The 139,733-nt window shown below is 56.1% G+C and overlaps 1 protein-coding gene across 2 annotated transcripts; it reads left to right on the forward strand.

The window, feature by feature from the left end:
- The first annotated feature begins 25,935 nt into the window (after nt 1-25,935).
- On the forward strand, nt 25,936-44,117 carry THBS2 (thrombospondin 2). Of its 2 annotated transcripts, none has more exons than XM_036425556.2 (22): nt 25,936-26,034; nt 27,799-27,872; nt 28,146-28,699; nt 29,711-29,795; nt 30,195-30,391; nt 32,041-32,181; nt 32,730-32,826; nt 32,986-33,156; nt 33,262-33,438; nt 33,996-34,169; nt 34,619-34,746; nt 34,826-34,981; nt 35,390-35,608; nt 36,123-36,230; nt 36,796-36,955; nt 37,517-37,635; nt 38,506-38,740; nt 39,320-39,547; nt 39,845-40,116; nt 40,464-40,561; nt 41,399-41,538; nt 42,481-44,117. In XM_036425556.2, the coding sequence occupies exons 2-22, from the start codon at nt 27,821-27,823 to the stop codon at nt 42,486-42,488; spliced, it is 3,519 nt and encodes a 1,172-aa protein (XP_036281449.1). In that variant the 5' UTR covers nt 25,936-26,034; nt 27,799-27,820; the 3' UTR covers nt 42,489-44,117. The 2 variants fall into 2 exon arrangements, with proteins under 2 accessions (XP_036281449.1, XP_045433049.1); XM_045577093.1 differs by lacking the exon at nt 25,936-26,034 and adding an exon at nt 26,852-27,103.
- The last annotated feature ends 95,616 nt before the right edge of the window (nt 44,118-139,733 follow it).

Consider the following 139,733-nt stretch of genomic DNA (forward strand, 5'->3'; position numbering starts at 1 on the left):
TCTGCAGAGTCGCCTACGTTTTGGCGTGTGTGCATCCATTTTGCTGTTTCCAGGTTTTTACAATTTTCCTTGGGCTCCTCCGTGGTGAGATGGCAGGTCAGGCCTGTGTGCTTGAGTCTCGTCCCTGAGAGTCCCTCTGCCCCAGGCGGGGCCCCGGGGCTGGACAGATCCGTGGGGTGACGTGGCCTCCTGTGCCCCTGCGGCAGGTGCCCCCCGCTGTCCTGGTGTCTGTCCATCCGTCTGCGCTGTGTCCTCGCCGACCGTGGAGGAGTTGTCAGGTGCAGTCCTGGCAGCTTTGGCCCATGTGCAGCGAGTCCCCGTGAAGGCTCCGAGGGACCCGCGGTCCAGAGGCTTCTCCCGGAGCAGACGGCTCCCGCTGCGGGCAGTGCTGATGGCCCTAGTCTGCACCTTCTGTTTCCTCTCCCGCAGGCAGTTCCCACACCCGCCCACGAGGGAAGGCCCGCCCACGGGGGAAGGCCCGCCCACGGGGGGGCGGAAATCCCACCCACAGGGGAAATCCCACCCACAGGGGAAATCCCGCCCACGGGGGAAGACCCGCCCACAGGGGAAGACCCGCCCACCGGGGAAGGCCCGCCCACGGGGGAAGGCCCGCCCCCGGGGGAAGGCCCGCCCACGGGGGAAATCCCACCCACGGAGGGAGACCTGCCCACGGGGGAAGGCCCGCCCCCGGGGGAAGGCCCGCCCACGGGGGAAATCCCACCCACGGAGGGAGACCTGCCCACGGGGGAAGATCCGCCCACGGGGGAAGACCCGCCCACGGGGGAAGGCCCGCCCCCGGGGGAAGGCCCGCCCACGGGGGAAGGCCCGCCCACGGGGAAGAGCCGCCTCCACACATGGGACGCAGCGGGGCTGGGCTCGGTGACAGTGACGGGTGAAGGTGAGCTCAGCGAGTGGTGGGCACCAGGGCATTTCATGTCCCGTTTAACTGGCGATGCTGCACCCTAGACTAGAGTAGCTGTCCCCGAGAACAGCGCTCAGCCCACCGCTCAGAACCTGGGAGGGCATGGGAAGGATTTTACACCCAACTGCGGCCTCCGCGGCCAAGTCAGAAGCGAGGGTGATAGCGAGGGTTGGGGGTGAGGGTCAGGGGTGAGGGTGAGGGTTGGGAGTGAGGATTGGGGGTGAGGGTCTGGGATGAGGATTGGGGTGAGGGTGAGGGTTGGGAGGGTTGGGGGTGAGGGTCGGGGGTGAGGGTTGGGATGAGGGTCGGGGATGAGGGTCGGGGAGGGTGAGGGTTGGGGTGAAGTCAGGAATGAGTGTTGGGGGTGAGGGTGAGGGTGGGGGTGAAAGTTGGAGTGAGGATCAGGGGTGAAGGTCAGAGGTGAGGGTTGGGGTTGAGGGTCAGGGGTAAAGGTTGGGAATGAGGGTCGGAGGTGAAGGTCAGGGATGAGGGTGAGGCCCGGGGTACGGGTTGGGGGTGAGGGTGAGGGTCGGGGCGCGTTGCCAGAGCTGTTCCGTGGAAAACACATGGAAGCCTGTCAAGGCTGCTGCTGCTGAACCTCGTGTTGAAGGACCTGGGTAATGGGACCCAGGGCCTGTTGTGTGTGTCATGGCCGTCCTGGGCCTGCGGTCGCTTAATCAGAACGTCAAGCACACGTTTCCGTCTGCCTCCCTGGGGTTGTTACATGCGTGATCGCCGTGAACGAGGGGAAATAAACCCTTAAAGTCACTCGGGCGCTTCTGCCATCACTGAGTTTTCCCGAGACTCAACGCGCTCACGGTTCACACCTGTGTTGCCAGGTCATGTGTTAAAATGGGAATACATGCATCATAGGTGAGGTGTGAGCTGAAGGCCCACGCAGCCTGTGTGGCCAGCGTCACAACAAACACAAGTGAAGACAGAAATTCTCCACGTTAAGAATTCCAACCGCCCTTACAGCGTGAGCCAGTGCCCCGTGGGGACGGAAGGGGAGGGGGAGGAGAAGGAGGGGGGAGGGGGAGGAAGTGGGGGAAGAGAGAGAGGAGGAGGAGGTGGGGGAGGGGGGAGGGAGAGGGGGAGGGGAAGGGGGAGAGGGGAAGAGGACGTCCATTCCTGGGTGGACAGACGGGCTGATTTCTCCAAGGGGTTGCTCCACGTGCTCACTGCCTGTACCAACCCCAGAGGCAGTAGTTAGTCTGTGAGTATGTGTGTTTGTGTGTGTGCATGTGTTTGCACATGCATGTGTTTGCCCACGTGTATGTGTCCCCGTGTATGCATGTATGTCCGTGTGTGTGCGTGAGTGAAGAAACAAATTCTCCAAAATGAATACTTACAGCAAAACATATTCTAAACAAAAACATGAAAGAGAACAAAAAATTTTTTAACATCCTGACAGAAACCCAAGTGATTAAAAACAGATTCCAGAAATCTGGCCGCCGCTCTGCAGCCATAAATTCTAGGAGATAAAAGGATAACAATCAGATAACGAGAGAAAACTGCTCGGGCCGGCTGGCTTCCGCCGCCTCCAGGTGGAGACAGGAGCAGACAAATTGCCCAGCATGTCCGCCCGGGGGTGGGGCAGAGGGAGCCCGCCTCCGCGGGGGCCCTGGAGGCCAGCACCTGGGCCCAGCTCAGGTCTCAGCGGTGGCGCCCGCTCCTCTGGGTCAGGGGTCAGGGGACCGTCCTCGGCCGCCTTCCCTCCATGGCAAGCTCTGCTGGGGGGTGAGAAACCTCTGCTGGTCCGTCCCACTGGGGGCGCCGCTGGCAGGAGGCTAAGAGCTTCTCTGGCTGTTGGGGAGCAGCTGGGGGGAGGGGGGAGGGCTGTGCCCTGCAGGTGGTCTGGGGAGGCCCAGGTGGAGTCAGAGGCAGGTGGGGCTGGGCGGGAAGGTCCCTGAGGGCTGGGCCTCCTCAGGGGGAGGAGCTCTGAGGAGGAGGCAGGGCAGGGGGGAGGGCAGGGGGAAGAAGGTGGAAGGGGGAGGGGGAGAGAGAGGGGAGAGGAGGGGGAGGGGCAGGGGAGAGGCCTCTGCTGTTTGTGGACACGCTGGGGAGCCCGTGAGATCCTGGGGAGCGGGCCTGATGGTGGGACTGACGCCTCCAGCGGAGACCACCATCCGGGGCCCAGGCTGTGTGGACTCCTCTCCCAGGGCGGCTGCTCGCACGCACCCCGTCCAGCGCCCGGGCCCCGGCCACTGGGTTATGGGTTCGAACAGAAAAGGAGGGAACGGGCATCAGAGAACAGGAGACTGGGGCGCGGAGCACAGGCGTCCAGCTGAGTGGTGTCGTGCGAAGGACAGGGCGGCTGTGCCTTCCCGGCCGGACTCGGAGGAGATGTTTGGATCTCACGTCAGCGCCCGGGAGCGAGCTCTGGACCCGCCCGGGATGCTGGCAGGACCCGCAGAGTCCGCGCCAGCTGCTGGGGTGACGCCAGCGAGAAGCCACGCGGGGAGGACGTGAAGACACAGTCACATCCTCGTGGTGATCCCACTGACGGGAGCACCGTCGCCGGAATGGGGGGCGGGACGGAAGCTGCGTGTCCCCAGTCTGGGGGCTCGGACACTGCGGTGGAGCTGAGCTCTGAGGACGGAAGTTACCGGTGAAACGGGGAAAGCCTCCCGGTCCCAGGAGGACAACGCTCCAGCCTGAGTGGGGGAGCGGACGCGTGCTGGGCGATGGCCCGAGAGGGTCGCCCCTGGCCGCCCGGGTGGGTGTGCCGTCCGTCTGTCCGTCCGTCCGTGCTCCTCACCACGAACCCAGCCCTCCCGCCCTGACCGGACCAGGGCGCCGCCTCGGGTTCAGAGAGAGAAGCGTCAAGCTCAGAGGCCAAGCTCGGCACAGGTTCTGAAGCCGGGTGATGTGACGCCCTGGACCTCACCGGCCTGGCAGTGCGGGGCACGAGGTGCCGTGTGCATGCCGGGAGGCCTCTCGGACCCGGGCCTTCCAGAGCGTGTTCCTAAGGGCTGCGCCCGGCCTGGAGGCAGCCGGCTCTTACGTGTGCTTAGATGAGGGAGGAGGCCCCCATTTCTCTGCCCCCAGAACCTCCCTCCCCCCCACAAGTTCTGTCTCCAGCACCGTGTGTGTGTGTGTGTGTGTGTGTGTGTGTGTGTGTGAACCCTCATCAGAAGACACTTTTCTATGGTTTTTAGAGAGTGGAATGGGGACAGGGGAGAGAGGAACATTGATTGGTTGCCTCCCACATGCACTCTGACCTGGCCAGGGATCAACCTGCAACCTGGGTACGCGCTCTTGATTGGGACTCGAACCCGAGACCCGTTGGTGAGGGGCCAATGCTCTGACCCTCTGGTTCTTCGCTCCGTTTGTGGTTCGCGTTCAGACAGGGTGCCCTGCGACTCCTTGGCTGGAAAGGGAGACGCTGAGCAACAACATGGAAGGAGGTCCCACTCGCGTGGCCGCCTGCCGTCTCCCCCCGCCCCGTGCCCAGGCGAAGGCGACCGCCTGCTAGCGATGGGAACGCGCTGGACCTCCAGGAAGCAGACGAGGGTGGCGTGGACAGAGGTAACGTAGTAAACGGAAACCGGGTTCGTGACGCTCAGAGCTTCTGTCCCTCAAACCGCAGGAGCTGCCGGCCCTGCTCGTCCTCCACGCCTCTCCCACGGGCCCTGGGGCCACTGGATGGAGGGTCCGGCTCTGGTTTCTGTGCGGGAACGCTGCCTCCAGAGCCTGTGGGCGGTGCCTGCACGCCGCCCCGACCGCGAGTGCGGGACCCCTGGCTCTGCACGGAAAATCCATTCTGACTCTCCACTGTGGCGCCCCCTTCCTCCCCCGCCCCGATTATTAGGCTCCTTGTCCGAGATAAAAGCCTGTAAAACACGGACCAGAGGCTGGAGGCGGAGTCAGGACGCCGCATGGGCCTCGCTGGCCTCTGCTTGTTTCCAGGTCAGAACCGGGTTCAAGCCGCATGGGGAGCGGAGAGCGGGAGAGATGCTTTGGTACAGCAGATGCGTTTTCCCTCTCAGGGAACGGGTGTGGCCACGTGAGCATTGGCGGGGATTCCGGGGCACACTGTGCAGCCGTGTGCACCTCTGTGCAGCCGTGTGCAGCTCTGTGCAGCCATGTGCAGCTGTGTGCAACTCTGCAGCTCTGTGCAGCCATGAGCAACTCAGGGCAGCCGTGTGCAGCCGTGTGCACCTCTGTGCAGCCGTGTGCAGCTCTGTACAGCCATGTGCAATCGTGTGCAACTCTGTGCAGCCATGTGCAGCTCTGTGCAACTCTGTGCAGCTGTGTGCAGCCGTGTGCAGTGTGTGCAGCTCTGTGCAGCCGTGTGCAACTCTGTGCAGCCATGTGCAGCTCTGTGCAACTGTGTGCAGCCGTGTGCAGCGTGTGCAGCTCTGTGCAGCCATGTGCAACTCTGTGCAACTCTGTGCAGCCATGTGCAGCTGTGTGCAGCCGTGTGCAGTGTGTGCAGCTCTGTGCAGCCGTGTGCAACTCTGTGCAGCCATGTGCAGCCATGTGCAGCCATGCGCAACTCTGTGCAGCCGTGTGCAACTCTGTGCAGCCGTGTGCAGTTCTGTGCAGCCGTGTGCAGCTCTGTGCAGCCATGTGCAGACGTGTGCAACTCTGCAGCTCTGTGCAGCCATGCGCAACTCTGTGCAGCCGTGTGCAACTCTGTGCAGCCATGAGCAGCTCTGTGCAACTCCGTGAAGCTGTGTGCAGCTGTGTGCAGCATGTGCAGCTCTGTGCAGCGTGTGCAGCTCTGTGCAGCCATGTGCAACTCTGTACAGCCGTGCGCAGCCATTTGCAGCTCTGTACAGCCATGTGCAACTCTGTGCAGCATGTGAAGCCGTGTGCAGCTCAGTGCAGCCCTATGAGGCTGTATGCAGCTGTGCACAACTATGTGCAATGAGCAGCTCAGTGCAGCCATGTGGCCATCCCACACTGCTGGCTCACGCAGTTGGACTTCCCCACAGGAAGCCATAGCACATGACTGCCACAGGCTGACGTGGCCAAGCTCCCTGTTACACGTCCGCGCGGGCTCCACCTCCAGTGGGAACTCCACCTCCAGTGGGAACTCCTTACTGATGGCCAATCACACGGCCCTGACTATGGTGAAGGTTATGAAGTGCTCGTCATCACACCTGCCTCTGTCCTTGAGAAGCGACCTTCCTCCTGTGCCCTTCCACAGGGTCAGGGGTCAAAGGGTGAAACAAAGCAAACAGGGTATAAAGGGCTGCCAGGACCACTGTTCTCCTCGCACTGAGCGTGCACGTGGCTGTGGGCAGTCGGAGCTGGTCGTAAACGGGCCACCCAGCGGCCACACTCATCCTGACCGACCGCCTTCCCCTCCCCAGGCGCACGGATCCTGTTCCAGCTGCCCCCCCAGCCCCGCGGACGCCACCTGCCAGGCTGGGCCCAGGCGGCCAGGCAGCTCCTCGCCGGCTCAGCTCCTCGGTCAGTCCCCTGTCCAGGCAGGACCGGCCACTCCCTGTGAGAGCCTGTCACCAGACGGCCGTGCCCGGAGGGAGTGTGTGTGAAACACAATGAGGAGGCGTTTCAGCCACTGCTGCCTCGCTGGCTGTCCTGGGAGCCACGGAGGTGCTGAGCCAGACAGACGACCCCCCCCCCCCCGCCCTCTGCATCCCATAAGCCCTGCATGCGGGCAGCGGGGAAGCGAGGCCACGAGGTCCCAGCCGGGCACTGCCCTCGGGGACCGGCACCTGCGCAGCCAGAGATCACACAGCGAACCTGCCACACCCCGCACTGCCGTCTCCTCCGCTCAGGAGAGGCCGCCCAAGCAGCAGCGGAGAAACGAAGGATACAGCCGGGCCCGCCACGGCGCTGCAGTGAGCGGCTTGGCCTCCACAGCTGCTGGCCAGGCCCTGGTGTCTGTCCTGGCACAGCCGCCCCCTGCCCCGCAGGAAAGGCCCACACCTGCCCGCAGTGAGACCGCCCCGACACCCTCCCTGCGCTGACGCCTGGGCCTTCGTTATGGAGGGAGGGAGGCGGGGTGTGTGTGTGTGTGTGTGTGTGTGAGGGGCTGCAGGACGAATTTCACAACCGACTTCCAACCTTTCTCCTTGGGTGAGCTCCTTCCTGAGTTTCTGACACGTGTGGCCCTGGCCCATACCCGACTACCTGTCTCACTGCAACGCCGGGGGAGGCCCTGGCCCTACCCACCCCCCACATCCCCCCCCACATCCCCCCACATCCCCCCCACACCCCCCCCACATCCCCCCTACATCCCCCCCACATCCCCCTCACATCCCCCCCACATCCCCCCACATCCCCCCCACATCCCCCCCACATCCCCCCCACATCCCCCTAAATGTCCCCCTCCACTGCCCCCCCATATCCCCCCCCACATCCCCCCCAGATCCCCCCCACATCCCCCCCCACATCCCCCCACATCCCCCCCATATCCCCCCCCACATCCCCCCCACATCCCCCCACATTCCCCCCACATCCCCCCACATCCCCCCCCACATCCCCCACATCCCCTCCACATCCCCCCCACATCCCCCTAAATGTCCCCCTCCACTGCCCCCCCATATCCCCCCCACATCCCCCCCAGATCCCCACATCCCCCCACATCCCCCCACATCCCCCCACATCCCCCCACATCCCCCCAACATCCCCCCCCAGATCCCCCCCACATCCCCCCCCAGATCCCCCCCACATTCCCCCACATTCCCCCCACATCCCCCACATCCCCCTCCACATCCCCCCCACATCCCCCCCACATCCCCCCCACATCCCCCTCCACATCCCCCCACATCCCCCCACATCCCCCTCCACATCCCCCCCACATCCCCCTCCACATCCCCCCCACATCCCCCCCCACATCCCCCCCACATCCCCCTCCACATCCCCCCCATATCCCCCTCCACATCCCCCCACATCCCCCCCACATCCCCCCCACATCCCCCTCCACATCCCCCCACATCCCCCTCCACATCCCCCCCACATCCCCCTCCACATCCCCTCCACATCCCCCTCCACATCCCCCCCACATCCCCCCACATCCCCCCACATCCCCCTCCACATCCCCCCACATCCCCCTCCACATCCCCCCACATCCCCACATCCCCCTCCACATCCCCCCCACATCCCCCTCCACATCCCCCCACATCCCCCTCCACATCCCCCCACATCCCCTCCACATCCCCCCCACATCCCACCCCACCCCCCTCCACACCCCCCCCACATCCCCCCACATCCCCCCACATCCCCCCCACACCCCCCACACCCCCCCACATCCCCCCCAAAATCCCCCCACATCCCCCCCACATCCCCCTCCACATCCCCCCACATCCCCCCAATCCTCCCCACTCTCCCCCCACATCCCCCCCCACATCCCCTCCCCCCAATCCCCCCCACATCCCCCCCACATCCCCCTCCACATCCCCCCCACATCCCCCCCAATCCCCCCCACATCCCCCTCCACATCCCCCCACATCCCCCCACATCCCCCTCCACATCCCCCTACATCCCCCTCCACATCCCCCTCCACATCCCCCCCACATCCCCCCCAATCCCCCCCACATCCCCCTCCACATCCCCCCACATCCCCCCACATCCCCCTCCACATCCCCCTACATCCCCCTCCACATCCCCCTCCACATCCCCTCCACATCCCCCCCACATCCCCCCCCACATCCCCCCACATCCCCCTCCACATCCCCTCCACATCCCCCTCCCCCCACATCCCCCTCCACATCCCCCTCCACATCCCCCCACATCCCCCCCACATCCCCCTCCACATCCCCCCCACATCCCCCCCACATCCCCCTCCACATCCCCCCCCACATCCCCCTCCACATCTCCCTCCACATCCCCCTCCACTGCCCCCCCACATCCCCCTCCACATCTCCCTCCACATCCCCCTCCACATCCCCCCCACATCCCCCCCACATCCCCCTCCACATCCCCCTCCACATCCCCCTCCACTGCCCCCTCCACATCTGTCTCCACATCCCCCTCCACATCCCCCCCACATCCCCCCCACATCCCCCTCCACATCCCCCCCACATCCCCCTCCACATCTCCCTCCACATCCCCCTCCACTGCCCCCCCACATCCCCCTCCACATCTCCCTCCACATCTCCCTCCACATCCCCCCCACATCCCCCACACATCCCCCCCACATCCCCCTCCACATCCCCCTCCACTGCCCCCTCCACATCTGTCTCCACATCCCCCTGCACATCCCCCTCCCCCCCACATCCCCCCCCACATCCCCTCCACATCCCCCCCACATCCCCCTCCACATCCCCCTCCACTGCCCCCTCCACATCTGTCTCCACATCCCCCTCCACATCCCCCTCCACTGCCCCCTCCACATCTGTCTCCACATCCCCCTGCACTGCCAGTGGCGGCGGGTGAGGGCTGCGGTCCGGGCTGGGGTTCGGGCGCTCTCTAACTGGGTCGTGGTGACTGGCACCCCCTTTGTGCGGAGCTGTCCGTGGGACCCGCGGTGTCACACGCTGTTGACATCGAGGACACAGCCACGCGAGGAGGAGAAGCAGCAGGAGGTCCGGCCGGCCGGCCGGGGCCAGGGCTGGTGGTGAGGGCGGCTGGGGCCGTGGGAATGGAGCAGTGGGTGGAGAGGCCGTTGCCTTGGCTCCTGGGGCAGGGCCGGTCCAGGAGCCGCTCTGGGTGCTCGGAGTCGCATCTGCCTCAGGCCCATGTGGACGTGGTGTTTGAAACGTGGACCCCGCTTTGTTCACGTGAGAAACCCCCTTGGAGACGGTGTGGCCGGGAGGCGGGCGCGGGCTCTGGGACCGCTGGAGCGATGGAGCCCACCGCCCGCCGTGTGCGAGGCCGTGAGGAAGGACCGGAACATCTGCTTCCCACAGTCACGTGGCAACAAACCCCTAAACACCAGCGGCGGTGTCGGTGCGTCGCGGAAAGGACGAGTGTGCATCGGGCGTGTGACCCAGTGGCCCCGGCTCGCGCCCGGGCCGGGCTGGCTGGCTGTCTCAGCGCCGAGTGCGAGGACAGGCCCGCTGGTCAGGTAGCGCGAGGGCGTCCGGAGGGACACGGATCCTGGGCTGAGCCAGGCCGGTGAGCGCGGTCACAGCCTCGGCGGCACCGAGCGGCCTGTCCTCCACCCGCGACGCTGGCCCCGGAGCCTGCCGCCCGCGGGGGCGTGGCTGGTCCCGGGGTCCCCTCCCTCCGGTCCCACGGGTGGTGCCAGGGTGCAGTCCCCTCTCTGGTCCTCTCGGCCCGTCCTTCCCAAGCAGCCAAGCGCCCTCTGTCCTCCAGGAGGGCATCACTGTGGGGCGGTGGGGGGCCGTGGGGGGCCGTGGGGGCCATGGAGGGCTCTGGGGGGCTGTGGGGGGCGGTGGGGGCCGTGGGGGCGGTGGGGGGCGGTGGGGGGCGGTGGGGGCCGTGGGGGGCCGGGGGAGGCCACGGGGCTGTGGGGGCCGTGGGGGCCGTGGGGGCCGTGGGGGCTGTGGGGGGCGGTGGGGGCTGTGGGGGGCATGGAGGGCCGTGGAGGGCTGTGGGGGGCTGTGGGGGACTGTGGGGGGCGGTGGGGGCCGTGGGGGCTGTGGGGGCCATGGGGGGCGTGGGGGGGCGTGGAGGGCCGTGGAGGGCCGTGGGGGGCAGAGGGGGCCGTGGGGGCCGTGGGGGGCCGTGGAGGCAGTGGGGGGCATGGAGGGTCGTGGGGGGCAGTGGAGGCCGTGGGGGGCCGTGGGGGCTGTGGGGGGCGGTGGGGGCTGTGGGGGGCTGTGGGGGGCCGGGAGGATGTGACTGCAGATGCCCCTCGGGCTGCGGGCGGCTGGTTCTCCCCCAGAAGGAGGCCCGAGAGCCGCCCCCAGCTGCCCCCACGCTTGTGGCTGAACTTAGCTCTGGATTTGGGACAAGTTCCCTGGGGCCCAGCGCGCCTCGTGTGAGGAAGGGGGGACGGTCCTCAGCAGGGGGCTGTGCGGGGGCTGGGACCTGGTCCCGGAGGGATGAGGGGAAGGTGAGCCCGGGGCCCTCTCGTGGGCTTGCTGCACCCGGATCCCATCCCCATCCCGTCCCCATCCCATCCCTGTCCCCGTCTCCTCTCAGCCCCAATGTGTGAAGAATCACAGGAAGGCCTTGAGGGGAGGCCCATGTCCAACCTCAGCTGTTCCTCAGGCTTCCTGACCCTGAACTTGACCCTGGGGCTGTTTTGAAATAAAATGGGGAGGAGGGGCCTCGCCTGGAGAAAATGCAGGAAACAGCCAGCACTTCCCAGGGATCTTCTGATCCTCCCCAATCTCTGGGACTTCCCACATGCCCTTCTCATTGCAGGATGGTTAGGGTCAGGGTCAGGGTCAGGGTCAGGGTCAGGGTTAGAGGTTAGGGTTAGGGTTAGGGTTAGGGTTAGAGGTTAGGGTTAGGGTTAGGGTTAGGGTCAGGGTTTGAGGTTAGGGTTAGGGTTAGAGGTTAGGGTTAGGGTTAGGGTTAGGGTTAGAGGTTAGGGTTAGGGTTAGGGTTAGGGTTAGAGGTTAGGGTTAGGGTTAGAGGTTAAGGTTAGGGTTAGGGTTAGAGGTTAGGGTTAGGGTCAGGGTCAGGGTCAGGGTTAGAGGTTAGGGTTAGGGTTAGGGTCAGGGATAGGGTTAGGGTCAGGGTTAGGGTTAGGGTTAGAGGTTAGGGTTAGGGCTAGGGTCAGGATTAGGGTTAAAAGTTAGAGGTTAGGGTTAGGGTTTACGGTTAGGGCTAGGGTTCAGGGTTAGGGTTAGAGATTAGGGTTTAGTGTTAGGGTTAGAGGTTAAGGTTAGGGCTAGGGCTAGGGTTAGGGTTAGAGGTTAGGGTTTAGCCTGGACTGGTTTGGCTCAATGGTAGAGCATCGGCCTGAGGACTGAAAGGTCCCGGGTTTGATTCCGGTCAAAGGCATGTACCTGGGTTGTAGGCACATCCCCAGTGGGGGGTGTGCAAGAGGCAACTGGTCAATGTTTCTCTCTCATAGATGTTTCTAACTCTCTGTCCCTCTCAATTCCTCTCTGTGTAAAATCAATAAAATATATTAAAAATTTATATTTAAAAAAAAAAGGTTAGGGTTAGGGTTCGAAGTTAGGGTTAGAAGTTAGAGTTAGAGGTTAGTGTTAGGGTTTATGGTCAGGGTTAGGATTTGGGGTTAGTTTTAGGGTTAGTGATAGGGTTAGATATAGGGTTAGGGTTAGGGTTTAGGTTAGAGTTAGGATTTGGGGGTTAGGGTTAAAAGCTAGAAGTTTGGGTTAAGGTTTAAGGTTAGGGCTAGGGTTCAGGGTTAAAGTTAGGGTTAGGTTTAGAGATTAGGGTTAGGGTAGGATTTGGGGATAAGGTTAGGGTTAGGCTTAGGGTTAGACGTAAGGGTTAGTGTTAGGGTTGGATTAGAGTTAGAGGTTAGGGTTATATTTAGGGTTAGGTGTAGGGCTAGGGTTAAGTTTATGTTAGGATTAGATCTAAGGTTAAGCTTAGTACTAGTGTTAGGGCTTGAGTTAAGTTTTGGATTAGGGTTAGGGGTTAGTGTTAGGGATAGGGTTAGGGTTAGGGCTAGGGTTAGGGTTAGGGTTAGGGTTAGGGTTATGGCCAGGGCTAGAGCTAGGGTTAAGGTTAGGGTTAGGATTTAGGCTAGGTTAGGGCTAGGGTTAGAGTTTAGGATTAATGCTAACTTTAGAGTTAGGTTTAAGGTTAGATGTTAGTGTTAGAGAAGGTAGGGTTATGGCTAGATTTAGGTCTAGAGGATAGGGTTAGAGTTGCATTTTTTCTTTAGGGTTAGGTGTTACGGGTTGGGGTCATTGTTATGGGTTAGGGTTACGGTCATGATTATTGGCTAGGGCTAGGGTTAGGGTTAGGGTTAGGATCATGGTTACGGTGTTTCTCAGAAGCTCTCGCTGCATCTGGGTCACTCTTTCACTTGCAGTTTGGCTGCTCATCTCAGAGGAGACCCTGGTTCCGACGTCTCTTATGTTCCTGCCCCAGGAATGTTCCCAGGTCACATCTGAAATGCTGGATGAAGACCTGCCCCATCTGTGGCAGGCCCTCGCCTGTGGGTTCCTGAGCCCTTGTGCCCAGGGGAGGAGGTGGACTTTACGTTGAGAGGTGAGATCTTTCTGCACCACCCAGGGGCGCCCTGAGTGCACCCCTGAGCCGGCGGACGAAGGGTGTGTCCCTGAGGCGGGCTGGGTGCTGCTTCGCGAGGACGCGGGCCGGTGGAGTCTGGGCGCTGGAGGGCGGAGGCAGGCTGTCCGCCAGCCGCACTCGGAGTCCGGCGTTGGCCAGCGCGGCCGAGTTCAGGCCTCTGGCTTCCAGAACTGAGGGAGCACATGTGTGTTGCCTGAGGCCCCCAAGTCACAGGAAAGGAATGTGGTGGACGAACGTACACGGGAAGAAAGGTGACATCGCCTGTGCACCACGTGTGGCCACTGCGCCAGGCTGACCCCTGGCGACACGTGAACGTGCTCACCTCTAGCTGAGGTGAGGGCCAACTCGAGGGCGCAGCTCTGCGGTTTCCCATGGAGTGGGGCGGGAGCGGGACGGGATGAAGGTGGTCGCAGGGACCAGCGCCCGGGGTGAGGCAAGCCTGCGCTTTGTGGTGTGTTTGGAAGTTGTTGGGAGTCGATCCTAAATGCTCTCATGACAAGGAACCACACTCTCTTTTTTAAAGCTCTGTGAAGTAATGTCAGCTCTGCGGTAATTGTGTCCCAGCACACATCGTCAAGCCATTCTTTTACAGCTTAACCGGGCATGGGCCGCACAGCACCTACACCCCATAGCTAAGCGTGAAGCCTGCGTGACTGGTTCCTACAGTAGAAATAAACCGAAGCGTGGACTCTGACGCTGAGCAGCGCCGACAGGAAAGGACCGCCCTGACCGCGTGCGGAGGCCCGTGCCCGGGGCCTCTGAGGGATCCGCCACGGGAGGGGGGATCCGCCACGGAAGGGGGATCCATCACGGGAGGGGGGATCCGCCACGGGAGGGGGATCAGCCACGGGAGGGGGATCCGCCACGGGAGGGGGGATCCGCCACGGGAGGGGGATCAGCCACGGGAGGGGGATCCGCCACGGGAGGGGGATCCGCCACGGGAGGGGGGATCCGCCACGGGAGGGGGATCAGCCACGGGAGGGGGATCAGCCACGGGAGGGGGATCCGCCACGGGAGGGGGGATCCGCCACGGGAGGGGGATCAGCCACGGGAGGGGGATCAGCCACGGGAGGGGGATCCGCCACGGGAGGGGGGATCAGCCACGGGAGGGGGATCCGCCACGGGAGGGGGATCCGCCACGGGAGGGGGGATCAGCCACGGGAGGGGGATCAGCCACGGGAGGGGGATCAGCCACGGGAGGGGGGATCAGCCACGGGAGGGGGATCAGCCACGGGAGGGGGGATCCGCCACGGGAGGGAGATCTGCCACGGGAGGGGGAAACGCTGGTGCAGGCTGTGGCTCGGAGGAAGTGGGCGGCGTCCTCGAGTGAAACGCCCGACACCAGAGACAAACGCCGTGTGACTCGTCCCGGGACAGAGGCTCGGCCGGCCTCGGGAGGGGCTGCAGGGCAGACGCGAGGAGGAGGGGGAAGCTATTTCTCCGTGGGAAGAGTTTGTTTTATTAGATAAAAAAGACAACCTTCTCTTACAGAAACGAACAAGGACGGCGATAGCACATTATGAATGTATTTAAAACCACTGAACTGTACACTTAAAACTGGTTCCAACAGTACATTTTCTATTATGTGCATTTCAGTGAAATAAAATCTTGAAAGAAAACGAAGCGTAAAGAATTTCCCAAAACATCACCAAGAGACCGCATCAGCCTAGAACTGTCTTTAAAAAGAACTGATGGAATTTCTTCAGTTAGAAATAAATGGACACAGCACAGAAACCGTAGTAATTTAATATAGATCTCATTAGTAAAGGGAAAATTAGACACATAAAGAAGAATGTGACAGCGTGGTATGCTAACCCCAGAACACAGTCAAAAGAAAAAATTACCAAAATGACTACACCCACAATAACGGGGAAGGGAGACACACTATAAAAAGAAGTAAATTCTGACTTTAGTGACAACAGTGTGGGAGTAGGAGGACTGAACAAGGAGAAGTTTTTATGCCCTCATAATTATCAGCTCAGAATAACTTTTATAACTAGACAAAGCTTTACACATTCTTCATGGTGACCACAAAGCAAGAAACCTACTTTGTGGATACAAAAAAACTGCATTACTGAGTGTTTACTGTATCACTAACGAAAATATCAAACCACAGAGGGAGACAAGAGAGGAACAGAGGAACAGAAGAACTACAGAAAAAGACAAAGCAATTCAGAAAAGTGTACCCCTCATGGCAGCATGGATGAATCTGGAGAACATTATGCTGAGTGAAATAAGCCAGTCAGAGGACAAGTACCATATGATCTCCCTCATTTGTGGAATCTAATGAACAAACTGATTTAACAAAACAGACACAGAGAGCAGGCAGACAGCTCTGGCTGGCTGGTATTGGGGTGGGTAGAGGGGTGGGAAGAAGAAAGAACTCAGACGTGGTGAACAGTGTGGTGGTTGCATGAAATGTGGCAATGGAAGAGGATATAAGGGATAAATGGTGATGGAAAAATAAAATGAAATGTCAACAGTAAGTTCTTATCTTTAATAATAAAAGGCCAGGCGTCATGACCAGGATGCCCAAGTGACCAGAAGCTATGAGGTGCATTGACCATTTCTCCCAGCCCACAGGCTCTCCCCAGCCCACAGGCTCCCGTCCCTGGATGGCCAACAGGAACCACAGGAACTGGGCTAGGTGGCAGCGGAGCGGGACTGGGGACTAGACTCGCGGGACAGCGAGCAGTGACACAAAGTGTCCCATGGCGGCAGCGAGCAGTGACACAAAGTGTCCCATGGCGGCAGCGAGCAGCTTTGCGGAGCGTCCCATGGTGGCAGCGAGCAGCTTTGCGGAGTGTCCCATGGCGGCAGCGAGCAGTGACACAAAGTGTCCCATGGCGGCAGCGAGCAGCTTTGCGGAGCGTCCCATGGCGGCAGCGAGCAGCTTTGCGGAGTGTCCCATGGTGGCAGCGAGCAGCTTTGCGGAGCGTCCCATGGTGGCAGCGAGCAGCTTTGCGGAGCGTCCCATGGCGGCAGCGAGCAGCTTTGCGGAGTGTCCCATGGCGGCAGCGAGCAGCTTTGCAGAGTGTCCCATGGCGGCAGCGAGCAGTGACACAAAGTGTCCCATGGTGGCAGCGAGCAGCTTTGCGGAGCGTCCCATGGCGGCAGCGAGCAGCTTTGCGGAGCGTCCCATGGCGGCGAGCAGCTTTGCAGTGTCCCATGGCGGCAGCGAGCAGTGACACAAAGTGTCCCATGGTGGCAGCGAGCAGCTTTGCGGAGCGTCCCATGGCGGCAGCGAGCAGCTTTGCGGAGCGTCCCATGGCGGCGAGCAGCTTTGCAGTGTCCCATGGCGGCAGCGAGCAGCTTTGCGGAGCGTCCCATGGCGGCAGCGAGCAGCTTTGCGGAGCGTCCTGCGGCAGCGAGCAGCTTTGCGGAGCGTCCTGCGGCAGCATTGTGGAGCATCATGAGATGGCGGCAGTGTCGCTGAGTGACCTGGGGCGGCAGAGAGGAGTGTTGTGAGGCAGCGGACGTGGCCCTGATCACAGGTTAGGCCTAGGGACCTTACATGTGCATGATTTTGTGCACTGGGCCTCTGGTCTATCAATAATAAGTATAAATAAATTAAACTCACCAATCAAAAGACATCCACTGGTGGAATGGATTTAAAACAATGTAAGATCCAGCGGCGTGTTGTACAGCAGCAATCTGCGTTAGATTTCAGGGTACATAAAGGGTAAGTGAGGGATGAACATGATAGTCCATGTACATGGTGACGAAGAGAGAAGGGTGTCTGCACTTACAGCAAAGGGGACTTTAGGTCCAACAGTGTCACAGGACAGAGGGAGTCACTGCATAATCCAAAAATGGATCAGTTCAACCAGAATTTATGATGAGTATCTTACCTAATAATAGACAAACATGTAAACTGACCGTACCTTCACTACACCCATAGCCAATCAGAGTGAGTGTTGAAATTAACCCAACAAAGATGGTGGTTAATTTGCACACATAGGCGCCCAGGCCTGGCACCCAGGTCACTGCGAGGTAAGGCCGAGAAGGGCCTGAGCCAGGGCTCCTGGGTAGGGCCAAGCCTACAATCAGAACGAGGGGGCAGGAGCAGAGCCTGCGATCAGAGGGAGCTGGAGTCCCCTGCCCAGGCCTAAAGCTTTGGCCAGAGGCTCTAGGCCTGGGCAGGGCCCAGCCCCCAATTGGTGTGAACAAATAGAGGAAACACCTTTTCCGTCTGCACATTGGCTAAGCTTCCTGTATGCCACTGGTAATATTCTTATAACGTGGGTATAAGAATCCAAAAAGGTGATCTGGGGTTTTCCACCACACTCTGGAGAAGAAGACAAAGGTCTGCCGCTGGAGGGCTAAGGAATGTCCTGCCCTAGCCGGTGTGGCTCAGTGAATAATGCCACGGCCTGCCCACTGCAGGGTCTGGGTTCGATTCTGATCAAGGGCATGTACCTAGGTTTCATGCTCCTCCCTGGCCGGGGCCCAGGTCCGGGCTCATGCAGGAGGCAGCCAACCAAAGTGTTCCTCTCACTTTGATGTTTCTCTGTCTTTCCCGCTTTCTTAAACTCTTTCTAAAGTCAATGGAAACATATCCTCAGGTCAGGATAAAAAGAAAGAAAAAGTCATATCCTATGAAAGACACATCTTGAAAATGCCTAAAGAAAGTTGTCATTTTTTCTTGGTGAAGGGACTGGAGTCCGTGTTGATGAAAACACCCTGGTGGCTGTGTGACGGGCAGTGACTGCAGCAGCAGGGTGATGGGGCTGGTGCCTTCCCCTGATCAGCTCGGTCGCCTCCCACAAAGGGAGGCCATACTGTGGCTAAGCTGTCAGCAGGACATCCCCCGAGGGCTCCCAGTGAGAGGGGGCAGGTTGGGCTGAGGGACCTCCCACTCCCAGTGCACGAATTTTTTGCACCTGGCCCCTAGTAAATATATGTGTTGACATACCTGAAGGAAGAAATACCATGATTAGTAGGAGGAAGACTTCAATACCCCCTTTGCAGTGAGGGACAGGTCATCCAGATAGAAAAACTAAGGGAAAGGCAGACCCACGTTCACTGCCGACCTCGTGGCCCAGATGGACATGGACAGCCCACCCCGCCCAGTGGCTGCAGAAGGCAGCTCCTCCCAGGGCCCATGGGACTCTCTCCAGGACAGATCACATGCTCAGTCACAATTCAGGGCTTAGCCATTTAAGATGGTTGAATTCATTTCAAGTATGTTTTTCAACCACAAGGAATGAAACTAGAAGGCAGTGACAAAAGGGAAATGGAAAAATTCATAAATACATGGAATTTAAACAACACCATCTTGAACAATCATTGGATCAAATAAATTTTTAAAAATTAGAAAATATCTAAGACAAATGAAAAAATACAACATACCAAGACCTGTGAGACATCACCAATAAGGAAGTTTAACACTTACATTAAGAATGAAGAAAGATCTCAAAAGAAGACCTAACTTTACACTTCAAGGAACTAGAAAAGAAAGAAAAACACTAAGTCCAAAGTTATTAGAAGGAAGGAAATAATAATATCAGAACAAAAATAAATAAAATAGAGAATAAAAAGGCAATAGAAACAAAGCAATGAAACTAATTTTTTGAAATAAACAAAACAAACAAAATTGACAAACTCTAAGCAGAGAGGAGAGAGAGAGATAAGAGAGAGGGTGAAAAAAGCGAAGGCAAAGGAGAATAATAATAATGATAGGAGGGGGGAAAGGAGGAGGAGGGAAAGAAGGAGGAGGGAAAGGAGGAAGAGGAAGAGGAGGAAAAGGAGGATGAAGAGGAGAAACAGGAGGAGGAAGGGGAGGAGGAAGAGGAGAAAGAGGAGGAAGAGGAGGAGGAGGAGGAGGAGGAGAAGAAGAAAAAAAATCAGAAACAGAAGAAGACATATTACAACTCATGGCACAGAAAGTTAAAAAAAGATCATAAGGAACTATTATGAACAATTATTCACCAACAAATTGGACAATCTATAAGAAATGGAATAAATCATTGAAACACAGAACCTACTCAGAATGAACCTAATATATTGTATAAAAACCCTGCGTCTGTCACGACTGGAGGCTCACCAACAGGAAGTCAATCCTGCAGTCAGCACCAGGTTGCTATGATGACCCAGCACTGACTGCTGATGGAGTCACCAATCAGGCCCAGAGAGAGGCCTGAAGAAAGAAGCAGGGTCTGATCCATACCCTCTGTGTCAGCTGTTGATCAGCATTTGCGCCTCTCTCTCTCTCTCTCTGAGTCTGGCCAGTAGCCACACCATCATTTCTCTCCAGGCCTCCATGGAGGCTGCTGACCAGCCCCACCTTTCTGATCAGGCCCTATTGATAGGCCCAGAGACAATGACTAGCATAGAAATTGACCAATCAGAACCAAATCTGGGTGAAGTGTGAGGAGCCAATGGCTGCCTAGAGGCGGAGCTTTTGATGGTGACTGGCATAGAAATTGACCAATCAGAACCAAATTGGCTGGCAGGGGAGGGCAGTTGGAGGAGAAATCAGGCCAGCAGGGGAGGGCAGTTAGGGGTGACCAGGCTGGCAGAGGAAGGAAGTTGGGGGCAACCAGGCTGGCAGGGAAGGCAGTCGGGGGTGATCAGGCTGGCAGGCAGGCAAGCAGTTAGGAGCCAGCAGTCCTGGATTGTGAGAGGGATGTCCCAGATTGGAAAGGGTGCAGGCTGGGTTGAGGGACCCCCCACCCCCGCCAGTGCACAAATTTTGTGCACTGGGCCTCTAGACTATATATGTAAAAAGCCAGTGACTGGAACGTCATAATGACCAGAATGACTGGTGGCTATGATGCTCACTGTGGCCAGCGGACCAGCTGTCTCACTACCCACAGCCCTCCCCATGGCTGGCCACACCCCCAATCGACCCGATACCCTAATTGGGGGGGAGGCCCAGCAGCCCCCTCCCCTAGCTGGCCCAGCCCTGTGGGGAGCCTGATCAGGGCAGGCCGGCAATCTCCAGCCATTTCTAAAAATAGCCATAAATACACACCAGGTGTTAGGAAAAATGAAAACCCTGAAGCTAGGGTTAAGTCTCAGCACTCTTACAGGTTGGTTGAGAGACTGGAATTGCCTAGTACTTCATTTGTTTGCATGTGAACTGACCACCTTTTCCTTGAGCATTAGATCGCCAGCGTCACATGTGGACTGACAATTTCCGGTGGAAACATGCCTGCTGCCGCGGGGTTTACTGTGCTGGTGCTTCGTCACGTGGACGAGACCTTTACGGGCGCCGGAGTGAGATCCTCCCGCCTGTCTCCTCCCGGCCTTTCTGAGTAAACAGACTTCATACCTTTGTTTTATTTCTACAGCTTCAGAAACCTAAGGATGAAATGAAGATGATGAGAAACACACTCAGGTCAACTCAACGTGTTTCCTTTTATTGCTGGTCACATCACTCAGCTCCTCATCCACCGGGACCCCCACAGCTCCCTGCACCGGCCCCCATGGCCCCCCACAGCCCCCGCACCGGGACCCACACAGCTCCCCGCACCAGCCCCCATGGCCCCCCACAGCCCCCGCACCGGGACCCACACAGCTCCCCGCACCAGCCCCCATGGCCCCCCAACAGCCCCCGCACCGGGACCCACACAGCTCCCCGCACCGGCCCCCGTGGCCCCCGCACCGGCCCCCCACAGCCCCCGCACCGGGACCCACACAGCTCCCCGCACCGGCCCTGCTCTCCTCCGCTTGGGGCTCACCGAGACCTGGCTCACCCTGGGGTCCCGCTTGCCGGCTGTGGCCGGGCCGCCCCAGCTGCCTGCCATGTCCGGGCCTGCCCCCCGCAGAGCCGGCCGAGCTCGGGTTGCCCGGCGAGGGGAGCGGCCAGAGCCGCCTGTACGGGGCTGGGCAGGGGGCCCACGTGGCGTTTGGTGCCCGGCGGCCCCGGCAGCTGCCCTGGACGGTCCGCAGGCTCCGTGGAAGGCACGTGCCTGTCCGCCGCTGGGGCCCCCGCGGCCAGCACCACCCCCAGCACCCCTCCCCGCCAGCACCCTTCCCCCCGCCAGTATCCCTCCCCCCCCGCCAGCACCCCTCCCCCGCCAGCAGCCCCCCACCGCGGCCAGCACCCCCCTCCAGCACCCTCTCCTCCAGCACCCCTCCCCGCCAGCACCCCCCTCCGCGGCCAGCACCCCCCCAGCACCCTTCCCCCGCAGCCAGCACCCCCCCGTGGCCAGCACCCCGCCCGCAGGAGCAGGGCCACCATGCCCACGGCAGTGGGCGTCACGGCTGGCCGCGCCTCCCTCCTGGCGGGAGCTCAGATTCCTGCTGAATGATGACAAGATGGTGCGAACGCCAGACACGTGGGGGGACTGTGAACCCCACGGCCTGCGTGTCCTTCCCCAACGGTGCCTGACTCAGCGCCACCGCCCTCCTGGGCCGGCACCGCCCATGGAGGCTACTGAGCCGCCGGGACCCCAGGCCTCGCCTCCCGCTGGCTCCGGGGTGGGGGAGGGGCGCTGGCTCCGGGGTGGGGGAGGGGCGCTGGCTCCGGGGTGGGGGAGGGGCGCTGGCTCCGGGGTGGGGGAGGGGCGCTGGCTCCGGGGTGGGGGAGGGGCGCTGGCTGTGGGGTGGGGGAGGGGCGCTGGCTCCGGGGTGGGGGAGGGGCGCTGGCTGTGGGGTGGGGGAGGGCGCTGGCTGTGGGGGTGGGGGAGGGGCGCTGGCTGTGGGGGTGGGGGAGGGGCGCTGGCTGTGGGGTGGGGGGGGCGCTGGCTGTGGGGTGGGGGGAGGGGCGCTGGCTGTGGGGGTGGGGCAGGTGGGCTTCTGTGGAATCCATGGCCCAGCGCGGGCCCTCGGGGCTCGGACCAGGGCCAGCACTGTTGGCAGACATTGAACAACATGAACATGTGAACGGCCTGGGGGGGGACCTTAGGGGTGAGTGTCGGCCTGAACCTGAACTGGGGGCCTCAGTTTGTGTCCCGTCGGGCGCAGGCAGGGCTGGGGGCCCATAGGGTGCAGGCCGGGCTGGGCCGATCCTGCCGGGGGAGCAGGAGGCAGCCGGTCAGGGGTTCGCTCTCCCGTCCCTCCCTCCTCCTCTGACGTCCGTTTTGAAGAGTATGGTGACGTTCTCAGAGGAGGAAGGAGCCGTCCTCGCAGCCTGCGGAGCCGGAGCCCACAGCCCCAGGGCCCTGTGCTCCGGGCCTCCCCACGCACCCCCCAGCGGCCCCGCCGGCGTCTGGTCCGGGGGGGAAAGGGCGGGGCTCATGGGCTCCGGCCTCCCTGAGGAATGCCGGCTGCTGGCTGGCTGTCACGGGAAATGCCCCCCCTGTCCTGGCTTCCATCTCATCCTGCACTAAGAACCTTCTAGAACTGGGGCTGCCGAAGTCAGTCCTCCCCGCTCGGTGCCCCAGGCCACCCTGGCCCCGCAGGAAACGGGCGCCGGGGCAGCCTCCAGTCCGGGGTCGGCAGGGTGGGGTGGGGGATGGGGTGGGGATGGGGTGGGGGTGGGGTGGGGGAGGGGTGGGGGTGGGGTGGGGGATGGGGGGTGGGGGAGGGGGTGGGGAGGGGGTGGAGTGGGGTGGGGGAGGGGTGGGGAGGGTCTCGCCTGGCCGCCCCAGAGGACGTGGGGCTGAGGTCCCTGGTGCGGACAGAACTGCTTCTGTGGCTCTCACACCTTCGGCCCCTGCGTGGGGCTCAGGGCCCAGGGTCAGGGAATGGGGCGGGGGGGGGGGGGCAGGCTAAGGGCAGGGGAGGCGTTATTCTCGGTGCTGGGGTTCCAGGGGCTGTCAGCAGGGACCGCCCAGCACGGGGGCGCGGCTGGGGGACGGGGAGCCGCAGCCGCCCGGAGGGACGGTCAGAGGAGCGGCAGGGGGTGAGGGGAAGCTGGGCTCCGGAGCCATCCCTGGGCGAAGGCCGGACGTGGTGCGGGCTCCGACGTGGGGGCACCGCGGGCCTGGCTCCAGGCGGTGTCTGTGCTGGTGCCATTTCGCCGGAGGGAACCCCAAGGCCAGAGCGGGCACCGGGCAGCGCCAGCGCCGCCTCAGCTGGAACCCCACGTCCTCGCCTCCCCAGGAGGGGTGTCCCGGCGGCCGGCCCGCCCCGCCCCAGCCCCTGGGAGCTCGGCTCACACGACGGCCGTGCCGTGACCGTGACCTCATCGCCTGGCCGGCCTCAGGCTCCGTCACGACCCCTCCCCTCCCCTCCCTCCCCCCCCTCCCCGCGGCTCCCACACGGCGGCTCCCTCTGTTTTTGGTTAGGACGAGAGTTCCCGAAACCCCTGCCCGCCCGGAGGAGGGAGGAAAGCCCTCGCTTACTCACGGCCCCGGGGACAAGGAGGAAACAGATGCCGCCCGCCCGGAGGTCACATCCAGCCTCCCCACGGCTCCTGGCCCACTGCTCCTGGCCCATGGCTCCTGCCCCTCGGCTCCCACAGGGAACCGGCCGTCCGGGGCCCACCCCCCAGCAGGCAGGCTCTCAGCCACCCCCTCGTCCACTCCGCCCGCCCGGCCCTCTGCTCAGCGTGAGGCCCAGGGGTCCTTTGCCTCCGTCTGTGAATGGGCTCGTTCGTTCTCTAACTCAGCCGTGCCTGCCTGTCCACCCGCTGACACTGCCCTGCGCCCACGGTCGGAGCGACGGCGAACAGCGCCCCCTTTGTGCAGCCCCCGCCCCTGGGGGGCAGGAGGGAGCAGGGCCCTCACCCCTCCTCCGGGTTCCTTTCCCAAAGTGCGGGAGCCACAAAGCCCTTCCCCTCAGTCGGTCCGGAAGCCCCGAGGCCCCGAGGCCCTCCTTCCTGCTGTGCGTGACCGGCATCGGGGGACGTGGTCGCTGTGGGAGCTCCCGGGGTGCCTGAGGGGGTCCCCTATCCCAGGTGACCCTGCGCGCCCGCGGGAGGGGGACCCCTATCCCAGGTGACCCTGCGCGCCCGCGGGAGGGGTGTCTGAGGGGGACCCCTATCCCAGGAGGACCCTGCGCGCCGCGGGAGGGCTGCCTGAGCTGAAGACTTCTCTCCTTACCTCCTGCGATGAGCTGGGGCCCCGTCCCCCGACAGGAGTGTGCGTGACCCCCGCCTGCGGCCTTGGAGAAGTTTCCGGGCCAACCGCCCTGTCCACGCCGTCCTGACGCTGGTGGCCGGCTTGGGTGCCAGTCCTGTCCCAGGCCCTCCTGTCCGGCTCCTCTCCTGTGGCCCACGTCACGTGGCTCCTGGCCAGACGCTCAGGCTGGACCGCGATGCCCGGCGGCTCTGCCACGGCTCTGCCACGGCCAAGGACGCCTGTGGGCGTGGCCGGGGCCACCGAGCTGGTCTTGACGGGTCACAGCGCTGCACCCACCACTTCAGACACGAAGCCCACGAGGATGGAAGCTTCCAGAACCCCCAGTGCATCTGCTGGGCTTCCGGGGTGCTGGGTGAGGCACACAGTGCGACGGACGAGCAGAACGGCTGGGCCGGGCCCTGGGTCTCCCGCTCGGGTGGCTGAGCCCACAGGGTCCGGGCGGACCAGAATTTGGGGGGATGGGATTCACCCCAGCAGGGACCTGCCTGAGGCCCCTCCCCCTCCTGACACCCACACTGCCCCCTGCAAACCGATGCCTGACGAGTCTGTGGACTTCCGGGAGTCCGCTGTCCCCTCGCGCCCCTGACCCCCTGGCTCCATGGACACCGCCCGCTGTCCCCTCGCACCTCCGACCCCCTGGCTCCATGGACACCGCCCGCTGTCCCCTCGCGCCTCCGACCCCCTGGCTCCATGGACACCGCCCGCTGTCCCCTCGCGCCTCCGACCCCCTGGCTCCATGGACACCGCCCGCTGTCCTGAGGAAGCTGGGGGACCCCAGCCCTGGCCGTCCCTCTCACAGGGGCCGCGGCTGCTCCCTCGCACAGGCCAGTTCCAGGCAGGCTGGTTCTGCTCTGGGCACGGCCTCGGCCCGCTGGCGCCTCCCCCCCAGCCCCCCACGACCCCCTCTGTGGAATGACCCAACTGGCCCGTCCTGCCTCCTCCAGTCGCCTGTAAGCGTGGCGGCCCGGGCCTAGGGCTCAGGGTGCTCGGGGTGGGAGGGGGAGGGGTGCCCACGTCTCCCTGTGCTTGGCATGTGTCGGTGACACAGACGCAGGCGGGACGGGCACTGGCTGCCCAAGACGCCGAACCCACCTCCAGCCAGGAAACAGCCAACCCAGGAGCAAGAGCGGTGAATGGACACCCACCCCGACCGCCTGGCGGGAAGCTGGGCGCAACTCGGCCTGCAGCTGTGGGTGTCCCCCAGGCGCCCGGAGCCCCCCTCCTACTCCATCCCCCCCCCCGCCCCGCTGTGTCTCTCCAGGCGCCCGGAGCCCCCCTCCTACCTCCTACCCCCTCCCCCCCTCCCCAGGCCCTGTCCGCTGTGGGTGTCCCCCAGGCGCCCGGAGCCCCCCTCCTACTCCATCCCCCCACCCCCCCCGCTGTGTCTCCCCAGGTGCCCAGAGCCCTGCCCCCTCCCCCTCACAGACCCTGCCATGCAGCTGACCCCACGCCCTCCCCTGCCTGCCCGGGCTGGGATGTGAGCTCTGGGAATGGCAGGCAGTCTGGCTGCTGCCACGGTTTTCACTCTCCCGTGTCTACTCGGCACCACCGCCCGGCAGGCTGCCTGCTGCGCCGGGACCTGGGGGGACAAGTGGGCCCATCGGGTGTGGACAGCGGAGGGCCAGGCGGCCGAGCACAGGAAGCCGGATCGGACACAGATCAGCGCTCTCGACCCTCCCTCAGCCCCCCTGAGGCAGGCAGGAGTGTCAGAGCCTCTGTGACCAGTCCGTCCACCGTGGCGAGGGTGTGCCGCCCGGACCCTGCACCGCCTGTGCTTCCCGCGACGGCTTCTTGGTGAGCAGGGCCAGAGCCCGGGCGGGAGACGTTCCTCCTCCTGGGTTATTTGGTTATTTATAGCTGCCCGGCCCCTCCTCTGCGGTCGGAGGAGGAGGGATTGTGTCATTCTTCGAGGGAATGAATTAAGCGGAGACGGGAGCATATAAAGCAGAGCCGCTGCGGAGGCCAGTGCGCCCCCCACGCGTCAGCTGGCCGGCCACCCGCCCCGGCCCACCCGCCCCAGCCCGCCGTCCCGCCGTCCCGCCGGCCAGCCCTGCGCCGCCCTCTCCCCCGGTAAGACTTGTCTCACTGCTGGTTGGTTTCACTTAGTTTTTGGAGGAGACGCTGCTGCCGGTGAGGGGAGGGAGAGGGGGCTCGGGGGGAGGTGGACGTGGCCGCCCTGCCCGCGGTTACGGAGGGGCGGGGGCCGGCCGGCTCGGCCTGTCTGGGCACCTGCGTCCCCCCCCAGTGGCTTCAGGGACGTACCTGCCGGGGACGGGGGCAGGGAGCTCTGCACGGTCTGTTGCCCTGGGGCCCGAGAAGGAGTTAGGGGGCCGGTTCTGGGAACTGGAGAACAATCGGAGGAACAGACTCCGGCCGCCGAGGAGCGGCTCCTGATGCCCGGTGAGGAGCCAGGCCAGGTGCCGGGCGGCCGGCAGCTGTTTGGGGCAGGGGCCCGAGCGCAGCCCTGGGTCTCGGCACCGACAGGGAGGCTGCCACTCCCATGGTCACTCCTGCTGGGCGGGCGGAGAGGGGCGCCGCGGAGCAGCCGCCGACGCGGGCGGCCGTGCCCCAGGTGTGCTGGCGCTTGTCTCCACCCGTGAGACAGACCCTGGCTCCCCCAGGGCGGACAGACAGGCAGGCAGGCGCACTCTGCTCAGGGAGCCCAGGGTCCTTCCTCTGTGCACGCCCGGCCGCGGAGCCGCCCAGGAGTGTCGTTCGCGTCCGATGGGCAGCCTCACCGCTGTCCGCGGGGCGGAGGCACCTCGGGGCAGGGGGCGGGGCCACAGGGCAGGCCGGCCGCGTGGACCAGTCGGGCGGTGTGCTGAGCGGCGCGGACACGGCGTTTGCTCCGGTCCCCCAATCTGCCTAGGAGCCTGCTGTCCTAGCTCACGGCCACGGCCCGGGCCATCCCAGTGCGTGTCCAGCGTGTGGCCGTGTGCCCAACACGTGTGGGTGCTGTGCTCTGTGACCCACTGCACACTCCTCACACGCTGACAGGCAGGCACGCTAAAGAGCGACTTCCCATCCTGCACGGGGACCCGCTCAGAGGCTCTGCTCAGGCCGCTGCCCGGCTCTCCGTCCCCGGTGCTGCCTCCCAGGGCCAGGCTCCGACTCCTCGGGGGCTGACGGCGTAAAGCAGGCGTGTGTGTGTGTGTGTGTGTGTCCCCGGAGAGACGGGGCCGCTGAGAATTTCTACAGAGGCAGCTCCTTGGGCTTCGGTACTGAGACCGCACCTCGCTCGGCAGTCCTGCCCGGAGAGAAATCGGGCTCAGGGCCCGGGCGGCACAGGAGGGGGGCCTGGGTGCCCAGCCCTCCGGGACGAGGACCAGACCTGGGACGGGAGGCGGCGGGGTTAACTGCAGCCGCCGCTGCCGCCAGGTCTCCTGACTGCTGGCCCGGCCTCTGCCGAGGCGGCCAACCGACAATCCCGGGAAGGGAAAAACAGGCCTGCGGACCGGCGCCAGCCGGGGGCCGCCTCCAAGGCGCGTGACTTGTTTCTGAATTACGGTCCTCCACACTCGCTCACTCCTCGGCGTGCAGTGCGTGTTTACTGTGTTTAAGGAAGTTATGCGTGGCGTTGTCGTCTCGTGGTTTCCGCACGCCTCCGGGATCACGGCCACACACTGACGTTGCTCTAGCCCAGTCCCTCTGCAGGTCCTGGCGGCCCCTCCCCGGGCGGCCACAGGGGAGGACGCCCTCCCCCGCCTCCACCTCCCGCACACGGCCAGACGGCTTATGACCGAGCACTCCACGCCGCTGGCAGCTTCTGGTCACCGTCGAGTGGGAGGTCGAGCTCGCACCGTCTGCACTCACTAACCGCTCTGACGTCTGCAGGCGCCGGCAGCCGCGAGGCGGGATGCTCTGGGCGCTGGTCCTGCCGGCCCTCTGGGCCTCCTGCGGAGCCCAGGGTGAGTCTGGCCGACCCTGCGCTGGGGATGAGGGGTCACCTGAGGGGCGGGGGGCTGGACCAAGTGAGGTCGTTGGTGATATGCTGGCCCATCAAGCGGGCCAGCTGTTTTGGGGACCCCCTTCGAGGCTCCACAGAAGCACTGCCCCGTTGGGGGGGAGGGAAGGGGACCCGGGGTCGGTGGCCTCGTTGGTTTCTGGCACGGTAAACCCACCTGCACCACGTAAGGACGCCCCTGCCCCGCGGCCATAACTCCGCTCGCTCCCTCGGGCAGCCGGTGACCAGGATGAGGACACGGCCTTCGACCTCTTCAGCATCAGCAACATCAACCGCAAGACCATCGGGGCCAAGCAGTTCCGGGGGCCCGACGCCCGTGTGCCGGCCTACCGCTTCGTGCGGTTTGACTACATCCCGCCGGTGGGCGCCGACCAGCTGGGCCGCATCGCCCGGCTCATGCGGCAGCGGGAGGGCTTCTTCCTGACGGCCAGCCTGCGGCAGGACCGCGCGACGCGGGGCACGCTGCTGGCCCTCGAGGGCCCCGGCGCCCACCGGCAGTTCGAGCTGGTCTCCAACGGCCCGGCCGACACGCTGGACCTCACCTACTGGGCGGACGGCGCCCAGCACGTGCTGTCCCTGGAGGACGTGGGCCTGGCCGACGCCCAGTGGAAGAACGTCACGGTGCAGGTGGCGGGCGAGACCTTCAGCCTGCACGTGGGCTGCGCCCTCATCGACAGCTTCGCGCTGGACGAGCCTTTCTACGAGCAGCTGGAGACGGACCAGAGCAGGATGTACGTGGCCAAAGGCTCCGCCCGCGACAGCCACTTCCGGGTGCGTATGCGCGAGAGGCACCGGGGCTGAGGAGCTGACGGCACGGCATCTCCTGGTACAACGCCTGAGTCGGAGTGGGTCAGGCATGTGCACACACACGTGTACACATGGTGACACACGTGTGGGCATGCATAGGCATGTACAGCCACTTCAATACCACACGTGCTCATGCACACCCACCTGAATACCTGTGCACACAGCCACACACAAGCACCAGACCCACGCACATGTTCACACCTATACCCCAAAACATGACACACACGTGCACAGGTGTTCACACAGACATCACACACACACACACAATGCCAGCAATGAGCAGAGCGGTGTTGCAGGTGGCCTTTCCTAGCTGCACAAACAGCACGAAGGCTCATGTGATCGAGGGATCTGACCCAATGTTCGGGACCCAGGCCAGCTTCACGGTGCCGAGCCCCCTCCCCGAGCCGCCTCGTTACTGACACGACGAGAGGCCGGGGCACCGCTGTTGTCCTAAGGAAAGGCAGGGAGCAACACCGAGTGATCTCAGTTAAACGCCTCGGGAAGGACCACGATGGAGCCAGCGGGCCCGTCCCTTCCAGACACTGTGCTCCTTGGAAATAAGTGTGTGCTTCACCCGGTCACTTGAGTAAAAGGCCTACAGAGGTTACCAGGTCAATCTCTGGTGGCCAGGCCAAGGGTCATGGTCAGGGTCACGGCTGGGGTGAGAAGCTCCCCTGGCTTGAGCTGCCCCAGGGCTGAGGCACGGACACGGGCTGTGGGGGCACTAATCTCGCTGTGTCTGTGCTGGACCAGCAGATGTCCCCGGGCACTAAGGCTGCTGTCCTCACAGAGGCCCCAGCCAGAACAGCTCAGGACAGCCTTCAGGTGGAGCTGCACAGGTGCCCCGCCCTCAGGCGCCAGGCCGCGTGTGAAGGCTCAGAAACACCCGTGTCCAGAGGCCTCGTGTTCTCACACCACCCACGTGGCGTGGCCTCCTCGTGTGGCGTGCCATCCCGTGTTCCTCCTGCCACGCAGGGCTTGCTGCAGAACGTCTACCTCGTGTTTGAGAGCTCCGTGGAGGACGTGCTGAGCAGGAGAGGCTGTCCGCAAAGCCAGGCAGGTAGGTGTGTTCTGAACAGCACTCCCCACCGGGCGGATTTCTGCGCGTGTGCGTGTGCGTGAGAATGGGGGCTGGGAAGAAACTACAGCATCTGCACAGCTGCCACCTCGACAGACCGCGCTGTGCGGCAGCAGCAGAAGCCTGAGAGGACAAGGACGAGGACAAGCGAAGAGGAGGGCACTCGGCGGTGGAGGGGAGCTGTTGGGATGTGCAGAGCTGTGACGGAGTCAGGGACGTGCCGGGACCGGAGCGCGGTGCCCACGCAGGAGCACGGCCCCGGCCCCGTGGGTGCCGGCCGTCTGACCCCCGCTGGGCGGCTCAGGCCGAGTCTGAGCGGGTCAGGAGGGGGCGGTCCTCCCGTGGTCGGGGTTCCGACCAGGCTCTCCCTCACCCCCGCAGCGGAGGCCAACGCCATCGGCGAGAACACGGAGACGCTGCACCTGAGCCCGGCGGTCACCACGGCCTACGTGGGCCCGAGCGCGGCGCAGCGGCCGGGCGTGTGCGAGCGCTCCTGCGAGGAGCTGGGCAGCATGGCCCACGAGCTGTCAGGGCTGCGCGTCGTCGTCAACCAGCTGCACGACAGCCTCCGCAAAGTGGTGGGTGCCGAGCCGGGGCGCCGGCCCTCCCCCGGCACACACGGCCGAGGGCCGGGCCGTCCTCACTGCGCCAGGCCCTCCCCCCTGCCCCCCACACGGCCGAGGGCCGGGCCGGTCCTCACTGCGCCAGCCCCCCCCCCCGGCCCCCCACACGGCCGAGGGCCGGGCCGGTCCTCACTGCGCCAGGCCCTCCCCCCTGCCCCCCACACGGCCGAGGGCCGGGCCGGTCCTCACTGCGCCAGGCCCTCCCCCCTGCCCCCCACATGGCCGAGGGCCGGGCCCATTCCGACTACCCCGGGGGTCAAGGGAACGGGCACAGCAAGGCCAAGGACTCCTTCTGGAATCTTCCACCAGGAGCGTGGGGTGGGGTGGTGAGCACGTGTCAGGTGAAGGGACACAGTGAGGTGCCCGCTTGGCTGGGCCATGGGGGGTCCTTTCACAGAAAGCACGGCCACAGAGTGCTCCCGTCTGCCCGTCCCTCACCCGAGTGCTCCCGTCTATCTGTCCGTCCCTCACCCGAGTGCTCCCGTCTGCCCGTCCTCACCCGAGTGCTCCCGCTGCCCGTCCTCACCCGAGTGCTCCCGCCTGCCCGTCCCTCACCCGAGTGCTCCCGCCTGCCCGTCCCTCACCCGAGTGCTCCCGCCTGCCCGTCCCTCACCCGAGTGCTCCCGCCTGCCCGTCCCTCACCCGAGTGCTCCCGCCTGCCCGTCCCTCACCCGAGTGCTCCCGCCTGTCCGTCCCTCACCCGAGTGCTCCCGCCTGTCCGTCCCTCACCCGAGTGCTCCCGCCTGCCCGTCCCTCACCCGAGTGCTCCCGCCTGTCCGTCCCTCACCCGAGTGCTCCCGTCTATCTGTCCGTCCCTCACCCGAGTGCTCCTGTCTGTCCGTCCCTCACCCGGTGCTCCCGTCTGCCTGTCCCTCACCCGAGTGCTCCCGCCTGTCCGTCCCTCACCCGAGTGCTCCCGCCTGCCCGTCCCTCACCCGAGTGCTCCCGCCTGCCCGTCCCTCCCCCGAGTGCTCCCGCCTGCCCGTCCCTCACCCGAGTGCTCCCGCCTGTCCGTCCCTCACCCGGGTGCTCCCGCCTGCCCGTCCCTCCCCCTAGTGCTCCCGCCTGCCCGTCCCTCACCCGAGTGCTCCCGTCTATCTGTCCGTCCCTCACCCGAGTGCTCCCGCCTGTCCGTCCCTCACCCGAGTGCTCCCGCCTGCCCGTCCCTCACCCGAGTGCTCCCGCCTGTCCGTCCCCCGCCCGCGTGCTCCCGCCTGTCCGTCCCTCACCCGAGTGCTCCCGCCTGCCCGTCCCTCACCCGAGTGCTCCCGCCTGTCCGTCCCTCACCCGAGTGCTCCCGTCTATCTGTCCGTCCCTCACCCGAGTGCTCCCGCCTGTCCGTCCCTCACCCGAGTGCTCCCGCCTGCCCGTCCCTCACCCGAGTGCTCCCGCCTGTCCGTCCCTCACCCGAGTGCTCCCGTCTATCTGCCCGTCCCTCACCCGAGTGCTCCCGTCTATCTGTCCGTCCCTCACCCGAGTGCTCCCGTCTATCTGTCCGTCCCTCACCCGAGTGCTCCCGCCTGTCCGTCCCTCACCCGAGTGCTCCCGCCTGTCCGTCCCTCACCCGAGTGCTCCCGTCTGTCCCAAACCCACCCGGCTCCCAGTCCGATGACAACCAGGTGCTGTGGGAGCTCATGGGCGGCCCCCCGAAGACCAGGAACATGTCCGCGTGCTGGCAGGACGGCCGCTTCTTCGTGGAAAACGAGACCTGGGTGGTGGACAGCTGCACCCGCTGCACCTGCAAGGTGAGGCCACAGCCGCCGCCTCAGCCCTGGCCCTGGCCGGCAGCGGCCTCCGCGGCCGTCGGGGGTGGGGCAGTGCGCTCGGGCAAGGGGAGGTGGCCACAGCATGACGCCCATCAGCCGCCCTGCTCTGCGCGTAAAGAAAGCAAAGTCCGGGGGGAGGTGGCGGCCAGGTCACCAGTGGCCACAGACGGCCTCTAGCCCGGTGAGGGCCAGGAGGCTCAGCTGAGACACCGGGCGGCCGGCCCCCCCCACGGCCTGGCCCGGGGTCACTCCGGTCCTCCTCCGCGTTTCCCGTCACTGGTCTCTGGATGGTGCCTCGACGTCACAGCGCCAGCTCCCCGCAGGCCTGTCCGCCCCCAGCCGGACGGTCTCCGTGGCCGTGGCTCTGGGGGAGGCAGGTGGGGCCCAGGGGCCAGCTCTGGGTGCCGGGATGGTGACTGAGGGTCTGCAGGGTGGAGACTGCTGGGCCCACTCGAGGGGCCTTTCCACCCTGCCAGCCCCGGGGCTGACTACTCCGAGGCTGCACCAGCGCCTTTCTCTCCTCGCAGAAATTTAAAACCGTCTGCCACCAAATCTCCTGCCCGCCGGTGACCTGCGCCAACCCGTCGCTGCTGGAGGGGGACTGCTGCCCGTCCTGCTTCCCCCGTGAGTGCGGGCGCTCGCCGTCCCCTCGGGGGAGCCCAGGGCTTCACCCGCTGTCCACCCGCTGCCCAGGGATCAGCAGCATCTGCCAGGCCTCAACTTAGGTACAAGGCTTCTGTCCGGGCCGCCCCGGGAGGCCTGACGGGCTCGTTTCCCTCCCAGTGGCGGACGGCGAGGAGGGCTGGTCGCCCTGGGCGGAGTGGACTCAGTGCTCCGTCACCTGTGGGCCCGGCACCCAGCAGAGAGGAAGGTCCTGCGATGTCACCAGCAACACCTGCCTGGGGCCCTCCATCCAGACGCGGGCCTGCAGCCTGGGCAAGTGCGACCACCGCAGTGAGTCTCGGGGCCCGGGTCTGCTCCGACGGGTGGGTCCATGGGCTCCGCCGGTCCCTCCCCCTAGGCCGACGGCCGCTGACGCCCACGCCTCTCATGTGCTAGTCCGGCAGGACGGCGGCTGGAGCCACTGGTCGCCGTGGTCCTCCTGCTCCGCCACCTGTGGGGTCGGCAACATCACACGGATCCGTCTCTGCAACTCGCCGGTGCCCCAGATGGGGGGCAAGGGCTGCAAGGGCAGCGGCCGCGAGACCAAAGGCTGCCAGGGACCCCCGTGCCCGGGTGAGTGGGAGGCGGCGGGCGGGGCGGGCGTGTGGGGGCAGCTGGGACCAGGGCTTGGCAGGCCCGGGAGGTGGAAGGAGCCCAGTCCCCTCGCTGGCTGGCCTGGAGGCAGCCCTGGGTGTTGGTGCCCAGCACCGGGCTTGGCACTGCCCTCGTCTGCACCGGCGCAGGGACCAGAACCAGAACGGGCGCAGCTGATGCCCAGACGAGGTGCCGGCCACGGCCGGCCACTGGGCGTGACTCCAGGACAGAGAATGTGGGCCCCCAGGACCTCCTTCGGGAGCCTGGCTCCCAGTGTCTGTCACGCAGAGAAAGGCGTGGGGCGATCAGCACTGAACCTCAAGGTCACACCTCTCCACATGTGACTGAGGTCCCTGCAGCCCCGCCCCCTCCACACCCAAAGGGGCTGATTTCTCTCCCGAGACCCTCAGCTCCGGGGCCCTGACCTCGGTCACCAAAGGGCTTCTCACCGTTCTGCCGCGTCCGAGACCCGCATCACGGCTGCCCGCCCGGCCGCAGGGCACCGGGTGACCGTCCCGTCCCTGCTCTCCCCGCAGTCGACGGCCGCTGGAGCCCCTGGTCCCCATGGTCCGCCTGCTCCGTCACCTGCGCCGGCGGCATCCGGGAGCGCACGCGCGTCTGCAACAGCCCGGAGCCCCAGCACGGAGGGAAGGCCTGCGTGGGCGAGCGCACGGAGCAGCACATGTGCAACAGGCGGGGCTGCCCCGCAGGTGCGAGCCGGGCCGAGTGGCCACTGGCTTCGGCCGGGCCCAAGGGAGGGGGTGCAGAGAACGTACAACAGGGACGCAGCACAGATCCCATGCCCGACCCGAGCCAGGCGCCTCCGCACCCGCGGTTCTGTAGACGCAGAGCCGTGTGCGCAGGCTGCACGCGTGTAAGGAGCCTGTGCTGCACATGTGCTCCCCCCGCTTCGTGGCTCAGCGTGTGCCCGGGGGCTAGACGGCAGGCGTCTGTGCTGGGACCCCTTGCGTGGCGCCCGGCCCCCTCCCCATGCGCGGTGTCCCCACTGTGTGTGTCACCCCCTTACGCGCCCGTCTCCAGCAACCACGCTGCAGCCCTGACTGCCGGGTGCCTCCGGGCGCAGGAGAGTCCGAGGGGCTCCTGGGCCGGTCCTGCGGCAGCCCCCCCCCCCCGGGCCTGACCGCCCGCTTCCCCGCAGACGGCTGCCTGTCCAACCCCTGCTTCCCGGGCGCCCAGTGCAACAGCTTCCCCGACGGCTCCTGGTCCTGCGGCTCCTGCCCCGTGGGCTTCCTGGGCAACGGCACCCACTGCGAGGACCTGGACGAGGTGGGCGCCCGCCGGGCAGGCAGAGGGCGCTCAGGGGCGGGCGGGCGGGCGGGCGGCTCACCCCTGCTTGTCCCCACAGTGCGCCCTGGTCACCGACGTCTGCTTCTCCACGAGCAGCAAGTCCCCGCGCTGCGTCAACACCGACCCCGGGTTCCACTGCCTGCCCTGCCCACCGCGCTACAAGGGCACCCAGCCCTTCGGGGTCGGCCTGGAGGCCGCCCAGACGGGGAAGCAGGTGAGCAGGGCGCGGCCCTTGGTGACTCAGTCTTCCAAACCGTCGGCCAGGATCTGGGAGACGGAGGGTGCAGAAGGGGGAAGGGCAGCGTTCTGGGAGACGGGCAAGATGGATCCACATCCACTGTCTGCCCTCGAGAGCTGACCACGCGGGGGCAGGCTCAGCGGCGGCCACAGGGCCGCGAGGACCAGCTCAGATTTCCTGCGTCAGCAGCTCCGGCGTCCGGGGCTCTGGCAGGTGTCGGCAGCGCTCGATGCTCCGGTGGCTCCGAAGGAGCAGAGCCCCAGCGCCTGTCCCTCGGAGGCACCCCAGGGAGGCCCCGGGAAGGTCGCACAGTCCTGAGCATGTGGCCTGGACCCCGAGGGTGGGGCCGGGCTCCCAGGGTCCCACCAGTGTGCCCTCCCCCAGGTGTGTGAGCCCGAGAACCCATGCCAGGACAAGACCCACCGCTGCCACCGGCACGCCGAGTGCATCTACCTGGGCCACTTCAGCGACCCCATGTACAAGTGCGAGTGCCAGACGGGCTACGCCGGCGACGGGCTCATCTGCGGGGAGGACTCAGACCTGGACGGCTGGCCCAACAAGAACCTGGTCTGTGCCACCAACGCCACCTACCACTGCACCAAGGTGAGGGCGAGGCCGGGCCCCGTTTGGGGGACTGTCCCCCGGCCCTCTCGGGCGCTTTGTCCCCTCCCGTCGCTGTCTGCACAGCCCGGCCTTGGCCTGTGAGGTTTATGAAACCGGAGCGGTGAGCGTTACACACGCCCCTGCCTCCGGGAAGGGTGGGCCCAGGGCAGCTTGGGTTGTGAGCCGTCGGCCACAGGGTCCCTGACTGGCCGGGCCCGTGGTGACGCCGGGAGCTGGGGCCTCCTGGTGGATGAGCTGACGCTGACGGGAAGGAGAAGGGTCAGTATGGCTCTGTCCACATCCATGTTTTCTCGGAGCGGCTGTCCCTCCCAGGCGTTGGGCAGCTTCACAGGGTCCGCCGTGCCTGCGGTCTCTGCTCTGAGGGTGGTGATGCGGTTTCCCGGGCGGCCCTCCCGCGAAGCCGACAGACAGGAGGCTCCATCTCGGTCCCCAGCTGTCACTGCGCTTCCTGGAGGAAGGGCCGGGGTCCTAACCTGTGCTTCCTCTGGCCCAGGACAACTGCCCCCTGCTGCCCAACTCCGGGCAGGAGGACTTTGACAGGGACGGCATCGGCGACGCCTGCGATGAGGATGATGACAACGATGGTGTCAGCGACGAGAAGGTGGGTGGCCGTGTCCCCGGAGCCCTGCGCCGGGGTCAGGAGCGGGGGAGGGGTCAGGAACGGGAGCCTCACACTGCACAGGCTCCTGCTTGTGTCACCGTCACCGACGAGGGAGGGACGGCCCAGCCTGGAGCTGCCGGGTGCCCGGCTGCAAGTGTGGCTCACCGTTTAACTTGCTTCTCGTTGGTGGCGCAGCGGTGGGCGGGGCTGGGCAGAAACCGCGACACAGGCCCTGTGGCGATGTGTAGGCGTCACAGCCACACTAACCGGACCTGCGGGGCAGACGACACCAGCGCTCCCTCCCAGCTTTGTGCACCTGCCTTCTGCTGGCCCAGACTCACTCATTAGCTCGCTCGTATTCACGCCCCTGCCTTCACCAGGAAGTGTGTGCTGTCATCTCTGCACTAGAGAGAGGCAGGTGCACACATGAGGAGGAAGCGGTCTGAGGTCAGGAGTGTGCTGGGTTGGCCACACCCGTGCGGACGTGCGGAGCCCGACCTCCGCCCTCTGCTGGACGGTGTGTCTGCTGGCTGCTTCTCTAGTTCCTCCCCCGCCTTCCCTGCAGGACAACTGCCAGCTCCTCTTCAACCCGCGCCAGCTCGACTACGACCAGGACGAGGTGGGCGACCGCTGCGACAATTGCCCGCACGTGCACAACCCCGCCCAGATCGACACCGACCACAACGGCGAGGGCGACGCCTGCTCCGTGGACATCGACGGCGACGGTCAGTCCGCGTCCGCACCGCACGGCCTGAGACTGGGCGTGAGGGTGGCCACATCTGTTGTTTGCTGGACCCGCTCAGCGCGCCCCGGGGCCGGGACCAGAGGCGCCCAAGTGCTCTCGTCCGCCCGTCAGTCCCGGGCCGTGGACGGGGCGCAGCCTCTGCCCTTTCCGGCTGCCCCGCCCCAGGCCTGTCTCACCTTTTCCTGGGCTCCTGGTTTGGGGTGCTTGCTGCCTCGTCACTGACGCTGGGGTCCACTGGGAACCTGTCTCTCCGTAGCTCCTCTCAATGGCTCCGCGGTCTGATTCAGTTTTGTGGGCGAAGGTGGCAGCTGAAAGCCCGCGTGTGCCCGCTCCTTCCCGCTCATGTGGAGACGGTGCTCCAGGGCGTGTCCTGAGTGGTTATTCGGAGAATAGCACCGCCGACTCACAGGCTGGCCGGGCACAGCCAGGGGCCACCCGGTGCAACCTGAACGCCAACGGGAGTGTCCTCCCTCGCCGCTCGCCAGCGGGAGCCTGGCTGTCAGGGATTGGTGATGGAGCTCAGTGCTTCTCTCCCCCGCAGACGTCTTCAACGAGCGGGACAACTGTCCCTACGTCTACAACACGGACCAGAGGGACACGGACGGCGATGGCGTGGGCGACCACTGTGACAACTGCCCCCTGGTGCACAACCCCGACCAGGTGGGCGATGGCGGGCATCGGGGCGGGGCGGGCGGGGCCTCTCAGCCTCAGACACAATGCACTACGTCCCTGTGAGGGTCCCCGAGCTCGGCCAAGGCCCGACACGGGAACACGTGCCGAGCTGACCTCCACGCTTGGCCCTCGCGCCTTGGTGGCCACGGCTGGATGTACTGAGGCTTCGCCGTGTGGTCGGAGGCTTCCTGTCTCCATCACGCTGTCTGCACGCACTTCCCTGGCTCAGCCAGCGCTGGCTTTCCCAGAGCTGCCTCGGGAGACACGTGGGAACGTGGATGTAGCTCGCAGGACGCAGGGCGGGCAGCTGTGGGTTTACAGCTGTGAGCACATGGAGCAGAGGTTATTTTTGCAATATTATTGTTGTTGTTATTCTAATCCTCACCCAAGGATATTCTTCCATTGACTTTTAGAGGGAGTGGAAGGGAGAGAGAGACCAGAATATTGACATGAGAAAGACACATCTTCTGGTTGCCTCCCACATGGGGCCCGACTTGGGGCAAACAGTAAACCCACAACTGAGGTATGTGCCCTCGACCAGGAATCGAACCTGCGACCCTTCAGTCCATGGGCTGGCATGCTAACCAATGAGCCACCGGCCAGGGCTATTCTTGCGTTATTATTTATTGTTGTGTTATTTCCCGTACGAACAACGGTAAACCTGCCGTTGCCCACCCGTGTGTGACTGCGGACCATGTCAGAAAGGGCTTCGTTCCGGAAGCTTCCCGTCTCCCTAAGGAGAGGCCGGCAGAGAGCGCGGGAGGGAGACCCGGCTCCACCGGGCGGCGTGGACGGCGTGGTCTCGGGAGCCCTCCTGCCGCAGCCCGGGCGAGCCCTCACGGCGGTCTCTGTGCCCAGCTCGACGTGGACAACGACCTGGTGGGCGACCAGTGCGACGACAACGAGGACATCGACGAGGACGGCCACCAGAACAACCAGGACAACTGCCCCTACATCGCCAACGCCAACCAGGCCGACCACGACGGCGACGGCCGCGGCGACGCCTGCGACTCGGACGACGACAACGACGGGGTGCCCGACGACCGGGACAACTGCCGGCTGGTCTCCAACCCCGACCAGGAGGACGCCGACGGTGCGTGTGCCTGGGCGCGCCCGCCCGGCTCCGGCGAGAGCGGCTCCCACGGCGGGCAGGCGGGCCCCTCCTCACGCCCCTCTCCTCCTGGGGCAGGTGGTGGGCGGGCGGGCGTGGCCCTCCTCAGGCCCCTCTCCTCCTAGGGCAGGTGGTGGGCGGGCGGGCGTGGCCCTCCTCAGGCCCCTCTCCTCCTGGGGCAGGTGACGGGCGGGCGGGCGTGCCCCTCCTCATGCCCCTCTCCTCCTGGGGCAGGTGGTGGGCGGGCGGGCGGGCCCCTCCTCAGGCCCCTCTCCTCCTAGGGCAGGTGATGGGCGGGCGGGCGGGCCCCTCCTCAGGCCCCTCTCCTCCTGGGGTAGGTGACGGGCGGGCGGGCGTGGCCCTCCTCAGGCCCCTCTCCTCCTGGGGCAGGTGATGGGCGGGCGGGCGTGCCCCTCTTCATGCCCCTCTCCTCCTGGGGCAGGTGACGGGCGGGCGGGCGGGCGGGCAGGCGTGGCCCTCCTCACGCCCCTCTCCTCCTGGGGCAGGTGACGGGCGGGCGGGCGGGCGTGGCCCTCCTCACGCCCCTCTCCTCTCGGGCAGGTGACGGGAGGGGCGACGCCTGCAGGGACGACTTCGACAATGACAGTGTCCCCGACATCGACGATGTGTGCCCCGAGAACAGCGCCATCAGCGAGACCGACTTCCGGAACTTCCAGATGGTGCACCTGGACCCCAAGGGCACCACGCAGATCGACCCCAACTGGGTCATCCGCCACCAGGGCAAGGAGCTGGTGCAGACGGCCAACTCGGACCCTGGCATCGCCGTGGGTGAGCCTCGGGCCCACGCTGCTCCTTACAGCCCGGGGGGCGCGGGTCCCCGTGGCCGTCCCCGTGGCCGTCCCCGTGGCCGTCCCCCGCAGTTAGAGCTGGCCCTCGCCTCGCCCTCGCTTCTGAAGGCTGTCTTGGAAGCTGTTCATGACCATGACGCGGGGGGCGCGTGTGGCTGTGGCCCGTAGTGTCTGCAGGAGCAGCCGGTGCGTGTGCTGGCTCTGGGGACAGAGCCGGTGGGGCGGCACAGCCGGCGGCAGGCGCGAGCGGCTCTGACCTCCGCCTGCCCCTCCGCAGGCTTCGACGAGTTCGGGCCGGTGGACTTCAGCGGCACCTTCTACGTGAACACGGACCGGGACGACGACTACGCGGGCTTCGTCTTCGGCTACCAGTCCAGCAGCCGCTTCTACGTGGTCATGTGGAAGCAGGTGACCCAGACCTACTGGGAGGACCAGCCCACCCGCGCCTACGGCTACTCGGGCGTGTCCCTCAAGGTGGTCAACTCCACCACCGGCACCGGCGAGCACCTGAGGAACGCGCTGTGGCACACGGGGAACACGGCGGGGCAGGTAGGGCGCCACGCCGAGGACACTCCTCCTCTCTGTCCTCCGCCCGGTGACGACAGCGTGAACCCTTACCGAGTCTCCCCTAACCACAGGCACCGCGCGGGCACTTTGTACACTCGACGGGCGAGTCTCTGGCCAGCTGGACAGGGAGATGGTTTAAAGGAGGTGTTCTCCCAGGGTCCCGGCTCAGGGCTGTGCTCTTAGCACTGCACATCCTGGTCCCTGTCGGGAACTCTCCATCCGCCCTGGAGTTTAGTACATGGGTGGGCTCTCGGGTTGGAACGCAGAGCAATGCCCCCTTCCCATTTGCTGTTGTGACTGCACTCAGGACTCGGGCGATGTTCCCTCAGGTGCGGACGCTGTGGCACGACCCCAAAAACATTGGCTGGAAGGACTACACTGCCTACCGGTGGCACCTGACACACAGGCCCCGGACCGGCTACATTAGGTGAGTCCCCTCCCCCCCACCTCAGGCCCTGGAGGGGCTACAGAGCTGAGCCCCCCTGCCCCCCAAACCTCGGGCCCAGGAGGGGCTACAGAGCTGAGTCCCCCTGCCCCCCCAAACCTCGGGCCCAGGAGGGGCTACAGAGCTGAGCCCCCCTGCCCCCCCAAACCTCGGGCCCAGGAGGGGCTACAGAGCTGAGTCCCCCTGCCCCCCCAAACCTCGGGCCCCGGACGGGCTACATAAGGTGAGTCCCCCTGCCCCCCCAAAACCTCGGGCCCCGGACGGGCTACATAAGGTGAGTCCCCCTGCCCCCCCAAACCTCGGGCCCCGGACGGGCTACATAAGGTGAGTCCCCCTGCCCCCCCAAACCTCGGGCCCCGGACGGGCTACATAAGGTGAGTCCCCCTGCCCCCCCAAAACCTCGGGCCCCGGACGGGCTACATAAGGTGAGTCCCCCTGCCCCCCAAACCTTGGGCCCCGGACGGGCTACATAAGGTGAGTCCCCCTGCCCCCCCAAACCTCGGGCCCCGGACGGGCTACATAAGGTGAGTCCCCCTGCCCCCCCAAACCTCGGGCCCCGGACGGGCTACATAAGGTGAGCCGCTCCTGAGGGACAGAAGGACGTGCTGCTCACTACGGACCGTCTTTGGCTCTGAAAGGCAGAGACGTGGCCAACCGCCTGCTCTGGGTCAGAGACTGCGGCATGAGGAGGGGGTGCAGGGAGGGGATGGGGATGGGGGTGAGGCTGGAATCGCGGCTGGGGCACGGCCAGGAGCAAGCAGTTTCCCCCAGGAGCCCTCCCCGAGTTCACCCCTCCCCCGCCCGCCCGCCCGCCCGCAGGGTCTTGGTGCACGAAGGGAAGCAGGTCATGGCGGACTCGGGACCGGTCTACGACCAAACCTACGCGGGCGGGCGGCTCGGCCTGTTTGTCTTCTCTCAAGAAATGGTCTACTTCTCGGACCTGAAGTACGAGTGCAGAGGTGGGTGAGGACGGCCAGGCGGAGGCAGGCGGCGGCACCTGGGCGGCTGACCACGAGGCTGCGGCGTGAGCGAGGGCTCGGCCTGCCTGGCAGATGCTGGTTGCTCAGCTCGAGCTGTTGTAACAGTTTAAGTGGAATGTGGAGGCCACACACTAAGCAAACGCTCACAGCCCCACCCATCCGTGGCACCCGCCACACGTCCGGTGCTTTCTAACCTCCAGGCCCCTGATGGGACTTCACAGCACTGCCCTGTGAAGGGCAGAGAGCGAGCGAGAGCGAGAGGGAGGGAGAGACCGCAAGAGCGAGGAGGGGAGGCAGGGAGGAGGCTCGGAGCTCTTTCTACAAGGGCATTTGACTCAAATCATTACTGACCTGGAGGGAACCGGCTCCCGCCGGGCCGAACGCCTCCATGTGGACCAGAAAACACCGCTTGCACCACGAGGCAAGGGCGGCTCAGAGCGGCTGCTCAGACACACGCGACACAGACGCTGAGGCCGAGGAAGGGCTCAGGGCTGACTTACCTTCCTGCCTCTGGTCAGCGTCCTTGTCCGGTGCCAGTGGCCTTTCTGCACATCGGTGCCCTCCCCGCAGGTCTGCATCCATGCATCGTCCAGTTGCGTGTGGACGTCTCTTTAAAAATGTACTTTTACTGATGTCAGAGAGGGAGGGAGGGAGAGAGAGAAATAGCAATGATGAGACAGAATCATGGATCGGCTGCCTCCTGCATGCCCCACACTGGGGACTGAGCCTCCAACCCGAGCATGTGCCCTGATCGAACTGTGACCTCCTGGTTTATAGGTCAATACTCAACCCCTGAGCAACGCTGGTGGGACATGGATGTCTTTTTTTTTTTTTTTTAAATTAAAATAATGGCATTTTAGGTTGTAGGTAAAAGAAAATGGAATAGACAAATGCCATCCTAACCTCGGACTGTTTTTCCAGATGTGTGAACTGGACGCGCGTTTCCGCTCGCACTGTAGATGCCGTACTAGACCCTCCTCGTGCTGGTCCCTGGCTTCTCTCTGGCAGCGTCTCCTGACCTTGACCTTAACTTCAAGCGGCTCTTCACCTCCTTCAACCCCAAGCCCAAGTGCCTCCAGAGGGCAGATGCCAATGGGCCCAAAGATGGACGCCCAGCCCGCCAGGAAGCAGTGATGGCACACGAGACTGCGTGGTGTGGTCGCCCCCGTGGCATTGCTTCTTGTTTGCTTAAAGAGAAAGACGGGTGCGTGTACAGTGTGGCTGCCGACCGTGCTTACGTGCACACGGAGCTGAAGGGCATCCTGTGCGCGGGACGTTATCGTCACTCAGGCGGCAGCACATCCCACACGCCTCACGCCCAGCTGCTGCTGCTCCCGTGGGGCTGTCCACGCTCACATCACGTTAGCTCCCACGGAAGAGGCTCCCTCAGGGCTGAAGTGGGGCATGGCCAGGCAAGGCAAACCCCTCCCCTAATCTTTCCTACAGTGACAGCGCCCCCTCGGCAGAGATGGGTCTGCCCAGGAGGGAACATCCTGCCCACTGGCTGGCACATGGGTTGGGTGGGGCCTGGCGGTGCCCTCCCACGGGGCTGGCTTCTCTCCCACCTCTGCCCCGAGGCCAGGCAGGCAGAGATGGGCAGTGTCCACCGGTCTGACTCCCAGTCGAGGCTCTGAAACCATGGCAGAGTTGCCTGCACCTGATGGGTGATGGGTTTCACTGAGGTCCAGACACATGCTGTGCCAGCATTTCCTGAAAGAAGACAGAAGGCAGTCCATCACAGGACTCACCTGACACCTGTCAGGGACACACGGGCGGGCGAGGTCTAGAAGCACCTGACTAGCACATGACAACATCAAGGTGGTTACAGCAGATCTTCCTGTCAAAATCCGAGGCTCGGTAACTTCTGTGGTCAGAACAACATGCTGTAAAACGCGGTGGGATAAATAAACGATGATGAGCGTGGCTGGTGGCTCTGATGCGACCTTCCTCCGTCCTCTCCTCTTCACGCGGCAGCAGGTCTGGCCAAAGCTGCCGCGACCGGCACCGCGCCGGGCCGGGCTCGTTGGTGCTTGGAGCCGCGTGACCTTCCTGCAGGGGTTGTCTCAGCAGAGAAGCTGGTCTTGTCCGACGGGCCAACTCCTTCCTTTCTGCTCACATTTCCTTCGAGGCCAGGTCTCGAGCCCCCGAGTGCTTGCCTCACCTCACATTTCACTGATAAAGCCTGTTTGCTGCTTCCTCTGAGGCTGGCTTTCTATACTCTGCTGCACTTTTCACTTTTCTGTGGACTTTTGTTCCCACGACAACAGGGGCAGACGTGAGTGGGGGGTGAGGCCTGCCGTGGGCGGAAGGCCACAGAGCTGTGGGATGGCGATGTGAATATTAGAATGTACCATATTTTTTGTAAATTATTTATGTTTTTTTTTCTAATTTTCTCGTACAGATTGATGAGACTTCGCTTGTTTTGCCAAAGACTGTAAATGTTTATTTATTTGTTCACATGGTCAGCGCTTCGCCACGGACCCTGGGCTTAGCTGGAGCCTCATTTTATACTTTAACGATGAACAGCAGAAAATAAACTGTAAAAGGTTTTACAGAAATGGATCTCTCTCCCTTTTTTAAAAAAGAAGTTTCCATCCAGGGGGAGGAGGGCAGGAAGGGGATACCCCAATGGGAGGTTTGCCGTTGCCCCCTCCCCCGCCCCGCCCCACCCCACCCCGTGAACATGCCACAGATCCCAGGAGGCGGCCTGGCCCAGCCATGGTGTCCTGAGGGCTGGTCTGGGCAGTGGCTTCGGGCTGAAGAGAGGGTATGGGGGACCGTAGAAAGGGGAAATGCTGGCACAATAAAGCGTGACTGCGCTTAGTGTCAGGGACTGTTCACTGTCCAGTGTTTATTATACGGACGTCCAGCGGATTCTTTCCTGCCTGTGGAATCGTCTTGTCCTTGGTTAGACCAAAACACACGATTTTCCCTATGTAAGACGACGGAGTTACTTTTCATTTTATGTTAAGGTTTCAGGAACACACTGCGTTGTAATGTGTGTGCATAGCACAGTGGGATCCCACTCAGCCGTCAGAGGCGGAACGCTGCAGAGCAGAGAGCATCGCTCCTGAAAGACGTCGGACAAGAAGGCCGAGACCCGCTTGGGGTCCCTCACAGGCGGAACCTGAACTTGAAAGCAACAAAGCCAACAAGACAAGGGAACAGACAGAAACGCAGACCCGCCCCCGTGGGGTTACCGGAGGGGAGGGTGTGCACCAGGCTAACGCCGGTGAATGGTGACGAAGATTTGACCCTGGTGCCCCAGCTGGGGGGGTGGGCCCGGCTCTGCCCTGGCAGCCCCAGCAGGGTCAAGCTGCCCGCTCCAGGGGGATCAGTGCTGCTGGACAGGGAACGTCACACTGACTATTCCACGTCCATCGCTGCGCAAAGCCCCTCGTCCACAGGGCTTCACAGGGGATTCTTCTTAACCCCTAGCTCCTTGCCCCGCCGTGAGTTCTGGGGCTGAAAGAGGGTGTGACCCTGAGACTCACACAACGCTGCATGCCGGCTGTATCTAACGGAGCAGGAAAACAGGGAGTCTGCGGAGAGGAGAGAACACCCACTCACCACAGCTCCCAATGCACCTGGAACGGCTCCGGCCGAGAGTGAAGACCCCGTAGAGGAAAATGTAAACTGTGAGAGTAACGAGGACGGGGCGTCCTGTGAAAGGTGGAGAGTCTGGGCACCACAGCTCCCGCAGCTCCAGCCAGACCCCAACAGCCTCGCGCAGACACGGAGAGGCCTCAGGCTCATATGGGCCACCAGGCGCTGAAGAGCCAAGATTCTGAAAAATAAAAACTCACCGGACTCACCCCTCCTGATTTCAAAACTTCCTACAAAGCTACAGTGTTCAAGACTGTGGTGCTGGCAGCAGGACAAACCTACGGACCCAGACAGAGCGAGTCTAGAAATAAACTCACACACGCATTCTCTTCCCACGTGCGAAAGAGTAGTGCTGACCCCTCACAGCCCACCACATACAAAGTAAAAAACGAGTCAGCAACCTAAACATCAGAGCAAAACCACCAAACACAGGCAGAAGCCCTGGCAAACCTTGATGACCTTGGACCATGGTTCTTAAATGAGACAAAGGCACTCGCCCGGAAGAAACAGTGGATAAATTGATTAGGAAGGCAAAAAGACAAATTACCCATTACTAAAATATCGACAAAGCACGTACCTGTAAGAATCAGGTGTCTAGAACACACAGAACTCAGACAACCCAACACAGAGGCAGAAAACTCCATTTAAAAAAATGGGCAACAGATTTAAACAAACATTTTTCCCAGGAAGACACACCGATGACCAGTGAGCACATGGAAACATCTCGACGTCACCAGGGAAACGATGCAGCGAGCAGCACCTCACACCCACTGGACGGCCACACCGGTGTGGCTGGAGACCGGTGCCGGTCCAGCGGGATGTGGGCGGGGCGGCCGTGTGGGAACCCGTCTGATGCTCCTCCGACAGCGGCACGTGGGGATGGCCTGTGCCAGATCCCACGCCGGTCGGTGCCCCGAGGAGGCGGGAGTGCGGCTCAGACACCGCTAGGGTGAAAACGGGAAGGCCCGCCCACGGCTCGCAGACAGCAGCGGCCTTTCACAGGAGACCGTTCTGTTCGGCCTCCGGGCGCGACAGGACCGGCTGGCCTGGCGTCTCGTTGGTCCTGCCGTTGAGTCACCCCAGAGGCTAACACACATTGAGAAGGGTCTTCCGAGAGGCTGTGACGGGAGCTCTTCCTGTTGGGCTGGGACCCAGGGGCCCAGAGCTCCTTTCCGCTTCCGCGGAGGGTCCCCGTGCTCTGGCAGAACCTGCACGCTGCTCCAGGAGCGGGAGCGGGAGCGGGGACGTGACGTCACTGGTGTGCGTGTCCCCATCACAGACAACAGGGAGGGAGGCTGACAGCCCCGCCCGGCACCTGTGCCTGACGGGGAGAGATCCACTCCATGTCTGCAGTCCTGCAGAGGGAGGGGTGGGAGCACCGTCCTTCGTCGAAGCCCAGGCCCGGCCAGGCACCAGGGAGGACGCACAGACCGTGGACCCCGACCGCCAGGACCCGGCTGGGAGCGACCCGCAGACCAGTCCCTGCTTCTCCGCCTCGAGCAGCACAGACGTCTCAAGTCCCAGAGCGTGCCTCAGGGGGCTGCTCCAGCTGGAGGACCCTCCCGCACTGCCCATCCGGCCACAGGTGCGCTCGGAGCTGTGGGAAGGGCCCCAGACAAGAAGGGCCCCAGAAGAGAGACGGGGTGCTCCGGGGACGCGCTGGGCGGGTCCTTGGAGCCCAGCTCCCGTGCGGGGGGGACCTCGGACACGGCGTCCCGGCGCGAGGCCTGCAGCAGCCACAGCTCTCCCCGCGCGCGGCCACGCTGCCACGGAACCTCACCCACGGAGAGCTGTTTTCCAAGGAGATAGATACACAAAGCCCTCCGTAATTGTTCTTAACGGATAGTGTTTATTTTTCACTGTTTTTATCCAAGGGGGAACGTCGTCCACACAGTGCGAAAGGTCACAGACCCAGCACTGGAGACAGATGTCAATGGGATGCATTTTCAGAAAGTTATAATTACAGCTTTCAGAGTAAAAAGCCGAGCTGTGAGTCTAAAGGATAATTTGGACAGAAATTGCTGGGCACCTGCCTGTTCCTAACTCGTTTCGCAATAAAACCGGCATCTCTTTCCATGTGGCCCGGGTGCTGCCGTCCCTCGCCTGTTCCCACCTCCCGCCCAGGAAGGCCCGCAGGGAACGGGAGGTGCGCGGACGCCGGGAAGGACCCGCCGCCTCCTGGTCGCTGTGCTGAGGCTCCCTCAGTCCGGGGTCCAGCCCCATCGACCCCGCTTCCTGAACCCCGAGAGGCAGGTGCTTTCGGGGTTTCCTGGGGACAGAGGGCCGACTCGCGGTCAGAGACAGCCTTCCCGTGCGGAGCCAGGAGTGTCCCAGTGTGCGGCCTCCCAGCTACATTGGAAGAGGCAGCTTTTGAATTTCAAAACAAAACCGTTCCACATTTTGCTTTTCTCACAGGAAAGGAAAGCCTAGTTAGTGGCATTTGGTAAAAGAGCCTCATGGCCCCCCACCCCCTCCCTGGGTGAGGGCTGCGGGGCGGGCCCGCAGGTGCCTTCCCGGCCGCGGAGCTCGCTGTCACTGTCTCCAGGGGCCGCGACTGACGCTGCCCTCGGCAGAGGTCATGGACGTGGCAGAGGGTGTGACACGGAGATGCAGCTCGGATGGGCCACGCCCGGGGGCTCCCCTTTCACTTGAGCTCCCTGCTCAGCTCTCACCTCCTCGAGCCCGGACGACGGCTCTGGTGGAGCCAGCCACACGCCGCACACACGGGCTCAAGCACGCTGCGTGGGCGTCCTGTGGTCGGCCGTGCTCGCCTGGCCACGCTCAGCAGCTTCAACCCGAGTTAAACATCCTGGCTGCCCGCTTCCTTTCTCCCTCTGACAGGTCCTCCCCCCACCCCCCTGACCACAGGAGCGCCCGCCAAGGGGCGCCCATGTCCCGCCGGCGCCTCCGGCTGCAGAGGCAGCAGTTCCAGCGGGCTTCCTGCCCGGTGTGGGCTGCTACTTCGGATTCCTTTTTGCTTAAACTTTCCGTTTTTTATCTGCCTGCGATAGCATGTTCTTCACCCTATGGTTTCTACGTGTCAGAGGCTTGTGGGAGTGGGCATGATCTCAGGGGCGTTTGGGGACAGGAGAGGCAGATGCAGCAGCTCGGGCAGCCCTGGGGAGGTGCCTGGGGTGCAGCTGCCAAGTGCTGAGCTCAAGGTGGGTCCTTGAGACGGGACATGAGAGGTGAAGGCCACATGGTCGCTGTGGCCTGGAATAGAGCAGCCGCCATTCTGAGGCCGCCCCCAGGACCCACCAGCCGGAGCCGTGCCAGCCGGAGCCGCCGGCCAGCGGGCAGCTTGATGGCAGTCTGCCTCGCAGCCACTCCTGGAGGCGTTTTAACGGCAGAAAGAGGACCCGCCGCCTCCATGACCAGCACATCCTCATGCCGTCAGCAGACTGAGCCATGATGCTCAGTGACCTCACCGCTGGCTCAGTCTGGGGCACCCTCTGGCCATCGCCGAGGAAGGCGGGGGATGGTGGGCCCTCCGTGTGCTCTCCCCACGGGCCAGCACTCCCTCCCTCCGTGGCCGGTGCTGGGACAGCCCCCTCCGTCCTGGTCTCCCGGCCCGGCCTTCACGCTCAGACTCCTGAACCGTGGCTCTGAGTCCCGCCCCAGCCCTGCCCAGCCCTGCACCCAGTTCTGAGGAACCGGAGTGGGCGATGAGCATGAACCGAGGGCCTCTGACCGAGCCCCGAGCGCCCAGCTGAGCCCGTTCTCTCCTTCCCGGCCGTGCTGGTCCCATCTGTCAATCCAACATTTCTCGGGGCAAGTTTTCAAACACGAGTATGTCCATCGACCGTCCTCGTGTGAAAGCTTTCTGTGAGCGTGTCCCATGAGACCTAACCTGCAAACGGTCACCATGGCCCGGCCTAGGAGGTGCCGCTCCTGAGGGTGAGCTGCACCGACAGCGAGACCCCCGACAGCCCGGCACCCAGGAACCCAGCCGAGCCGTCGCGAGCACAGGGCTCCTCAGGCCGTACGGACGGGACCCCAAGGAGATGTGCCTGCCTCGGCGTCTCCCCAGTTACTTAAGGGCATGGAGTCACCGGCCGCCGCCCCGGCTGGCCAGGTCACGCTGGAGCAGAGGGAGGCTCCAGCTCCCGGGCGTGCCCAGCCACCCCATCTGCTCAGGAGTCCGTTCTGACTGGACAGCACCGATAGGCAGTGTGTGTGTGTGTGTGTGTGTGGGGGGGGGGTGAATTCAGGGAGGGCCTGACCCCCACTCCTTCACTCGGTCTGGTGTAAGCAGCTGGCCCTCAGCTGGGCCGGGATACTGGGCCAGTGGAAACACAGCTGAGCCCGCCTGCTCCAGGCTTGTTGAGGTCGGGGCTCCCCCTGTGGTGCACGTCCCATTACCCTAGCAAATGCTCGCCCCTCCCTGAGCCACGGCAGATCCTCTTTCCTGGTGGAGAGATCAGACAACTGTGAGAGTGCGAGGCTGAGCTGTCCTCATCAGCCAGACAGCCTGTCAGACGACAACAACGGCATGCCAGACGGTGACGGCCATGTGAGACAACATGTCAGACGGCCATACCAGAGGCATGTGAGACGGTGACGGCCATAGGAGACGGCGGTGCCAGACGGTGACGGCCATGTGAGAGCGTGAGGCTGAGCTGTCCTCACCAGCCAGACAGTGACAGCGTGTCAGACGGCAATGGTCATGACAGACAGCATGCCAGACGGCGATGGCCCTGAGAGACAGCATGCCAGACGGCGATGGCCATGAGAGACAGCATGCCAGACGGCGATGGCCATGAGAGACAGCATGCCAAACGGCGATGGCCATGACAGACAGCATGCCAGACGGCGATGGCCATGCGCGACAGCATGCCAGACGGCGATGGCCATGACAGACAGCATGCCAGACGGCGATGGCCATGACGGACAGCATGCCAGACGGCGATGGCCACGTCTGGCGCTGTCCCTGCACTCGGGTGCACAGGCTGCTCGGCAGAGTGTAGCCATCGGAAGCCTGGGTGTCCCAGTGCCGTCCTGAGGCCTTTGCTGGCTGCTCTGCGTCCTGTGAAAGCCTCCTGAGCATTCCTGCTCAGTCACTTCAGAGAGAAGGTGATGGATGGAAGATGAATGGGTAGATGATGGAGAGATGATGGATGGATAGCTGGATAGATGATAGTTGATGGATGGATGTACTGATGGATGATGGATAGATGATAGATGGATAGATGATGGGTAGATGATGGATGGATAGATGACAGATGATGGATGATAGATGATATGTAGATGGACAGATAGGTGATGGATGGATGGATAGATGACAGGTGATAATATTCAAAAGACCGAAGCTCTCGATGAACCAAAGGGTAGTTGGCATCCTTCCCAGAAGCCCCCGCGCCTGCGTCTTTCTCGTACAAGCCCACCAGGAGTGAAAGAGCCCAGCCTCTTCCCTGGCTCCTGAATGAAGCTCTGAACACGACCCATAAATCACGACACTGAGCCATCAGTCTCTCTTGGAAGCTGCCCCGTTGGCCTTCAGCAAGAGGGTCCACGGACAGTCTGGGGTTACCGTGGGGTCTGGGGCGTTACGAACTTCACCTCTCAGGCAGTGCTTCGTCTGTGTCTGAGTCCGTGCGGTCTCAGTGTTAGAGCCGCCGGCCGTTTCCCTCCCGCTGAGGCCCGGAGGCGGCTGGGAGCGCGTCTGACCCACACCGCGCGGGTCTCGGCAGCCGCCACGTAGCCGGAGCTTTTGGCAGGAGGTGGAAACCCCCATCGCCTGGAGCTTGGCCCAGAGCTGCAGGAAGAGTCTCAGTGTTTTTTTTTTTCTTAGCAGGCAAATTAATCTTGAGTCTGGAATGATTTCCAGGAATTACTGTGGGAACTTAGTGTGAGAAATTTTTATTTATTTCTCTTTCTTCTTCAAAAAATAAAGTGAAATCAAAGCAGAAAAGTAAGACTGAGCACACCACATGCTGACAGTTTGCCTTTGGAACAAAGGAAAAGGACGCTCAGAGGGCAACATGGTGGGGTGGCCGCGTGTCTGCAGGGAGGGGGGGCCCTGGACCAAAGGGGCCGTGGGCCCTGGGTGTGCTCCCCCGCTCTTCCTTCCTCCTCCCCTCCCCAGCGCTGCCCCGGAAGGTCCCAGCCTTCCTCACAGGTGTCCCGCCTGCTCCTCTTCCTCCAGTTCCCAGTCCTCGCTCAGGGAAAGTCCCCTGGGACACCGGGGTCAGGAGTCTGGGGCCCGCAGGGCTGTCCCCACGGTGCCAGGCGAGGCAGGAGGCGTTCCTGGCACAGGCACCGGCTGCCACTCTCGTGCCTGCATCTCCCGCAGACCCTGCCGGCTCTGGCCGCTGGCACGCACCGTCCCGAGCCAATGCACAGATGTCGCTGGTCTGACACGAACCCATGTGTTTCTGAGACCCACTGAGAGGGACATTCTTGGGCTCCCAGGGCTCGGCAGGTGTTAGTCATTGGTGTTATTTTCCTTTAAATCCTCTGGGAGAGGCCGCGGCCTGGGGTGACCTCTGGCTGTCCTGGCCTCCTTCCTGTGTGGAGGCACATCAGTAGTTACCGCAGGAGCAGAGGGGAAGGTCTGAGAGACGGGACTAGAGGCACAGTGAACACGGTCCTTTATGAGGCCGGAGACCGCCAAAGGCGGAGGCTTCTGCAGAAATGAAATGTGGTTTAAAACACTCACGCTCCAGGCTCCTGTCTCTTCCTTTCCTTGGTAATAACTGAATCTCAGCAGAAAACACACCTTAAGTTTGTGTTGAAAAATAAAATAAAAACCAGAACAACACATTGATTTCCTGCTCATAACCTTGCATGGGATAATCACCTTCTCATCCCCTTCTCTTTGAAGAAATTATCAGCACTAACTGAACGCTGACTCTGGGCTCCTCTAATATTAGCGGCAGGAAAGCTGCAGTGCCAGGCCTTGGTACTTGAGTTCTGGCTGAGGAAGAATTCAGGGCCAAGACTCAAGCGGTAAGAAAGTTTATTTAGAAAGTCACGGAGGTAGAAGTGAGTCAGAGAAGTAACAGGTCCAGGAAACTAGTTATAGCAAAAGAACAGCTCTTGGGGCTTAGGGGGTAGAGGAAGAGAAAGGGGGGGGGGGGAGAGAATGAGAGAGAGAGAGAGAGAAAGAGAGAGAGGGAGGGAGGGAAAGAGGGGGGATGGAAGGAGAGAGGGAGAAGGAGGGAGGGGAAGAGGGGGAGGGAGGAGGGAACAGGAAACAAAGAGAGGGAAGGAGGGAGGGAGGGAGGGAGGAAGAGAAGAAGAAGAGGGGGGAGAGAGGAGAGGGAGGGAGGGAGGAGAAGGGAAGGGAAGTGAGGGGGGAACAGGGGGCAGAGAGAGAGAGGGAAGGAGGGAGGGAGGGAGGAGAAAGGGAGGAAGAGAAGAGGAGGGGGGAGAGGAGAGGGAGGGAGGGGGAACCATGCCGGGGAGGGTGGGAAAGGCATGGGTGCTGCACAGAGAGCTGCACTGGGACCTCCAGGTGTCTCCTCAGGGTCAACGTCTTCACTGATTGGCCCACACAGGACCAGTCATCGCAGCCGGTCCTGACCCTCCCGTCAGCCGTGGCCTCCCATCCCGTCTCTCTGTCTGTCTCCCCCGCCTCCTTCCCTCTCTGGCCGCTCCGTGAAGGCAGGGACGCAGGAGCCTCCTCACAGGCTCAGAGCAGCACATGCTGGGCTGGTGGGACTCTCGGGAACATGAGTCAAGTGAGCAGAGGCGATGTGTGGGGCGATGGGGCTGGCACACGCTCCGGAGCCCAGGCAGCTGCACGCAGTCTCCCGCATCAGCGTGGCCTCCTGTGGCCCTCAATAAACCTTCTCCACATCCACCCACTTTTACACAAAAGCGGTGCAAGGTGAGCCTGCCTGCCGGGCCCTTAGCCTATCCCGTCCCCTCACGCTGACCGACATCTGGACGCTCCGGGAGAGCAGCACCCCAGGGAACGAGGGGAGAGGCCGGCCCAGGAAGGGGAGGGGGGGGAGCTGCTGAGGACCCCAGAGGCTGGCCACAGCCAGAGGCCAAGTGGAGCCAAGTGGCACCCGCACCGAGAGGGGAGGCCTCAGGGCCGTCCGTGCACGCACGGCACTCCCATTTCCGTGGTCGGGGACGGCATGCGAGGCCGCGACTTACGCTGAAGACGTGCCTTTGTGGCCTATGCGACCTTTCCCCGGTCTCTCTCCCTCTGGGTCACTCCTGATGGCCCCCCGGTGCCCTCCGACTCCGCCGCGCAGTGGGCACAGGGCTTGGCCACGGCCACGTGGGGACCGTGGCAGCAAGGACAGCTGGCGCCCGTCCCATGAATAATGTGTCTTTGTTACTTGTTGCTGAAGGAGGAAAATCATTCCATTATGTTTTGCTGAAATACACGATCCTTCCACTTTTATAAGAATAAAATAAACAATTAGCCTGACCATGTTAAAAAAAATCCCGTTTACATACCAGTTTCTCGCAGACGCTGGAGGGTGAGTGCGTGTGGCTGTGTCCCCACCCCCACCCCCACCCCCGGCCCTGGTGTCTGGTTGGACGGTGCCTGGGGATGGGCTGCTGGCAAAGCAGAACCCCTCGTCTGGTGCCCCGCGCCCGTGTGAACAGGCGTGAGGCGGGCTGTGGGCCCCCGGCGCCATCCCCACAGGCCTGCTCCACCTCGTGAGCTCCAACAAGGGAAGTTGGAGCTCATCTGACCTGAGGCCAGACAGCTAACGCCAGCAAGAGCGTGAGGGACGCCTGCCCTGACAGGGAGTGAGAGAAAGGCCGCTGAGCTCGACAACTGAGAACGGCTCAGCATGGGGGGGTGGGGGGGGTGGAGTCCCGGCCCTCGTGTGCGCCAGTGAACTCTGAACGAGCCGAGGGATCCTAGCCAGCTACCAGATCGTTTTCCAAGAATCACTCGGGAATAGACCCTTGCTAATCCCAAACGTCTACAGTTGACTGTGAATCATAATCACAACTTGAAATGGGATGTTCAATTGATGGGGGGACATTCTTAACAGTCTTCACACACCCGAATTCCAGAACACACACCTCTGATTGACGCTGTCACACCCCCGAATTCCAGGACGTACACCTCTGATTGATGCAGCGGAAACGTGACATGCTGTTCTCATGATTATGGTGTAAATGGCCCTTGAACAGGCACCTTTGTTAATGCCCGTTCTCACTGGTTGCTCCTGGCTCTCCCTGCACCCATGGGTGTCTCGGCACTGCCCAGTCTATATCACCAGCGGCACCTGGGGAGGGGGTGTGTGTCCTGGTCAACACCGCAGGGTCCCCAAGCATCCCAATGTTATTGTCTTATTTAAATTATAATTGAGTTTATGACAGAAAGATCATTGTGTGACTCCGAACAGTTTCACTCCTTAAATGAGCCATTTCCAGAACCTATTTTTGCTACAGAATTTAAATTTAGTCTAAGACATAATTTAAATCTGAAAATATATGTGTTTCTTAACTTACTTGCTATATCGATTTTTCATACGACTATGGTGGTAGAAATTTTAAGTAAATATAAAAAAACCACTACTCATTGTTATTGGGGGGAGGCAGTCCACAAAACAGAAATCCATCCTCACGGCTACTTTCAGGGCATAATTAACATTTACCTCCTTAAGTGGACTTTAAAAATTCCCTGGGCACCTGAGATTTATAGATTAAAGGACATTTCTCTCTCTCCTCATAATTCTGCATGGAAATGGGACCCTATCACAGAGGCTCAGACAAAAGTACAGCCAACATATGTGTTTACACAGCAGTTCCTCAAAAAATGCCGGCTTGGAAAGACCCGGGACACGGACATTCCAATGGGAGTTCTTGCTTCACGTCCGCCCGCGGGCACCACATGAAGAAGCATCTGTTCCGCGTTTCCCGTTCCCAGATCGCCCCTCGGTTGCTTGTTTTCATACGTAACGAAAGGTGCTTTTTCCGAGGTGTTGGGGGCGAGGGAGCGGCTGGAAGCAGATCTCAGGAACGGACACGGAGGGCTGAGGTGGGCTTTGCTTCCTGGGGTCACGGGGGGCAGCTGGCTGCGTCCTGGTTCCTCTGCCTGGTGTGCTCTCGGCCAGCACATTGGCTCCGACTCCTGGTGCCACACGCTGGTGCCCACACACCGATGTGCGTCCGTCTCGTCATCACCCAGGCGCGGAGCGAGGCTCCAGCTGCCCTCTGCAACGCTGTGGGCGACACACCGGCCACACTGTGTTCTAAAGGAATTTACATATTTTTATCACATTAGCAAGCTTTAGTGACTGGCACAACAGAGATCTCGTCTTTCTACTGCCTTAGGTTTTAAGATACGCACTTCCCATCTCAATGAATTAAAGGTTGGCATTAACATCGACCCCTTCCTCTCCGACTACTGTGGGACTTTGCAGTTATGCCTTCTGATGCGATGACTGCCTCATGTGTTCCTGACCGAGAACAGCCGTTGTGCAGGACGCGTCTGTCAGTTCCTGGTGCGGCTGGCACGAGCCATTCCCGGCTGGCTTTCCCAGAACTGATGAGTGCCGGGGCAGTGGAGAGGTCCCTGCCCTGGGCTTGCGGGGGCGTCTTTGGGAATGCAGGAACTTGGATTATGAATCAGTGACGGTGAGTCCCGCCCTCTGAGGGCCCTGGTCACCTGCATGGCTCAAAGAAGACGTGTCCACCCAGATCCAAAGAGCTCAGAACAGGGACGACTGTTCAACTGCACATTGCTGCAGACAACACAGAGTCATAAGGCGGGCAGGATGTGAGATGGATGCCCAACCAAAGGGCCAGTGTGGTCCTGTGCTCACTGTGGCCTTGCGTGCGTGCAGTGAGGCCCTGCATGCAGTGTCTTCGTGTGCACGTGTCTCTGCACTCACAGGTCCCGTTCTGGTGGAAGGAAGGTGGGACGTGTGTCCTGACCTGGCACCGTGGTGGTGACTCTCCAGGGTCTGGGGAGAGTGTGTGGCCACAGCTCCTCGGATGCAGGACCTCCCAGCTGTTGGACTCAGGCTTTTCCCGGCGGACAGGCTCCCATTAGACATGTGAGCTGTGCAGGGTGTTTGCTCAGAGTGCTCTTTGCGCTCTAACGTTGGCCCAGCAGTTCAGTGAGTGTGGACTCCTTCACAGAGCACGTGATCAGCTCCAGTGACGGGCTGCCTGACTGCGCTGACAGCACGCAGCCAAAGACAGCACCTTCGCTCTGCTCAAGTCCTGGGCGGTCCGGATGCTGGCGGCGGCCACAGGCAGACCTTCCTTGCCTGAGACCTTCAAGCCAAGAGGGTGAGACGATGATCCGACTCATCTGAATTCTCATAGCATTGGGTAGCCCTCGGCTTAGTCTCAAGTTGCCTAATATGTTTGTTTGTTTATTTTTCCTGAATCTCCCAGGACCAACTTCCCCTGAAGAAGGATGCACGGGGAGGGGGCGTGAGCGCCGTTTCAGGAGAGAACAGAGTTCTCGGTGCTGCATGTTCTGAGCACAGGCCGGGGAAGGCAGTGGGTGTAACGAGCACATGGATGGGCGGCTGGGCTGACGGCATCCAGAGGAGCAGGTGCCCGCCGCCCGCCGAGGCTTCTCGAACATTTAACGGGGTCGGTGCTGTCGGTGTCACCCGCGGAGCTTTTGAAACACCCCTTGTCTTATCTTCCTCTCTAGTCCAGCCGCTCACTTCCCAGAAGCAGCACATCAGGCCTCCGGGTGGGCGGCACGCTGGCCCCTGCCCTCCGGCCCCCGGAGGGCTGCTCCGTCCCGCGTGTGCAGCCGGTTTCCTGACAGCAGGCGTGAGGAGGGAGCGGCTGTGCAGCTGCAGACGGCTGACCACAGAGGGCGGCTTTGTCCGGACGGTGCTGCCCGCCCTGGTCCGAATCCCTGGGGCCCCAGGCTCTTTGGTGTGGGCAGGCCACATAGTCTTCCGCGTTTGCAATGCAGACTTTGAGGAGAGAAACAGCTGGATCTCCTGGCCGACACCCAAACAGTTCTATGGTCACGGAATACATACGAGGACCATGGTGAGGGTCAACATTCCGACGAGGGGTGGGGAGAACTGGCTGCACCCCGTCACTCCCTGCTGCCTCTTGCTCAGCCCGGCGCTGGGCTGGCCTATCGTCCGGACCTGGGGATCGAGTTCCTTGCTCCAGGCCACCCAGCGCGCTGGGTGCGGTGGGCGTGGGAACGCCAGGACCCTGAAGTCCACCCGACGTCCAGCCTCTGGCTAACGCAGGCTGCCCTGGCGCACTCCCACACTCAGTCTCGCCTCGGGATGCGATCCAAGAGAAGTTTCCCTCTCAAATCCTGGCTTTTCAGCACTTCTCAGACGCACACTTTTCCATTTAAAGCGTCACGAAGCGTCAGGCCGTTCCCTGTGCAGACGTGTGCGGTGCCGCCGGGACCAGGGGTGGCGCCTGAGGGTGGAAGGTGGGAGGGAGCCCCGCTCTGCTCACGGTCTGAATGGGCCCTGACTCCCCGCTGCTCACGGCGAGTATTCTGGGTCAGAATGTTGTCCTATCTCTGCAAGGACGAATTCAAGCACCTGTCGTCCCTCACACCTGGCCTGTCTCTTACTCTGTGAGCAGGTGACGTCTTGACAGGGCCGCCGGCTGTGAACTCCTGAAGGCCAGTGACCTGCCCCACGACTCAGACGTTCCCTCCGTTGGCCTGCGAGGGCCATCGCTGGAGGAAGCACCTGTGCCGAGTGTAGCTCCCTGAACGTTTACCGAGGTCGCCATGGAAGGACACCCAGGGGCATGTGGGCGTGTCCCGTCTCCCAGGAAGCGCCGTCCTGTGCTCCCAGGCAGCCTCCTCTCCACCTGTGGTGACCACGGTGACCACGGCTGCAGCCAGGGACCAGCCTGGTCTTTCCTGCTGCCTCTTGGGAGGGGCCTCGGGGTGGGCCTTCCTCTGGGCCGGGCGCTGTACGGAACACAGGCGTGGGCTGCAGCCCGCCCTTCGCTTCGAGACGCAGCTGTTTCAGGTGCTCTCGCTAGCTTCCGCGTGGACGTGCCGTGCGTCCGGGTCCCCCTGGCACGCACGAGCTGTGCTCAGCTGGGGCTCCTGAGGAAGGTGAGCTGCACGGAGCAGGCCTGTCCGCGGTGACTCCTGCCGAGTCCTGCGCGCTACGTTGCCACCACACTCGCGAGGACGTCCTTTCCCGGGTCCGAGGGTGACTCAAGGAGCTGAGTGGAGAGGCTTCGTGTCCAAGTCTGGCTGCCCAGGAGACAGACAAACTGGCCCGTCTCTGCCCACCAGGGTGTGGGCATTCCTCCCGGGACGACCAGGCACCGCCACAAGGAGGCGCTCTCCCCTGCGCCTTGGGTCCCTCCAGGATCATCAATGACTTTCCAGATGCCTGATGCAAAACCAAGATTTTCACTCGAAAGAAATGATGAAATGCGCAATACTCTCAACATTAGCTGTTCCTCCCATTACACACCCTAGTGATAATGCAAATGTATGTTTTTTCTTAAATTTACAGCATCAAAGATATGGCCCTAACTAGTTTGGCTCAGCCCTAGCTTGTCTGGCTCAGTGGATAGAGCAGTGGCTGATGGGTCCCGGGTTCAATTCTAGTCAAGGGCACATACCCGCGTTGCGGGCTCAAATACCTGGTAGGGGGCGTTCAGGAGGCCGCTGATCAATGATTCTCTCTCATCATTGATGTTTCTCTCTCTCCCTCTCTCCCTCTCTGAAATCAACAAAAATATATTTTATTTAAAAAATATTTTTTAATTGATTTTTTACAGAAAGGAAGGGAAAGGAATAGAGAGGAAAAACATCGACGAGAGAGAAACATCTATCAACTGCCTCCTGAACACCCCCTACTGGGGATGGACCGGCAATTAAGATACATGCCCTTGGCCAGAATCAAACCTGGAACCCTTCAGTTCATCCACTGAGCCAAACCAGTCAGGGCTAAAAATGTATTTTTAAAAAATGAATAATTTGGGGACTTCCTGATTAATAAGTAACATACCTTAATGCAAATGTCTAAATGCAGAGACAATTCATTCAAGTACAGTTTTAATGTCTGAGAAACTATGTTACTGACCAAAATAAGTCCAATAAAAATTTTGTTTTTACAGTTGAGGTTGTATAAGAAAGAACTGTGAACTGAGCATGCAGTTTTGGAATAGGAATAACATAAAGTAACTGTGAGCGAATGTTTAATGAAAAAAATATCTGGAAGGTATTGTGGAGTAAAATATGAGAGCTGTAAAAGTGACAGCCTAAAAATGTATGGGCGCCGTGGAAAGAGCGTGACTTGAAGTCTTTCTCTGTTCCCCCAGATATTTTTTTGGTAAATGTGTTTAACATAAATGAGCCTTTAGCTGAATCACCATTTCCCGATTTAAAAGTGGAACCGCGATCTAGGAAAATGTGAAGTGGGGGCCTGGCTGCCCGGAGGCCGGTTGGAAAAGTCGAGTGGAAACTCACTTAGGGGCACGCAGGGAGCGCGCAGAAGATTTGAGTTAAAAATCCTGCGTTAAGGGCAACCACAGGAATATGTCTCATTTTCTATGACTGGGAGTTCAGCCAAGAAAAGAGATGCAGAAAAAGAAATACAAGTTTTATCCTGAGTCATGAGTTTCCTTTTCCACAAACACAATCAAATGTATCCCTCAAATCAGCGTTCCAATCTGTGATATTTTCAAATAACAGGAGCCATTCTCGTTGGCTTCTTAAACACTGAGGGGTTCTCAGGCCTTCACCGCCAGCCTGGCAATCGACGTGGCGGTGGTAAGCACGTTTTTCAAAACGCACCGGACCCTCTTTCTACACAATAAGGGACACGCGTTTAGAACTGGAGCATTAAGATTCGGGTCAGATTCACATTGACATGTGGGGTTTTCCTTCTCCCCTTTTCACCAGAAGCCTCCGCTCCACGCCAGGCCCGCCCGGGCACTGGCTCCCATGGTCACTCAGCATCCTCCATGTCAGCCAGCAGTGCTTCCAGGTCGCTCACACTTTACAACGACCGAGGAGCCAGGCACTCAGGAAGCGGGCGCGCCCAGACTCGGCCTCTCTCTGCGGAAGCAGAGGGAACGCTTCCTCCCTCAGAGGCAGCTTCACCTGGCACCAAAGCAGAGCCGTCACCGGAGAAAAGACCACGGACCAGCATCCTGCGGGGCCGGAGACACAGAACCTCAGCACAACACAGCAGCCCGCGGCCAGCGGCACACAACAGCCACACGTCGCACCCCGGGCGCGTGCAGGACGGCGGCGGGTCGACGCTGGAAACTGTTAATCAGAATTCTTCCACCTGCTTCCCCGGAGCTTGAATTCCACTTAAAATAAAATTATTCTGATGTTGGTTCTTCAACACCGTTAAGGGGACACGAACTGTAAGAAAGCGAGTCTCTCCTGGGACATCTGCCGTCCGCACCTGTCCAGCGGCCCAAGCAGGAGTGAAGCCGCGTGGATGGCTGAGGCCCTGGCAAATGCCTGTCAAAGTGCCGAGGACTCTGCATCCCGGTTTAGATCTTTCAAGAAATGAACAATCCAGACCCACCTCTCCCGGGGCATGGTGCTGTGCTCCAATCCCACAGAGGAGTCTGAACCCCAGGGGAGAGCCCGCATTGAGGGGACTCCGTGGCTGCGAGTGCCAGTCGCAGTCTCTCTGAACCCACCACCCGCCCTCGGAGTTGAGATGGACGGCTGATAATTGAAAAGCTGCACATGCGTTTCAAGTGGAAATGATTTACGGGTTTGGTGGTATTTTAGCAGAAAATAAAGTACTTTTAAAAACTCGTTTCCAAAGTTATTTCTTAAATAGAGCATCAACGGGCAAAACATTTAGTTGAAGAAAATTTCAATTAGGGTTCTTGACGATCTGGGGTTTTCTCTCCTGTTACAGGGGACGTTCCCAGCAGCAAGGCCTGGGCTGAGCCGTGTGGACACTGACAGACAGAGACCCAGGGCACTGAGCTACAGTCCCCACAGCCCATTTGCCTCCTGTGTCAGTGTGGACGGAAAATGTGATAGAATATTTTTCCATGGTAGGAATATAATAGATTAAAAATTAGAAGAGTATTGAATTTGAGAGAAAACTAGCCTTTTTAAAAATGTAAGTACAGAAACAAAAGCCTAAAATGGAGAAGCTATTTAACAAAAAATCAATAGTTGGTGATAATAAGGAAGAATACTGTGTCAAAAGAGGAATTGTAAGAAAGCTTTGGATTACCAATTTTGATATTATAATGTATTTCAAAGCTATCAGATTGAAGCAGCATGGTGTAGGGATATAAATTAGGTGGATAAATCAACCCCAAAACATGTATAAATAAGTGACAGACATTATTCTTTTTAATAGAAACCTAAATAAAATCAGACAAAGATTGGACTATCTTGGAAAAGTCACCAAACTTTGGGCAAAAGCTGAAGTTATACTGTATGTACAGCATCCTATTTCAAATTATCTGATATTTTACTGTTAAATTAAATCACATAAATGTACCAGGAGGAAACAGAGGCTGATATATATTTTGTAAAATAAATAGATTTTTAGAGAGAGAGGGAGAAGGAGAGAAACACTAATGTGAGAAGTGGAGGAAACACATAGACAGTGCACACTCCTCCTCTTAAAAAAACACAAACCTAACTTTCTTCTTTCCTATTTTTCTTTCTGGCTTGATTGCCTTGATAACTGAAAACTGTCCTCCCATGAGCCTCCCTTCACTGCCATTTGTCTCCAAAACGCCCAGCGTCACCCCCAAACTCTTCTTGTCTCCAGGCAGCTCTAAGGCTGCAGCCACGTGCACGGCCTCCCCACCCCCTAGGACACGGTCCCCCCACTCGCAGGTGGTGAATCGCCAGTCACATCTGGAAGGGTCCTCAGACCCGTCCCATAAGAGGAGGAATGTAGGATTTAGGGTGGCGGCGGTGCAGTATGGTGATATTTCGAGATGATGTAGTTATAAAAAGCAGCTGGATAAACATATCCTCGTACAAACCACAGAGAGCAGATGGGTTAGAACAGTAACTCATTTAATTCAATACAGGAAATCACTTGGCATCAGTTTGTATGTTCCAGACATTCTCTCCTCCACACACACACAACGCTAGGCCGACGCGCACACGGATTGCAAAAACAAAACCTCCCGTCCGGCTTTATTGTGAAGCACTCCGCTAAGCCCTTCGGTTATTTCAGGTTATTCTTTCTCTTACAGGAGGCGGCGCAGCTGCAGGGTAGATCCTTAAAGAAAAACCAGGGTGAGATACCCCAAAGGAACAGACATTTGTTTCCCGTGTCTCCGGGCCGGCATCCCCTTTGGACTCTGCTCCGCGAAGGTGTTTACAGGTGTTTTAGCCCAACGGTCCACAGTGAGGCTGAGCTGAGGCTGGTGCCCAGGCTGACTACCTCAGTCTCCACGTCCTCACCATGAGATCTGAGGCTGAAATCCCGAGCGTGAACACTTGTCCGGCCTGACACCCAGCCGTACGCGCTTGTCCCTCTATTTGACTGTTGTCATGAGTGCGTGTCCGTGTCTACACAGGGGAAGTGTGTTGGAAATCATGCTCCTACACACACACTGGTATCTATCAAATCAAAGCATAATTGGATTACAATTTGCTAAGAAATAACATTTTCAAAATTAGGATTTCCTTCAGGTTCCAAAGCTTGAACTGAACTACAGGCATGTTTTTCCAATGGGAGCCTGACCTCAGCCTTTTTCTCCCAGAACAGCCAGCCTGTGCCTCTGAAAGCATGTTTTCCTACAAAATAAAGGGATCTCTTTCTCCTCTCTCTCTCTCTCTTGCTTTCACTCTCGCTCTCTCTTTCTCTCTCTCCCTCCCTCTCTCCCTCTCTCTCTCTCTCTCTCTCTCTCTCTCTCTCTCTCTCTCTTTCTCTCTCTCTCTCTCTCTCGGTAAACATACAAAATATAAACTTAAAGAATTGTTTTAAAAGATCACCCACAATAAAATCAGCCACATTTCGGTGTATTTCTTCCCAGACACGATTCACTCTCTGCATAGTATGTGAGGGAACAGCTTATTATTTGCATCATTTAAAACCTCAGAGCCAGGTGCCTGCGCGTCCTGTTTGCTACTTATCGGGGGATCCACATCTTCCGGCATAACGTACTTTGAACACATGCCCGTGCCCACTCTTCCCGACACCATTCGAGCTCAGCAGCAGCCTCCCCCCGCCCCCGAAGCTGCAGCTGAGCTGGTGCCCGTCAGCAAGGCTGACCCTGGGGAATCGGTTTCACTGAGACGAGGAGGGCGCAGAGCCCATGAACTACCCTGGGCCGATACAGGAAGCATCTTCTTTCTAATCTGGGGTGCTCTATCTCATAATTAAAACACGAGCTGAAGCACAGAAAGGGGAGACACTCCCCTGCTCAGCGCTCTAGGCTGCGGGCATGTCCACCTGTGCACAGCCTGGGCGGGCCGACCTCCGCGGGCCCAGGATGCAGGCCACGCCATTGATGGGACGGCAGTTGTGCATGATTTATCCCATTTTATTTTCTACATTTTATTTTCCCCATCACCATTTATTCCCTCTCTGCCCTTTCCCACCCCTCACCTCCCACCCCCCTGCAGTCCACTCTGTTCTCATGTCCATAAGTTCTCCCTCTTTTTTCTTTCTGCTCAATCCCTCCACCTCCCCGCCCCAGCCCCAGGGTTGCATTCCAACTTTCGCCCACGTCTACTGGAGGTTGGCAGAGTCTGCTCCTGTGTCGGTTTGTGCTTAGCATCTGACTTTTTAGCTTTGCTTATATTTCATCAAATTTTTCTTGAATTGCTATGAAAAGTCAAAGTATACTGAAGCCCCATCTTAAGAAAAGGGACGTAAGCAAAACTTGCCCCAATCGTAAAGAGAAGCACTTGGCTGCAGTCTAGCGAGCTAATTACACGTTAAATGCCAGTGTGGGTAGGGCAAAGTCACCGCTCCAGTGAATCGAGAGAATGCGCTTTGTTATATTTTTATGAAGTCCGTTCCATTCTTCACAGAAAAGTGAAATTCTCTGCTGAAGCTTGGGAAGCAGACAAGCCTGTAGTCTGTGAAGTCTGGTGTTTCCAGTAATTCAGTTCCATGGGCTGGAGTCAAGAACAGCATCCTCTGGGCCAGAGCATCCTCGGGGATCCTGGGTCCTGGGGGCTCCTGGGTCCTCAGGGTTCCTGAATCAGGGGATGGAGCTCTCACAAGGATGGTGGGATGCAGCCCTCACAGCGATGGTGGGATGGAGCTCTCACAGCGATGGTGGGATGGAGCCCTCACAGGGATGATGGGATGGAGCTCTCACAGGGATGATGGGATGGAGCCCTCACAGGGGATGGTGGGATGCAGCCCTCACAGGGATGGTGGGATGGTGCTCTCACAGGGATGATGGGATGGAGCTCTCAGAGGGATGGTGGGATGCAGCCCTCACAGGGATGATGGGATGGAGGTGGGATGGTGCTCTCACAGGGATGATGGGATGGAGCTCTCACAGGGATGGTGGGATGCAGCCCTCACAGGGATGGTGGGACGGTGCTCTCACAGGGATACAGGGATGGAGCCCTCACAGGGATGGTGGGATTGAGCCCTCACAGGGATGGTGGGATGCAGCCCTCACAGGGATGATGGGATGGAGCTCTCACAGGGATGGTGGGATGCAGCCCTCACAGGGATGGTGGGATGGAGCTCTCACAGGGATGGTGGGACGATGCTCTCGCAGGGACACAGGGATGGTGCTTTCACGGGGGGATGCTCTCACGCCCACTGCAGTGTGCTGCCGCACTCTGGGCACTTGGCTCTGCCTGCCTGGATGCCGCTGCGGGGTCCTGACCTCGCCGGAGGAAGGATGCGGGGCCCTGCTTTTCTGCCTAGGCCCCTCCTCTCTCGCTTCCCTGTCCCAGGCCTTCCGTCTGGGCTGACACATTCCTCTCTCCCTCCTGCCAGTGGATCATGGGGCTCCCCAGAGCTTCCCTTGTCCTCACCCCAGACCAAGTTCTCAACCTCTTTCCATGAGGTATTGGCAGGGAGGCCTGGAGACACAAGTCCTGACCCAAAGCCGAGAGCTGTCCCCCGGGCCCTGAAGTCGGGAGTAAATACTGCCCTGGAAGACACGTGTGGGTGACAGCCCGTCCTGTCTTTCACACATGATGCCTGGAAGAGGAGAAATGAATCAAAATACCCCTTCAGCTCGAATGGGGTTGGGCCTCAGACCCCAGTGCTGAGCGGAGGGCACTGGATTTCCTGCTGCAGGTCTGACGACCCTCAGCTCTGAGCCCTGGGACCACGCCATTTCCCGCAGGGTCCTCGACCATCCCAGTGGCACAAGCATGAAGGATGGAGCTGGAAGAGCCCAGCATTGCCGAGACTCAGGACAGACGCGGGACAGCCTCGGTCTGTGTCTCTCTGTCCACACCCTCCGTGCCATCACAAGGACGAAGAGGAAGAGAGCAAGTCAGGGTCTCGGGCCATCCCGCACCCACTCAGTTCCTGAAGGAAGGAGCAGGGAGCCCCTCTGGCATGCTTTGTGCCTATGGTCCCGGATCCCAGGAATGGCTGGACAGAGTGTTGTAGGGGTCACTGGTTTTCGATGAACTTCTGCAAATATTTCAAATCTTCAACACGTAGCCGATTTCAGGCCAAAAGTTTGGGAATATTTCTGAATGTCTTATCGATTTTTATTTCTTTTTATCGCCTTCTTAATCAACTACCTAGAAAAGGTCTCTTTCCATTTTATTTAGATATGTGTGTGTGTGCATGCGCGCGCGCACAGAAGAGAGAACATTCTGTGAAAAAGCCTTTGAAGTCTGTGCTGTGTATCACTGCCTCCTTCAAAATGCCCCAGATGAGACAGACTTATCTCCACACCTGCTCCTTTCCCCGTGTGCCACAGACACTCACCACTGCCCTAATTCCGTAAAGTGAGCTGTCCGGTCAGTAGCCATGCCTGTGCTTCCTGACCCGTTTGTACCACATTTGTTACTGTAGCTTGTACATTATAACAACTCCTGTTAGCACTAGTATCCTCATCTGGATTCTAACCAAGCATCAGCTCAGCGAGCATTATGAACTGCTTTTTCAAAAGGAAATGACCGAATCGTCACAGCTGGACACATTCAGAGAAACACCGCCAACTCAGCAACATGTGATGGTCATGTGCGTGGCCAGAGCATGGAACGCTGGGAGAAAGCCTGGCTTTACGACGCAAAGAAAACGCTGCTTTGGACAAAAGCGCCTCTTTTCTGTCACCGACCCAGTCCTCACCGGGTTGGTGGGCTGCGAGCTGCTGCAGGCAGAGCCGAGTCTCCCAGGCGAGCGCTCACCGCAGAGGAAGCCTCCGAGGGGCCGTGACACACACATGCGGATTTGCGCCGGCCCATCTTCCGTCACACGCCTGTGTCCGGAGGAGTCGGTCAGGATGTGGGGAAGGCACATCCACGACCGGGCGGGACCGCGTCCCTGGCCTTCTCACCGGCGGCGCAGGAAGGCCCCACCACGCGGTCTGGTGGACCGACACTCAGCCTTACGCCCACTTATTCAGTCTATGTGCACGGCCACGCACGCCCCGTGGTGTCGCCTCCAGCCTGTGTCTGGGGTGAACAGACACACACACCACGAGACTCAACACGCATTCTTCCTTGCTCAGTCTCCAGAATATTAAACACAAAACAGATGGCTGGAGGAACTGACAATCTCCATAAATGGTCACTTTCCTAACGTAAACTATTCAATGGTAGGGCACATTTTTACATTCCTAATTGATACTTTAAAGCATTCTCAGCTGATAACACTGACAGTGGGAGTAACAGAATACTGAGAAATGGGCAGGACAGCACCTCCTCTAAGAGACTGTCCTGAGTGGCGGGAGCGGGAAGCATTGGTGGGCGGACCCAGCAGAGGCCTCGGAGAGCCGGTCTCCGCCGCGGGCAGATGGGAAGACCCATCGAGGTCACCGGAGCGCAGCCCGGCTGTGAGCGACGGGTGGATCCAAGTTGGGAAGAGCCCAGATAAAACAATCATTTGCTTATCCTGAATATGGTCCCGGGCCCAACCCCAACTTTCTAGAAAAGGCAGGAAAGATGGCCTAAAAAACAGAATTTGCAGTTTTGCTTATTTTCATGGAGCCTGAGAGTGGCGTTCCTACGACAGCTGAGCCAGCCTGCCCCGGGACCCAGCAGGTCTGTGACGCAGGCGAGCCCTGCGGCTGGCGCCCTCGCCCACGCGGAGCAGACGTGCCTGCGGGAGCTCACTCCTGTCAGAGCAGGGCGTCCCAGCTCCACGGGACTCTGGTGGGAGGACCACTTCCTCATTCCCAGCACGGGAACGAGCTCACATTCTCTGGAAGCAAACCGATCAGCCAAACTGAAGCTCGAGAACATTTTATGTTCCGATGCCTCTTCACGAACCAGTTTCACGTATCACCAAAAACCACCAGACGTGCAAATAACGTGAGGCTCACGCACCAGGAAAGAAATTCGCACAATGGTCTGCTGGGCCCAGAACTGGAGCTGTAAAAACAACCATGTTACGTTTAAAGTCGAGGGCTTATGGGGGAGAAGGAGAGAATGAGAGTGCAGAGGCCAAGAGCACAGGCAGGTTAGAAAAAGGAACCGGGGGGAAATTTTAAGTCACAAAATCACAATGTCTGAATTGAAGAAATACAGATCGGACAGGCTCCCCAGAGAATGGAGGTGCTGAGGAAGAGGAGTGAATGAGGAGAGAGGTGGCGATAGAACCACCCGACGACAGCCCAGGAAGCAGGCAGAGAGTGAGCGGGGCCTGTGGAGGCCTGACACTTACACGTCACAGCCCAGAGGAAGAGGAGGGACGGAGGGAGAAACAGAAGTCATTTCAGGAAGACGGGCAGCCCTGCCGGAGGCCCAGTGCTGGTGTCCACCTGTGAACAGGCCGTCAGGTGGCCACAGACGCACACCCTGGGGGAGTGGTCAGTGTGCAGAGGACGGGCTTCCGTCAACAGTTGGAAAGTGACACTCCTCTCTGCTCCTGTCGCTCTGTCAGGTGGCTGCCCCCCAAACGCTGTTGGGTGCCCCCAGATCTCCTCTCCTCCGGGGCCACCCAGCTCTTCATTCCCAGCCCCCTCTCCTCTCAGCCCCAGGAGGGGAGGTCCCACAGACCCTCCAAGCCGCCGGGCTCCTGGCCGCACGAGGCCCTGCAGGGCATGCCTGCTGCAGGCGCGTGAGGGCCCTCTCTAACACATCCACTAGGAAAAGAGGGGCCCCTTGTACGTAAGGACTCCCCCAACTCAAAGATAAGAAAACAACCGACCAGTTAAAAATATAAGCAAAAGACTGAAGCTGACTTGTCACCGAAGCAGAAGGTGCCGATGAAGGGAGGTGGGAAGCGCACGCGCGCGCGCACGCACACACACACACACACACACACACACACACACACACACCGGGCTCAAACGCCGGTGGCCATGTAGTGCTGCGGCCAGAGGCCTGGCCTGCTGGAGCCTGGGAGTGGACATTTCCTCTAAACAGCCACATCCCCATGCCCCCTCAGGCCACAGCCACAGAGAGGGGCCCGTGCGCCCCGCTGTGCCCTCCGCTGTGCGCCCCCCCCTGTGCCTGGCACCCAGGGCAGCCTCCTCCCACAGTGAGGAGCAGGACTGCTTTTCCTGAGTGAGGAAAATATCCATTCTTCACTTTCAAATTACTTTCCAGCCACAGGCCCCACTCAGAGGGCGCCCCTGCCAAGGGGTGCATGGCGGGTTTGGGGCGTGGCCTCGGACGGGAGCAGACGAGACCATGCCACGCAAAGCCACAGAGACAGCTGGGAAGGGAATTAGCGACGGTTCACGGTCCGCCCGAGTGATAGAAACCATGTGTGCGTCCACTTCTCGCAGAGGCTGCAGGTAAGGCACCGAAAAGGGCCCTCCGCTCCAGCCCTTTCCCTCCAAGGAAAGGCCTGGGATCCGGCCCAGCGGCACTGACAAGGAATTCACCACATTAACTAATCATTTTAACAAATCGGAAAGTTCTACATTTTTTCTATTATTTCATAAATGAGGAATCTGGGGGTCAGAGAGTGCCAGGAACTTATCCAAGACTGGAGAGAGACTGCAGCCTGGAGCCAGCCCTCCCCGGCCTCAGAGCTGCCCTCCGCCTGCGTTCTATATTTAGTCCGAGGGAGAAGCTGGGAGAGGCATTAACCCGTTTGGAGGGAAGCTGAGGGCACGGACCAGACAGAACGAGCAGAGGAGTCACAGCCGGAGGAAGAATGGACACCGTGGCCTCCCTTACCCTCTCCACCGGCCAACTTCTCTCCTTCCCGGTCTGCACACTCCCCCCATCCCACCCCATAAAACCAATCGGATGTCCAGCACAGACGGGATCCTAGTATGCAATCTGGTTCCCAGGCACACGCTTCATGAACATGACCCGTGTCTACTTCCACACGTGCTGTGGCTGGCGTTCGTGCCTGATTGCATGTGAGCAGGGCTGGTTTCCCAGCGGATGACCTTTGCTCTTGTCATCGTGGGACGGAGCAGAAATAAGTCAGCAACTCCTCACCCCACGTCCACGTGTCCCTCAGGCACCTGCACCTCCAGCAGCTCAGCTCCATGGAGTTAGCTCCCGACACTGCCCGCCCCTCCTGATGGCAGTAGCCGGAAGGTTCCTTCGAAAGTACTGATTTTTAACAATCAGTCCAACAAAGAGAATAAAGTGCTGATGCGAATTAGAAAACGGCGAACCTTGGAAACACGAGAGGCAGAGAAGTGGGTACAGTGAGATTGTAATGGCCCCATAAGATGCCCAGAGCAGCCACACTGAGACACACAGCACATCAGTGTGGCCAAGGGTGAGGTGGGGGACGTGGACTGGGGGGCTGGAGGATGGGGATCGGGATTGGGAGGTGAGAAGTGGTCAGGGATGATGGCAAGTGGGCACAGGAATAAAAGTGTTTCGAAATTGCATGTGGTTAGGGTTGCATAACCCAAGAATGCATGACGAACACTGACTCAGATGGCGTATGAATTATACCTCAATAGTGTTCTTAAGATATTCAGTTACAAAAAACAGAGGTTAGTCTACATAACTTCCTTATTTTTGGATCTGTTGGAATTTCTTAAATGCTTATTTAATACATTTTTTTCCATGAAGATTTGAGTTTTATGTAAGTTTGAATTAATTTTCTAATTTTTATAAATGTTTATCAAACCTTCAAAAGGTATTAATTCGAGTTCTTAAGCTTATTGTGTGGCCTTGATCAAGTTATATCACCTCTCAAAGCTTTTAAAAATATATTTTTATTGATTTCAGAGAGGCAGAGGGAGAGAGAGATAGATCAATGATGAGAGAGAATCATGGATCAGCTGCCTCCTGCACATCCCACACTGGGGATCCAGCCTGCAACCCGGGCTTGTGCCCTGACTGGGAATCGAACCGTTCATAGGTCAACGCTCAACTACTGAGCCACGCAGCCGCTCAAAGCTTGTGTCTTCACTGGGGAAGACTGACTGCACATGCTTCCCCTCACACACTACGCGGTGTACACACACCCACACGCAGACACAGGAATCCTCCTGAGAAAGACGTTTCAGAGCATAGGAAGGAGAAAAACAGTTTTTGCATAAAACACATTGTGAATGTATGAGATGTGTACACGCATGTGCTCTGAGAACCAGTGGGCCAAAGAAAACTGCACATTGCAGCTTCCTAGGCCTCCGGCCTCAGCACTCCGGACAGTCAGACCCCACACGCTCTGCCTCCAGGGAGAGCCTGGGAGACCACAGGTTAATGGAGCAGGAATGAGGGGGCATACAGGTCACGCCATGGAGGTCACGCTACGGAGGTCATGCCATGGAGGCCCCGCATTCGTGCTTCCGTGAGGATGGAGTGTCTCTTGCCGACTTCACGCCAGGCCGCCAGCTTGCCCGGAGGGACACCGAGGGGCAGCACCACTTGGCAGCCTGGCTCCCAGGGAGTAGAACGTGTGTGTCGAGGGCCTGGGGCAGGTCAGGGGTCATAGGGTGAATGACCATCGGCGAGGGGATGGAGCAAGAGGTTTCAGGTGAGTCTTTGACAAATGAACTTTTGGCTTAGATGAGCCAATGGAGTCTCTTGACAAAGTGGTTTATGGGAATTTCTTGAAACTACCACCAAAGTCGCACCTACAGTGTCACCTCAAAATTGAGCATGGTTACCTGGGAAACCAGCTGGGCCACGCGTCAGGGTAGCACCCCGGGAAGAGGGAGCAGACCTGAGGGCTGTTGTGACGGGATGGATCGGCCATTATCTGAGAACGTGAAGACCAGAATGTGGACTCTCAGCGAGAAGTGCCTGGGAGTGAGAGGGATGTCACAGTGGCATCACCCGTGAGGAGCAGGTGTCTGCACACCTTCCCCCGGCAGCATCTTCACATTCCCCGGGAAACGAACCCCGGGGACCCTCCAGATCCGCCTGGGAGACCCTCCACGTCTTGTTTGGAAGCTGCCTACTTCTCAGCTTTCCTTTTCACATCCAGGCGCACATCCTCTCCCCGGCCGCCTGTTCTGGCACACCCGGGCCCCTTCGCTGCGGACGTCCCTGGTGGGAGAGTCCAAGTGCATCCGGTGAGACTTCCGGCTTCTCTGAGACACACTCCAGGGGGTGCTGTCTGGAGCGTATCTGCTCGGCCAGGCTGTGAGCAACGCTGGGGTCCCTTCCCTCCTCCAAGGCCTGTCCTCGTCCCTCCCTGCAAAGACGAAATCTCCGTGGGGCAGGTCGAGCGGAAGCCACTGGCCCCAGGCTGAGGGCAATGCAAACACCTGAAGTCATTTCCTTTGTCCTGCGGGGAGGCAATGCTGAAAACTGGGGATAAACACTTTCCCTAACAGTGACAATTTCACAAGGGGGTTGATGAGTACCAGGGGGCGTAGGCTCGTGGTCTGGAGTGCAAACAGTCTTCACTGAGGAAACCCCAATGGCCGATCATTTGGGGGTTGAGCTCTCTGCACCCCTGAATACCTCTACCCAAGGAGGGCAAGCGGGTCTCTGAGTGGTGGGTTTTAGAGGGACAGTCCTAGCAACAAGGATGTCTCTGCTGTGGGAGCCAACACAGTCACATGTACTTCTCTATTTCCTCCTTCTACCGCCCAGTCTCTGAGAAGTACAAGTTCCAACCGGTTCTGAGCAACGCCAACAGGACCAAGACAAAGTCAGCCATCACCCACATGACAACATGAAGCCCCGGGGACCCTGCGGCCAGGCCACCGCTGCTCCCGCCCTCACTCCTGCAGAAACATGCTCCTGGCCAACAGACAGGCAGCCCCTCCTATGTGACAGGTGCCACTCAGGGCTGCTCCAACAGGCCACTTCCTGGGAATGGCTGCAGGCTTCATGGGTGGTCCTCTGGCGCCCCCACGTGGCTGACCTGACAGCCCTGGGGTTTGCCACCGGCTCTTTCCACCTCTCTCCCAATTCCGAGGCACAGTGCCGAGTTGTGTTAATTGCTGAGTGTGTTATTGGTAACAGTTCACTGTCACAATCTGCATTTCATCTGTGGGTCTTCCTCACAGGGCTGGTCTGTGCATGGAGAACCTGGGCTCGGCTTCGCTGTGCTGTTGGCGTCCAGGGCCCTGGACGAACACGCCGCGTCTGCACTCAGTGACCCCGTGCGCCGTCCTGAGCCCGCGCGCTCCTTTCCTTTCGGCCCGCCTCTGCCTCCCGGGACACGTGGAAACGGGAAATGTGACACACAGCCTTCACTCAGAAACGGACGTGCGATTCCCCACACCCGAGAACCGCAGCTCAGCCCCTGGAACAGACGGGCCGGTTGTTCATCTCTCCTCTGCTGACGGGCAGCGTGGCTGTTCCATCTGAGGGGCTGTGAGTGAGTGTACATAAACGTACAAACAGTCCCATGCACTGGGAGGGGAGACAAGGTGGGGGAGCCGGCGCTGCAGGCTGCAGGGCGTTTCCGTGACCGTGGACAGTGACCGTGGGAGCAGGACCAGGGGATGGACAGACACTGGGGAGGAGCAGGTGGGGCGGGCCACGCCCCCAGAGGGGCAGCTGGTGGGACAGAGGGCGGCCACGCGGGCACATTCCCCAATGAGCCAGCCTGAGACCTAAACTGTGTGCTGTTCTTTTGTGAACATCACCAGGAAGGTCAGACGCAGCCACCCAGGTGTGTGTGTCTCCCAGGGACAGACCCAGAGGGCAGCTGTGTCTTCCCGCACCAGCTGGAGCAAAGCAGGTGTCTTATTGGAGAGGGGAGGGTGGCCAGGGCTGCCCAGTGTGTGACCCTGGCCGTGGGCTCACTGACCCCAAGGGGGCCTGTCGGCAGGGAGAGGCCCGGCCTCAGCGAAGTCCACTCAGCACCCATGCCACAGGCGGCTGGAGGAGCCCAGCGCTGTCCGGGTGGTGCCGAGGCCTCAGGTGTGTTTCAGCAGAGTCGTGGGATGGACGTGCAGCATAAAACAAGGTAACAGCAGAGACAAGACCAAGCGTCCAGCAGTGGACAGCCGCAGGACAACAAGCGCACATGGCCTCACATGGCCCCCACTGCATGCCCTCTGAGCCACGGCCGCACCTCTTCCTGGGCCTGCGGGCCACAGACTGGAGCCAGACCAGCCTCAGCTCCCCGTGGATGCGGCTTTCCCCCTCTGTGGCTCTGTCAGCTGTAGGGGGTCAGAGTGCAGGAAAGGACACGCCTCCTCCGGGAATTACTGATTTTACCCTGAACTCCATCTGCGGCGGGTGCAGCCGGGACCAGGAGTGCCCAGAAGACCACCCAAGCTCCTTTCAAGCTGCAGACAAGAGACAGAAATGCAGTCTGTTTGGTCACGCGGACATGGACTTCCCACGCTCGGCAAGGGCGCTGAGCTCTCCGTCACCGGGCACAGTGGTAGGCCTGAGGGCTCCATGCCTCGTGTGGGGCTGCCATCTGCCCTCGGAGACTTGGGGTCTGGTCCTTTGACATCTGAGCGTAAGTCCGTGACCCTCTCTCCACATTCTCACGGACGCATCCCATGGTGTGGACCTGAGCAACATGGTCCATTAACACAAGGGCCCCCCAGGGTCCTGGTCGCCTGCTCGGGGATCACTCCATGCCCAGCAGCACGTGGCTGTGGGCACCGAAGCCCCCGTCCCCCCTCTCACTCCCCACCCGCCCCAGTCACCCTCCAGAACTAGCGCGGAGGGAGCCCCTACAGTGCATGGCCAGTCAGGGACTCGCTGCCTCCCCCAGCAGAGGGTGGAGGACAGGTGAGAAGCAGTTTGCCTGTTTTGTAATTTCTATAGGTGGAGTCACTGTGCATTCTTTTGGTCTGATTTCCCTAACATTAAATTTGTGAGATTAATTATATTATTGCATCATCTATATATATAAAATGCTAAGTGACTGGCCATCCGACCAGCCGGTAGGTATGACGCGCAATGACCACCAGGGGGCAGACGCTCAGTGCAGGAGCTGCTGAGCTGCGGTGACTTGGCAGCCATGCTTGGCAGTGTTGGTTCTTGGGTGATGCACCCAAGAAGGGAGGAGGGAGCCCGATTCCAGAGTGCATCGTCTGAGAACTGCCCCTGGAAATCCGGGACCCTTGGACGGTGTGGGAGAGCTGGTTTCAGCCCAATCCCCACCGGCCACGCTGAGGGACCCCTCCTGCCATAGGGACCCTGCTTACTTGGCAGATGCCCTTGGAGCCACGGCGCTGCCTCAGGTGCAGCTAGCTGGGGGGAAGGGGGGGTGGCACAGGAGGTTGGCTCCAGGGCATGTCCAGCCCATCTCGCACAGTCCCACCCCACCGGCCATCTTCTAATTAACATCCTCTCAATGTGCACAAACCTGTGCATGGGTACTACCATGTCTCCCCGAAAATAAGACATCCTCCGAAAATAAGACCTAGCGCATGGAAAGATAAGACATCCCTTGAAAATAAGACCTAGCGCAACTTTGGGAGAAAAAGTTAATATAAAACACTGTCTTATTTTTGGAGAAACAGGGTAGTTGTTTATAATTCTTATTCATCTGTGCACTATTCACTACAGCTGTTACTAGTCTGTGGCTGTACAAATAGGGCTGCTATGAATACAATTTGTCTAAATTTTTTTCTACTTTTGAAAAACATTTATTAAATGTATTGGGGTGACACTGGTTAATAACATTGTAGTCTTCAGGGTACAGATCTGTGACACATCATCTGTGTGTTGTACTGTGTGTTCACCACCCCATGGCAAGGCTCCATTCATCACCACTCACCCCCTTTACCCTCTTCTGCCTCCACCCCTCTCCCTCTGGCAATCACCACTGTTGTCTGTGGCTCTGAGGGTGCTTAATCCCTTCACCTCTGGGTGCCCTACCTCTTTGACAGCAAGTCACCCTGAAGCAAGTATAGGGACTGAGTAGAACCAGGCACAAAGGACGGTCTCCAGTGCCCCCTGGTGGCCCATCCTGGCCACTGCACCAGATCAGAGAGGGAAAACAATGGGGTTGTAAGCACTACTACATCCAATTAGATTGACTTCCTAATGAATATGTATTAAATAATGAATGTGTATTGTTTTCTTGGACAAAATCCAAGGATGACTTTATGTGACCCATAGAGCAGCGTTTTTCAACCGCTGTTCTGCGGCACAGATGTTGCCTGGTGTGCCGTAGGTGCAGACAAGACAAGAATTTTATAATTTTTCACTATTTTGTTTACTTAATATTTCATAATAAAGTAATTATAAAATACTTTCTTTGTGTTTATTTGATTCCTATTCAAGAGAATTACTTTATATATAGTCAATATAGGCACAGAGTTAAATTTCTTAACATTTTCTAATGGTGGTGTGCCTTGTGATTTTTTTCATGAAACAAGTGTGCCTTTGCCCAAAAAAAGTTGAAAAACACTGCCATAGAGACTAACGAAGGAGGAACTGAAACACTTCAGTGTATGCTGAGATAAATGACCTGGATGTGCATACACTAAACAAGATAAGCGTCAGAGGAGGGCAAGGATCACATGACCTCACTCATATTTGGAATCTAATGAGCAAAATAAACTGAGGAAAACAGTTCCAGAGACACAGAAGCATCGAAGAGACTGATGAATGTCAGAGGGAAGGCGAGCTGGGGAGGGGGAAGGAGATGAACAGGGAAACCTACATGCATACATGCAAAACCCATGACAGACAATAGCGTGGTGAAGGCCTGGGAGGGGTGGGTGCCCGGTGGAGGGGGTCAATGGGAAAAAAACACACACACAAAAGAAATCAAACCTGGAAAAACAGGGACCCCTTCACCCACAGTTCGCTGCCTCTGGGGTTTCAGAGCAGGACACCCCATGTCCACCCGGCACGGCCCCTCCGAGGCGGGGGCCCTCTGCAGCTCCCGCCAGGACACCCAGAGCCCGGCCAGCCAGCGGGACCCGCCCGCCCCCAGGAGCACCACCTCCTCCGGAGCCCGGGTGCAGCTCAGCAAAGCCCAGGCCGAGGCCGCACAGGAGGGCGCACAGGCACTGTGGCTTCATCGCGGCGCTCGGGGAGAAGGCTCGGCTTCCAAAGCCCGAGGGCAGACGGTCCAGCCTGCCCTGTGCGTCCCTGAAACGACACATTTCCTTAAGCGCCGGCCAGAGGAGGCGAGCAGCCCCGTCAGTTCCCGCTCCCCAGACCCCTGCCCGCTCATCCCGCCCCTCCCCCCAGCCTGCCTTCCTGAGTGGCCACAAGCCTAGACCCTGCCAGCAGCGCCCATGTCCCTGCCAGCACTGCCACCCCCACTGCTCCTGCCTCATCGCTACCGAGCCTGGTCCTCCGAGAAGTCCGCGCTGAGACCACCGTCCAGTGCCTGTGGCTGCTGCGGGGCCTTTCAGAGCCGGGACGCCGCTTCGGTTGGTTTTAAGGGAGATGCATCCTGAGTTCACACGGACATTTACGAATAAATGCAGGATGAAAGGGCTTTCTCATTGGTCTTATTTGCATACATCTTTGCATCTCCCTTTCATCTCTCTTCAAGCATTTAATTGGCGGCAGATGAAAGAGAGGACACTACTTAGTCTAAACGCCACACGTTCCCTCTTCAAAAGCCGGCCGTCATTCCAGTAATTCCCCTGCCCCTGGCCTGGGCGCTCGCTGAGCCGCAGGAGCATCTGCTGGACCTGACCCGGCGCGGCTCCGCGTGTCCGGACCAGCGCTCCCTCTGGGGCGGTCCCCGGGGAGCGCCTCCCGCCCGGGCAAGCCTGTGCTGTGGGTGGTCACTAACACCTGTGACCCTGGGCTCCGGGTGTTAACTCAGCGTCCCCGGGGCAGGGAACGGAGAGAAGAAATAGCAATAAATATTGTAGATACAGCAATGTGTGCTAATGGCTTAAGGCCATTTAAGACTAACAGGAGGCTATTAGTAGTTAAGTTTGGGGGAGTCAAAAGTTACACACAAATTGTTGGCTGTGCGGGGCTGGCACCCCTAAGCCCCATGTTGTTTAAGGGTTAACTGTACGGCATTTACAGGTGTAAGTCATTAGGCTGTGCACCTGAAACTAATGAACTGTCATACGTCAATTATATCTCAACTAGTGTCCTGGTGCACAGATTCATGCACATTGAAAGGAAATTAACTAGAAGAAATAGTTTAATGTCGCTATTTGCCCTCTCTCTATAATAGAAGTGTCAACCAAATTCACAATCAACAATGACAGACTGAAACACACATGTGTGATTGGTGCCAGAAATAGCTTTATATGTATTGCTCATGTACAAATCAACTTAGCCTTTTATATACTCTATAAACTTGCATACTTAGACCTGCTTTCTGATGCAGCTAAACTTTTTCCAGCCCAGTGAAGCACCCAACTTCTCTTTTGGGTAATTGTCAGCCACACGAATATCAACAGGAAGCAGGTTATTATTGTAGATCACGCAGGCAGAACAAAGGGTAAGATATGTAACTGCAGCAGTGTTTGCCTATATTCTGCGCAGTGAGAAAACCTGAAGTCATTTTCAAGGTCCACCATTTCTTAGTTCTTTCTAGTTGGTTCAAGCTTCTAAGCTTTCTAAATCTCCGTTTTCTGGCTAATGAAAAGCAAATAGGATTCCCCTGAGTCTCCTGTCTGCCTCCTCCAGGACTTCTGTGAGGATCAATGAGAGGAGGCAGGGAAAACGCTTCACAGACATTTGGTTAAACTGTGAAATGTGTGCACCTGGCTATAAAGCAGGTCGAGTTCCTGGGCTGCAGAAACTCCACGGAGGCTAGTCCCTAGGGCGAGGAAGCTGAGCATCTTTAGGAGCAAAAATTAATATAAGACACTGTCTTATTTTCGGGGAAACATGGTAGGATCAATTTACTTATTACCCTTTTATTATGTAGAATGGCCAGCATGGCCCTAGCTGGTTAGGCTCAGTGGATAGAGTGTCGGCCTGTGGACTGAAGGATCCCAGGTTCATTCTCGTCAAGGGCGCATGCCCGGGTTGTGAGTTCCATCCCCAAAAGGGGGCATGCAGGAGGCATCCTATCAATGATTCTCACCATTGATATTTCTCTCTCTCTCCCTCTCCCTTTCTCTGAAATCAATAAAAATGTATTATAAATAAATGGCCAGTGTGCATCATGGTAGCTCCTGCATTGAGTGTCTGCCCTCTGATGGTCAGTGCACGTCATAGCTATGGTCAGATGGACTGGACGGACACTTAGCCTTTTATATAGATAAAAAAGAATAAATTCTGTTCTACATTCATCATAGCACAACTCCTCTTCATCTTTCTCTTGAAACAGGACCCTCCGCCCGTTCCCGGCTCCTGGTCTGAGCTCTGCCTTCGCGCGCTGGGTGGCGGTGGGGCTGTCCTGTGCCCCCCGGCCGTCCACCAGCATTGCTGGCTTCTCCCTGCGAGATGGAGGAGCAGCCCCTTCGCTGTGACAACCAGAGATCGCAGATGTCCCCTGAGGAGCCCGTCGCCCGTGGGAGCCACAGCACCCGCTCTTCTGGCTTCATGTGCCCGGCACCCACCACCGACCCCGTTCAGGAAGCCAACCAGCCGCGACGGCGTGTGGCTGTGCGCAGGCGTGCACGTCCGAGGTTGTGCTCTCGCACCTCTGAGAGGTTCTGAGAACCTGTGAACACATTTGTAAGTTAACAGCAAAGATCCTTATCCTGAGTTCACATAATTATAAAGAGCATGTTTCCTGCTGTCTTATACATTACAGACATGCCTGAAATGCACTTCATTGAGGATCTTAAAGTGGAAAGAACTTACTAAATTTGTGGAGAACGTCACAGAAACCCAATATTGTCTTTGGGATGAACCCATCAGCCAACTCAGGCTACTGTGAACCCAAACTACTAAAAAAAAGAAGAAAAAAGAAGACACCAGTAGGAAGGGCTCCTGGTGGCTAACTGGGCTGAAAACAAAACACAAAAACAAAAAACAAAACCAAGCCTAGCAGCCAATTCTGCACTGGGGTCTCTCAACCAATAGGCCTGAGGCTTTCAGAGCTGTGCAGCTCTGACCAATCAGAGTGGCTCTGTTTTGACCAATCAGAGGCTGGGGGCAGGGACTTCTGTCTATATAAGCCAGCTCCCCACTCTGATTCCAGCAGCACACTTTCCACCAGAGATGGAGCCCCCTTCCGTTTCTGCGTCCAGCCCGAGGGCCGCCTGATGGGGCCGAGTACGTGGGAGGTAAACACACAGTGTTTGGGGCAGCCTCAGGGCCACGCTGTTCTCTAGGCCATGTTGTATCGCTGCTGAGCTGTTTGCACCCAGTAAAGTTTCCTTCTCCACTGAACCCAAAATTGGTGATTCCTGCTGGCCTTGAATTGGTGCCAAGGACAACCAGTGGACAGTTTCAAAAGTGCAATTAATTAAAAATAAACAAATAAATAAATAAATGGCCAGGGCATATCATGGCAGCTCCTGCGTTGAGCATTTGCTCCCTGATTGTCACTGTGCATCACAGCTAAGGGTCCGATGGATGAATGTAATAAAGAGAATGTAATAACTGATCATCACACCCTCACAAAGATGGCAGTGCCCACAGCCAATAAGGAGGGAATATGCTAATTGACTGTCAAGCCCTCAAAGATGGCAGCACCCACAACCACAAGATGGCGGCGCCCAGTTCCCTCAGTAGCCCAGAGCTGACCCAAGGTGCAGGAAAACCTTGGATTTCAGCTGCCCCGCTGCCCAGGGCTGGCCCAAGGCACAGGCAAACCTTGGATGGCAGCTTCCCAGCCACCCAGCTGCCCAGGGCCACCCAATGCTCAGGTAACCAGGGCCGGCTGAGGCTTGCACTGCAGGCAGTGGCAGCAGTGGAGGTGTGATGGGGGCATCACCTTCTCCTGGTCGCTGGGTGGCCTCCTGCCCCCAAGGGCTCCTGGACTGTGAGAGGGGCAGGCTAGGCTGAGGAACAACCCCTCCAGTGCATGGATTTTCATATACCAGGCCTCTATATATAGATAAAAAAAGAAGTAAATCCTGTACTACATTCATGAAAGCACAACAGCTCAACAGTGATACAACATGACCTCGAGAACAGCACGACCCTGAGGCTGGCCCATCTGACGCATCATTACATCACACTGTGTGTTTACCTCCCACGTACTCGATCCCTTCCCTCTGGTACACACACACACACACACACACACTCCCAGAGAGGAAGGCCTCTCCCTGTCACTGCAAGGGAAGCAAAGCAGGTCTCCCTTCCGAGTTTTCCCTACTCCCACTTGGACCCGTGGGTTCCCATCGGGCTGGACTAAGGAAGGACAGAAGGTGATGGGACTCAGCCGATGCAGGACTCTCGGCTACAGGTTCCGCCTGCACACTCGGCCCAAGGACACACTGCAAGGTGGGCCAGCTCTGTGCTGGCTGAGCTGGACCGAACACGGGTTCCTCCTGCTGCTGAGCTGTCACTCCTGTTTCCCAGGTCAACCCTCCCCCTGAAATGGGGTTCTGAGATGTTGGGTTCTCCAGCTGTGACCCAGGGACCTGCCAGCTGTCCCAGATGCAGAAGAAAGCAGCGGCTGCAAAACCTAGAGGAGAAAAGCACGGAACACAACCTCCCAAGGGGACAAGAGAGCAGGCGCCCACTGCTCCCACAGGTGCAGGAGGGTTCCCTCTTCACAGCATCCTTTGTTGTCTGCATGGTGAGGCTGCGACACCAGGGGGCGCTGTCTCATTGTAACACAGCACCAGGGCACCCTGCTCCCAGCTAATGGGACTGCCCCCACCCCCTCCTGCATAGGGACCAGTGGAGGGTTTCTGGGTGATGAAGCCTGTTCTTTACCACATAATTATGGTATAAAGCACATCCTCGTCTGTTAAATGTCAGCAAGGCTCAGTTTCATGAGTAATTTGGAGTGGATTCCGGGTTTGACACTGAAATCATTTAGGGAACCCTCTTGAAAAACAGCACCAAAGCACAACTAGAAAATTCATATAAGAGTAACCTTATCACTAAGAGAAAGCACAACAACTGATAACATTTTATGAATCTGACAAGTGCTCCAAGCATAACAAAATCCATATAAAAATGTAATATTTCTGTTGAATAATTACCGCATATGCACCAAGTTCTCCCTGTTTTTCTGCAGCCAATTTAACCACCTTTCCCCATGCCAGCGGCTGTTTCTATTTTAATGTGGTTTCCCATAAAGAGAAAGAAAATGCTTCCACAGATGCAGCTGCTCTATTCTCGTTGTTATTGATGGTCGGCCACAAATAGGTGTTTCGACTGAGCAGGAAACACCTGCCTTGCCAATGCCCTCCAGATGTGCACCTGCTAAATCCTAGGTGGCACGCTCACCATAAACATGTCTTACACATTACAGACATGCTGCGTGTCGGCACTGCGTCCTGACAGGACATTCTCGGTAGGGAGGACTTCTGTCAGGACCAGGCTTGGCTGGAGCCTGCTGATAATTCGCAAGCATGGGAGTTGGAAGCCTTTCCCACAGAACGGCTCCTGGGGCCACTCCCTCGAGCCTGTTCCTTCTCCATCGGTGACCCTCCCCTCCCCAGGTCCCAGCCCAGAGGACACTTCCATGCTGGCCCCCTCATGGTACGGGTCAGGTGAAGGGACACGATGGGTGAGGATTCTGGGAGCTGCTCTGATAGACGGCCCCAGACAGGGAGAGGCCAGACTGACGGGCAGTGGGCAGAGATCTCTGTGTGAAGGTGTGTGTGAAGGAGGTGTGTGAACCAGCGGCCATTACTGCGGGACTCAGAAACCAGACCCTCATAGGGAGGGGCTGAATAAAGCTTGTCTGCACCACCCGAGACTCCGCCCCATCCAAGCGGAGCACAGAAGCCCTTCCAGTGGCCAGCTTTCTCATTCGCTGCGAATAGGGCTCTCTTAGGGAGAAACAGACAGGAATTCAAAGCTTCTGTGCCCCTATACCAAAGAAGTGCGCATGCCTGCAACCAATTTGCAGGATTCACCAAAGCTTGGCTGTGCCACCACGAGACTCCGCCCCATCCAAGTGGAATACAGAAACCCTCCTAGCTGAGACACTTCTGGCTTGGAGATCAACGCTTCTCAGTGATACCAACAACAAGCAAGGCTTAACAACAAGACTGCACACACAGCCCACAAAGGGCTACATCAACACTGTCCACCTCAGGTAACTGGGAGGCTGATCCACTGAACCATATAGGACGCCTTAGCACACAAAGCCACCCTACCAACTCAGGGAAGCTGTGAAAATGCTGAGACAAGGAAATAGATCACAAACAAAAGAAATGGAGGAAAAGAAGTGACTGGATATAGAATTCAAAACCACGCTTATAAAGTTTTTCAAGAAATTCCTAGAAAAGGTCGATAAAATAAACGAGACCTATGAGGATATGAAAAGGGATCAACTAGAAATAAAGAATACATTGTCTGAAATAAAAAAAATATTATACAGAGTCCTAAAAACACTGGAAGATCGCAAGAATCAAGTCAAAGATTTGAAACATAAAGAGCCAGAGGACACTCCTCTACAGAAGCAAGAAGACAAGAGTATCCAGAAAGTTGAAGATGGTGTAAGAAACCTCTGGGACAATTTCAAGCGAACCAACATCAGAATTATGGGGGTCCCAGAAGAAGAGAGAGAGCAAAATACCGAAAAAAAATAATGGAAGAAATAGTGACAGAAAACTTCCCCCACCTGGGGAAAGAAAGAGACTTACAAGTCCAGGAAACGCACAGAACCCCAAACAAAAGGAATCCAAAGAGGACCACACCAAGACACATCATAATTAAAATGCCAAGAGCAAAAGACTAAGAGAGAATATTAAAAGCATCAAGAGAAAAGCAGGTAGTTACCTATAAATGAGCACCCATACGATTGTCAGCTGATTTCTCAACAGAAACCATGCAGGCCAGATGGGAATGGCAAGAAATATTCAAGGTGATGAATAGCAAAAACCTATAGCCAAAAACACTCTACCCAGCAAAGCTATTACTCAGAATCGAAGGCCAGATAAAGAGCTTCACAAATAAAAATAGCTAAAGGAGTTCATCACCACCAAACCAGAATTATATGAATTGCTGAAAGGGGTTCTTTAGGAAGAGGAAGAAGATATAGATAAAAATTATGATCAACAAATACGTAACTATCAACAAGTGAAACTAAAAGCCAAGGGAATTAAAAAACCTGATGAACAATATTAACTGGTGAATATAATAGAATCAGAAGTATGGAAGGGGAGTGGACTGATGATTCTCGGGTAAAGGGGGAGTGGGGGATGAGGGAAGAGCCTGAACAAAAACTGTGCACCTATGGATGAGGACAATGGGGGGTGGGGAAAGGGCAGAGGGTGGGGTGGAAACCTGGTGGAGGGGAGCAATGGAGGGGGGGGGAAATGAGGAACATTTGTAATAATATGAACAATAAAGATTTATTTAAAATAAAAAATAAAAAATTAAAATTAAATTAAAAAAAAAGAATTCTGGGTTGGTGAGTTTGTCCTTTGAGCACTTAAAATATGTCCCTCTCCTCTCTTCCACACGAGAGTCCTCCCTGCTTTATAAGTTGGGTGGGTTTTCAATTCTGTTCTTTCAAGATTTTTCCCTTTGTGCACTTTGAGCACGAGACACCACGGTGTATGTTTAGTGGTTATTGTGCAGTATTCTCTGAACTCGCTGAATATTTTGTGTCTGTCATTAAATTTGGAAAATTCTTAGCTATTATTACTTCAACTGTTCTGCTCTATCCTCTCCTTGGTCTGTTTTCCCCATTATGTGTGTGCCACCTGTTTGTAATTGTTCTCGAGTGCTGCAGCCCTCTCTCCTGCTTCTTTTTAAACTTTCATTCTTTTTTGTTTGCTTTTCAGTTAGAGACCTTCTGTTGACATAACTTCAAGTTTTCTGATCTTTAGGTCTCTCTCTCTACCTCTGTCTCTGTATTTATCTTTATCTCTGTCACTAGCTCCCTCTCTCTGTCTCCATCTCTGTCTCTGTCTCCCTCCTTTTCCCAAGCCCAGTACATGCTTCTCTCCCTGGTTGCAAAGATCACAGCCGTGCCCGTTTCTTCTTCCTCACCCTGAACCTCCCTCTGTCAAACTTTCACAAGTTGGCCTTGGCTGCTGCACTGGGAGGGATCATCTGCAAGTGATTAGGGTTGTGCTTGCAGGGCAGCGAGGTGGAGCGGTGGGAGGAGGGCTCTGCTGAAGCCATCAGGCTGCTCCGAGCTGCAGGCGACAGCCTCTTTGTTGTTGCTCACAATCAATCAAGAGTGGGTTTACAGAGGTTTCTGAAGACACTCATTATCTCTGTCCTCATTATCTGATTACTGCACATCTCGGGCAGAGGCACCTCCCGGCAGGCAGCCTGTGTGATCCACGCCTGTGGGCCACGAGGGGCCATGCACTCTCCCTGCCCTCAGGGCAGGGGTGAGGGCGACCACTGCTTCTTGGCAACAGCAGCTCCATCTGCTGATGGGCACAATCAGGAGCTGGAAACACCATATCTGAGTCTCTTTTATCAAATCTACATGGGCAGGCGAGGGCTGGGATTTGAGTTGCCATCTCGAAAGAAGGGCTGGTCCCTGGCTGTGCTGACTGCAGGCAGGGACACCAGGCTACACGGAGGGGCATGGCACTGCCCACAGACCCTCAGGACTCAGCAGAAACTGGACAGACACCCACACAAGCCCCGCCTTTGCTAAAGAGACCACCAATAGGCAGGGAGTGACGTGCAAAGGTTTGCACCATTTCACCCGAGTGCAAACGGCCAAGCCTGTTCCTCCTTCAGTTCCCGCTGACGGGAGGCCGAGCTCCTCTCCTGACCCAGCTCCGCAGCTGCACCTCGGCACCAACTCTCTGGCACCCGCGGTCCACACTGAAGGACCCCGTCCTGGCGGGAGCAGCACCCAGAGGAGTGGGAGGCTCGAGTCTCAGTGAGAGGGCACTGGCCACCTCCCAGGAGGGGATGTGGTTGAAGGGACAGCCCATGTGTGCTCAGAACCTGATACACAGAACCCACCAGAGACCTCTGACACCCGAGGCAGTGAGAGGAGCACCCCCTGAATATCTGTGCAGTCATCTGCCCAAGTGTGCAAAGGCTCAGATGTGAACACTGTTAGTGCCCTGCTGCCCAGAGCGGGCTCTGCACACAGCCCTCAGGTTCCCTCAGAGGCACGGAGTCCTTGGGCACAGACCATCCCCATCGCGTTCTCACCATCCCCGGCCTCTCCCCGACCCTCCTATCGTGCAGCCTCCTCACAGGGACTCCGTGACAGAAGCTCTTCCTCGGAGTTGTCGTGAGAGAACACGTGGGGAGCGTGTGCTGTGCTTGCTGGCACTGACTCAGGAACGGAGCTGCAGTCACTGCGATGGCCCTCGCCCTCCTGAGCCTGTGGCGAGGGCGGTGAGGTGCGTGAGGCTCAGTGCCCAGCCCGAGCCACTGAGCTGGGAAGCAGATCTGCCATCCTCAGTGCCGGCCAGCACAGGGCACCGTGCGTGTTTCCCAGAAGGAGACGGCCTTTGAATAGCTGCAATGCAGTCAAAATTACTCTTTAGGTAAGGCCTTCTGAAACTTAAAAATGACAAATACACAGATACACGCAAAGATATCTTTGTGCTCTGTCGCTGTAGCAAGCAGGAAGCCGTACCAGCTTTCTAACCAATGACGTAACCTCCCCCCCCTTGCCCCCACGGCGATGAAAGGCCCACGAGGCGCGGTGGGGAGCGTGGTGCGTGAATTCCGAGGGGACAGCCACTGACCTCACGCTGTTATGCACGTGATCTGCTTGAAACGCCCACCGAGGAAGGCAGGCTCCTGCCAAGTCATCCTTCAGAAACCCCCTGCGGAGGATCCTGAAATCTTGAAATGATTTCCACCTAAGTGTTTCCATTCTAGAATAATGGGATTTGCAAAAACTGAGTAGAATTTGAACGTCCTGTACTTTGTGATCAGCGAGGAGCAGGCAAGTCGAGGGGGCTGCTTACACTTGTCTGTAAGCGCGCGCTCCAGTGAGGGCTTCGATCTCATAGGGTTCGGAGCATCTGCAGGAGCAGGGATGTTCGCACAGACCCCTAGTTCAGGCTATATTACCTGACTCGGGGTGTGAGATTTTAATGCCGTGTGAAAGAATGCAGGTTACACACCTGCATCATCCCGGGGCACGTGGGGCCTGGATTAGACCCATGGACCCTGTGTCTCCAGGTGCCACTTGGCCACTGACAGGGGACGGCGGCCCCCCCCCCCCAGCGGGTTCAAGGAAAATGCACTTGGTTTTCACTAACTTCAGTGACTGCCAGAGCTAACATCCTCCACGTGTCATGGTTTTCCCGATAGAGACGCTCAGCCTGTCCCGATGGATTTGGGTTTAGAATTAAGGTAGTATATAGTTGCTTAGCTTATAAAGAGAGAACATGCAAAATAGTTTATCATTTTAGTGGCCATTATATAACATACATTGTATTGTATGGTGTCCTGAATATATACAAGGCTATAAAGGACATCTTTAAGTGTTCAAATCTTTACTAGTACAACGTCCTCGTATAGTGTATTTACCATTGTTCTTGGCATTTAACAAGTTTAGTCTGCAAAGGAATTTTGGAAGAAAAACGGAATGGAAAGGAGTGTGTACTCAGAGTTTGGAACTGAGTGTGGGGAGGTGAGGCACAGTGGACAGCTCAGGGCCCCCCCCGACACCACGGAGAATCACGGAATCCCCAAAGCAGGTCTTCATAAGAAAGAAGAAGAACCAAGTCCTGCGTCCAATCACCAACTTCCCCAGAGGTCTCTCTCGGCAGCTAGAAGTCTCGCCCGTGCCCAGCACACAGCAGGGTCCATCCTGTGAGTGAGGCACAGGCTTGTTCCCTCAGAAAGCCAGGGGGGTGGGGTTAGGGGGCATGAGGATCGCCAGGTACACCAGCGAGAGGATGACCAACTACACACTGAACAATCACCCCCAGAAGCAGGAACCATCTGTGCACAAACAACCCGCAGAGACTTAGGGGGTGACCCTGAGCGGTGACGCGGGGAGGGGGTGGGGCCCCTTGATGGGCAGGCATCACGTGAGACAGCCTGTGGCTGACCTGCAGCCTGTGTCCTGCGAGTCCAGTGCAGGTGACCCTGAGCGCTGGCCTTCCACAGTGGAGATGCTACAGTGGAAAGACCTGTGACCTAGACACGATGATGGATGAGCCTTCTGCTGACAGACAGTCTGAGGGTCTAGAACAGGAAGGTGTCACAGCCCCAGAGGTGCCAACACTGTCCAGGGACAGCTCCTGTCAGTGCCCGGTGCGAGGAGGGACACCCTGGCCGCTGACAGCCTGTGCGATAAGAGCAGGGACTGTGCGGGGCTGCTGCCACGGGGCACGGAGTGACAGCAGGAGCCACCAGGGACGAAGCACAGACACCAGCCAGTCTATTTGGGGAAGCTCCACGGGAAGATGCGTTTCTCTCCCATGAGCAGAGGAGACATGGCAAGAGGCGCCTCTTCCAGCTGTCACTCACTCGTCATCGGGGCCTGAGCTGCACCCTGGCACCTATAAACCTGGCACTTATAAACCAGCAGTCGCCAAGCAGTGGTCTGTCAAGTCCGAAAGGTTGGCGACCGCTGGTGGTCCATGAGGTCCAGGGTTAGCGACCGCTGCTCTACACCCCACTAACTAGAACAGACGTGAGCGACAGGAGAGCTGCTGATTACAAAGCCAACACCTAAGCTTTCTGCTTCCCAATCCAGTTAAACCAGTAAAACCTCCCAGTCAGATGAACCACCGACAGAAATAAACGGTACTGACTTACAGGTGGTTCACTGAAAAAATGAGAGCTACCCTATGACCTTCACCGACTAGACATTCATCTCAAAAAAATCACCTTAAAAAGGAAGCAACAGAGAGGTCACAGCTGACTGACAGATGTGAATGGAGCTGATGTCAGGGTCCTCGAGCTGCCGGAGGCCCTCAGAGGGGCCCCTTGCGAGCAAAGCCATTTCAGACTAACCCGCGTCACGTGCTCTGGTCCCAAACGAGCGGCAGGTGCAGTGGGGTAAGATGAGGTCATCAGTGTACACGCTCATCCAACACCACTGTGCACGGTATGTCCTTCCCAAAGGGGAAATGGGTGCAGACGCACACACAGGGGACACCATGTGGACGTGAACAGCAGAACTCGGGGAGACAAGCTGGAGACGCCAACAAACCCCTGCAGCTTCAGAGGAGCCCTCCCCCCCCACCTTAGACTCTGTCCCAGACGGTGAGGGGGGTATCTCTGCTTACGCTGCCCCAGAGCAGCCTGGATCCCACGTGCGCGCACACCCGTCGCTGTCCCCTCACAAGCGCGCAGCCCAGACATGTGGGAACAGCGTCTCTTGGAAACCACGGCGTGTGACTTGTGTGGTCTTTGCCTTTTCTAGAATATTCTCGGTGGAGAGTACTAGCATGTAGAGGTATGCTTTCGGAGATTAACCCAGGTTTGTCTTATGTCTGCAGCTGTGTTTGGACTCAGCACCATCTCAGCTCCAGAAAACCCTTCAATGAAAATGCTTCACCAAGCGGTGCTGACATCTCCCCTCACCACCTGCTCTCGGCAGCCCAGGATCTCTGCACCCAGCGCCCGACCGGCAGGGCCCTGGTGGGGAGGCGGCGCCCGAGTTAGGACTGGACAAGCTGGCTGTCAGTACTGACCAGCCTTCCTGTGGAGGCCGTGCTGCTGCGTCTAAGAGCGTTTCTCGGTGGACACACCTGGAGAAGCCCCACCCCAGATCTGCCCCAAGCACAGCACAGCCACACGAGTCCGAGCAGGGCCTGTGGCCCAATGAACCACAGCTCCTTAAGGATTTAACACTAAATCCTGGTCAGTAAAGTGGCATTGAACTAGGAAAGGCATAGGCAAAGCAGGGCTGGCTGCCTGTTTTTGTTGTTGCTGTGGTTTAAAGTTTTCTTGGAAAACATCCATGCTCATTTCCATGTGTGGTGTCTATGGCTTCCTGTGAGCTACCATGACAGGGCTGAGTGGCCACAGTGGAATCAGGTAGCCTGCAAAAACTAAACTACTTGCCAAATGACCCTTTACATAAAGTGGTAAGGCCCAGCCCGTGTGGCTCAGTGATGAACCACAAGATCACAGTTCTATTCCCAGTCAGCACTGCGAAGTTTGCGGGCTCAACCCCCAATATGGGGTGTGCAGGAGGCAGATCAATGATTCTCTCTCATCAATGATGTTTCTATCTCTTTCTCACTCTCCCTTCCTCTCGAATAAATAAAAAATATTTTTTAAAGTGGTAAGAACTATGATCTGGGGAATTCTGAAGGGCACGTGACTGAACTGAACAGAATAGGGATACTGGGGGATCTGTCTACACTTTATCTCGAACAGCACCATTCTTTCCACCTAAATGGAGTGTCCTTCAGAAAAGCTTGGGAGTTGAGTGTCCTACTTACTTCATGAGATGCATGGACTTGCACATGATTCGTCTTCACCCAGTTCCAGTCATGAACAACCACTGACTCTGAGTGTTAAAGAGACATGTTGACGTCGCTTGAGAATAGCAGCTTTAAGTTCTAAAAAAAAAAAAAATCCCAGAACATCCACACGGTGCCCCAAGTGCTTACAGTTCAAGAGGCACTTGGCCTCTCAGCTAAGGCCGCTGTCAGCTCGCAGGTTTGCACTGCCCTGTGCCCACATGCCGGCCAGAGCCTTCCTGCGTGGTCCTGGGCCACATGTGCAGCAGCCAGAGGTGCATCCTCTCCTGGGATGAGTGCAGCTGGATGCAGGGGCAGGGCTGCATCTTCCTGAACCACTCTCAGTGAGAAAGAAGCATTAAACCATTCTCAGTGAGAAAGAAGCATTTAAACGCCCACATGAGACTTTTAGAAAGAGACCATGACTTTGGGGTCGGCCACGGAGCTCTCTGAACGTTCCCTGGAAGTCTGCATGGCGAGGAATCTGGGTCCGCTCTAACTTCATACTGGAGTGCGGAGCGGGAGAGGGGCGGCTGCCGGGCACATCACACAGACAACAGTGTCTTCACACACAGGCTCACAGATGAATGATTAAAACCAACACGCTGCCCCTTATTTGCAGTGAACCGACTGGAGTCCGATGTGTTTTCTGCCATTTTCCACCAGACAATGTGCCAGGATACCAGTTGGTCTTACCAATGGTGAATCTATTATAGCTACATTTCCTTCCTTCTCTATCTGAGCGGACTCGCCTGCACCCTGTGAGCAGTCCTCCCCATTTTCCGTGAGGCTGGTGAGCTGAGCACTGTCACTGGGCTGTGTGGGCAGGGACACGGAAGCTCAGAGGTTGGATGGATCCAGCGTGACTCAGCTGCTGTACAGCTCTGAGGGCTGATGCTACCACATTCAGTGCTAAAGATCTCGTATGTGTGCACACACTCGGGGGGGGGGGGTGGACATGAGGACCGGCCATGTCTGTGGAATTCCATAAATGATACCAAGTAGGTGACCTTATTTAAATGCTGCTTCCTAAATAATTTGTTTTGTATTCTGTAGCTTTAAAAAAAATCTTAGAATGCAAAAAGTCACAGTCACAGAATGTCCTAGAGTTAGGTCATCTGTCTTGTTCACAACACATGGGCTTGTTCCCCTTAAAGCACCTGGGCCTCATGTTCAGGGAACAGAGGGGTGATGGGTGGGAACCCAACAAATGTCCTCTGTGCAGACACCACACTGCCCCCTCCAGGCTGGCGGGGTGGGCAGTGCTCAGGGCCACGAGGAAGCTGCTGGCCGGGGGCATTGACCTTGGCTGCCTTCGGCCTGGCCCACAGGCAGATAAGGCTTTCCACCTGCGTGTGCAGGGCCTCTACTCCACCCCCATAAGCCACAGGATCCTCCAAACTTCTGAGAAAATAATGCCATGTTTTATCGGCCACGTAAGGAGGCAATTTCATGCACGACAGCCCAATAAAGCTTGTCTCATGTGTTCATTCCTCAAATGTAAACCAGATACCTGGCCCAATTTTCAATGAGCTTCCAATGAGTTTCTGCCCGTCCCTGCCGCTGACATTGGTAACTGCTCACCTCCGTAAAAGCTGTTTGGTATTTTATGTGCCAGGGCTGGACATCAAAGCAGGTTTTTATCCGGGAGCTTTTATGAGCCATGTCTGAATGCAGAGCAGGCCTTGATCCAGGCACGTGGATCTGGTGAGCAGCGCATTCAGGAAAAACAGGTGACCGTGACCTGCCAGGCCCTAAATCCAAGTCTCCCTCCAGGAACTTTCAGGGAAAATCCCTCTTCATTTGCGAAGGAAATTCATCTTTCCTTCCTTGATGACTTGTCATCTCTCTGTTCTCTCAGAGGTGACAGTCAGGATGCCCGAGGGGGCATCTAGGAGGTCTCCAGTGTATGGTCTGAGAACTGCATTGAGGACAGTGGTTTTGAATCAGACAGAATAAAAACCTTTACCCTAAAGTGTGTGCGTGCGTGCGTGTGTGTGTGTGTGTAGGGGTGGGGGTGGGGGGGGATCTAGCTCGTCCACCTGATTAGTTTGTTTAGAACGTGAGCATTCCCTGTCACGTGACTGTACCTGCCTAGAGTAGCAGCGAATTCCTTTCCTGCAGGGTCACACAGTGGGGACTCACTCTGATGTCACCTCAGGCCTGTCCTACGCTCTGAGTCAAACACGGATCCCTCATGAGATGACAGTGAAGTTTCTCTTTCAGTCACTTATCTGTGGCATCAGCTCCAAACCCAGAACTTTCTGAGCACATGCCTCTTTGTCCACCTTGAGGTCACTGCTTTCTCCATTCTGGGCACAATGTCCAAGATGAATGAATGCTTCAGAATGTCATGGTTCAATGCTCCCAAAGTTGTCCAACTCTCAACATACCTGAGGCATTTCTGTAAAGGAAGGTTCGCTGGGCCCTGGTGGACTCGCTGAGCAGAAAGTTTAGGAGAATTGGGTGGTTCCGCCCAGACCTGGGATGGAGGACCGCTGTCTGGCCTGGCGCCCAGCTTGCCCTGCTACAAGCGGTCAGCACCCTTCCCATGTCCACACATCGCCCCGTTCCCTCCAGGATTTCCCATCAGTCCTGAAGCATGACTGTCTGCTGCGTCGACTCCCTACTGGCCAGAAGCTCCAGTTGTGGTCCTACTTTAGGGGCACAGGGAGCCACCGATTCATCTTGGAGGCCACTCCGGGTCTGACCCGCCAGCATGGGGTCACGACCTCTGTCGTCGGGCCTCCTCAGACTCCGTGTCCCTCACCTTCCGACACATCACCTCCTCCCGGCGGTGTCTCCTCACAAGTTTCCCTTGAAGCCGACGGGGATTTACACTCCTGAGAGCACTCTGACAGGACCCCACCTGCTGGGGCCCGGGCCCGTGATGGTCCCCGCGCTGCCCTGCACGCCCAGGGCCGTCTGTGACCCACGACGATGGAGGCTTCACGTGGACACGGCATCACCCACACTCCTCTCAGCTTCCTCACAGTGAGGCTGGGTCCCGAGGCGGTGCGTTCCCATCCTGTGCCGGGCCCGCCCGGACTCCGCATCCCGGTCACACTCGCTCCATTTCGAGAACCCCGAGGGCAGAGCGGACCCTCGCTCCCCGGGAAGGGCGGGCCCTGGGCACCAGCTCTTGGCAAGGGCAGGTCCAGCGCTTGGAACAAGTGTGTTTGCTGACCCTGGACAGTAGGGAGCGCCATGGCTTCTTGGTAAAAAGCACCAGAACAATTTATGGCCATGGAAAGGAATTCACTTAACGCATTTTGGGGCCTCAAGTAAATGCTTAACTGACGTGAAGACTTTCACTTCATGCAGCAGAGCAATCACCAGTTCTCAGTTTGTTTCTGAAGTGACACATTTACTACATGCACTCAAGGAAGTGGCGAGGGGCTGGGAGCAAAGGAAGAGTGAGGCTGATTGACGGGGTGACGATGACTGTCTTCCAGCAGATGGGTGCCAGCACTGCCGAGGGCACCCAGTGAGTGCAGTCCGATGCCGCCAGGCATCCGGGAATCATCTGCGTGCAAGACCTTGGCTACTCTGGAGCAAGAAGGTAAGGGCAGCCAAAACCGGTTTGGCTCAGTGGATAGCGGACTGAAAGGTCCCGGGTTCGATTCCGGTCAAGGGCATGTACATTGGTTGCGGGCACATCCCCAGTAGGGGGTGTGCAGGAGGCAGCTGGTCGATGCTTCTCTCTCATCGATGTTTCTAGCTCTCTATCCCTCTCCCTTCCTCTCTGTAAAAAATCAATAAAAAATATATTTTTAAAAAAGGTCCCTTGCAGGGACCCAGGAGAAAAGTCTCATGTAAATCTTAGAAAGCGCCTGTGCTGCTCACCAGCGCTGAACACCTGGGCAGTGGCGCAGCTGGATCCTCTGCACAATGTCTTACAAACGCCTTGCAGGCAGAGGGCAGGTGTTGGCAGCGCCTGTGGCTCACACCAAGGGTACGTGAAGAACCATCCCCTTTCGTGCTTAAGTAAACAGTCTGCAGGCCTTTGATTCCTTTCATTGGCACTGCGGCCCCTGCCTTGTGTTTGAGCACAGGTACCAGCTGCCTCTGACAGGTGCCCCGTCGCCGTTGTGGGGCTCTTGCCGTCCCCTGGACGCGTCCCACAAACCGCACGAGGGTATACATGACCGCAGGTGCCTCGGTCTGCAGCCCGTGGGACTCGGAGTGCGGCAGAGATGAGAGCGGAGGGCAGCCTCCCACGTCCACAGGAGGGAGGAAGCACTTAGAGGCGGGAGGTCTGAGGAACAGGGCACATGGGCTGGCGACCCGCCTCAAAGGGGGCGGGGTGCTTCATCACTGTGGGACAAAGGTATAAAATCCCTTGGTTTTTAACAGGAGCATCAAATGTGTATTTTATGTAAGACGCCTGGTTTCTAATGTGTTCCTGGAACCAGACCAGCCGGAGGGTGTCTGAGGCGCGTGGCTGGCCGAGTTGGAGCTCCCTGCTTGGAAGGCTTGTTTTTAGACATTGTTCAAAGGCAGCATCTGCTTTGCAGATAGAGCCGGCAAGAAACTGGCATTGCTGTCAGTTTAACATAGTCAAGGTTACTTACGACTTGAGACTACATGAGGAACACTCACCAATCAGTACGAAGACCATCATACAAACACTAGACATTTCTCCGAGGAGGTCAGCCAGACCCGAGGCTGAGGAGACAGTCGGCACCCTCAGTCTCTAGGAAAAGCTGCCCCAAACCATTGAGACCCCTCATGCAGGGACCAATGGCAGTGGGAAAGGGGCAGCCACAGACCCGGGAAGCTAGAGAATGTGATGTCTGGCAGGTCTGGAAAAACAGTCTGGCAGCTTCTTAAAACATTACGGGTAAAGTCACCACTTGACCCCACAGGTCCACTCGAAGCCACATACTCGAGAATAAACACATGCATCTACCCGAGGACTTGCAGGTGTGCTCATGGTGTCTTCCTCTGTGATGACCCAAACACAGGACTGCTCGGACATCCCCCAGCGTGGGAGGGAGAAGCAGAGGTGGGTACCCATGCAACAGACAGACACTCGGTAATAAAAACGAATAAACCACACCTACAGCTCAGTAATGACTGTTCCCTCCTTACACAAAGCGCCCATAAGAGACAGATTTGTGCTCACCTGGGCCTAAGGTGGGAATGAGGACTGGCTGTAAGTGGGTACAAGAGACCTTAGGGCGGCTGGAGGTGGGAATGCTCGTACAACTGTGTGCATTTATGAAAATGCACTTGAGAGGTGAATATTTTGTCTTTTAAATTAGACCTGGAAAAGGTGTTCAAAGGAAAACCCAGGTGCAGGTGAATGAATGAGAGAGCCCTTATCTGGGCTCAGGGGACACAACATGGTTTGTACTGTCTCTTTCTGCTCCATCGGCCTTCCCATTGACAAGGCCCATACAAGAACAGACTTAAAGTGACACAGGCTAAGGTTTGAGAAGGGACTCTGCAGATGTGTGTGTGTGTGTGGGATGGGGGAGGGTAAGGGGGGCTGAAATACCTCCAAGGCAGGGACCCGGGGGCTGGAGGGCCGGAGAGGGCTAGGCCTCCCTGCAGATCTCTGGGCCTGAGATACAACTGGTTTCTACACACAGACGAACCCATCAGCACGCTGCCCGTTGTCACATTCAGATTTAAAGTCACAGACAGACTGAAAATATAAGCCACGCAAACAGTGCCCGTCAACGAGCCAGCGCTGGCCCGGTCTCCGAAGTCACAGACTCCACAGGCCCCTCGAGATTGAAAACATCGGCCAAAAATGTTCATGTCATCGCTGAGATCATCATCTGGCCCATATAAGGCATTTGATAAACTGAGATAAGAATTCAGCCTTGACTGAAGCTTTAAGACGGGCGGAGAGTGTGTTTATTTCTTGCCATTTTAAGATGTGCACGTGGGTGTGTTAAAGTTACGTGTGCTAATTTTATTTAAAGTTTTATGAAACCTTAGCAATTGTATCACATTGCCCCTTCCCCATTAAATATGTCATACTTCATATTTCAGTAATTTCTTCTTAGATGCAGTGTTTACTCAACGTCATAAGTAACTGCACTAAATGGTCTTCTGAAAAGCGAGTGTCCCACTGCTCAGCAGTAACGTTTGGAGAAGGAGCCTCTGGGAGCCAAGGATCAGCCCGCCAAGTGTTCGGCATGACACAGAACTGGGACACGGCCATTGTCCGCTTTACACAGTCACTGCCAAGACACTTGTCAGATCGCCTCCCGAGACATGCAATCAGTCTGTTCCCCATGCAACTTGGGTGGCTGGGCTCAGGGCAGGCAGAGGGCACAGGCCCCCACAAACACACCTGGTCCCCTGCTGCACACCTAGCCACCCACAAACCCTGCTGTCCTCGAGCTCTTCAGGATGAGGCAGTGTGTCACTGCAGCTTTCTGCTAAGGTCCCCGTGTCAGCAAGGAGCAAAGGCAGCCGCCACTTCACCAGAGCCTGTGGCTTCACGCACGGCGGCAGCAGCAGCGGTTTGCTGGCTGAGCCCGGCGAGGAGGAAAAACGTTCCCTGATGCAGACACTCATTTAAGTTATTTAACCCACCTGAGGACGCACGGTTCTCAGAAGTGCGGTTGAATGTCATCACGCCTGTTCCCCAGGCAGCAGGGAGAACGTGGTTTATATTCAGGAAAGAAGCCCCAGGCCTGTTCTGGACTCACCTGACCGCACTCACCTTCAAGGTCAGGAAACGCCCACAAAGGCATCTAATCTAATGAAATCTCACCAGGCTGCTCTCCCAATTCTTCTCCTTGACGAGCAGCCAGCTGGGTGGCCACTGGGTGATGTGTCCCCTCATCAGCAGGGCCTGCCAGCCTCTCCCTGACACCCTCTGTAGCTCCCTCCTCCCCTGCTCTCTGTAGGACAAGGACCCATGGTGAGCTTTCTCCATCCTCACCCGTGTGTGTCCAGGACACTGGTCCTGGCAGGAATGGCATCCCTACTCCCCCAGTGGCTACCTTATCTTCACATTCTAGTGACCACTTCCTGTCTTCCATGAACTTGACCCCTGTTCTTGCTCCCTAACCCCTAACCAGCAGGGGGTCATGGCCTGCAGCATCGTGTCATCAATAATAAAAATAAAAATAAAAAAGATCTGTGATATGATGACTTATAGTGTAAACCAAAATTTTAGACTTTAATAAAGGATATAAAGCACTCATTTGAGCAAAAAGGGCTGCAGCCCAGGAGACAAAGATCAAGGTACTGTTCTAAATTCTGTTCCAGATAGACAAAGAGGAGGCATCTTTTATAGGAAAATTTCCACCTGGGTTCCAAATTATGTAAATTTTATGTAAATGAGGCATCCGAATTGTGCAGTTCTGATTGATCACTACAGATGCAAATTAGAATACAATTTGTGTAGCTGTGATTGGACGGGGCAGGTCTCGGTCTGTTAGAACGAGAAAACCAAGGCTTTTCTGCAGTGATTATTTGCATCTGTTCCCTTTTTACATTGGTTGATTTGTCTTCATGTTCTTCAATTATGTTTCTTGTCTATTTTTGAATATAAGGTTTTATATTGCTATTGTATCAGACAGAGGATAATAGTGGAAAGTTAGGAATTAGCAGCCTAAAAACTTTTAAAAATGGGAAAAAGAGTATTATTTCAGAGTAGACAACAGAAACAATAAGGTGATGTATTTCCAGCTCACCTTGTGGTTTTCTGAGACAGTGGTGTAGAGGGAAAACACTTTGGGGCAGGAAACCAAGAATCAAAACTCTAAATCCAAAAGAAAGCAATGGGGTAGAGAGAGGCTTTGAGGAAGATGCGGAAGAATTAGAGTAGCCTGGAGGGCAAGCTATGCCACCAACTTGTGCCTGAGAAATCAACATTTCTGCATCTTACTGTCTTCTTTTATAAAATAGGTATAAAATAGGTATTCTTGATTTAGTATGAAAAATAACGTATGTCAAACACCAAGCACTTCATGGGTCTGTGAAAATGCAGCCATTTCCATTTTGATTGTGCCATTACATGGTATATAGAGATTGAACTAGTTTATGATCAAGGTCCTCACACTCTAAACCACATGTGTCAAACACAAGGCCCGCGGGCCAAATCCGTCCCGCCAGGCCTTGCAATGTGGCCCGCACCGCGCTGTCATCACTGCACTCCATTGCGTTTCCATCACAATGACAGTTTATGACTGTTCAGTAAACCATTCGGCCCGCGATTTAGGCTGGATTTTAGATTTTGGCCCCTTCTCTGATTGAGTTCGACACCCCTACTCTAAACTGTCACTATCTGCAGCTGGGACCTGTCAAGATGCTTAGAGTAGGATACTAAGTGACGCTTAGTCACGAGCCAACATTTTCCTAGCAACTGACTCAGCACAAGAAAATAGAGAAAACCCAAACTCAAAATACACTTGTATTTGCCACATTCCGAAATTCTGAGACTACTAAGTAACATGTTTGTTACAAATACATTACTTAAAAATCTAATATTCTGTGCATGCAAAAATAAGAATAAATCAAATTATGTTTTCCATTTTTATTTTTTTAAATATATTTTTATTGATTTCAGAGAGAAAGAGGGAGACAGAGATAGAAACATCAATGATGAGAGAGAATCACTGATCGGCTGCCTCCTGCACGCCCCCTACTGGGGATCAAGCCCGCAACCTGAGCCTGTGCCCTTGACTGGAATCAAACCCTTCCAGTCCGCAGTCCAACGCTCTATCCACTGAGCCAAACCAACTAGGTCATTATGTTCTCCATTTTAAAATTAAATAAAAAGAGCCGAGACCGGTTTGGCTCAATGGATAGAGCGTTGGCTTGGGGACTGAAGGGTCCCGGGTTCAATTCCGGTCAGGGGCATGTACCTTGGTTGCGGGCATATCCCCAGTAGAGGGTGTGCAAGAGGCAGCTGATCGATGACTCTCTCTCATCGATGTTTCTAACTCTCTATCTCTCTCCCTCCTCTCTGTACAAAATCAATAAAATATATTTTAAAAAAATTAAATAAAAAGAGACCCAAAACATCCTTTATCTGAAAATATCTACCTTTGTGCCTGTAAGCTACTTTTCCTGGATCACACTTTCTGATTCCTTGTTGTTGATTTACTGCTAGTCTGGGGCCCGCTTTGTGTGTTGCACATGAATAACTATTAAACCCTAACATAAAGCAAAAGAAAAGCCTAAACAACTAGAAAGAAACACTGAACATTTAGCTGAATCAGAAGGCATGGCATAGAAAGTCCCCGTTTAGGTAACAAAAGACTCATAAGTTTTAGCGTAGGAATGTAAACACACGTCCTTATTATACAAAGTCAGTTACACATTGAAACGTGTTAAAACAATACTGATGTCGGAGAAGACACCACCTCCACTTAACCCCCTGAACAGTCTCAGTCAGCAGTAATTCTGAGGAAAAACAGTCACACTGAGCTTTCACAGAGGTAGGTTTATTCTCCTTTCCCTGCCTTCAGGGACTGCTAATTAACCTTGTTATTTTTAAGAAGATGGTATTACTTAGAACATTGCACAGGCTTCACTTAGTCAAATAAATGCTGATGTCCTCCTGCTGGAAGGCAAAGTGATAGCCGTCTGGAACGAGTTCTGGAAGGTAAGACTCACTCTGTCCTTACAGCACTCACGGTGCAGTTGGAAGAGAATGCACAGAAGTTCAACCCACACCAGCCTTGCTGGAGGCCCAAGGCGAGGCGTGACCGAGTGTAAGCGGATGGCACACAGTCCCTAGTCAGCAGTGATTCTGAGGTGAAACAGTCATTTTGGGGCTGAAGTGGCAGCAGAGGGAGGAGGACCTGAAACTGACCAAGGGGACCACCTGCATTTCAGTCCCAATCCAAGACCATCCTGCAAGCCTGCCGTGTGTCCCAAAACTGCGTGAAAGGCACACAAAGATGGGCCGGGCCGCTCCCACCCGAGGGGAAAGCCCGAGAAGTCCGAGCTTCATATGAGCGCTAATGGTGAGCCATGCTTGATTCGAAGGGTCACCTAATTCGGTAATAGAGACACAGAGCCCAGATGGTGTGGCTCAGTTGGTTGGACATCATCCCATGCACAAAGAGGTTGTGGGTTTGACTGTGCGTCAGGGCACATGCCTGGATTGCAGGCTCCATTCCCAGTAGGAGGCATGCAGGAGGCAGCCGATAAATATTTTCTCTCATCAGTGATGCTTCTCTCTCTCTCTCTCTCCCCCCTTTCCCTTCTCTGAAATCAATAAAAATATATTAAAAAATAATAGAAACGAATACTTTCTACAATTTTCCAAACCTACATAGAACTAGTGATCTCAAAAGAAGGCTGTGACTTCTTGGTTGGCTTCAAACTTGGTCATTCACATAGGGTAGGCCATCCAATTTTAGATGGTTTTTATTTCATAGGAAACAATAAACATGTCACTCGGGAAAGAATAAATAGGATGGCGTTAGGGCTGTAAAGTATCCACTGCCTTAAGACTTTCACTATTCAAGCAACAACATTTGAAGACTCTTTCCTCCTAACCCTTAGCCATAGTGGGGTTTCCAGTCTTTAATTGCCCTGCTTTTCATTAAGGCCCATGAGTTCTCGGTGTGGGGTCTTGCAGCACCAGTCGTGCAGCTTCATGTAAAGCTGAGGCTACCACTGAGGCTCCATCCCAGCTCACTCAATAATGACTACAGGTCTCCACTTAAGAAAGACAGCTCGCTACATAAACCGTTGCCCTTTATTCATTAAGTTCACTATTCTGTTGTATGAGAAAGAAAATGCATATGTATATTAGACTCCTCCGAGTCTATTTCACAGTGCATGTTAATAACATCTATAAGGGGAAAAATTACTTTATTTATTGTTGACAGTATTACAGATGTCACCCACTCCCCCTTCGCCCACCCAGGCCTTCCCCACACTGCTGTCTGTGTCCATGCATATGTACGTCTATTTCTTGGGTTCATCTCTTCCCATCCCTCCACCCCCTCCGCGGCATCCGGTGCTGGGAGGTCTATGGCAGGTGACTGCTCTATTACCTGTCCATGGGTCTCCCCTCTGTGGGTCTGCTAACTTGCCAGACAGGAATCTCCATCACAGCTTTGTCCTTGGGGAATTTTCTCGCATGTATTTCTCTGTATTTTTCACTTTTTCCTCAAGTTTGAAACCAAATACACCACAAATGTCACTGCAGTATTTGTAATTTATCCAACTCATCTCGCTGGTTTCCTGAGACTGGTGAGCATTTGTAAAACTCTTTAGCATCACCCATAGGTACTAATGAATAGTTGTATTTAAAATACCACCCTCCTGCAGAGCAGCTGCAGACAGTGCATGTGGCTCACACACTCACCGTCTGTGCCCGTGGTTCATGTGACCTGGCCTCTGCCATACAGGCTCACGGGTCAGCTCTGCTCCTTCCTCTCAGGGACCACTCCTCTCCTCTGCTTCGGCCACCACGGCCACCACCACCAGCCAGGCGGCCACACAGCAGAGATGGACTTGCCCACACTCCGGAGGCTTCAGCGGGGCTCTTTCCGGGGACTCTCCACAGCTGCCTTCTCCCCAGGACCTCCCGTGATCGTCTGTTTGTGTGTCTGTGTCCTAACCACATCCAATACAATAAAAGCCCAACAGCCGGTGGAACTGGTCGCTATAATGTACACTGATCACCAGTGGGCAGATGCTCAACGCAGGAGCTGCCCCCAGCCCACAAGCCCCAGGCCGAGCAAGACTGGTGCCAGCGGAGCCCCCAATCGCCCTGCTGGTCACCCCACAGATCGGCCCTGATCACCAGCCAGGCCTAGGGACCCTATCGTGCATGGATTTTGTGCCCTGGGTCTCTAGTAGATAAAACAAAACAAAACAAAAAACACACAAAAAACTTTTCAATTATTTTATGATTTTATAGGTAAAAATGGTATTAAATTACATTTCCTGCACATCTGATATAAATTTTTATCATTAGCCATTTGAGTTTATTCATGTTCTTTTCTATGAATATTTTATTCATATTATTTGTCAACTTTTAATGCAATTTTGCCGTTTTTATGGTTGGTTATATGTTACTTAAGTATTAGTGAACATCATTTGGAGTTATTGTCTTACAACCTATTTTGTTCTAAATATGTTAAAATATGCCTTGTTTATAAAATTAAATCGGTCAGTATTTTACTATTTCTTAGCTTTATACTCTGGAAGTTTTCCCCCATTGTGACTTAAGATTATTACTCCCCACACATGTGCGAGTTCAGTTCTTCAAAGGTTTTCCTTTCGATCTTGGTTTGGAATTTATTGTGAAGAATGGTCTTGAGTAAATATTTAACTTTATCTTTGTATAAACAGCCATTGTTTCCTAAGCATGATTTCTTGTAATTCTTCCCTGGCTCTTCTGAGTGGAATATAATTGCACTGTTACATAGGAAAAGCATCTTCGTGCAGGGAGGACTAGCTATTCCTTTTTCTATTTATTTATGCTCCGAGTCGTATACATCTCAAAGTTATTATCATAACTATTATCATAGTTTTGGAATTCAGAAAGACTTGAAGCCAGATTTCGATCTATTGCAATATTTCTACAGTCATCACTTAGACACTGTCATTTCTTCAGTTATTTTGTGTATCTGTTTTCATAATAACCCAGTGGACTCTTCAGAGTGTAGGCAGTTATTTTCATTAGTCACACGACTAAAGCAGACATTTCTGGAAACAAAGTGGATGAAGTCACTGCCAGCGGCAGGCAGACCACACGCCTCCCAGCATCAAAGTTTAGCAGATAGTGATGGAGCACCTGTGTTTGTAGGGCCAAGTTTTGTTGTTATTGTTTGTTAATCCTCATCTGAGGATATTTTTTCCATTGATTTTTAGACAGAGTGGAAGGTAGGGGGAGAGAAAGAGAAAGAAAGATGGATGTAAGAAACATGGATTGGTTGCCTCTGCTTGTGCCGGTGGATCGAGCCTGCAACTCGGGCATGCACCCTGACCGGGAATCCAACTGTGACCTCCTGGTTCACAGGTCAACACTCAAACACAGCCGTGACTGACATTTTGGATCTAAATATGGGGTCCTGGAGGCTGCCTGAGGGTATGACCTTGGAACACAGCCTAGCACAGGCTGCTGGGTGCCCTCGCTCGTAGATATGCAATAAACAGTCCCCTCTCTGGACCGCACCGGGGAGGGCCACAGACAGCCACCTATTCCCATTGGTGACACAATTATTATTATTTTTAAGTCTGTGTAGGTACCTCTGAATCATAACGTGCTTATTGAATAGAAGAGATTTCAGATTTACAAATCCTAGGGCCTGCCTTCTGCAAACCCAGAAGGTAAGTAAGAGCTAGGATTGGTGGGTGTGTAAATTAATCTGAAAACAACAAACAAACAAACAAACAAACAAAAAGGAGCCCTGGGAGAAAGCGGGGAGGTGGTGCAGCTCAGCACTGGGAGCAGGGCGGCGGCCTAGATGTATCCCGCATGGGTGCGCCCCTGCCCCCCTCAAGTGCCCCTAGGACAAGCGCTGCTGCTCCTGGCAAGAAGGGCCACTGTGGGCACCACCCTTGGAGCAGGAACACACACCCCTCTCGAATAATAAGGTGTCCTAACCCAATGTAAACTCAAGAGGACTCTCACACAGCAAAAGGACTTCCAGGGACCCCACAGAGGTGGCAGAGGCAGGCGGCCCTCGTGAGCAGCCATGTGGTCCTGCAGCCATTGGCACAGCAGGACCTGAGCACCCCGCACAGTGCCTTCTGGCCGCCAACACGTGGCCACGTGTTTATGGCTAGTATATGTTTTTAGAAAGACTACCAGCCTGCCGTTATTTACATACTTATGGCTGTTTGATTCCTAAGCCGCAGCCCAAATATTTTCTTTTAAAATCTCTGTGAGCATCAGGACGGACGCACAGAGAGGGCAGTGTTCTCACTGGCGCAGTCGCCTGCAGAATACCTGCCTTGTTTTCCATAAAAACACTTAATCATTTCTTGAGGCCCCGCCATCAACGCGTTCAGATAGAAAACGATTCTGCAGAAACAGTCCTCGTTAGATTGACTTTTTCAAACAGCTATGGTGCCTCTGCTAGACGTTTAGAAATGCCTCTGTGGCTCCTCCAAAGCCCCTCTCGGTAAATTGATTAATTGCCCCTAATAGATTCCTTTGGGGCAGTGTTTATTCTGCCTCTGGCAGCTCTGCGGGAGCCCAGACCCTGCTTCCAAATCTCCCAACTCTCCCAAGAACATGGAGGAGAAGGGCGCTGGGACCCAGGCTGGCACTCTGGGAGCCTCTCACAGGACCTGTTTGTGCCAAGGAGTGCAGGACTGACAGTGCCAGGTGCTCAGCTCTCCGTCTGGGCCTCCCTGGCTCTGCCGCAAACACGTGTCCCTGGGAGAGAGAGCAATTCAGACAGGACACCATCCTCGGTGGCAGTGACCGCTGCAGCGCAGGGTACCTGGGGTCAGAGCCCCACGGCCGGCTCTGAGCAGGTGGCTGCCAGCAGGGAACACAGGCCCGCTGTCCACTGTCCCGACCCTGGCGGCTGGCGGGCTGCTTGTTTGCACAGACTTGGGCTTGGCCGCTGCCCTGCGGCCTCAATCCTTCAATTCAGCTGCAGCTCACTGCCCGCTCCCTTGGCTCCAGCGAAGCCCCTTCCCCGGGTAATTTAAGACCCTGGAACCGTATGTGTAGTGGTATTTTTCTCGCTCTTTCACCGCATTCAATTTTCTGGGAAAGGCTCATAAACTAAGATTATAACTAATCCACACAGAAACGTTAATTCCTTCATTTTACTTTCTGGATCACCTTTCCTTTCTCTCCCTTTGTTCTGACTCCGCAGGGCTGAGCGGAATGGGCCTTGCTGGGTGACGCCGGAGACAGAGGAGCCTTCCTGGCGGAAACCTAAGTCACTAAAGGCAGAAACTTCTAGATGGCCTTCGTGGGCTAGCAGTCTGCAGTCACCAGCAAGGAGAAACTTTTCTTGAAACAATATTTTATTTTTATGAAGAAGAAATGTAAATGTTGAGGGAAACAAAAATGGGAAAAAGATCTTATTAAATCGACAGCAAAGTCTTGGCTATTGCTAGTTTGTACCAAAAATTCTGCCAAATTTCTAGAATCAGTATTAATATACGTTCCTCTGAGTGATCATTTTGGTTAAGGATCTACATTCTCAAAACACTTACATTTGTAAGAGACTGTAAGCTACGGGTTAACATTTATTGAATGCATAGGTTTGGTAGTCACTGATATTGACAGTGAAGATTAAATACAAACAACAGACAAGTAAACATATGCATCAATGAAACAATAGCACACTGAGATGTGTAATTAATAATGAATACAGCCCTAGCTGTTTTGGCTCAGTGGACAGAGCGACGGCCTGTGGACTGAAGTGTCCCCGGTTCAATTCCATGGGCACATGCCCAGGTTGTGGGCTCAATCTCCAGTAGGGAGCGTGCAGGAGGCAACCAATCAATGATTCTCTCTCATCGTTGATGTTTCTCTCTCTCTCTCCCCCTCACTTTAAAAAAAAATAAATGAATGATGAATGAATGAATGAATATGGGCCTGCGGGAAGGAGGGAAGCAATGAGTGAGTCCTCATGGGGCCTCGTGCCTCACCTATGCTGACACCTGAGGGTTAAGATGCATCTAAATTCCTGCATCAGAAAAACAACAGCTGTGCCCTCACAGCTCCTGTGGGCCAGGCTCGGCTCCTCAGGCTCTGATCAAGATGAGCTGGGTCTATGCTGGCCGAGGCTTCGATCTGGGCAGGGTCTGCTTTTAGGATTTTGCTTTTGCTCTTGCAGGACCACTGGCCAGAACTGCATCCATCTCGTGCCTGAGCCTGTCCCTGGGATATGTCCCGGCAAAGCTGCTGGTTTGATCGAGGGGGCAGGTGAGAAGAGCTACGAAAGCAAGACAAGCCGCAGGGGGTCACCTAACCCTGGAGGTGGCATTCCATCCCTTTCCCCATATCCTGCTCATGGGAGGCCTCCAGGGGAGGGGATCCTTCCGGGCAGAAGACCGCAGGGTCACTGCAGAGCAGCAACTCCATGGCACCCACGGCCTGAAGAGCCCAGGAGGCCGGGGGGGGGGTGGGGGGGGAGGGGGAGCACCCAGACCGGGAGGAAGCGGACAGTGAGTTCTCGCGTCCTAGCCGCAGCACCTTGCTGGAGACAGTTTGGGGGGGATGCGGGTCTTGGAACAGGAGCCATGGTCAGGAAGGTCTGATTCTGAGGCCAGACGTCAGGAGAAACTTTACCCCTGCAATCCCGGGTCCTTTTTCTGTTTGTTTTGGAGACTGTGTTTTGACACATCACTTCATTACTCCTAAAAACACCTGCTCTGACGCTGTAACCCAAGACACATTAAATAGAGTCGATATTTATTTAGCACTCCATAAACTCTTCAGCGTTTCATAACTGTTTATTAACTCTGCATTTTTAGAGTTTACACAATCATATAAAAGATCTAGTTTTATTTGCAGACCCATTAATATTAGTTAACAGACATCTGTTCAAACACCACATTTTTCCCCTTCAGTGTGGGGCTCTGACCTCCAGCACATGCTGAGATTCACGGACCCATCACACCAATTGGGATACAAAACGCATACCTCCTGAGAAGATTTGCATCACAGCACTCAGCTGTGACAGATGCATGCAGCTGTGACATGTGGCTGCTATTAAAGCGGCATGTAAAATGCGTGCACCAGGTTGAGGTGAAACAGGAAAGTAGGACATACGGAATGGATGCACGTTGTAATAATTAAGACCACGTCATCTCAGCATTAACTTCCGAAGAAACATTTTCTGGTCTAAAGTGATTTAGTGGGACCGAAATTTTAAAGATAGGGAAGATTTCCAATAAACTATGAAATGGTTGGTAATAAATCTAAGTTAATGCATACCACGATGGCTTTTTTATTGTATTCTCTTACCATAAATCCAGAAAATATTTCTGCGTTTGGCCCAGAAAAAAGCGCTATGCTCCTCTGAGTGAGGTCGAGACAAAGGAATGTCCACAGACGGAAGGCAACAAAGCAGTGCGAGGCTGGGCAGAGGCTGGCATTGCACCTCACCCATCTCGCTTGTGAGACAGCAAGCGTGGGTTCTGAGAGACGGACATAAGCAGAGGAGTAACTGCGAGGCCTCTGCTTCCACCACAGTACTTTCCACAGCCATGGCCCGAGCTTAAACCCTCCCGCCCACAGAATCATCATTTCACTTCTTGTCTGTGGGCCCTGAAAGAGCACGCATGTGAGCTGAGGGTTGGAAACGTGTACGCAGAGCAGTGTGGCATAGCCATGGTGCCCAGGGTTCTCCGGTTAGGGTGCTGGGTCTGACCTAAGCAACAGAGTGGGCCCTGGCGAACAGCTCACCCAGGTGGGGCTGGAGGCCTGGTGAGGGCATGGTGTCTGGGCTCGCAGGCCCAGGCAGGACCGGCTGCCACCCCTGCACAGCACCGCCTGCACAGGCTGGTACTGTGTCCGCAGAGAGAAACGCGAGGGGAGGAAGTAAGAGCAGAGGCAGGTCCCTGGGCGTTCTGTCCCTGCAGGTCTGGCCTCTCCATCTGAGCTGGACTCCGGGGCCGCACGGCCACAGCCTTTGCTCTCATCTCCACAGAACATTCTGTCTGTGTGCGAAGAGCAGTTTACATTCGCCTTGAGGGCTTGTATTTGCTGACCTCCCAGCTTGTTAAAGCCTTTCAAACAGTTACCCCGGCCGGCCTGGCCTTTGAAAAGGCAGGTGTGACTTCGGGGGGGTCTCAGATCACTCTCCCCTTTGCAGCCTCAGAGGTACTTATGGGCCCAGTTACACTCTCTCATCAAGCCACATGCACTGGTTACCAGAGTCAAACTTGATGCAATCTGTAACTTTCCCAGGATCCCAATCAGTCTGAATGGGGTCCTTTACCTTTTAAAAAATAATAATATTTTTATTGATTTCAGAGATGAAGGGAGAGGGAGAGAGAGACATCAATGATTAGAGAGAATATTTAACTGGCTGCCTTCTGGACGCCCCACTGGAGACTGAGCCAGCAACTCCGGCATGTGCTCTGGCCTGGAATTAAACCCAGAGCTTCCGGTCACTCAACCACTGAGCCACGCTGGCTGGGCTGGAGTCATTCACCTTGATGAGGGGGCCAGGGCAGAGGACGTTGGAGCATCACCTGGTCAGTATGTTTAATTACTGACTGTAATTAAACGGCTGTAGAAGGCATTGCTGAGCAACCAGTAAGCTACTTCTCAGAAACCACCCAAGTGTAGCTCAACGGCAGGCGTTCCCCTGGCACAAATCAATGGGCGAGTGACTTGTGCAGTTAATAGTTCTGTGCTTATCCCAGTAACTCACGGATACCTGACATACCATCCGTTTGCTACCTTTTCAGGCGGTTGGCAGGAAAGGGCAGGCCCAGCCTGAGCCACGGACAGGAAGCCCCCCCGCCTCACTGGTGCCGGTTACCCTGCTCCTCCCTCGGAGGCCGGGCTGCTCTCACACTCCCCACGCCGGCTTAAGCAGCTCGTTGCCCTGCAAGAGTGTTGAGCGAGCCCTTCCAGAGAGGCCTAGAGGCCTCGGGACTCAGCGAGGTGACCTCAGCCCAAGCGCCTCTCACTAACCTTTCGGCGTCTCCCTCCAGCACACTGAGTGCAGGCCCTGCCAGGCGTGCCCAGAGCCAGTTCCATGGGCCGGGCGGCAAATGCAACCCATGTGTCCCAGACATGTGTCTGGCATCAACACTGTTTTATTAGGACTGCTTAGAATCAGAGAAGGCCTTTCAGCCTTTTCTTAGCCCCTCTCCCCGAAACAGCAGTAAAAAGGACCCCACGCCCGATCCTCCTGTTGGAAACCACATGGCATTGAGTAGGTGCAAATTCAAAAAGGAAAGTCTTTCCTCTGGATATTGGAAATCTGTGAGTCCAGCTTTAAGGAAGGGTGAGGACTCCATGTGTGTGAAGCATTTTGTTTAATCAAGCGTGCCCTCACATTGGGTAGTTTATTCAAACTAAATCGCAAACTGTATTAAAGAATGTTTTAAAGTGTAAACACACAAAATATCAAAGTTTTCAGAAATCAAAAGAACATGAGGAATATCCTGGTGGATATTAAGAGATGGAATTGTAAAAACATTCGCAGAAGCAAGCAGCTGCACCAAGTCACGGAAACTCACCAGTCTGCCCGTCTCCGGCCTAGCACTAACCTGAGCTTTTGTCTGACCAGGACGTAGGTGTAAAACCTTCCAACAATTACATCGAAAAAACACACCTCACAGACACAGGCAACAGCATGGTGACTAACAGGGGGCAGCAGGTGGGGAGGGTAGAAGAGTGTAAAAGGGGACACACGGTGATGGACGAAGCCTGTTCCCTCAAGGTGGGGGATACACAGTACAGTGTACAGATGATGCATATAGAACTGATGTCACCCCAATACATTCCATCTTTTTAAAAGTTACAACTAAACATGAATCTTTTTCTAAGGCCAATTGTGTGAACAAATTCAGCACAAAGTCAACTTGCTTCTGCACGGGGAGTTTGGGTGTTTGAGGAGCGTGGTGGTCAACTCCATTGTGCATAAACACACTGTTTTCAATACCTTCTGAAAACTGTGCCAAAGCTGATGGCTGATGGCAGAGCGCCCAGGAGCCCAGCCACCCGGCAGAGCAGCCACCACAGGGACACAGTGGTTCTACTCCCGGCTGTGAACATCCCAGGCAGCGATGGCCCTGCTTCCCCGTGGTGCCGAGAAACCCTGCAGGACACAGGGCACCCACAGAAAGATGTTTCCGAACGATGAGGCTTTGGCTCCTGGCTCGTGCTGTGGCTCAGGTTCGGGTTCCCAGATGTGGCCTGGCTCTGCCCCCAGGAGCCCAGGGCAAGGAGGCTCCTGCCAAAGGCTGCCCCTGGGTTAACTCCTCAGTGTCCTGGGAAAAGGCAGTTAGGTCAACGAATCCCCTTTTTCCTGAGAGCCAGGCCTTTTTCAGGCAGCTGTGTCCTGGGGGGGACTTAATTTATCTCCTCACAAGTCCTACAGACTCAAAGCTGTGGAGGCAGGAAATGAAGACAGACTTTTCTCTTCCCTGCTAATCACTCTCCGAAGTGCATCTCCGCAGCTGCCCCCTTCCTTCTGACGGGAAAAAGGCCTTGGTCCTGAAAATGTCTCTCAGCTGATGGGTGCCCAAGTCAGGTGCCATCCTGGGCAGCTCTTCAGAGGAAACCAGAGCGGGGGTCCAGCCGGTGGGCACTGTCATTCAGTCTGAACTCTGGGTTTGATTAAAGCATCACTTGTTATAACTTCTGTAACGTTTGCCAAACACATCGTACATGTAAATTATCTGTCCAGTTAAATCAGGGATATCGAGATCAGGACCAGGTTCTTTAAGAGGAAAGGGCATCGGCCCATGAGGACTGGCCAGACACAACTTCACCAGAGGCCCTAGCAGACCCAGTCTGTCCCCATCACCTGCCCCAGACCTCTGGCTGCCACCATCACCGCCATCCTCTGCAGCCACGCCCTGCTGCGCTGGAGGCTCTGTCCTTTCCCCGTTAATGTGATTGTGCTATGCCTTGGTGTCGTTTTATTCATGTTTGGGGATTTGTCAATCTTTGGGATCTGTGGGTGTATAGTTTCCATTAAATTTGAAATTCTTTTCAGATAGTATTTTCTTAAATACTTTTTCTTTCCCCACACCATCTCATTTTTTGATGATTCCCATCACATTTATGTTGGTGCTTAAAATTGTCCCACAGTTCCCTATCTCTTCCCATTTCTCTCTCTCTAGGTTTCCTTTGTGCAGTTTCTATTTCTAAGTTTCAAGTTCACTAATATCATTTTGTATAATTTCAATGTATAATTTGTCATTGATCTGGTCTATTATATTTTTTTACTTCAGACACTGTATTTACCAATTCCTAAAGTTTGACTTTTGTCTTTTCTATCTTTCATGTCACTTATTAAATTTTTGAACATTTGGACTCCATTGTAATAACTGCTTCAATACCCTTCTCTGATAATTCTGCCATCTGTGTCCATTCTGGGTTAGTCAAAGCTGTTTGACAATTTTATTCATCAAGAATCATGTCTTTCTGCTTCTTAATAGGCTTGGTAGTCTTTGATTGAATACCCGGAATTGTGTACTTAACCTTATTGGGAGCTGGCTATTTTTGAATTCTTGTAAATATTCTTGGGCTTTGTTCTGGGATGAGGTTAATTTACTTCCAGGCAACTTGACCTTCTAGTCTCCGTCTGATTCACTAAGTGAGTCTGGAGCAGTGTTTATTCTAAGAATAATTATTTGCCACTATTGAAGCAAGACTTCTTTGACTGCTCTAACCGATGCCCGTGAATTATGAGTTTTTCCAGTGTGGCTGGTGGGAAAAGGTGGAATTTCTGGTCACATGTGAGTGCCAGCCACCCTCCGATCTGTGGAAATGGGTGATCCCAGCCCCTTGCTCAGGCAATAACTGGCTCTCTGCAGAGAGACCCTATCAGGCCTCAGGGCCCCCAGTGTGTTGACCTCCTCTCCAGCACTGTATCCGGGGAACTTCAATCACCTCGGCTTCACCAAGCTCTCTCCTCTTTCCTCGACTCAGGTGTCAGGTTAATGCAGGCTTGCCTCATTCTCCCTCCCAGGGACACAGCTCAGAAACATGGGGCTGGGAACTGAGGCAGCTCCGTGCTTCCCCTTCCTCCATCGCTATCTCTGTCTGAGGCCCAGTGTTTTGAAAATAATGTTTATATATTTTTGTTGAAATTTTATGGCTATTTTAGGCAAAAAATATAAATACCCTGTTACTCAACCTTGGCTGAGATTTGCCTAGTAATACTAAAAACAAAAACTATTTCAGGAAACAGAGTGGGTGAGAACACTTCTCAACTTTTTTTATGAGGTTAGCATTACCTGATATCCAAACTAGATGAAGTTATTACAAAAGAAACTGCTGATCAATTTTATTCAGAAACATAAATGAGAATCTTTTAATATCACACAATTAAAGTCTGTAGCCCTAACTGGTTTGGCTCAGTAGGTAGAGCGGTGGCCATTGGACTGAATGGTCCCGGGTTCAATTCCAGTCAAGGGCACATAACTCAGATGCAGATTGGATCCCCGAATCCTGACCAGGGCCTTGAGCAGGAGGAAACCTGCTGGAAACTAATCACTGTTTCACTAATAGAGAGATGTGGACAGGAAGCCGAGAAGGCTGGTCAATGACCTTAATTGCTCTAACCACTCACTGTTTAATTGAGGCATTGTTAGCTGAAGCAGCCTCCACCTCTGTTTGTCTCATGTAAATTTCTGTTATTTCAATAAAAAGGATAGCAGGGCCAGAGCAGTGTGTCCTCTTCCCACTAGAGGTGAGCTACCATCTGGCCCCCAATATCGCCAAGTTAATACATTTTCTAGTCTATTTTCATTTGTGTGCTGCCTTCTTCAGATCCTGAACCCTGAACTGGAACCCTGAACCACTCGGGACATGAAAAGAGTTCCTACAGCAACCAACCAATGTCTCTCTCTCACAACAATGTTACCTACTCTGTCTCTCCCCTTCACACACTCTCTAAAAATCAATGGAAAAATATCCTTGTGTGAGGATTAACAAACAAAAATAAATAAAAACATGTAATATCTAACACATCGTAACAAAGTAGCGTTCATCCCAGTGAAATGTGTGTAGGTGCAATCATCACCAAGATCAGTGTATGAATATTTCTATTAAACCAAAAGTTTCCCTGTGTCCATTTCCAGTCAATTCCATCTCCAGTGGCAACAAGTATTATGATTTCCGTGTCATAGATTAGTTAGGTCTGTTCTTGAGCTTCCTATGGGTTCAGAATATACTGTGTGTGTGGAGTCTTTTGATCAAATCTATGATCATCTCAATAGATTCAGAGGAAGCAATTGAGAAAATTCAATCCATTCATGAGATAAATGGCATCTATGAAAATCCTATAAGCTAACATCATCATCATCATCATTATTAAGTAATTTATATGTAGTAAGATGAACTCTTTGGTATATCATTCTGTGTTTTGGTAAATGTTTGCAGCTGTTTCACCACCAGCACAATCAAGCAACAGTTCTAGCACCTCCATCCAGCACCGAAAATTCATCATTAAATTATAAGTTAAATAAAATCAATTTGTTATTTATAAGTACTGATTATTATGGTTTATATATACCATTATCACTATAATGTACTATAACTGATTAAAGAAGCAAAATATATATTATCATGTGCCAAGAAAAACACTTAAAATTTTTTATTTTTAAAGAATATATTTTTATTGATTTCAGAGAGGAAAGAAGAGGGCTAGAGAGATAGAAACATCAATGATGAGAGAAAATCATTGATTGGCTGCCTCCTGCACATTCCACACTGGGGACTGAGTCTGCAACCCGGGCATATGCCCTGACTGGAAATCGAACCATGACCTCTTGGTTCATAGGTCAATGCTCAACCACTAAGCCATGCCAGCTGGGCCACTTAACAAATTTCAACATTCGTACATTAAAAACAAAAAAACAAAAAACAATACACAAAACTTTAAAAACAAGAGCACACCCTCAATGTGACATAGAGAACCAACAGAAAGCCTACAGCTCTCATTATGTCTCTTCTATGATGGGTTCATTACATGCACCATCACCAACGATGATGAAGTATTGTAGTAAGTGTTCTAAGATCAGGAAGACAAGGATCTCCTTTCTCAATGTGTTTATTCAACATTGTTCTGAAAGCTCTTCGTATTAAAACAGGGCAGTGAAAAAATTAAAGCAAAACTATTCAAAACAAAGAAGAAAAAAATTGTTCATTTAAAGAAGACAATACTGTTCATGTGAAAAATACAAAGAAATCAACAAGCTACTAGAATAAAACTACTTCTGAGTGGCTAGATACAATTGTTTTTATATATTAATTTGGTGAATACATAATCCTATCTAATAAAAGGAAAACATGCAAATTGACTGTACCTCTGCTATGTGCACAAGCCACACCCACAAGCCAATCAGGAGCGAGTATGCAAATTAACCCAACAAATATGGCAGCAGCCTAAGAGCTGGAACAAGCAGGAGGATTGGGCTGCACCCAGCAATGGAGGAAGCCGAGCTTCCCACCTGCCCTGGCCAGCCCTCACCTCCACTCAAGGCTACAAGTTTCAATTATAGAAGATAAATAAATCCCAGATACCAGGGCCTCCACTTGGGTCACTGGTGGGCATGGCTGGCTGCAAACCACCACAGGCTCCTTGCCCAGGCCGCCACACGGCCCAAGGGAATCCCCACCCTGACCCAGGACACCCTTCAGGGCAAACCAGCCGGCCCTCACCCCTGTACCAGGCCTATATCTTATCTAATAAAAAAATAATATGCAAATTGATCATCACTCCAACACAAGATGGCCAGCAGGGGAGGGCAATTGGGAGGGACCAGGCATGGAGGGGAGGGCAGTTATGGGTGACCAGGCCTACAAAGGAGGGAAGTTGGGAGTGACTGGGCCTGGAGGAGGAAAGTTGGGAGTTGACCAGGCCAGCAGGAGAACAGTTGAGGGCAACCAGGCCTGCAGAAGAGGGCAGTTAGGGGCAATCAGGCTGGCAGGGGAGTGGTTGGGGGTGATCAGGCTGATAGACAGAAGCAGTAAGGGGCAATCAGGAAGGCAGACAAGTGAGCAGTTGGGAGCCAGCAGTCCTGGAATGTGAGAGGGCAGTCGGACATCCCTTGAGGGGTCCCAGATAGGAGAGGGTGCAGGCTGGGCTGAGGGACACATGACCCCGTGCACAAATTTCGTGCACCGGGCCTCTAGTATAATATGAAGTAAAATTAATTCCATGTACAATATCATTAAACATAAGTAACTGAGTATCAAGTTTATAAAGTACATACAAATCCTTTATATTGGGAATTTAAAAATACTGCTAAAAGAAATTAGAAGAGAACTAAACAAATAGGTATACCATGTTCATGGATTTGAAGACTCAATATTGTTAAGATCTCAATTATCTGCAATTGTTCATAGATTTAGCACAATCTTAGTTAAATCCTATTCAGCTTTTTATAGGAATTGATGAGTTGATTTGCAAATTTATTTTGAAACTCAAAAGACATAAAACAGGCAAAGCAAACTTCAAAAAGAATGAAGTTGGAAAAATCATACTATGTGCTTTCATGACTCACTACAAAGCTGTTACATTTGAGACAATGACTAAAGTAGCTCAAAGGAGAAAGGAACCTTTTCAACCACTTATATTTGACCACCTGGATAAACACAGGAAAAAAAAAATTTAACCACAACCCTTTCCTTAGAACCCTACCAACATGAATTCAAGATATATCATAAAAGTTAAAACTATGAAGTTCCAGAAGAAAACAGAGAAACATCTTTTTATTGTCTAAACTGGCAAAGGTTTCTTAGAGTAGACACAGAAAGCACTAACTATAGCAGGAAGTTTGAGAGATTGGACCTCATCAAAATGAAAAACGTCTGTGCATTAAATGACATAATTAAGAAAATAAAAAAGCAAGCCACAAACTGGTAGAAAATATTTGCAAAGCATGTATCTGACAACAGTCTCATATTCAGAATATGAGCTTCCAAAAATAAATGAGACAAACCACCCTGTTTAAAATGGGCAAAAACCTTGGACATTTCACAAAGATACAGAAATTGCCAATAAACATCTGAAAAGTGATCACCGTCATTAATCATCAGAGAAACACCAAATAAACCCACAACGAGGCACTATTTCACTAACTTCAAAATGGCTAAAGTTGAAAAAGCTGTTAATACCAAAAGCTGGCAAGATTGTGGAGCAACTGGAATTTTTATGTGTTGCTGGTGGAAGTATAAAATGGTTGAACTGCTTTGGAAAACTGGCAGAAATAGCACCCTCATTTTTTTTACCCAAGTGAAATAAAAATATCCACCCATAAAAGGACTTACACAAAATGTTTTCATTCTAACCCCAAACGAGAAACAACTGAAACCTCAGCGGCATGGTAAGCCAGCTGTGGGGATTACACACCGCGCATGAGTCAGCAGCCGGAAGGACGAATCCATGCACGTAGGAACGTGTCTGAATCTCTAAGCACACCGAGTGGAAGAAGGCAGACCCAGGAGAGTCCCTACTGGCAGGAAAGCAGAAAGAGAAATAAATGTGTCAGGTGACAGAATGGATCAGCAAGCGCAGTCTGTCCAGATGGGAACTACCTTCACCTCGGAAAATCTTAAATTCGCCTTTGGAGTTTAATCTTTATTTGGCAGAACAACATCTTAAGAAGCAGGTGACTCTTCCCCACTCTCTCCACCTGCGCCTTCTGCTGGCCAGGTGCAGGCACTCGGCAGCCCCAGGTAATCACAGGACGGAAGGAGCGAGGAAGTCAAATCACTGCATTATGAAAAGCCATCAGCAGATTGGGAACACCTTCCATGCAACTTTCACTACACCTCACCACCTTCTCCTTGCACTGAAGTTTCATTACTGCATGGTCATTACCTGCACCGACTGATACAGAACACGTGGTTCCTGCTCACAAGATGGCTGCTCAGCTCCAGCCTGTGCATGTCACTTGCCGCCTAGTCTTCCTGCTTAGAGCTTTCTCAGAGGCATCAGGTTGCAGGTAACAGAACGGGATTACATGACCACCATAAACTGCAAGGAAATCTTTTACCAGGACACACTGTTCCCCCAAACAAACTCGGGGTTTTGTTAGACAGGAGTAGGAAAGCAACTGTGTAAGAACCCTCTTCCAACAAGAAAAAGCTCAGCCCTGACCCCTGTGGCTCAGTGGTTGGGCTTCGTCCCAGGCACCATGGGGTCAGGATTCCAGTCCCAATCAGGCCACATGCCCAGGCTATGTGCTCGATCCCCAGTGGAGGGCGTGCAGGAGGCAAACAATCAATGATTCTCTCATCACTGATGTTTCTATCTCTCTATCCCTCTTTTCTCCTCTCTGAAATTAATAAAAATAAAATTTAAAAGAAAAAAAGTCATAAACATCAGAATGGCCACTGGATTTCGGTGGGTCCCTGGGGCTTCCCAGCTCCCGTTCAGGAGAGGCTCGAAGGACCCATCCCTCTGAATGTGGGTGTGGGGAGGCCACAGAATAGGATTCCCAGGGGCCACAGCCCCAAGTTGTTGTGTAATAACTTTATTTTCTTTTAAAACTGAGTTTAATTTTCAGTCACAAAAGTTGTGGCAGAAAATCTAACCCACTTGCTTCCAAGTGAAACTGCCGAGTCATTGGACCCTGAGTAGTTTCCAACTTGGACTTGAACTGACTCAGAGCTGCTCCCGTTTCCTCCTGGGTGGGGGTCTAGGTCCTCAGGGGCTGGCAGAGCCTCTGAGTCTGCAGGGGGAGGAAATGTCTGGTCCGCTGCCGGGCAGCCCCCAGCTGCGGAGGGAAATTCACTCAGCCTGGCCTCCAGTCACCAGCCTGCAAAATGCCCCCTGTGTCCCTGTAAACACGGCCTCGGGCCCCATAGGCCTCAGGAATGATCTCCCAAGTCCAGCTGGCTACCCCTCTCTGCCCCTCCCACCCTCCATTGAGGGGGGACACTGAGTCATGCTGGGGACAAGACACAATAAACTCCATTTCACCTGCGTGTCAATAATCAAGGCATTCATCTAAATTCTAAGTTTCTATGCTCACTTCATCTCTATAACATTTGCCTCTTTTCTAACGACATTTTAGGAGATTGGGAGCTGGAGTTTAAAAAAGACACGAAGAATATGTGCTAATAAGACATCTTCAGTGAGGGAGGAACCTCACTTCATATAGTTAATTGTTTTATTCTGCTCACTGGGGCGTTTGTGGATTTCAGGCACATTTGGGCCATACTTCTCAGTCACATGGATGCCCACAAGCACTGTCTGTGACACTGAAGAGACAGAGGTTTCTGTCTAGAAGGAGTGGGGTATGTCCAGCCCAAGGCCATATAAGATCTTCAAAATCTGGCCCTGCCAAGGCATTGGGGGTGAGCTAATTAAATGTTTGACCAAATATAGCAGCTATAGTTTTGTATGTCCTGTGGACCTTGGCAGGAAAAAGGTTCCCCACCTCAGGTCTAGAACAACCTAACCTGTAGAACAGATTGGCTTGGGGACCACTCGGATCCCAGGTGTCACAAACTTTCCAGGTTGGAAAAGCGTGAGCCACAATCCTTCCCAGGAGGCCACAGGGTCTCTCACAGGGAAACACCGTGATTATGGAATAAGAGAACAAAGCAGTTGCCCTAACCCAACGGTCGGCAAACTCATCATTCAACAGAGCCAAATGTCAACAGTACGATTGAAATTCCTTTTGAGAGCCAAATTTTTAAAACTTAAACTTCTTCTAATGCCACTTCGTCAAAATAGACTCGCCCAGGCAGAGGTTATTTTGTGGAAGAGCCTCACTCAAGGGGCCAAAGAGCCGCATGTGGCTCTCAAGCCAGCGTTTGCCAACAACGGCCCTAACTGGTTTGGCTCAGTGGATAGAGTGCTGGCCTTCGGACTGAAGGGTCCCAGGTTCAATTCTGGTCAAGGGCATGTACCTTGGTTGTGGGCAGATCCCCAGTAGGGGGTGTGCAGGAAGCAGCTGATAGATGTTTCTCATCAATGTTTCTAACTCTCTATCCCTCTCCCTTCCTCTCTGTAAAAAAAAAAATAATAATAAATAAATAAATAAATAATACATTAAAAAAAAAACAAAAAAAACAACAACAAGAGAACGAAGCAGTTGGCCATATGATCATTTTAAATGCATGTCCAGGACCCTGGTTTGCAGAGGTAATGAGCACTGTCTTCAGCCCCCCACCCCTCCCGCCCACCCCACCACCACCTCTGCCTTTCATCCCTCACCTTACAGTGTTTTTATTGCCACAGAGAGCCACAGGGGGGATGGTGGTGGGGGATGAGAAGCAATGAGTTATTTATTTGCCTCAAAGTGAAACCAAATATTTGCTCAAGGTTCCAAATATTTAGATAATCTGCCCACTAATTTTTATTTTACTTCATGTTTTGCACATCCTTTAACAGAGCCAAAATGCTCTTTCCTCCATTTTGTTGACTTAAATGTCCTATGCAAAAAGAAATAAGAACATACTTTAAAAAAAACAAAAACTGAAAACAGTGTCACTCATTTGTGCAAACTGAAAAGCTTTATTTTTCTCACCTCTTCAAATATTTGTCTTTATGCTTAGTTTTCAATATTCCAAGTTAAGATGCACCCAAGCATGGTTTTCTTTGAGCTTATCCTGTTTGCAGTTCACCAAATTTTTGAATCTGTTAATTTTCATCTTTAACCATATTTCGGAAGCTTTTACTCATTATTCCTTCAAGCATCATATTCTTTCTCTTTCCATTCCAGCAGTCCAACGATGTCAAAATTAGACTTTTGTTCTTTTTTAAATTTATAATCTCAGGGTTTACTTTGCTGTCTGTGGCTTATAGCCTCCCAGCTCCAGCCTGAAAGGGGCCAGAAATGCCTGTCACTGGGCCAATTGAAACAAACAAATAAATAAACACCAAAAGACAACAAGGAAGACAAATCTTTGCCAAACATCCTAACCCGGAGTAGGAAGTGATCATCATTGCTGGTTTTGGCATTGGGTTCCATTATCATTTCAGAAAGAATATTTAGAATGTAGTCTTCTTCCTTTTTTCTCAGATAAAATGATGATGATTGTAGATTCAATTCGTAACCTTTACTTGGCAAGTAAGTAAAAACATGCAATGAGCGACCACACGGTCTTTCAATCGATCAGACAATTCTGAATCATGAAATCTCAGCTTGAAGGAACCATTACTATCTGTATCTCTTTTACTCTCACACTTTCACCTATTTCAAACAAAGACCTATCTCAATGGACAATATGTCTTTTTAGTTATCAGGATGCAAATGTTATTATTCTTACTCCCTCTGGAGTCTGAGTAAAAAGAAAGGGATACCATCATACCTACTCTGCACTGTGGGGTCAGGGCAATGAGAATGCACCCTCCCTACCAACCTGGATCACAAAATAATTCCCAGAAATCTCTAGAGAAAGAAAACAACACTTTCTTGGCTTAGAGCCACAACTGTCTTTTCCAGAAAAATATTTTGAGCTGGAAAGGAGAACAACTCCCTCCTTCTAGAACCACCTTTGCCAAAATGCCAAACCACCACTGACACTGCTGATCAAAAGATCAAACGTTAAATCCATTTCCTGATTTCCGACAAGATTAGTGATTCATTAAAATGTGTTTTTTTCCAATGACCTAGATCTGTTTCTTAAAAACAATTTTGAAAAGTCCTTAAAACAGAACGTTGCTGGCTTTTTAATCTTGACATTCCCCTATTTCTCGAAACTGTGAAAACACTGTACTGTCTTTCTTCACAGCAGCAGGAGAGGCTGCCTGGCTCTGTGGCTGTGCGGAGGCCCTGCTCAGGTCATCCCCAAGCGTGTGCCCAGCCCAGTGCCAGGGTCACGGGCTTCACCAGACTTTGCATGAACCATGTTGCTATTTTTTTTTTTTTTAATCTCGCCCAAGGATATTTTCCCCATTGATTTTTATTTGTTTATTTATTTATTTTGAGAGAGTTGAACGGAGAAGGGTAGGGGAAAGAGAGAGGAAAATATCAATGTGAGAGACACACATGATTGGTTGCCTCTTGCATGGGCCCCAACCCAGAGCAGGTATTGAGTCTGCAACGCAGGTATATGTCCTTGACCAGGAATTGAACCCAAGACTCTTCAGTCCATACGCCGACCTCTACCCAATGAGCCAAACTGGCCAGGCCTGTGTTGCTACTTCTAAACCTAGGAACAAACTAATCTGATCACCGAGGAGTAGGGAGTCTGCAGGGAAGCCAGTTTCTGGAGTGGTTACGCAAGCTTGGCTTCCTGTCAGAACAGGGTGGGGAGTGCTGACTGCGAGCCACCCCGGGAGAACGTTCGGCGAGAAGCACCCCTTCCACGGCCTGGGCTCCTGAGGGCCCAGCAGCTCGCTTGCTCTCATCACCGAGGCCTTGACTAGCATCTCTGAAACTCGTCGTGGACTGAATTTCACCTCTCCCGAGGCTGTGAGTTTTTAAAGGATATACTCACATAACTCTTTAGTTTAAAAATGGAAAAATGAATTCAAATTTTTATGTTTTTCCAAAACTTACTCATTTTCATTCAGCCACATCCCTTTTGCCTTTGGTCTTCTATGGAATGTAGGTTGAACTGGAAAATATTTGTGGTTAAGACAAATGTGACTTTATTGGGATAATAAACAAACAGTTCGTCGGGAATGCTCTGAACTGTAACTGTTTGGACCGGGCGCTTACCTGCCTGAGCTGCACCCTTTCCTCCTAGGCCCTGCTCGCCCACGCCACACTGGGACGAGGCGTGTGCCTCAAACCTCGCAGTTTCTCTCTTCCTCTAGCTAAAAACTTGCTCGTTTGGATGAGACAGCAAGATCCACAGAGGACCTTGAGGAACATGCTGGCTCAGTTGTTTTTCTCCGTATGGGGTCTCTGACGCCTGTATACAGTGTGACGGCTAACCCTGGCCGGTGGGCTAAGTGGTTAGAACGTCAGCATGAGCACTGAAGGGACTGATTCCCTGTCAAGGGCACATGCTTGGTTTGCAGGTTTAAACCCCAGGGTTGGTTGGGGCGTGTGAGGGAGTAAATTCGGAAGTTGCGCAGTTTTCTGTACATCCATTCATTTTTATTTTAAGCTGCGTAAAAAGCACGTGGGTTTCTCCTCACCCGATGGAGTGAGATATGTCTTTCCGAGAGCAGCCCAGCTGGCTGGACACGGCTCCTCTAACACCTCCGTTCCTGAGCTGCTGGGCACGCTCAGCCCAAGCACCGTTTTCACAACCCAGGACAGGTTTCGGAGCAGCGGAGCCGCTCCCACCAAAGTTCTCTTCGCAGGGCCCGGGGGAGGACCACTCTGAGGCTTCAGCGACCCCTCGAGGCCCCCGCTGGCACACTTGAGGCTGGTTATTGGGGAGGTTCCCCCTAGGGGTTAGGACTGAAGTCTGGGCACATGCTTCTTGTTACACAGTATTTGTTTTCAGTTGTCGATGCAGATCTAAGCTCCTGTGTTTTGCTGGAGGGAGTGGGAACGTCCTGTCAGCGGGGTGGCTTGGCGGGGACCCCTGATTTCCTGTCGGACAGCGATGGGCGGGCAGATGCTCCCAATCTGCTTTCAGTCTCAGCCCGGCTCGCAGCGTGACCAGCAGCAGCTCCACGGCCTGCAGCCACTCCAGGTGGCCAGCACCGTGTCCTCAGGGGAAATGAGAAGGCAGTGTCCAGCGCAGCCCGCAGTTACCGAATGTTCCCTCCTGGGGCTGGTCTCCTCTCCCGACGTCTGATGGCTATTCTCTTCGGAGCAAGCCCTCGTGACCTTCACAAGGTCACCTTGAGCCACTTAGGCCAGGGCCTCAGGGAGGAGGGCAGAGCCCCATGTGGCCGATCTCGGCCCACACTGAGTCTCCTTCTGCTGTTCATTTTAATTTAATTCGATTTGTTGGGGTGACCTTGATTTATACAATTATACAGGTTTCAAGTGTACAGTCCTACAAACACGTCACTGGCTTTGCATGGTGTTTTCCACAGTCCGAGCGATGCTCCTCGACGGGGGGGTTTGTTTTGATGGCGACGGTGCAGCATGGCTGTCCATGGAGGAGACAGAAGTCTGGAGTCCACATTTGGTGGCAGCCACACTTCATTTCTGAGAGTCTCTCCGCCTGGCTACCCTGCACCCCCAGCCTCATGCTGGATCCCCAGGTGCAGGACCACCACTTCCCAGTCAGCACCCACAGTCAGCCTGTACTGACTATAAACAAAAGAAGGAATATTGAGAGCGAGCGAGAAAAGGGTGAGCCAATGGATGTTTGCTTTTTTCCGCTGAAATCATATTGGGTTTAGAAAGGGCAATTATGGGAACCAGAGGGGAAGCGAGCTTTTCTTGTAACCGTTCCTATGACTAGCTGACCGGCTCCCACCCCACACACAGGAACCAGCGGCCCCACGGGCACCAAAGCTGCTAAAGTCCCGGGTGGTCTGGGCCCAGCCCGGGCCCCCAGCATTCAGAAAGCAGCTGCCTGTGTGGCTGGTCCCAGGACAATTTGGGGTTTGTGTAGTGTGGTTTAATTCACAAAAGAAAATGCCTTTAATCAGGCAGCGGGAATGCTGTCCTGTGTGAGCAAGGAGCCGCTCCGATGATGAGCTGGCCGTGTCAGATGGGGGCTGGGGTCCCTTCCCAGGGTCCCGACTGTGCAGGCAGCCTCTCTGCTGGGCAGGGATGGCCGGGTGGACACCATAGTCCCTGCTGTGGGGGGATGCCGGTCACCTGGGGTGAGCACAGGCTCCTGTAGGAACCCACACCTATGTGGAGTCCCCCATCTGTGCACACACAAGCCCTGATGGGCAGGGCGGCCAGTCCTCCTCACGTGGTGCTCCAGGTGGTGCTGGATGTCAGCGGTGCTTTGTTCCCATCTGCCGCCGGCAGCATGCTGTGGCCGATAACCTGCCTGGAGCCTGAGCCCATGTGAACTCCATTCATGACCCACGAAAGGAGTCAGAGATGCTGTCCTCACAGGTGACTCTTCAGAAGCTATCAGAACTCGGTCCGGTTTGGTTAAGAAAAGAATTTGTAACAGAAAAACTATGTTTGAGACTCATTCTTTGCTCAGTTCGCGGTGGCGATTGTTTATTCTCGGGCCGGAGACAGGTGCTTCTGGAACACTCCTGCTTTCGATGTTGGGACCCCAGCAGCCACATGCCCCTCCAGGGGAACTTCCTCCCCCGTGGTGGGTGGTGGATCCCATTCCCCATTTACACGCACACCAGTTGCTCTGGGCCAGGGCCACGCATCCCAGTGTAGCCTCACCTGCACTGACCACGTTGGCAAAGACCCTATTTCCAATCAAGGCCACATTCCCGAATTCTGGGGGTGAGGACTGCGACATAACTTCTTGGGAGATACCTGTAACCCACACAGACAATCTTCCTCCCCGGAAACAGTCCTGGGAGCCACCTGTCATCCCACAGCTCCCTCTGTCCCGCTCTGTCTGTCCCGAAACCCAACATTCAACAGAGAAAAGTACCACAGGAGGAAGTATATTTCTCTGTATTATTTGACCCCAAAAAAACCCCTGAAGAATTATGCAAAGTAGCTAAAATGTTAATTCAGCGGCATTCTGTACAGGATGTCATCATGAGCCCAAACTTTTATGTAAAACCTAACATGTGTGACATTTGACCCCATAAAACTTCCAGGGCTCAAAACATCGTCATCCATTCAAGCAAAGGCGTAGATAACGGTCGCAGCACTTACAGCATTAGGAGAGAGGAGTTATTCCCAAACTCGGCAAGTGGACAGGGCCGCTCTACTGGGGGTCCCTGAAGGTTGGACTAAATTACTCCCAATGTGATACTGAGTAAAAAACAGGAGCCTGAAAATATATATATACACAGAATAATCTCAATTATACAAATTTATGCATAAAAGCCTGCGAGGCAGAGTCAGCAATAGTTCTCTCTGGGTGGCAGAAATGTAAGTTATTTAAATTTCTTCCGTATACTCTCCTGTATTTTCTTTATCTCTGCAGTAAATAGAAATTATATTTATATAGAACCAATGGTGGGAAGCATTACTTCAGAATAAATACAGGTTATTTCTGACAGCCACAAAAATCGGGCCCACTCAGCACACACAGTGAGGTTCTGAGGCTCCGGGCTGGGGAGCCGGGGCAGAGTGCAGGGCAGTCAGAGGAAGCAGGACTCGAACCACGGATGTTTCTGTTTTAAGTGTTCCATGAGCAGAGCGAGGCTGGGGGATGTGAGTGACAGCCTTCTGCAGGGACAGCAGCCACAGTGGCCGGGCTGGGAAGGTGGGCCAGGGCGTGCAGACATGTGTCCCCACTGCCCACCTGTGAGGAAAGGGGGACATTTCTCCAAAGCGGAGGTGACCTGTGGGCACTGGTCAAAGCTTCAATTCAATGTCTGGTCTTCGCAGTGGCCAGAATACCCAAGACACTGCTTTTCTTGGACCAGCCCTCTTTTTACTTCAAAATTGAACATTATTAAAAACAGTTTAATTGCTGGACTTCATGTCCCATCCAAGCGAGGTTACCAAGTCTCAGACTAACCTCTTCCAGCCCCAGCGCTGTGGCGCACAAGCCCATTTGGCGCCTCGGGAGAGACGTGGATTTTTCCTAGACTAGGTTTTTATGGTTTCATTTTGTAATGTTTAACTACACGTTTGATGAAGAAACCACAAAACCTCATGAACCTATATGCAATAATGTCAGATGAAATTTGCTGATTTTGTCCAAGGCTTCAATATTGCCATATGATTTCAGTCAAAACCATGCAAATTGAGACAAATGCTGAAGCGGAGAACAAATGAAGGGTTTGGAGACCACACCATGTGAAGTGTGGGGTCACCCAGTGGCAGCACCGGGACCACGAGGACATGCTGTGCAGCAGCGTCTTCGGGAAAGGGGGCCGCTGCGGGTTGCTGCTGTGCACGGAGACTACAGAAGACAACAGTTTCCTCCAGGTCCCGAGAAGCTGAGAAGCCAGCACGCAGCATCTCCAGCCCCCATGGAGTGGCTGGCGTGGCCTCTGCACAGCCATCCCCTGGACCCCTGACCAGAGGACACTCTGCTAGCCCGGCTCCTTCAGAAGGGGTGGGCGCTGGCCTGACCCACAGCCATCTAGCCAGCAAGACAAAACACCCAGCCCTGTTCCCAATATCCTCGGAGGACCCCGTCCAATGCGGCAGCTTCATCAATAGGTCGGCTTTCCTTAGGAAAACCAGTGCCCGTCTCTTCGAAGAAATGGACTTGGGTTAGAACCTCCGAACGTCAGCCAGCGGACATCTGTGCATGTGGCCTCAGACCCCGCTCTAGGCTAAGAACAGGGCCCACAACCGTGTGTGAGCCACGCCGAACTGCTACTGCCAGCGAGGAGGTGGGTTTAGACACGTGGTACTGACATAACAGGTCAGCAGATGTTCACTTATTGCCGTGATGAGGACAAGATTCTTCTCCAGAGAGCATCTCTGCGGACCCTGGCTCTGATTTTGTTTGTTTTTTAATATCAGCCCAGTTAAACCACCAGGAACCCTCCCCGGGAGGCATCTTTTTCTCAGCGTCACACCTGGAACAGGGCCGAGAAGGCAGCTGCAGCCTCCCCATCACCACCTGGTGACACTCTTCTCTTAAGAGGATCACTGGTCGGCCTCCAATTAAAAAATACTCTCACCGTATTCTCAGCTGTCACCTCGAGCATCTGTGAGGCATCCAACACTGGCCAGTCTTTCTGAAATGGTGGCTACTGTTTATATTATAGACTAGGGGTGTCGAACTCAATCAGAGAAGGGGCCAAAATCTAAAATCCAGCCTAAATCGCCGGCCGAATGGTTTACTGAACAGTCATAAACTGTCATTGTGATGGAAACGCAGCGGAGTGCAGTGATGACAGCGCGGTGCGGGCCACATTGCAAGGCCTGGCGGGACGGATTTGGCCCGCGGGCCTTGTGTTTGACACATGTGTTATAGACTATGCAACAGACCAGACTTTGTGAGCACCTGCTATCCTTCCAACAACACGGCGAGATGACGGGTCCATGTTCACAGATGGGAAAACCATCAGGGTCGCACAGTCACTGCTCAGCTCCAGACGGTCCCCAATCATGCATCTGTCCCCAGGATCACATGTCTCCTCTTTAAATGTCTCTGCTTCCCTCTTTTCCATGAAAACGTGGTCCCAACAGTTGACCACTCACCTGCCTAGCCCCTCATTGAGCCTTCGGTTTTAGCTGAGGCTACTGCATCGGAACACCACAGCCTCGAGGCTGGTAACAGCAGACCTTTTTATCTCCCAGCCTGGAGGCTGCTAGTCCAAGGTCAAGGGGCCAACAGACTCAGTTGTGATGAGACACCACTTCCTGCTTCCAGTGGCCATCTCTTCACTGTGTTCTCACCTGGCAGAAGGGCAGGGAGTTCTCTGGGCTCCACCCTCGTGCCTTAATTACCCCCCAATACCTCACACCTCCTCATACCATCACTTTGGAGGGTAGAACTTAACAAAGAAATTTGGGGGACACAGCATTCTGTCAATAGCACCTTTTTCCCTGGTACTGACACCTGCACGTCCCCGCCACAAATGCAGCCACGCTGTCCGCGATGACAGTGACTGATCTGCCTGCTCCTCACACGCATCTTTCCATCCTTCTGACCTTTCTTCCCAAACTCACATTATCATGAGATTTCACCTGTGCTCTGTGGCGCCTTCATTTTCTTTCTCATTCTGAACTGACTGCATTTAGTTTTCTTGAAATAGCCATTATATGTGTTTATGGCACAAATAAAAAGCCTAGACTTTCAAAAAGAAATGTCAGGCACATGTCCACTGTCCTAATAAATGTCAAAAAGAAAGAACAAATAACAAGACACATGGTAATGTCACATCAGGACTGCAACAGCGCTGATCCAAAAATAGGTACCCGTCCTGTCTCGTCTGGACTTGTCTTTGTTACAAACACTGTTTTCAGAGCCTCCTGTCTGCCCTGCACTAACTACCTGGCTTCTTCCCGGAACAGAACATCAAGTCGAACACGTGACTTCAGAGCAGCCTGCGGTAGTAAACAACAGGAGCACAGAGGCGGCTCCAGGTGACGAAGACATAACGAATCAGACGTCGGATGGAGTGAGTGTTCTCGCTGAATGTGTCACTGGGAGTGTGTTAACACTTTAGACATCAAAACATGAAAAATTAAAAGGCATACTGAACCGTAGTCTGGCTTCTATGAGTCAGTTCTTTAATAACCACAACCATGACAACGTACAGCGATGAGCACTTGTTAGCTGTGCCAGGCACGCTTCTGGGTTTAAACTATTTCATCTTTATTCAAGTTTCAATATTAAGTTTTCAATTCCGCTTACTGACAGCTGAATCTTCACCACAGCCTCAGAGGCAGGCTCTATTATGACAAAGGAGCTCGGTTTTTACCGGAGGTGGGAATCTGCTTGTGAGTGTTATTTGGCCAAATCACTCCAGTATTCCTCCCATTACACCTCGACACCAAAGAAACACGTCCCGACTCCCACATTTCCCTCATGACCACCCAAGACCCTCCGGCCTTTTGTTACCCAGTCACAGGGCTGACAGACAAGCAGAAACTTCCCAGGAAAAGTGCTCAGCACAGAATGCTTTTCGTTAAATCGCTTCCTTGGTTTTGCTGAAAGCATCATGCCATCATAATCATTTCAAACAGTACAGAAAAGGGCCCTCCCCTGAACTCACGATGGAGGGAGGAGCAATGGAGACAGTTCACTTATGTTCCCCTGAGAAAGGAGCTCTGGACGGGAGAGGGACTGTGAACCCACGAGCTTCCTGCCAGGCCTGCAGGCCTGACCATGACCGAGGGCACGCTCAGCAGAAACCAGTGTCCGTCCGGACTAAGGAGGGCGGCGTCTGAACGCCTCCCGCACCTGCTTTCTTCCCATTCACTCGTCCTCCGGGGTCCCGTCCAGGGAGAAGGGGAAGCACCGGCACCTGCCGGCAAAGCCTCCAGTCTGCCCCCGGGGCCCGGCCTCGGGCTTGGAGGGGGCGAGGGGTTCACGGGTGCGGCCTCCTCCCCAGCTCCCAGCGCGAGAGGGGAAGCCCGGCTGGAGGGACCCCGGGACCCCGTGTTTCCACGTCGAAGCTCGCACCGCCTCCACCTTGCCTGCTCGGGCTGTGCAGGGGCCTGGAAGGTTCTGGAAGGTTCTGGAAGCCACAGTGGCTGAGAACCCGGGACTCCTCCAGAGGACAGGGAACCCCCTAGCGGCGGCACACACGTCCACACGCCGCATCCCCCTCCGGCCTGCACGGCTGGTTCTCCTCAGTGACAGACAGAAACCCCTCAGGACGTAATCTCCTCAGTGACAGACAGAACCCCCTCAGGACGTAATCTCCTCAGTGACAGACAGAAAGCCCTCAGGACATAATCTCCTCAGTGACAGACGGAACCCCCTCATGACATAATCTCCTCAGTGACAGACGGAACCCCCTCATGACGTCATCTCCTCAGTGACAGACAGAACCCCCTCAGGACGTAATTTCCTCAGTGACACACGGAACCCCCTCATGACGTCATCTCAGTGACAGACACAATCCCTTCGTGACGTAACCCACGTGCAAAGGCCACGGAAGGACACGCGCCAGGCGCAGACATCATGACGTCACCCTTCCATGGCGCTGAAAAAGCAGCTTCTGGTGACCGACCGCGGGCCTGACGCTCCCCTGTCCCGCCCGCCGCGTCCCTCAGGGGACTCACCCACCTCCGCGGCGTGTGCGGTCGCCTCGGGTCTGGCCCGGAGGTCACAGGTGCCGGGCGGTGCGGAGGGGCGGAGCTCCCGCGGAGAAAGAAGGCCCAGCACCGCGTCCCAGCGCTGCGCCCAGGGCCACGGGAGGCCCGGCCACGCGGGCAGGCGGGGGGGGGGGGGGGGGGAGGGGGGAGCGAGGCCCGGTCCTGCCCGGTGGCCCCGGGCCCGGCCTCACTGGGAAGCGGACGGGCCGCCCTCGGCAGGCAGGGAGGCTGCCTCTGGCGCCCGGGACGGAGGACACATGGGTCGGGAGCGCCCCCGGGACACATGCTGGGAGTTGGCCGCATTTCCCAGCCACTCGCTCCGCCCCAGTACCGTCCCGCGGGAACTTGAGGTACCGCGAGAGCTCCGGGCTCCAGGAGAGCGGGAAGGCACGCGAGAGCTGGAAGACACGCGAGAGCTGGCGGGCACCGCGTGCCCAGGAGCTGCGGGAGCAGGGCCGGCCTGTGGGGTGCGGACTGTTTCCCAGAATCCTCACGGGAACCCCGAGCGCCCGGCAGAGGCCTGTGTGCCTCAGTGGTTGCGCTTTGACATTTGAACCAGGAGGTTGCGGTTCAGGGCATGCAGGAGGCAGTCAGTCAACTCTCTCATTTGATGTTCTGTCTCCCTCTCCCTCCCTTTAGAATCAGTAAGAATGTTTTTTTTAAAAAAGAATTAATACTGGCTGTACTTTAGCCTCCAGAATCCACAAAAAACAAGGAATGTGTTCTCTGTCCTTCCTAACCACGTCCCCCTCTTAGCCACTTGGGCCTCGGGTCCCATTTCTGCACACGGAGGATGGCCTGTTCCTGCCCCTGACCTCCTGTCCCCTGACCCCCTGTCTCCTGACCCCCTGTCTCCTGTCCCCAGACCTCCTGTCTCCTGTCTTCTGACCTCCTGACCCCTGACCTCCTGTCTCCTGACCTCCTGTCTCCTGTCCCCTGAACTCCTGACCTCTGACCTCCTATCCCCTGACCTCCTGTGTCCTGATTTCCTGTCTCCTGACCCCTGACCTCCTGTCTCCTGACCTCCTGTCTCCTGACCCCTGACCCACAGCAGCCCTCGGTGCAGCGCATGACACGTCAGTGCCCCCAACATCTCAGGCCTGTCTACGCATTTGCACCTTCGTCTTCACACGTCTTCAGAACCAAGCAGAGAAGGACCAAGTTTGATGGGGTAACCTCTTCCAGTCACCGTTTTATGAATTATTTGTTTTACCTCATGGAGGTTAGAATTAGTTACCTCAAAAAATTGCAAATTAATGGAATTTTTATTTCATACTTCATATGAATTTTAAAAATACTTTCTGAAATTTTCCAAAATAGCAATGAAAAAGGACAAGCCAAGCATCCAGCTTGCTCAGGGTGGGTCCCAGCAGCCTCTGCCCCAGCGCCTGACTGTGCCGCTGTGGCCACAGCGGCCTCTGAGGGCCCCTGTCCGGCCGGTGCAGGCAGCCAGGTGAGGGCGCACGGACAGCCGCGGTCGGCCGGCCCAGCATGTGGTTCTCCTTTGCCAAGGCTGAGAGGCCACACTGTTCTCGCCGCGGCCCCCGGGAAGGCCCCGCCCGGGAAAACCAAGGGACTCGGTGCGGGCCGTGTCCTCAGGAGCTCCGGGCTCCCCAGCCAACAGAATGATGCATTCACTCAGCACAGCTTGGCCGCCACCGCCACCCCTCTGCTCAGAGCCGCGCAGGCCACCTCGGTCCCACGAGGCCTCTCGGGTCAGGGCCCCGGTGCCAGTGAGAGGGGCACCCAAATTCTGGGGGAATCTTGATGTGTTAATAAAGTCAAGTATCCCCAGGTGCTGCCCAAACCGGTGCCTCCCGGTGCATCCACACCGATGGCTGCGGAGAAAGGCACCTCCGAGGCCGTCGGAACACCGTCCGGTCTTACAGGTGGGAGGGGTTGCCCTGACCTGGACATCGCTCTGCGCACCAAAAGGCTCTGTCTCCAGTGGGGCGTGTGCAGAAGGCAGCTGATCCATGTTCAGCTTACATGGATATTTCTCGGTCTCTCCCTCTCCCTTCCTCTCGCTCTAAAACTCAATAAAAATACCCCATATAATAAAAGGCTAATATGCAAACCAACCAAATGGGGTAACGACCAGTCGCTATGATGTGCACGGACCACCAGGGGGCAGATGCTCATTGCAGGGTCTGCCTCCTGTGGTCATTGTGCTCCCACAGGGGGAGCAGCTCAGCCAGAAGCCAGGCTCATGGCTGGCAAGCGCAGCGGCGGTGGCGGTGGTGGAAGTCTCTCCCACCTCTGTGGCAGTGACAGTGCTAAGGATGTCTCCCCTGAGGGCTCCCAGACCTCGAGAGGGCACAGGCCTGCACTGGCCCTCGACTGAGTCTTTTCTGTCCTTTGCCATTTTCCTGAGATATGGCATTTGGAAATACGCTATCGTTTTGATTTTTAATTGAATTTATTGGTGGCGACATGGCTAATAACATTATACAGGTTTCCAGTATACCGTTTTAGGATGTATCATCCATATATTGTGTTGCATGCTCACCACCCAAAGTCAAGTTTCCTTCCGTCTCTGAGTAGAACAGAAACAGAGACTTTAAAATATATATTTTTTTAATTGATTTTTTTACAGAGAGGAAGGGAGAGGGATAGAGAGTTAGAAATATGGATGAGAGAGAAACATCGATCAGCTGCCTCCTGCAACATCCCCTACTGAGGATGTGCCCACAACCAAGGTACAGGCCCTTGACCAGAGTTGAACCTGGGACTTCTATGAGATCTGCTTTTGTTTTTAGTATCAGTTAGTCTGCCCAGCGGATGTCCGGATGCCCAGGGTAAGCGGGGGTTCACCCCTCTGGTTCCTCAGGTCAGTAGGGGTGGGGAGTAGTGAGGAGGCTCAGGCCAGGAGGGAAACCCGCCTGGTTACCTGTGGGTGAGCATGGGGGATGCGCCAAGGATTAAACTCTCCTCCCTGCGGACCCCACAGCCCCAGTCACCAGTCCATGGAGCCAGCTCCTGTGTCTGACCCATGTGCCCTGCCCAGCTGGCCGGGGCTCCGGTCCCTGGCAGAGAAGGGCCACCTGGTTGGGGCATCAGATGTCACTTTATCCCTCAGAGAAGTGTGGCGACTCCTGGCAAACAAAAGGCCGACTGAGGATGTGGCTGTGACTCTGGAATGTGGGTCCGGTTGGTGGGCCAGGGCACCGTCCCTGATGGAAGGCGGCTGCCCAGGAGCCTCCCCGTGAGGCTGCCTCCCAACCCAGCACCCACTGCTCCCTGAATACAGCCTGGGGGTAACTACGGAGCTTCAATGAAGACACGTAGAGGAGAAAGATACTTAAGAAATTATTTTTTGCCAGCCTTTGAAATGAAAACATCTTGAGAATGATAAAGAAATTTACCAAAAAGTATGTAATTATTTATGAAATGTCATATTAACCAATGGAGTCCCTACAGTAGCTTTTAAATCCCTGTCATGAAGCTCCTTTTAATTCCATGTTAAGCCCTATTTCTTTACCCTTTCCATAGAGGTATTGGGGGGCGGGGGGGGGGGGGGGACATGGAAGGGAATAAAGCTGAGGGAGGGAGGGGGGAATGCGGAGCAGGGCCAGCCGCTCTGAGATAAGAGCTCGGCCACCTGTGGCTCCCGAGCCGGGCGGGTACATTCCAGGGGCACCTGGGCAAGAAACAGGATCTGGAGAGAAGGCAGATCCTGTCCGCCCAGGTGGCCGCGAGCTAGCCTGGGCTCACGGGACACCTGCCACGGCCCGTCCCAGGACAATGGGGCCATTGAGAGGTCCTGTCCCGGACGGTCAGTTCCTACAAGATGTGCGGGTTCAGTGTGTGCCCCTGGGGTACACGCTCACCGACTCCCAGGCCCGACATCAGCCACCTGGACACAGACACACCCCAGGGAGAGGGGAGCTTGGGGATCTGTGTCTCTTTCCAACATGCAGACAAGCAGAGTGGAGACAAGCAGTGTGAAATCTGCTTGGGGCTTAGCTAACACTGTGCCGTCAGCACTCAGCCCATCCATGGCCCCACTTTTCGTTACTTTCAGCCTGTTTTACAAGCCGGCTATAAAACTGCGAGAGCACAGAAGTCTTGAGAAACGAAGAAAAGCAAAATCAGGGAGAAAATGCCTCATAAAAACCTCTTGGGAGACACATCGGCTGCAGACTAATGCAGGACGTGACCAGCATCAATAAAGGGCCCATCGATTCACCGCTTTTTAGTAACCTTTCCACCTTGAGAAAGGAAGTAGCATCGTGTCACGATGCAGCCTGCGAGGGGCCCACCGGAAGCGCGCTCTCCTCCTCCCTCAGCGAGGACAGCCCACCTGGCCCTGCTCTGCCTGGCCCGGGCCCCACAGCGGGCTGCATCTTTGATCCACGAAAACAGTCCTACGACCGTTATCATCTCCTGGTGGAGACGGCGGGCGTTTCCCTCTGTTTTCCCTGCTTTCTGGGAAAGTTAGAAAAGACCGTGTCTGTAACCAGGGGACAAAAGCAGTGAACTGACTACATTCTGTCCACAAAGTCTGGTCCCGCAGGCCAGGGCCCCCGCTGCCCGCCGTTGTGCACACGTTGGTGGAAACGAATGCTACACGACAGTGCGGAGTGTCCGGACGCCGGACACAGGGCACACTTCTGCGTTCACCATTCGTGAGCGGAGACGTGGGGAGAGAACCAGACATGGTCCCCGAGGGCTCCAGAGGGGCGAAAGGCCAGGGCACCGCGGCCTCGGGAGAGGGGGAATGAAGGAGTGTCCATCTCACGGGGTGGGTCAGACCCCGCCGTGGAGGGTGGCTTCGCACAGGCACCCCGAGAGGACAGGAGGGGGTGAGCATGGTGCCTCGTCCCTCTGCTGGGGATGCACTCACGGAGCTGCTGCAACCCAGGGCCTTGGCTCCCGGCAGGTACCCCCCACCCCACAGCCCCCCAACTTCATCTGAACCCCGACTTCATCACCTCTGTCCCCAGCTTCATCACGTCTGTCCCCTTCATCACGTCTGTCCCCCACTTCATCACCTCTGTCCCCAACTTCATCACGTCTGTCCCCCACTTCATCACGTCTGTCCTTTGTCTAGGCCGCTGGGAATCCATGCGTTCATTCCTCTTCCTCCTCGCCTGTGTGGCTCTGGTCACCACCATCTCCTTAAGCTTTCTTGTTCTCTCTTTCAGGCGTGTGATCTCCCTCTCGGGCCCCCCTCCTACAGGAGACGGTTTGTGAGCTCTGAAGCTGTGGTGGGTGGGGCTGCCTGGGACAGAAGGGAAAGCAGCTCACAAATGATTATCAAATCCGAACTCGCCGATCCTTCATGGGGAAATGACGGAGAGCCGGCCGGGGCGTTTCCTTCCTCGCCGCCCAGCACCCAGCGCTGCTCCCACGGCGGACAGACCCTGTAGGGGTTCTCAAGGGGACGCAGGAGGCAGTGCGAAGGGTGCACGTGTGGCCGCACAGGAAACCCTCCGGCCTGCGGGCCTGAGGTCAGAACCGCCGACCACAATCACACTCTGAGCTCCCACGCCGCCATGTGCCCGGCTGAGTGGACGGAGTCCGCGTCGCAGCCATTTTTCCTCCCTGAGTGTCTCCACTGAGATTTAAGCATTTGGGTGGAGTAAGTCCTTGAACACGTTTGGTTAATCAGAATCTCCTGGCCCCTTAATCTTTAAATGCAGCGGGTTTTAAAGGAAGCAGGGGCTCATGTGTTTCTAATTCCTCTGTTCTTACTAAAACGTATCTGAGCGATGCTCTGTAATTCTTATCTGATGTCCCAACGCTTTTTGAGCCGTTAACTGTTTTATCAAAGGACCTTGTGTTTGGAAAGACAATTAACTCAAAACCCTCCATATTTCAAGTCTGAACGCACGAGGCTTGAAGTGACTTTTATACACGACCAAACGTTAGTGTCTGCAAATGGCTGAGGATTACGTCTTTGGACTCGCGCGTCCCGGGGCGGTCAGTAAGAAGCAGGAGGCTGGAGGAAGGGGGAGCGGTCCCAACTCTTGCGTTAAGAGTGGGACGGAACCCAGGAACCCGGAGGTCCCGGTTCCATTCCCAGTCAGGGCACAGGCCTGGGCTGCAGGCTTGATCCCCAGTGGAGGGCGTGCAGGAGTCAGCCGATAGATGATGTTTCTCTGTCATTGATGTTTCTAAACTTCTCCCCCCCCCCACCCCCATCTCTCTCTCTCTAAAAATCAATGAAAACACTTTTTAAAGCCTGGAACAGAGTCTGCATGAGCAGCATCGAGGCCAGACACGCTCTGCCCTCCCGGCCGCAGCCCCACAGGTGGGCAGGTCAGAGCCCTTCGCACGGCGTTGGAAGCAGAAACGCTGTTTTCCTGGGAGGGAGCTTGGGCCGGACGGAGGCGCTGACGTGCCAGCAGGCGTGTTCTCTGCCCGCGTGCGGGACGAGGAGCCGGCGCAGGAGCGGGAGCCACGGAAGCCTTCCTCTCCCCGGCCCTTAAACCTCTAGGGCCCCTGGGGCTGAGCAGCGGTCCCACCGCCAGGGTTCCTCCCAGGGACATCTGGGTACCACCCCCCAGCAGAGTCATGAGGGCAGCGCCACGCGGGACGTGCCTGCCGGTCCTCTCCGAGGCAGGAGACAAGCATTGCGAGGCTGACCAGAAGTTACCGCCAAGACCGTCTCGCAGCCTGGCCACGTTCTAATGCAGCGCTGACGTTTGACGTTTCAGGTGCAGCTTCGTTTCCAAGTGACAATCAACATTCTTCTGCAGGAGCAGGCGCCGGGAGCCGGCACAGCCGGTGGAGAGGCGGCGGCCGCGGAGGCGCCCGCGCTGTCCCGGTGAGACCGGAGCCTGTGCAGCTGGGCCGAGCAGCGTGTTTACAAAGCGCTTACACGGGTCGGTTTCAGCTCCCCGGGGCCCGGTGTCAATGCGCTTTGGCAGGGCCTCTCAGATACACGAGTCGGCGTCGGCAGGGCCCGGGGTCAGAGGGGATCCTCGCTCTCTGAGGCGACTGTGAAATCCGCTCTCAACCCTCTCTCCCGCGGGTGCAACGCCGAGGACGCCGGTGGCCGTCCCTGAGACCGACGCTCACGCACAGCAGCCGGGGTCCTTCCGTGTCCGGCCACGGGGTCCCGGGAGCGAGGCGCCCACTCTCGGCAGGCGAGCCTGTCTCAGAGGAGACCACCCCCAGAGGGAGCACGCCGCTGAGAACCCGGCCAGAGCCCGTGGCTCCGGGCCAGAGCCCGTGGATGCCAGCGGGGCCTGCCAGCGCCCTCGGGGTAACCAGCTGGGTTTGCTCAAGCGTCTTCCCTTCCGAGATTGTTTACATGAACTTCCCTTTCATCGTCCACGTGCATCTCACCACAGGACGGGCGCGGCCGCCACACCCCGCGCCCCACAGAGGCAGCTCTGCACAACACGTGTGCCGGCCTCTCATCCGGGCACGAAAGCCAAGGAACGCGAAACAGCGCGTCTATCCGCTGCGAATGCATGAATGCATATCTGTGTCACGGTGAGAGTGTGCAAGCGGAAAAGTCAAAAGGAAAAGACTTCTGTTCACGAAGACATAACTAACGGGGAAAACCTGTGAGCGGGAAACACGTCAATTTAACCACAGAAAGGTCTTCGCTGGACGGGAACTGTGAAAGACAGACAGTTCTCTGGGGATCAGAGCTGTTGGAAACGGTAGCCCACGGGACCTAATGACATAATTGATGTTTATTAAAAATATAACCTAGCCCGGCCGGCGTGGCTCGGGGTTGAGCATCCACCTATAAAAAAGGAGGTCATAGTTCAGGCCCGGGTTGTGGGCTCGATCCCCAGGGTGGGTGTGCAGGAGGCAGCCGATCCGTGGTTCTCTCTCATCATTGATGTTTCTCTCTCTCTCTCCCTCTCCCTTCCTCTCTGAAATCAATCAAACATATCTAGGACCTGACGGGATATATCTGCATATGCAGGAAGCACGCCCCACTTCCTCTATGTCTGAGACGCACCCCCTTTTCTGCCTTTAGCCACACACTACACAGGGCTCTGCAGCCAGACCCTCGGGACACGGGCACGTGCTGAGCTGCGGTCTGAGGAAGGAGTCGGGGAGCAGGGCCTCCCGGTGGGGGCACGCACTTCCTGCCCGTGACCGGCTCTGGACCGAGCGACGAGCTCTGACCACTCAGGTCACACGTGGAGGCTTGAGATGTGCCTGTGCCGTGGGGCGTGCCCCCTGTGCCCAGGCACAGCCCGTGCAAAGACCACGCCCAGACGACCCATTCATCAGAGAGGACGGGACCAGACTGACCAACCACATTGGCACACGGGCACGAAGGAGAACAAGCAGGAGGGGCTGGAAGCCGTGGGGCTCGGGGAGGCTTGGTCACAGCACTAAGTCAAAGATGGCTAGTCCCACTCTTTAAAAGGAAGAAACACCAAAAATAACTAAATGCCTAATCAATCAAAATGATTTACAAATTTTGATCTATGTAGTGTGTGTGTGTTGTTAGGGAAAAAAATATATCGTTTCACCATTATCACCATCACCTATTATCCTCACCATCATCACCATCACGTGAACACAGCTGCTCTCTGTCCCGGGAGGATGGACGGCACCTGAGCGCGTGGGACCATAACCATCATCTCCATCATCATCATCACCATCACCATCATCATCACTACAATGATCATCACTGTCCCCGTTACCATCACCATCACCACCATCACCATCACCATCACCACCACCATCACCATCCCAGTCACCATCACCACCATCATCATTATCCTGTCACCATCACCAACATCACCATCACCATCCCAGTCACCATCACCACCATCATCATTATCCTGTCACCATCACCATCCCGTCACCATCACCATCACCATTTCCATCACCACGGCCACCGCCATCTCAGCAGCGTGTGACGCCGCACACATCCTTGCTTCCTCTCCAGAGCAGCTTTGCCCTGCAGGACCTGCATGTCACCTGGCAGTCTGTGGTTGTGCCAGGCCCTCCTACATGCTGATTGCACACATGCTGACTCCCGTCACCTGGACCGCCTCACAGAGGCCGGGGCAGGATCCCGGCGTGATTTATGAGCCGGCTGGGGCACTCGTAAATAATGTCGGCCGTGGGGGTTTCTGACAAGGACTCAGGCTGCCTTCTCAGCAGGAGGAGGAGGGCGAGGGAGGACCAGGAGGGAGGCTCTGTCCCTGAAGCCAGCTGTGCAGTGAAATGGCATTCTGCTTTCGATTTGGATCTTAACGCTGAGCAACAAGAACCATCTGCGCAGCCTGGTGCTGGCTCCCCGCCCGGACCCCGCCGTCTCCCTCCCGCCTGCTGCCGGGACGCAGACTCATAGCCCGGACACAGACACATTATCCTTTCCCATCTGCTCCGAACCTGGGCCTGCCCACCTCCCCGAGGCTGCCCTGACAGCGGCCTCTCCCCTGACCCCGCTTCCAGGGTCCTCCTTACTGCACAGGTCACAGGTGGGCTTCACGAAACCCGCTTCTGGGAGCAGCGCAGCCTGAGGGAGCCTGGCTCTGGGCACAGCGTGGCGGCCGCCGTGGACACGGCACGTGGCACCCCAGAAAGGAAACCCGGACGCTCTCAGCAGCTGCTCCCTGTCCCGGGAGGATGGACGGCACCTGAGCTCGTGGGAGCCGATCCACAACAGCGGGCAGGTGCTACGCTGGCACTTACACTGAGACCGGCAGTGTCCGCCACGTCTCAGTACCACGGGGCCCGGAGGAAGGGAGGAGCCACGGGAACGGCCCACGTGGACCAGGATGGGGTCCGACCCAGACGGGGCCAGGGCCAGAAAGGGGAAGGGCGGACACGAGGCCTGGAGCGTGTGACAGGGAACATCACCCGCTGCCGTCAGAACAAGAGCCTCTTCTGTCTCCTCCAGGGCCCCCCAGCAGCGGGCAGCCCGGACGGTCACGGGCGGGGCTGGTTCGCACAATAATTAAGGTGACCAGAAGTCCCGCTTTTGGTGGGACAGTCCCGATTTTTAACAATTTGGCCCGCGTCCCGTGGCATTTTTAAAAAAGTCCGAAAAAATCGGGACTTTTTTTAAAACGCCACGGGACGCGAGACAAATTGTTAAAAATCAAATCGGGACTTTTAAAAAAATAATATATTTTATTGATTTTTCACAGAGAGAAAGGGAGAGGAATAGAGAGCTAGAAACATCGATGAGAGAGAAACATCGACGAGCTGCCTCCTGCACATCCCCCTATCAGGGACGTGCCCACAACCAAGGTACATGCCCTTGACCGGAATCGAACCTGGGACCCTTCAGTCCACAGACCAACGCTCTATTCACTGAGACAAACTGGTTTCGGCAAATCGGGACTTTTTAAAAATGCCACGGGATGTGGGGAAAATTGTTAAAAATCAAATAGGGGCTTTTTTAAAACGCCACACGACGCGGGACAAATTGATAAAAAGCGGGACTGTCCCGCCCAAAGTGTGACGTAATAAGGCGCGTCACACACACGGACCCAAGCGTCGCTGTCCACAGGGAGCCGAAGCGGGAAAAGGTTCAGCCACTGCTCTTGTCACACCCCGTGGGGTGGAGCCAGACTCCAGAGCACGGGCCAGCCTCCCCCGCCTCCCTGAAGGAACACCGTAGCTAAGCAGGTGCCCCCGGGCACTGAGCCGGAAGGAACAGGAGAGGGACAGGCTCCATCGCA

Source organism: Pipistrellus kuhlii, unplaced genomic scaffold (genome assembly GCF_014108245.1).
Source record: "Pipistrellus kuhlii isolate mPipKuh1 unplaced genomic scaffold, mPipKuh1.p scaffold_m20_p_82, whole genome shotgun sequence".
NCBI classification, from domain to species: domain Eukaryota; kingdom Metazoa; phylum Chordata; class Mammalia; order Chiroptera; family Vespertilionidae; genus Pipistrellus; species Pipistrellus kuhlii.

Coding starts and splice junctions, on each gene's coding strand:
- THBS2 (XM_036425556.2), top strand. CDS start 27,821: ATGCTCTGGGCGCTGGTCCTGCCGGCCCTCTGGGCCTCCTGCGGAGCC. Junction 33,157..33,261: donor GGGCAAGTGCGACCACCGCA/GTGAGTCTCGGG, acceptor CTCATGTGCTAG/TCCGGCAGGACGGCGGCTGG. Junction 34,747..34,825: donor ACTGCGAGGACCTGGACGAG/GTGGGCGCCCGC, acceptor TTGTCCCCACAG/TGCGCCCTGGTCACCGACGT.